This window comes from Pinus tabuliformis, chromosome 7 (assembly GCF_031772625.1).
Source record: "Pinus tabuliformis cultivar Carrire ecotype Pingquan chromosome 7, CPIR1, whole genome shotgun sequence".
In the NCBI taxonomy this organism is placed as follows: domain Eukaryota; kingdom Viridiplantae; phylum Streptophyta; class Pinopsida; order Pinales; family Pinaceae; genus Pinus; species Pinus tabuliformis.
In genome coordinates this window covers 1,281,713,793-1,281,857,971 of record NC_142293.1, presented here as the reverse complement: position 1 = coordinate 1,281,857,971, position 144,179 = coordinate 1,281,713,793, and positions in this window count along the sequence as shown.

Genomic DNA, 144,179 nt, shown 5'->3' with positions numbered 1-144,179 from the left:
AGATTCTATGTGTATTAGGGCGATTCAGTGTTGGAGATCGCTTGGTTCTCCTACACTCAATCAATCCCCAACGATTCTAAAGGCCTTTTATGGTCATGGGGTTCCATCTTTTTGGCATTCTACAGGATTTACCTATAGGGGTTGAAGGCAAAACTGTTAATCTAGATGTGGAAGTGGTTGATGCCCCTCTAGATTACAACCTTCTCTTGGGTCATAGTTGGTCCTACGCTATGACTGCTATTGTTTCATCGGTCTTTCAGCTTATAAAGTTTCCTCATAATGGAAAGATCATAACTATAAACCAACTAACTTACTTTTCATCCGACCCAGCCTCTTCTAAAAGTATCCAGCATGTTGGCAAAACAACTATCCCTTATAAGGATGCGGGGGTGGGATTGGTTAAAGATTCTGGTTTACTAGGAATTTTTTCCTTTCCTCCTCCTAACGTATCACCTTCTACTGCAACCATTCATATTATTTCATCAAACACTATTGTTTTGGATGATCCTTGGATCGTACCTTCCGAATCTGAGGTGGATTCATTTAGTGATGTGATGCCTTTGAGTCCCTATGAAATTGCGTATCAGGTTGTACAGTCGATTTCCAACCCTTGTTCAACCAAAATTGATCTAATGAATGTGGTCCATGGAGAATCACTTTCAATATCAAACTCAGATTCAACAACTTTTTCTGAGCTTGTTCATACTGATGAGCAGATTCGTGAAATTTTGTCTATTGATGATTTACCATGGGAAGATCTTCATCATAGATCTTTGTTCTTACCTGAGATTAATCATTTTGAAAATGATTTTTCATCTATTTTTACTACTCATTATGTCAAAGAACCATAGAATCCATTGCAAAATCCTGTGTCTGAATTAAATTTTGGAAATATTTCTCGAACGGTTCCTATTGACATTTCAGTTAAACCTGGAATTGTTGAAAACATTCATATAGGTGCTTCCTGTACGGATAATGAACTCCAAACTTATAAAGCCCTATTTCAAGAATTCTGTGACGTGTTTGCTTGGTCATACGAAGAAATGCCAGGAATCGATCCAGCAATTTTTGTTCATGAAATCAAAACTTACCTCGATGCTAAACTCGTCCAGCAACGTTTGCGTCAGATCCACCCGCGAAAAGTTACTGCTAGTAAAGCAGAAGTTGAGAAATTACTTAAAGCAGGTTTCATTTATCCAATTCCCTTAATGGATTGGGTATCAAATATTGTTCCTGTTAACAAAAAGCAAGGAATGATAAGAATGTATATCGATTATAGGGATATTAATCAAGCTTGTCCCAAAGAAAATTATCCAACCCCCTATATCGATCAAATCATTGATGATTGTGCTGACAGTGAAATTTTCTCCTTTATGGATGGTTTTTCCAGTTACAATCAAATCAACATTCTCCCCGTTGATCAACCAAAAACAGCTTTCATTTTCCCATGGGGGACATTTGCTTATTGAAAATTACCTTTTGGCTTAAAGAACGTCGGAGCAACTTTTCAAAGAGTTATGTCTTACATGTTTCATGACATCAAGCACATTGTGCAACCTTATCTCGATGATTTACCTGCCCATTCATTACGTAGAGTCAATCATCTCATTCATTTATGAGCAATCTTTATGAGATGTAGGCATTATCGAATTAGGTTGAATCCACACAAATGTGTTTCCTGTATAGAAATGGGTCATTTACCGGGATTTGTTGTTTCAAAAGTTGGCATTCGTGTCGATCCCTCGAAGGTTGAAGCTATTGTCAAATTGCCTCCTCCTTTGACTCTTCGCCAACTCCAAATTTTGCAAGGGAAAGAAAACTTTTTACATCAATTCATTCCTAACTACACTGAGGTAAAAAAGGGTTGTTGAAATAGAATACTCCATTCTTTTGGGATGAGATAGTTGACAAATCTTTTGATGCACTTAAACATGCATTGACCCATGCACTGTTATTGCATCCTCCCAACTACAACCAGGATTACTTGTTGTACCTCGCCGCTTCTCATTCAACCATCAGGATGGTTTTAGTTCAGGAAGATGAATTTAGTAGTGAACATGTGATTTACTATCTTAGTTGAACTTTCAATCCGACTGAGTTAAAATATTCACATGTGGAGAAATTGGCCTTGGAAGCTGTTCAAGTTGTCCAAAGATTTCGTCATTACATCTTACTATGCAAAACTACCGTAATTTCTAACTGTAACCCTATGATCTATATTTTGACCAAACAATTGCTAGGGGGCAAGTATTCCAAATGGATTGTCATACTGCAGGAATTTGACTTGGAATTTGAAAAGTCCAAGTCAAAGAAATCTTTGGTATTTGCGGAACTGATGTGTGACTTCCTGCGTGCTGATACTGAAACTGTGGCAGAAGAGCCCATTGTAGACGAATCCTTGTTTCTTATCTGCACTCTTGATCCATGGTATGGAGATATCATAGTTTATCTCCAAACCCAATCTTTTCAGCCTGAAATTTCACGATCTCAGTGCCGGAAAATACGTTTCCAATCCCAACAATATAAAATCATTGGAGATACACTCTATCGTCGTGGGGTAGACTCTATTTTCTGATGTTGTTTAACTCATGAAGAAGCTGAAAAGGTTTTAAACGACCATCACTCTAGAGCGTGTAGCACTCATATGTATGGGTATGCCACAGCCCAAAAGATATTGCGCACTAGCTATTTTTGGCCGTCTTTATTTAAAGATTGTATCTACGTGGTCCGAAAATGCCACAACTATCAAATTTTTGATCGACAAATGCGTGCTCCACCTGCTCCTCTCCACCCTATAATTGCCATCGGCCCTTTTGCAAAATGGGGTATCAAGTTTATTACATGTAACCCTCACTCAGCTGGGGGGCATGCATATATCATCCTTGCGATAGATTATTTTACCAAGTGGGCCGAGGCGATGCCTACATTTTCGGAAGACGACAAAACTTCTGCAATTTTCATTTTCAATCATATAATTACTAGATTCGGTGTTCCACAAGTGATTATCACTGATCATAGGCGTCATTTTCAAAACATCATCATGACTAAACTAACAGATCAACTTGGCCTGTGTCACGATAGTTCTACTCCATATTATCCACAGGCTAATGGTTTGGTTGAAGCCATCAACAAAGTTCTAGTCATTATGATCCGACGAAGCATTGGTATTCATAGGTCGAATTGGCATAACATGTTATTTTCAACGCTTTGGGCATATCGAACCTCAGTAAAAACATCAACTAGTTTCACTCCTTTTCAACTGGTTTACGGTTTGGAAGCTGTGTTACCCATTGAATATGAAATCTCGTCATTGCAAATAGCCATAGATTTATGCCCAGCCACTTCCGAAGAGGAGAAACATTTGTTGTACTTGGCTCAGCTAAATGAGAATCGACGTGATGCTGCACTAGCAATCGAAACTCATGCCAAACAAATTAAATCTCAGTACAATTGAAATGTTACACCTCGTAATTTTTCAGAAGGAGATCTAGTCTTACTATACGATCAAGTGAACGATAAGCTAGGCGCTGGAAAATTTGTACCTATGTGGCATGGTCCTTTTATTGTTAAGCGAAAGCTGGCAAAAGGGGCCTATGAATTGATAGATTTTGACGGTGTCTCTTTGGGTAAACCCAAAAATGGTCTTTATCTAAAGAGATATTATGCTTAAATCTGGGTGTGGAGATTTTAGTTAGATTAGTTTTCTTTCTAGCTGGTGTGTTTTAGATTAGAAAAGTTTGCTTAGTTTAGAGAGTGTTTTTATCATTATTTCTACTTATCTTGATTTTACTCTTTATATTGCACATGTCGACATCTCTGCAAACATACATTGGGTTCACTGATGGTGCTTGTCATAATACACAAAACATTTCTTCCGCAGCTTGGGTTATCTATTCACCCTCTGATGAGTTAGTATCTATGCATGGGGTAAGCCTCGGTCAAACAACGAAAAACATTGCAGATTATAGTGCAGTGATTGAGTTATTATCTGAATCCATCTCATTTGGGATTTGCAGTTTGATTGTAAGGTTAGATTCTGAACTCATTGTATTGCAGCTTAATAGAGTTTATGCCATTGGAAATCCAGTGTTGTTAACATTATTTTTGAGAGTTCGTCTCTTGGAACGTGAATTTGATTACATTGAATATCAGCATATTCCAAGATATTTAAATACATTAGTAGATGCAATTGCTTCTCAAATGTTAAGTAGACATTTGCAATAATCAAACAGTAAATTTAAAAACATTCCATAACATGTTTTACAAGATAGCCAGTAATAGTGATATAGCATAGCATCTAAGTGTGTCAAATATACATCGTCTTCAATCATAGGTTGAAAAACACCTTATAATTGGCAAAAATGATAGTATAAAGAGAAAAAATGTCATATCAAGTCTACAGAAGCAATCATCCTATCACTGGTGATGATCACGATAAGAAACCACTGCTCAGGCCACCCTACAAAGGAACCTCCTGAAAGGTCGTAGGACCCCAATCACATAGCGCTATAACCTAAGAGGAATGTCATCTATGCTAGTCTCTAGAATATATCCTATCAAATGCTGTAGATGGTTTTCCAATTCACTCAGCGTCTCTGTAGATTCGTCCCGTGGAGCCAGTACTACTGCAGCTGGGTGTCTCTTCTCATAGGGCCGGAGAGTGGCTGGTCACCGTGGACCCACATCTGCATTTGGAACTTTTTACTATCAGTTTTGGACTATTTAAAAACAAAAAAAAAAATAAAACTTAGAAAATGTTGAGAATGATTTTACCTGAGTCATCCCATTGCTCTCTTGGTGTAAGAGTCATGTCTGGGTCACCACGATAATCCATCCCAGCATAAGGAAAATCCTAAATCGTGAAAAGTTGTTTCTCCAACCAAAGAAAATAATAAGGAGGAAATCGAACAACATCTGAACCCTCCTCAGGATGACGGGCCATAATTGCAACCCAACACATCGTCTTGGGCTCTCGGGGAAGTCCAACTTCAACGAAAAGCTGTTGTGGGACCAACATCAAAACCCTCTCTAGACCAAAGCTCACAACTAAGAAACCATATCGAAAGCTTTTTAGTTGTCCATTCTTTACTCTAGTCAGTTGGCCTTTTACATTCGCCAACACAGCTTCGCACCAGTTAAAGATGGTGTCTCGATAATAGTCTAATGCCATTCGCATTTGGGATCCAATAGCTACATGTAGTGCTGCGCTTCCACAGAGTCCGGTGACAGTAAATGCAATCACTTTAAGTTCAGAACAGGAGATGGTTTTGATATCAATCCCTTTGTCATTTGTTTGGTCATTACAAAACTCTAGCCGGAGACTATCGACAGACTAGCCACCTGGCCTAGTCCCTAATAGAGTCAATTGTTCACCTTTCTTGGGAAAACCATTCAAAAAGTAAATGTCCTCTAGCTCCATTTCAAGCCGGTGGCCACCAATAATGAAACATTGGTCCTGTATATTCCTTCTGTCCACCAACCACTGCAAAACATCTACTTGGGCCCTCATGCCAGGTATGGCCCAAAATTTAAATAGCCTGCATGCCCTCAATGCATATATTGAGGGTTGATGATTAATTGCAACAAGATCCACATCTTCATGCTCCCGTTCCCGCCAACTGAGCATTCTATATATCCTACATTGTAAAAAAGGCAGATTAGAACATTTTAGTTCAAAATTTTTGGGCGGAAAATGAAAAATGGAAGTTTCAAAACCTATGTCGTGGGGTCTGCACTCTCCAGTTAGGGACAGTGCGTAGGTCCGCACTCTACCCAAGAAGCAGGTGCAGGCCCCTGTCTCTTTCCTTTGTAGGAAAAAGTCGGGGTCCACAGGTTTCGCATGTTACACCTGCGAACCCCTGCGAGCGGTCTTTTAAACTAAATTTTTTCCAAAAAATCAAAATGGAAGCCTAAAAACAAAATTCAAATGGTTGAAATGCAATATTAAAGTGATGTGGATTACCTAGAGGTGACGGTTTTCGATTCCAACGGACGGATTTTCCACAATCTTAACAGGAAGTTTCTTACCCAAAAGCTCCATTTCTCACTTTGAAGTCAAACGGTAAAAATGAATTTACAAAAGCCCTTTTTATAAGATTTTTTGAATAAATGGATTTTTAATTTGTTTATTTTTCACTTTAAAAAGGTAACTTTTTGATGCATTTTTATTTATTTTAAATAGGTATGAGTAATGTTTGAGTTTTTGTGCAGAATATTGGATTCTTCAGACAAAATTGATCATTTTCAGCAAAAAACATTTGAGTCCTCTTTAAGCTCTTTTCTAACTCGTAAAATATGAAAAGATTGCAGAGTTTTTCTTTTCAAGCTCATTAAAACAGAATTAAAAGGACGGTCCACTTACAGCTCTTTTCTGACTGTATAAACATCAAAAGATTGCCGAAATTTTGTCATTTCAAGTTTGATATTGGTTATAAAACGACATTTCCTTGATTGCTTTTTTACTCTTTTGGATCAGAGACACTAATTATGAAAAGTACTCCTTGATCGTAATGGTCAAGTGGTTCTGTCAAGTATTATTTTATACTATTTCAGGCTTGGGAGACACAAATTTACAAAAAAGGACAACCATGGAGTTTTCTTAAGTTTTTCTTCTGACTCCTTAGAATTGAAAAACGCCGAGTTTCTCCTATACTGGACTCATTAAAATTTAACAGTAAAGGACCTGTTCAATTACAAACAGAAACGGAGCACTCCTTCTTAGGGTTCGAATTTTAAACTAAGTTGGACTCATCCGAAGGATGAGCTAATAATCAAGCAAATGTTATCCTCCTCAAGCTTGTCAAAAATAAAGAGGTACTTGCCAGAAATGGCGGGGGAAAAGAGAGAAAAATGAAACTGTTTGTCATACATTGTGTCTGAGAAAAGAATTCAACCACTCTTAAGCACAACACTTTTTGTTCACCTGGGTTGGGAAATCCTTTTCCTAACTGTTAATCAAACCATATTGAAAATATTTAGTCGGTTGTTGGGTATTATCTTTGGGTCAATTGTCACCAAACCCTCTGTAGTGTCGTTATGTGTTCAAGAGGTCAGTGCAAATAAACCATTCATCTGCAAAATATCTGTCGTCCATCTTGACCATCCCTAAGTCAGTCCTTGCCAAATATATTTCTTCAAACTTGATCTATGATTTCGCGTTGTGGGCTTGCCTACAACAGATCGCTTTCTATCAACTTCAGCTCATTATCTAGAAAGATGATCTAGAAGTCATTAGTACCTTGGAATCTACATGCCTCAATGGCAGATTTCTCGCCTTTGACGATAGGTTACATCATTGACCTTTGATCAAAGGATTCTGTGACATGTTCGACATCAGCTCATCTATTCAAATTTCATGGATTGTACTGAGTACTTTGAGAGCCATTGACATTACTGGTGGTTTCTCTCACACTTGTTAACAGTTTACATCATTGACTGATAATCAAGTGGTTTCTACCATGTTTGACTTCGACACATTCATTCACATGGATAGAATCGTACTAGTTCGGAAAGCAGAAATCACCACCCTGGATCTAGTTTTCACCATCCAGGCTACAAGAAATTTTGTTATTCATTATATAGTGAACTATTCATAAACAGATGGTTGTGCCCATACTGTGTCTACATATGTCTATACTTGTGATGTATTACAAAATCATTCCTATATCAGAGCAGTTTAGTTAGCTTTTTAGTCAGTTTTGATCTGAGTATTGGAATGCCTACCTCAGCGATGATATGATCACATATATATATTTTGTATTGAATGCTTTTACAGGTTCCAACTAGGTTGTCCATAGGATGATCCTCGAAACGATAAAGTACTTCACTCTTCTTAGATGACAAATAATATCCTCATCTATTACAGACTTTGCACTTTAGGGGGCAATCTGTTACACAAAATATTGTCACCATGACATTCTGCAGTCAGTGTGAGTCTATCACCACTCATACTTTCCTCCTATGTAAGTCTTAAACCTCATCTCTTCATGTCAAGCCTTGAAAAATGAGAGAAAGCCCCTAAAAATCTCTAAAACTCTGGTTCCGCACTTTCTCTTAGCATTACCTGGGGTCCCGCACCTACTGGTCATGTCCCCTGCGGACCTACCCGCTTTGTTTATATGTAATGGGTGCAGACCCCTGTAAAAGTACAAAAGGCACAAGTACATTCTTAAAAACTCACTTTGGGTTATTTCTGGAAGCTTCTAGAGGGAATCTTAAGGTGGCAAGTTCACTCCTTTGAGGTTCATGCATCCCATAACTAAAGGAGCTAACCCCTTGATGTGAGGAGCTTAACCCTTTGAAGGAGGACTCTATCCCTTCATAGGTGGACCTGTAACCTCCTTCCTTTGCACTATAAAAATGAGGCATTGGGCTAGTTACTAAGGAGGTTGAAAGTTGAATATTTTTGAGGCTAAATGTTGTTGGAATTTAGACTTCCTAATTGAGCTTGAGAGGAGAGATTACATACATTTTGATCTCATTGGGAAGAGTGTGAGGCTTGTCAAAGTAGAGGAGATTCTTGCTTGGACCCTGGGAGGAGCTTGTACAACATCAAGGCACCAAGGTTGTAAAGTTCTTCTTTGTTTAAAGTTAATACAATCAATTTTATTTTTCTCAATAAGCTGTCTCTTATGGTTTATTTCATGGATTCCTTGATCACCATGATGAATATGATTTATTATATTGGCTATGTAGGTGTTATTTGATGTGTGCTTGTTTGTGTTTGTAGGTTCTTAAAAGGAAACTCATTTGGATGGTCGAAGTGTGGCTACTAAAAACTAGCATTGGACTTAAGGTAGGGTCTAAAACACCTCTTGGTTTTTATTTATAAATCGCAATATTTAGAGAAACATAGATTTGCTTGTTCTGCTTGTCGATAGATATCAGTTGATACTAGGGAGATTAGTCTTGTCTGAAATAACGATTTATCTGGCCGACACAAAGATGTAATCTATAATATAATTTCAAAATAATACATTAACTCTTGTCACACTTGTAGCACTAGGCATTAGTATTTTTCATGTTCTTCTAAAAATCTTGCATATATCGAAATGTCACCCAAGAACGTGAGCACAAACTAATCTAGGAACTTGTTGAAAATACTATTGTTAGACATGAGAATGTACCTGGGGGATTGGGTAGCCTAAGGGATAGCACTACAAAATCTAGTATGCATAACATGTTTTGAACTATGTCTTATAAATGTTTTTATCCTTGATTTGATTTGGTAGTCAAAGTACAACCTGAGTGTGACATCCTTATTCATGAAGAGTTAGGTCTAATGTAGCCTCTCTCTAGTAACAATTGTATTTTAATTTGCAACTTTGAAAATTGTGGTGAATTCATTCTATAAGGAACCATGGATATGGGCTCAATCCAAAACACCATGGAAAAATCTACTTTCTTCATTGGAGTAAGTTTTGACACCTCGTTTCAGAACACATTAGATGAATACTTGAAAGACTCAATAATACTAAAGGCTAGAAGTTGTATTATTTGAAGAATCAATAACATGCACAACATAAAACTGATGACCTTGTCTCAAATATCTATTTACCTTCATTGAAAATCTCTTTCAAGAGGATATGGGCTTAATTTTGTTAGACATGTTTTATTTTCCCTTAATCATCAATACATTATAGGATATTCTTGTAGGAATTCACCTTAGTTTTATGAGGTACATGTTAATCTAGTCCAATTATGGCATCATACAACCCGAGAGGTGGAATACACAAGTTTGCCAAAGTGGTGAATCCATTGAATTTCACTTCCCATTTGAGAACCATCTCTCTGATTGGTTTCTGTATCTTTCCCAGTATTTCCACTAACTATGGCTACTCTAGTTTTCTTTCTTTAAGCCCGCCCTTACTGACCACATGAACTGATATGCAATTATGACTAGATCCTTGATTTTGATAGAGGTGGAAGTCATTGTTACCTTACCTTAGTGCTTAGAAAAGTACTTCTATCTGAACTGAGGACGAATCCTTTTCTTGGATCTTTTTCAATTTATTTTTATTGTCCCACCATAGGGATATCCTTCTAGTCGAGTTATAAATTTCTACCTTGGCCTTCACATTGTTAGAAAAACTATTGAGTTTGAAATGATTTATTTGTCTCCCATCAAAGTCATGTGCCTTCACTTTCTGAAATTTCTTTTCCATGGAAGGTTTCTCTTTTTTGCTCCTTATGCACCTAGAGGTGGAAGTATAGTCTCTGTTCGAATCACAACAGGTGCTCCTATCAATGGAAGAAGACCTCCTTGTTGATTATTTTGTTAAATAACAATTCCAACATGATGTTTTACTGGAGCTAAATTTGACTAGGAAGAATTCGTCCTTGATGTTTTACTGGAGATGCATCCTCCCAGTCTCACTTGCATGATTTGTCTTGAATGTCCATTCGTTCATGATTTGGTTAATATGCAGTACAAATCTACCTTATAATAATGGATTTTGATCCTGCGAACTCCTCATGGTCTTGACCAAATCCTTATCTAATGAAGCTTCCATAGTTGTGTCTTCTTCACTTGCAAAGTGTTGAGTGTTTTGAGAAGCACCCACACACTTAGTGAAATTGGTCAAAATGATTTTGGAGGCTCTGCTCTACATGAATTTATAAAATTCAGAAAAATTTCTCTGATATCAAACTATACACGTCTCTTTTCCTTTTTCTCTTATTTTCAATGAGAACAAATTTGCTGCAAGTGAATGTTCTTGCAACCTCATTCACCCTCGAGAAGTTGGTAGCTGAACTAATTTTGTAATTTTGGCATACAAAAATTCAAATTGGGTCAATGTCAATTTAATTGAGCTCGGTAATCTAATATGTAATAGATTTGAACAAGTAAAATTCTTAGTTTCACTCTTCTCTGTAATATATTCCTTACAACTGGACCAACTCCAAATGAAGCTGCATGCTAACTTCTATAGATTTCAAAAGTTAGTTGTTTAGCACTTTTTGGTACCCATACTAGAAGCCTTCAAAAGTTGGTTGGGTGCTTGATTTGTTTGTAGATAACTCTCATTCTTCTGTACTTGTAGGAAAAATTTCCATTGCTGTGGAAATAGTGCAATAGCCTTCCCATCATTGGTACCAACCTTAAATAAAATGGAGAATTTCAATTTCTAACTTTTGCTTTTAGCTTTTGTGCTTTCTTGTGTTCAAATTTTGTGTTTTTAGTTTTTATGTGTTTACTTAACTGATTTTGATTCTAGCTCTTCTTCTTTTCTTTCCTTCTCTCTTTTTTCTTTGAACTTTCGCTTCCATGCATTCACCTTTTTCTAGCATTTTTTGCTTCATTTTATTTTGGTTTTTTCTTACACTTTTAGACTTTTTTGCTTTCGCCTTTTTCTTTGATGCTTTCACATTTTTCTTTTTCGCTTCCAACTTTTATAATTTTCTCAAGAACACATTGTATGGTACTGAATAAAAAAATACAAATTCTTTCATACAATCATCAAGAAAACACAAATATGTTCTAGCTTCAGTAGGTCAACTTCAAATGGTAAGTGATTTGGAGATAAATTCTTCATTTTTTGTACGAAACAATTGCAAAAACTAAACTGATAGGAAACACAAACATATTCTAGCTACTAGACACCTAATTTGTAGAGGTTATGGTGTGGAATATGAACCATCATGAAGAGTCCAAGGGACCTTAGAATATGAATCCAACGGTCACAGGAAATTGCATTTATACGTACATCTGTTTAATGAAATGTATTCCATACTTATCTTTCTCTCTGATTTTCAATTAGGCTCAGTCTGATAGTGGTATTAGAGCCTAGGTGCTCTTGGATCTTATCATATATGTGCCTTGGTCTTGTAAGATCTGTGCCCTACTCTGGTTTTACATTCCCTTGGCCATTTCACTATCTGTGTGTTTATTGTGCGTCCATTTTGTGGTATTTGAAGGATTTTCGTTAATTTCATCATCATTCTAGTGTCCAATTGAGTGATCCTTCAACAAAAAACCTTCAGTATCAACATTAGATGCCTTTGCATGTCACTCTCTGTCTTCTTAGTGCTTCAGAACCTTTGTGGGACCTCTTTGTACACCTGCTTGACACTTTATAACTCTTGTGGACCCATTCTCTCCATATACTAGTTCGACCATTCCTAAACATAAAACCTTGCCTTCACAACATAGGGCATCAAAGACGAGACACACCCCCATCCATTTCATTTTCATTCATTTCGAATCAGATGGGAAGTCGGTCCCTTTAGCAGCGGATTGATCAACTCCTTTCATTTGTTGCAACAAAATTCTCGATGTCACGCCGATGATATGAAGTGAAAGTGAAGGCTTACAGTCTGGTTGGTTCCTGCATCCTACCAATGTGTTTTCTGAAAGTAACATGTACACGATATATCTTTTAGAAAGAAAATTTGACATACATCGTTTTAGGTATCTATGTGGATATTGTTGTAGCACTTCCATTTGTTTATATTGACCACGTAAATAATTATTTAATTAATCGTATATATATTTATGCCCAGAATTCCTAAAGGATATTTGTTGTAATGGGTGATTCATGGGCACTCTGAGCATATGCATGTTATCAGTGAGGACAATTAGTTTATTTGGAAAAACATTGCATATGTAGTAACCCAACATCTCAAGAAATTTGTTGTTAATATTGCTTTCCATCAATGGAGAGCACTCTTGTATGTTGCATATGTAGATGGTTTAGTTAGGGCTTACAACATCCAGACATTGTAGTTCATTATATTCTATAGATTTTTTAGAAATGGCACTTATGCATCCCCACTTCTTGCAACATTGGTCAAAAACCTTTTTTTTCGGATTTGATTCTCAACCATATATGTTCTTAATGTATTATTACTTAGAACTATATATATCTTGATGATTTGACATGTAAGGACAATTATTGAGTGATTTAACATCTTCATTGAGGAATCTAAAGGGATGTTTTGTTGCCACTATACCTACTAGTATACTGATGTTATAATTTCTGTAACATATATTTTTAGATCTGGATCATGTGGAATAAGATGCCCTAGAGGACTAGAATGTATCCATGTTTTTTTGGTATCTTTGCTCGTTGGATCTCCTAGAAGTTTAGATTGTTTGGAAGTTATATAATGTATTCTTTCTGGTGTTTTTTTTACACTACATGACAACATCTCTAAGGTTGAAAAATCATAAAGTTAAGATCTGAAAAACCTCTCATCGAAGAGGTAGAATTTGTGTTTTGCATTGAAATCTGAGATAGCCAATCTAATTTGCCAGAAATTTTACAGAATTTCATATCACTACAAAATCATACACTAGAAAAATCATTAAAATATAATAAAATTCGACACAATAAAATTCTAGAGAAGCACCAAAACAAATGGATGTGGTCGAAATTTGACAATCACATCAAGGTATCGCAAAATCTAGAGGAACTGTTTATGTTTTGGTGAATCCTTTTTTGTAAGTACATGATAATAAGATCCATGAAAATCATTGCATCAAGCTTTATGGAGAAGTACATAGCTTTAAAATAAATGATACTTCACAAGAAAAATTGTCATGCTTATAGCGTTCATGTAATTCATGCCTAGATAGAAGGAAAAGTTGACATTTTAAGCAAGATTTGTTGCTGAAAGAACAAAACATTCTTGCTTCTTATGCTTATATGGGAGCCCTGTAGGTAGAGTGCTGTGAAGTATTTGGAATTAGTTTGATCTTTTAATTGCCTCCAACTGTGTTAAGTAGTTTGAATTCTCATTCTTGTTGCTTCTGCTTATATGAGAGCCGTGTAGGTAGAGCCTTTTCTAGGTAGTTGTGGAACTCACTTAATTTTTCCTCAGTAGAGTCATCTATTGCACCTTATTTCTTGTACCTTGTGCTAAGAATTTTTTTCCAATATCATCCATGGTTGGATAGCATGGGAGTTTAACCAATTGGCCCAAGTATGTACAAATTCACAATCATCAACCAACTATGACAAAGTCTATCCTTCAATTTTCGTATTCATGTAGAATTAAAACCTTATTTATTTCCAAATGACACACAAACACTAGAATTTTCTAGTCACACCTATGCCCATAGTCAATTCAATAATACATGAGATATCACTATTCACAAATGCAGATAGACATGATGTTCATTAACCAAACTTGTATATACATCTACTTTATTAAGGATCCTTAGAATTGAAGCCCAGTATGATCCTTAGGATTGAAGCCTATGTAGTTTATTAATTTGAAAACTAAAATTTAGGAATATCTTCTTTTGAAATGGGAATCATATTTATATCATACAAATCTAGAGATAAAGTAAATGAAAGGGAGCACAACAGATTCCCTGAATTTTCTAGCACCCCTGTCGCCTAGGTTCTTAGCATCCTAGATGTTAGGGATTCTCATCCTCTTATTTTTATTTTGGTAGTGGTTGAGGAAGAAACTAGAGGTTTCGTTAAGGAATAAGTCTATATAAGGGACATATAGTTTAGTTTCATCAACTACATATATAACTATGTTCCACCTAAGATAAAAAAAACTTGGATCAACTCTCAAACTCATTGGGACCATTTCCCATCAATGCACTCTCAAATAGAATTTAAGTCCTTTTAGATACTGAATTCATTGATATATATGAGTCAGAAGAGTCCATCAAATAAAATAGGTTCCTATATAGCTATTAAACCATCATGGGATTTATAATTATTATAGTTGAGACTTAACCAATGTTAAAAGCTGATATGGATCCACTTCTCCACCAGGGCATTGTAGTTTCTTGCAACCAGGAGACAAATAATTTCCTCCAACTGCGTGAGGTATTTGGAATGAGTTTGAACTTTTAATTTCCCCCGACTGTGTGAAGTATTTGGAATGTGTTTGAACTTACAATTTCCTCCAACTGTGTGAAGTATTTGGAATGAGTTTGTACTTTTAATTGCCTCCAACTGTGTGAAGTATTTGGAATGTTTAGTAGTAAATGCAACATATTATATCTTTATTTTCTATTTACTATGTTTGATTGTTTGGTTAGTTGATTCAAATTCCTTCACACGGTAACATGATAGGGTAGTGGGAACTTGTGCTTATTTATTTAAAAACAAGTCTGTTTAAAGAAAACCTTTAAATCTTTATGGAATTATGTAATCAAGGGAGTTTCATGTGATAGATGCCCTTGCTTTTGGTTGCATTATTTAAGGCAACAAATTTTTTTGAGAGAAAATAATTTTAAAAATACCTCCATTTTAATTTACTAATCTACAAAGTATTTTGAAAATCCCTCTCTTTTAATTTACTAATTTGAAAGGTATTTTGAAAATCCCTCCCTTTTAATTTTCTAATCTTATTTGAATTTACTTGTGTACCCATACCAGCAGACAAAAGAAGCTTATTTCAGGTTGTTGCTCACAGTGCTTGCTTGACAAGCAGAAAACTAGCTCCAAATGAGAGCCTTCAATGAGAGCTAGCGAGTAAGCTAGCAGATATTGAGGTAGCACAACACATTAGAATTTTGAAATTCCTTTCATGTCTAGATGGTGTTTTATCTTTTTCGACATATCTATTGAAAAGCACAACAAAAATGATGCCTGAAATTCGTTTTGGTGATGTAGATATACTAAAGTATGTAGGGAAGGTGTATCAAAGAAATTGTCTAACAGATATCTCTTGTTAGTGATTCAAAAATAGATGTAAAGAAAGAGGATGAACAAGGAGCTACAACTAGAAATTTGGCACCAAATGCATCAGGCATAGAAGTTGGCAGTGACAATAACAGAGTTTTATTTTTTTTGAATGTTAACCCAATCTCTACGAAGAATGGAATTGCTTCTCATTAGTCCATTGAACCTGAATATATGTTTGTTATACAAACAGGAATTCATCGCCATAGAAGAAGGGACCATCGTATTGAACAGATTTCAATAATGTGTCTTGGTCAACTTGGGTGACATGAAGATGCATTAGAGGTTGACATTGGAGGTTCTGTAATGCAGGTGAAACATCTCAAGCCCAAGAAATTAAAAGGAAGTCACCTGATCTCATAGACTTTGAGATTATGAATAACGTTACGTCTACAATGTGATCATTCTATCTGACTCTTATGACGGTTTTGGTAGTGCGCAATCGACATTATGATGAGACAACATCACTTATTGCAGCAGCCAAGAGTGTGGTGGTTTACGTTGCATTTTCCATTCAAGAGTAGCCATTTTGTTTGGATCCTGATCTTCCTAGAAATGATTAGAAGTTTCATGGAACCTTGTCTTATATGGATAGACTTATGATTGAGACAAAGAGACGACCTTCTACAAGGGTAACCTTCTTTTCTCCCTGCTGTCTTTTTTGATCTAATTAGTTTGATGACAAATTGTTCCCCATTTCCTTTTTTCCTTTTTAGTGATTTCCTTAGAATGTAAAGATGAAGGATGTTTGAAAGAATGTTATTTTTCTTAATGTAGGAGTCTGAAAAGCACTAGCCATCTTCTCCTTTGAAATTAGGTATTGTGTCTTGAAATATTAGAGATACTTCCACTGAGACATCATCTTTGATGCAAGGTAGTGAAGGTGCATTAGGACATCAACATGTAATGGGTTGGCCTCCTCACCTGACACATCAAAATAATAGCCCAACTTCACAATCAAGGCTGAGAAAAAATGAAGTTTTTGTTCCTGGCCACAAAAATTCATGTTCTCGCTTAGCATACTCATTTAATTTAACACATTATGTTGGTCACCCTGTAGCTTCAATAATTGAATCTAGGTCAATAGGTACAAAAATTCCATTAGGAATGGTACCAAAATCTCAGGAAAATTCTTGATCTTGCCTTAGCTATGATCCTCCAAGCTTTGAATTCCTGTCACCTATGACACCATCATCAAGCAACATTTCTTTATCACAAAGACAACAATCACAGAGACTTTCTTCTTTGTCTCCTATCACATAATATGTACAACCTTCTATGAAAATTTTTCCACCTATTCAACATCAACAGTTTCAACCACTAAACCATCAGCCTCAAACTAATTTCATGAAGCCTGCTCAATCAACAGTTCAACTTCCTTGTCTCCATACCCAAGGTCAATATTCACAGTCCTTTCAACAATATCCACTTAAATCACAAAATATTTAACAAATTCCTCAATAGCTACCACAGTTACAGCAAGTGTCACAATTCGAAGCTACTCCAAATTTGTTGAATCATTTATCACACAACCTTTCATAAGGTAACCAAACTCCATAGCAATTACCAATACCTCAGGAAATAAAACCAATTCTCATTAATCCATTTCAACATATTACTTCATCTTAAGAAGCATTAATGCAATCCAAACCTCCACAACAATCACAGTTAAGTTATGGAGCATCTGAAATAATGGGATCTATTGTGAGTAGTAGCATGATGAATCCTAATTAAGGCTTAGAATTAAGGCCTGCTTTACTTCCTATATTTCCCAATAACTTACCTTCCTAGGTTTTATGAGTGCAGCCTCCTGTATCTCTTGGCCCACCACTGGCTTCATTATTGGTAGCATCAACATCACAAAAATCATAGTTGACAACTTCAAACACCACATTACCATATTCGATAGGCAATGTGTCATCTCTTTTATGGTCACTGATGGAACAGGGTGTAATATGTACATAAAGTTAAGTTGCCTCTTCTTCTAATCCATCTATACATGTTTCTTTAGCTACAGTACCAAATCTATCCTTAGATAAAAATGAAATGATACATGTCGTTTCTACTACAACATCCTTGTTTCTAGCCCCATATTTGAATGCAACACCTCCAAAGTCAATCCCAGCTAAATCCCTGGTTGTTGCTCAAGATATCATTGGAACTCAATTCAATTAAGATATACTCAAAGTTCGTCATGAATTTTTTCTTAGTGAATTGTATGAGGATTTTCCAAGAAAATGCACGACATGCAGTTAGCACTTCAAGTTTCAAGAAGAGCGTAACAATCACATGGATTGGCATGTGTCTCAAAGTCAAACTGTATCTAAGATTCGTAAGAAAAAGTACCACAATCAGTCTTTCAAAAATGGTTTTTATGAGTTCCAAGGAATGGCTTAGTGGAAAAGAGATGTCAACATCTGAGGTTGTTTCTATTTTTTTCCTTGTGGAAAAAAATTTGGATAAAAAAGAGTGAGGAAGTGGCAGTGCCTACTAATGACAAACATAGTGTTTGTGTTCTATGTGGAGAACCTTTATTATTTATATATCAATGAAACAAATGGATGGATCTATAAAGGAGTAGTGTATATGTAGGCTCCTAGTGGGAGAAATGAAGTCATATACAGGTCTAAGTTGGGTTCTATCATCCATGCTAAGTGCAAGTAAGAATTTGTGGGAGCTTATTTTGCTGATTCTTAAGAGGATGAACATGTAAGAATTTTTAAAGGACATTTAATTTTTGTTTTCTTTTCATTTCCTTTTTTCTGTTTATTGTTTTTGATGTTTATTATAACATGTATTCAAAGCATATAAAGTTATAAACAATATCATGAAAAGATGTTATAAAGATATTCCGGGGAATGGGATCACATAAATTCTTCCATTGAAAGTATAATTTTGTGCTTGAACTTCCTACTCTCCTTAGTCTACTCTGTCCATAATTCTTTGGGTTTTTGTTCTATGTCTTCTTGTGCATTATCTTGGATTGACAAGGCTTGGTTTTGGTCTCATGCTTGGAGATGATATATTACCTATTCTATTATTGTACATTCCAGTCACTTGTTACATTCCTGTGTTTTGTGCACTATGCAATTTTCTTTGTGCCCAACAACTATGTTCTCTAAAACTTGCAGAAGGAAAATACCAGTGGATACTATAGTTCATTGGAATCAAATGGTAAAGTCTATGTAAACACAAAGAATAGTTATCTTGATTGCAGTTTGATATAGATGAGACAATGTGTTTACATTCCAAGTTATGAATCGAAGTGTTTAAACTTTAAACTCGATTTTCGAAGTGACTACTGATCCAGTTGCATGTACCTATATTCTGGCTACCCTCAACATGGATTGGTCATGAGGACTTCATACAAATTCATATCCACAAACTAGTTGGAAAATGCCACCTACTAGTTTGGGCATTTATGCCGAAAGGGAGATGTGGGCAGTAGAGGTAAAGTTGGCATGGAGGAAAAAGTGGATAGTCTATCAATTCTGATGGATCTTATAGAAAAGGACTGGATAATGAATGCAAAGTCATTTTCAGCAAATCATGAGATGGGAGTGCCATCAATTGAAACCATGTCATAACTTATAACAGACAATGACAAGAAGGCTTGGGTATGGTGGCACTAAGGCAATATCATAGTCACATTATCAGGGTAAGCATGAGACAGAATCAATGTCGTGATCAAGCAGGAATGAATTGGGAATATGGAACAAGAAGTGAATATACAAATATGTAGTTCTCTCCTTTATACATATTTAATCACTTATGTGTCAGAAATATGGGACAAGAACTAAACAACAGAAGGCACAATTCTCTCTTTTGTTTGGCCATACTATCTCTAGTTCCATCTATTAGGCTTCCCTTTCCCCTCGACATCCTCATATGTGCTCACATCAGTTGAGGGTTGAGACAGATCACCATATTCCCTTGGGAGAAATGATTTGCAAACTTTGCACTTTGCCTGAGGTAAAGACTAAGGAGAACATTATGTTTAAATATCCTGTCTAAATGAGATAAGTGGTAGGTTTTATTGCATCTACAGGGACATGGGAATAAATTTATCAACATTCTTCAAACAATTCAATCAGCAATGCCTTTCCTTCCGAATTAGAGATACATTTTCTCTCAGATTGTGCCTATTTCAGAGCAATTCTAGAGCAACTACCCATAGTTCCTCCTCTTTTAATCAGATCCAGGACAATGGGGGATTGAAATTCTTCATGAAACTTAGTTTGACAATGAAAGAACCATCCATCATTTCTCCCTGGTGCACACCACCAAGGCTCCAGACTATGCCATGTTGAGGGCACCTGTGAGAAGTAAAGATGCTTAGAAGCATCACCATTTTAGAATGCCTACTTAGAGAAGAATTACCAATTTCTCTCGATATTGTAGGAGTTCTTCAACCCTGTATGTGAGAAGTGGTTCTAGTTATTCTTCTGCCTCCACTTCAACCCATAACCAAGAGCAGTTTGATGTGAGCTAGGATTACTCACCACAACCCTATTAGTCCATATATCTTTCTAGAGGAAATTATTCGACAGACACGTGGTGTTGATTTCCATACCATTAAGTTGGATGATGAGAAGGACTATATACCTCCTCTAGTGGTAGTGGAACCTTAGTTCAGGCAACACTTCTTTTACTGCACCTTCCTCACTTTCTAGGATTTTCCTTCTCGAGACAACACTCCTGTACATGTATATTGATCTCATTTCGTGTTTCTCTTGTACTCATTGTTCATTTCCTTTTAAAGGGGATTTTATTTTTCCCTCCTATCTTTTGTTTGGCTACAATTTTTGATTATCACTAGCTCCTTAGGTCATATTAAGTTACAAATATGATCAAACTTTGACTAGATCTGTCTTGCCCATACAAACTGTACAGACATGTATGGATACCAAACACACATTTGAATGAGAAAAATGAATGTTATATAAATGTTTGGCCTACCCATACAAACTGTATGGACAAATGTATGGACTATTTATATAATTGTATGGATCTGAATAATATAGTTTGTATGAATGTACAAATCCATATTGTGTTATCCATGCTACTGTATGGGACTGCTTTTTATTGGAAACATCTCTTTCCTAGTTACCTACTCTCTCTCCCTCTATGTTCATAAACCTACTCAACTTCCCAAGTGTGTTGAAAGCCTCTACCTTGACCTATCTATATAATTTTAACAGAAAATATATTTTTAAGATTCCTCCTAGTCTAAGTTATGCGTGAGATACAATCTTAGGCTCAATTGCCAAACATAAGAATTTCACTTTTTTTGCTAAAGTGAATTACAAAATAAAATTACTTTTCAAAATTAAATCAAACTACTTCTATATTCACACTGAACCTGTGCAGAAGTTCATGTCTAAGCTATAATTCTCAATAGTGAGATTTTTGGTACCTCAAAAAGTGTCAAGTAAAGCACCATTAACGGCAGCAATGAGCAGAAAATATCTTGGAAAAACGCATCTCCACCGTCAAATATGGTTAATATGATTGATTAGCCATCGTAGATCACAAATCATCTAAGGTCAAAAATCATTTTTAACAATTTGTTTCTTTTGGAAATTTCCTTACTCACTGCACCATGTAATTATTACATGTAACCCCTCTAAATCAACTTGTGTGTTTAAGTTTAAGAGAGACATATCACATATATTTAATTGATATAATTATGTAAAATTATCCCTACACAGATGAAATGCAAGGGATAAATTACTTGGCTAAACTCCTCCACTATGTACTTCTTTCCCTAGTAGGTTGCTCAAGAGAATTTAAAAGTGAGCTTCAACAATATTAGTCCACTGTCTCAATATACATTCCCAATTTTTTAATGTAAATTATCCATGGACTGTTTGTAGTCACATTGAAGTTTCTTCACATTTTTCTCTATATTTTCCATGAACTCTTTGCAGTTATATTGAAGTTTTTATGAATAAAATTGCTAAAACATTGATGATGGAATTTTAGTGATTTAAAATTTCCAAATGCATTTGATTTATGATTTTTCTTGAAGCCCATATGTACTGAATGTTAGAACAAATGGTAAAGCACAGAATCACTAAAGCTTGTGTGCATTTTCATCGTTGTTTGCAGCACCATGTTTGCCTCAGTGGTGTTTTATTAGCAATTTTGATGGGTGTTTTGTCTTGGTTTATTTTTAGCAATTTTGATGGGTGTTTTGTCCTTGTTTATTTTTAGCAATTTTGTTAGGTATTTTGTCTAATTTGTAGAGATAAAGATAATATACTAGAAGCTTATAGCTATATTAATACTTGCATGGAGCATTGGGCATATCTCAAGTTTCAATTGTTCATTAGGATCCCTTCACTCAAATTTTGATGTTGCCCCACTTTTGTTGGATGACACTATGAAGAAGTAAGAATAAATTGATCTAAACAATAAAGAGAAAATGTATTGTTAACATTTATTCTCAAAGATACAACTTTTATTGAAACTTCCAATATGTTTTGAATTTGAACTTTGAGTTAAATCCATAATTGCACATAAATGGTAAATTGTAGAGTTTATGTACAAAGAAATTTCAAACTGTTTATGATAACTTAATTGGAATATAATGCTATCAAAATTACAATACCCCATGTAGAATGTGTGCTAAGGAGAAAAGTGAGAAAAGATCAATTACAAGTAACAATGATAATATTAGTGTCCCTATGAGATGAGTTCAATGTGAAGAGTTTTTTGAGGTGAGATATGTTTCTTACATCTGTGGAAGTGTTAATCAAATGAGAAGTAGCACTTTCTATAAAACTTAGTGAAAATGATCGTATTTTCTAATGGAAGAGACAATAATAGATCCAAACCAAGATATTGTTATTGATAGTCTTCTCAACTTGAGAAAGCACGTTCCTGATGCATATTGCCTCCTTATATGTCAATGGTGGCTTGGAAGAGATGCCTTGAACTTGATCCTCCACTTACACTATTGCTTCTATTATGACCTTGAGAGTGTCTCTATGATGAGGATGAGTATCTCTTATCTTGATGTATATTCTTTTCTCTTTAACAAATACCTCATATGTTTCCAAATTTAGATCTCTGAAATAGTTAACCTCATCTCTCCACAACTCTTGGCACAAGCTAGTAGCTTGCCCCACCACCACCGCCTCCAACTTCCTTCCATAAATTCTCAAACATGGTCTCTCAGACACACACTCTACAATAAGTTTGTGTGTGCATGTTCTGTGCAACTTTTAGTAAAGATAAGACTTAAGCAAATATTACTAACAAGCTAAGACATTCATTTGAACCAATATTAGATAAGAAAACCCCTAAGATAGGAGGGAATGCATTTTTCAAATGCTAAGTAGTACGAAACTCCTCCCCTTCCAATATTTCACTATTAGAAATGTAAACCAAAACACCTTAGAAATGCCTCAAAACTGACTAGAAATATCTCCAAAGCACATATTGCTCTTTCCAACCTATAGGGTGTTTCCAATGCTCCTAATTCTTGATTATTCCTTTGTTTATAATTTTTTATGATAGGAAAAAATACCTTGCAAGTTACTTAATTTCAAGCATTTTTGGCATATTTTCATTGATGTACAAATACAACCTACATAACTACCAACATGCTCTACATATGAGGACAATGAGATACATATCATGATAAAAGTCAGCCCCTAAGTGTGGCAACATTTGTAATAAATTAGGGGAAGAACGTTTTGGATAATTTTAGTGGAATTTAGCCCTAAATTGGGAAGTCTTAATGAATATAACACTATGTTTATTGTTTTCGATTTTTGAGTAGACAAATAATCTCAAAGGCTAATTTTGGACATTGTAAAATGAAAGACTAAATGGGAGTCAACATATAAATGATATTTTTATTAATTTGTTGATTATGTTTATCTTTTTAATTTTCATGACAATTTTATATTATAAAATATATATAGTCTACTTTAGATTATATTATAGTGTTCATTATCTTTCATATCATATACTTTGCATTGTATCTTCTTTCATTTTCAGAAGTGGAACTCAATATTGATGGGAAGAAGCAAGAATTGAACAAAAAAGAGAAAAATTCCTTTGAAACACATTATGAATTCATTTGCTAATTTTCTTATTGAAATTCATTATCCACTAGTAACATAATATGAATTCATTTTCTAATCTGTTTTTTTTTTTAATTTATACTGTGTTGCCATTAGTAACTAATATGCTTGTTATGAAATTCATTTGCTAATATTTTACAAAAAAGGTTATGTATGTTGTTTTAAATTTCTATCATCATATCAATTTCATGAATAAATGATTGCTTATTGTTTTTAATTAGATGAGTGTGCAAGAACTACCTCCAAATTCAATTGTGAAGGATTTTCTGGAAACAATAGTTTATGGCAGTTCACTTTGTACATCATATGGTTTGCCAATATAAGAGGAGCTGAGGCACTTGAGCCATCAACTTTGGAAATGTTTCGAGTAGGGATTAATATGGTTTTTAATGTTGTGATTCTTTCATCTCATGGTTATTTTGGGCAAAAAAATGTTTTAGGATTGCTAGACAAGACATCAGCGGACAAGTAAACATATTTTTTATAATTGCAATGTCCATTCTATGATATCCTCTCTTTTTATATTTTCGTAACTATTAGAAAAGTTTACTTTCATGTTGTTATTTGAGCACAAGTTGTCTACAAACTTGAACAAGTTCTTGCATTAGAGAATGAAATGGTTTTGCTAATAAAACAACAAGGATTAGTCATCACACCTAAGATTATTTGTTTTTACAAATTATCGACATCTTGAGTTTTTTAACATGTAAGTTGACATGATTGTGCTTAAGATTTCTATGAAGGTTAAATACTAAGTTATTAAGGTGTTCTTTCTTATGGTGACATTCTATTTTCTTTTTTTATATAGGTCATCTGGCCACATAGTGATCACTATCACCCAAGTGAAGAAAACATGTTCGAGTTTTTTACTTTTATGGGGAAAAATGACATTGTCGTTACTCATGTTGAGGTATATGTCGTATAAATATTTTATAGTCTACTTTAGTTTATATTCCATTATTCATTGTCTTTCATGTCTTATACTCTAAATTGTATATTTTTTTTGTTTTCAGTAGAGGAAATGATCAATATTGATGGTAACAAGCAAGAATTGAAGAAAGAGGTTGAGAGTATTAACAATGGAGTGACAAATGCAAAAAGGGAGAGAGGAGAGAACCGATTTAGTGAAACGCTTAGAGTAAATATCCCACATAATTCACACACATAGACATTGATGTTGAAGTATTCAGAGTTGGTGAATTCACCTACAATGCCTTGGCAACACAATGATAATGTTTTGAAGTGATGAAAGATCATTTCATCTGTAAATTGTAGTCCAACCAATATTAAGTTGGAAATTCATATTGTAATACATTAACATTTCATATAATATAATGTGTGGTTGAAATTATTTATAGTTGTATTTGATATTGTTTAGTATTGTAATTAGCATGCAACTTTGCATTTTCATATTAGATGAACATGCACATTGTATGACTTTTTTTTAAATTTTGTCACAAAATCATACAAATTAATTCATGTTGATTAATAATGAGCACATAAAATCAATCTAAAACTACTAAATTAGTAGTTTATATTGATTAATAATGAACAAAAATAAAAAATGAATATATGACTAAATTAGTCCTTTATAATGATTATTAATGAAATAAAATGAAATTAATATAAATTACTAAGTTAGTCATTTATATAATGAATATGAAACTACCAAAGAAAGATAAATTACTACTGAAAATGATAAATTTGTGATTGCAAATGATGACTAAATTTTGCATATATATGACTATTAGTAGCTAATTTACAATATCTTATAACATGACCAACATTTTGGTCATTAATTTCTTTTCTTGGGTGATCATATAGTAATATATTTTGTTGTATATTTGGTCATTAATTGTGACAATTAATGACTAAATCAATAACCAAATTAATGACCAAATTTATGACTAAATATAATACTAGACGATAAAATTGAGACAATCAATTAATGACTAAGTTAAAAATAGCTAAAAGTTGGTCACATTATAAATACTGTAGGTTAGCTACTACTGGTCACTGACTGAAAAATTGTCATTTATATGTAAATTTTAGAAGTTGTTTTAGTAATTAATTATACATTTTGTACTAGTGTAGTGATGTATGTTCCAGAATTTTTTTTGTGATTTCATCTAATTCACTTAGCTGCATGATCCTTTGTTTTTGTGCCTTTGGTAGATCCAGTCCATGTTCAGTTGCAAGTCTATATGTGTGGATTTGAAATTCAATAGGTAAAGGAACTTCTTTCCCATAGACAAGTTGATAAGGGATGAATCCAATAGTATTCTTCCATGTTATTCTATATGCCCGTAATGCTTCATTAAATTTCTATGACCAGTCCTCCTTGTGCATATTTATCGTCTTTGTCATTATATTTTCAAGAACGTTATTTGTTGATTAAATTTTTCCATTCGTCTGTGGGTGATATGGAGTTGATTTTTTTTGCTTACTTTTATACTTTTCTATAAGGTCTCTCACAAGATTTGAAGTGAATTGTGCTCCTTGGTTTCTGGAAATATGTCTTGGTACAACAATTCTAACAAATATCTTTTCAAAGAGAAAAGATACTACTACATTTTTCATTTTCTTTGTAATTTCTTTTGCCTCCACCCATTTTGTTACATAATCAGCATGTACTAAGATGTACTTTCTCCCATTCGAGGGTCGATTAATAGGATCCAAAAAGTCAAGAGCCTGTTTTTCAAGTGGCTCTACAAGTACTTGCGTCTTTAAAGGAATTTCATCAGAATGTATGGGTCTGTCTATCCTTTGGTAGCTATCACATTTCTAGACGTAAATCCTTGAATATTTGAATATGAATAGCCAATAATAACCTAGAATCAATAATTTTTATGTTGTCCTTTTCCCTGTAAAATGACCACCACATGGTTTATCATGACATGCTTTTAAAATATCTAAAATCTCATCTTCTCTTACACGTTTTCTAATTAACAGATCGGTTCCATAATAGAGAAGGTCTCCATTAAACCAACTATATCTCGAACTATCTTTAATTATTTTCTTTTTTTGTTTATTTGTGAAATGAGAAGGAAAATTTTTAGATGATAAATAATTAGCTAAGTCAACAAACCATGGACTTTTGACTACTATATAAAATAAATGTTCATATGGAAAGTTCTCAAAGACTTGAACAATCTCACTAGGAGGATGAAGTCTTGAAAGGAAGTATGTCACTTGATTCTCTTTTCCTAGTCGATCCAATACAATAATGTTAAATTCCTGCATCAATAATAACCATCTAGTAATCCTACAATTAGTAATTGGTTTATTAATTAGATACTTAATGGTTGAGTGATCAATATGAATGAACACTTCATACCCTATCATGTAATGTCTGAATTTTTTTACTGCATGTACTACAACTAGCATTTCTTTTTTAGTAACTATGTAATTCAACTCATCTGAAGTTAAATTTTTTCTATTGAAATAGATAACATAGTTCAATTGATCTTCTTTTTGGCCTAAATATTCCCCTACTTCTATTTCTAATGCATCTGTAGATATGTGAAATGGTAACGACCAATTTGGTCCTCTGAGAATTGATGTTGTGGACAATTTTTGTTTGAGTTTTTCAAATGCATTTTGACAATAAATATTCCATTGAAACTCTATGCCCTTTGTAAGTAGTTTAAATAAGGGAAAGGCAATTTTACTAAAATTTTCAGTAAATTTGTGATAATAGCCCACATATCCTAGAAAATGCCTTACCTCTTTTTGATTTCTTGGTGGTAACAAATTTACAGTGATTTGAATTTTTTTTGGATCTACCTTTATTCCAGAAGAAGAAATATGATGTCCCAACATTATCCCTTCAATTAGGATCATAAAACATTTTTCATTACTGAGAGATAAATTCATTTCAATTCATATTTGTAGAAGTTTCTCAAAGTTTTTCAAAGAATCATCAAAATTGTTTCCATACATAGTGAAATCATCCATATAAACTTCTACACATTCATGTATTAAATAAGAAAATATGGCCATAACTTCCTTTTGAAAAGTAGTTGGTGCATTACATAGTCCAAAGGGTAATACATTGTAAGCATATGTACCCTAAGGACATGTAAAACTAGTTTTTTTCCCTATCTTCTAACACTATTTTGATTTTATAGCAACTAAATCGATGTAAAAAGGAAAAAAAAATATCCCAGCTAGTGAATGTAGGACTTGATCAATGAATGGTAATGTAAAATCCTCTTTAAGTGTTTCTTTGTTAAATTCCCTATATTCTAAACATAGTCTCCACTCTCCAATTTTCATTGGAACCACTGCTAAACGAGAAACACATTAACTCTATAGGATAGGGTAGATAAACTCTACCTGTAATAATTTTTGTAATTCTTCCTTAACTATCTTTTTCATCATTGGGTTAATCCTTTGTTGCAGTTTCCTTATAGGTTTGACACTATTATCTGTGTAAATATGGTGAGTACATGTGTGAGGACAAATTCCTTGCATATAAGTATAGTCCCAAGAAAATGCCTTTGACTATTTCCTTAATAATGCAATTAATTGTTCTTATTTGATGTTTGCAAATTGTTACCAATGTTAAGACATTTTGCAGGACTGATCTCAATTGTTTTTATATTATAATTTGTAATTTAGTTAATAGGAAAGATAGCAACAAATGATGTTTGCAAACAATTGATTGTGCAATTTTCCTGAAAACATTGTTATAAATTTTGACTTTCATCCTCATATTGCATGGTTCTTAGCTGCTTTGAATTACTATCGGGTTCTGAAATGAAGAAATCTATCAAATCCTCATTATCATCTTCTCTGAAATCAAAAGCTTAATTAATGCTTAGAATTGATTTAATTTCTTCCTTTTCTTTTTCTATTTCCTCAGGCCATGATATCAACGAAGGAGATTGAGAAAGAGGATAAAGTGTTATGTTATTTCTTTCATTCCCATGTGAAATACTCATACTTCCTGTTGGGCACCAAATCGGGCTATCTTTCTGTTGCATTTCCATCCCTCTTTTGTCCTTTTTGCACTTATTCACCTATGTTTACTATGCTAAATCTACAAGGTGATTAACCCTTTCCTGTCTATTGGAATATTTTATTAAAGAAGTAAAGTCGTGGGGTTTTGCCTATTCACAGCACTAAAACATATGTTTGACCGTAGCTTTTGGAGAACAGGTACCGATCTTTTAGCATCCCGCAGCAGATCCGCAATTCACAGAAATGACGAGCCATAAGGAAGTGGCGTAGCTGGAGTCGCATATCCCTCAACCGTTCTTGGACGATTCACTGATCTTGTTCATTTGGTGTTGGTGCCATTCTAAACTAATGTATATTTCTGGGTATATAGTTACCAGGTTTTGGGGAAAGATGTTGTTCTCCTTTACTGTGTATAAAAGACAGGTTATTCCTATAATTGGGGGACTCCCCATCGATATTGTAATAGCTCTTTCTAGATTAATAAAATATCATCTCTTTTTATTCTCTATTCTTCACTGTGATTAATGCAGCCCTGATCAGAGAGCTGGGCCCGCTCTTTTGATCAAGTGTTGCGTATTTCATGTTGTGTGTTATTTATTATTTCGTGGTTGTTGTTACATATTGTAATTCCTGAAATTGATTTTCTTGAGTACTGTAGCTAGTTCAGTTTTACAGCAACGTTTTGAGTATTAATCATGAACCCTTGGTCGATAACGGATAGTAACCTTGCCCCTACATATAATTTGTGTGCTTCCTTGAAAGGATATGCACCTGGATTGATAAATTAATGTAGGAAAAAGGGTGAATAGATTGTTCATGCCTAGACCCCAACATTTTAGCATCATTGTCGGGGAGGCTAGCAAGGTGTAAGACACGATCCAGACCAACCAGAGGATCAATCTCTTGTCATGGGGAGAGAACAAGTTTTCTCACTCTGCTCCAGGTCCTCAGTGTAGGTGTTTCTTTCTACTTGTTATTATTTTCTTTCCTATGTCTATAGGGCCAACCTCTTATCTTGGGGAGGTAGGAGTCTTTTGACACCCTTCTCTAGGCCCTGAGTTAGACTTATTTCTTTCAAGCCCTTGTGTGTTTTAATTTCGAGAATCCCTAGATTTTACCCTGAGGAAGGAGGACTCTTTTGACACCCTGGTTCAGATCTGGAAGTATTAGATCTTCTAGAAGGTGTGTGTTTGTTGCTAGTTCTTGTCCTGGGGAGCGAGGAGTCCTTTGATGCCCTACTCCGGGCCCTGAACTCTATATTCCTATTTTTGTTAGCTATCTCTCCTTTTGTAAGACCTTTCGTCTTGGGGAAGGTATAGCCTTTTGACACCTTACTTCAAGACTAGAGTGGTGTAGGATTGATACCTAGACCTTCTGTCATATCAAAATTTGTATGAACACAGAACCAAATAAGAGGGGTAGAGGAAGAGCCCCAAAGAGGGGAGGACCAGACTTGGGAAGAAAGACTTACATCCAGCAAATTATAGCAAAAGCTGAATTAGAAGCATCCTCTTGCACAACCGCGAGACTAGGTGCACAGAGAGTAAAATCTGAGTGACAATCAGTAGATCAACCAGTGCTATCTATAACATTCTTTGGAAATTCGACATAGCAGGCCCCTCCAGCAGTTGAGGAGACATCTAGCAGTAAACTTGACCAGGGGAACCCTATGCTGGTAATAAAAGGGGAAGAGGTTGCAAGTAGAATATCTACAGGGTCAAGCCACTCTAGCAAAGGAAAGAAGGTCATAGCCGAGGGATCAAGTCATCAAGATGCGGGAGAGGGAAATGAATGGGCACTCACATCACCAAGTGACCTGGGAAGTGCTGTCAAAGCAACTCGAACCCGAGTGGTAAGGAACCCTTGGCCGTCTTCCAGAGAGCCTGTTGAAATAACAAGTGGTTATTGGAGGATATTTATGGCTCCCACGACCTCCACTATCGAGTTTCCGCTCGAGGATCTCGGAGCTGGTGCGCCCACGAAGCCTATCCCATTAGTAGCCTTACCAAGCTTTCATCGGCTTGTTTTAGAAGACCTTGACACATTTTTATTCTAATTTTACATAGTGTGCCAGGGATATGACTACATGATGGACACTAAGAAGTTAAATATTTTCCCTACTATGTTAAAAGGGATAGCTCTGCAATGGTTCATGGGCCTTGGAGGAAGTTCTATTTCCACATGGGATGATATGCAGACAACTTTTCTGGAAAAATACTAGGATTATTGCAAATCCCGGAACATCAAAGAGGAACCTTTTAAGTTCACACAAAAAGAAGACAAGAGCTTGGAAGACTGTGTGGAACGATTTAAGTACACATTACAGAGGTCAAGTCACTCCGACTTGAATAGGGAGATTTTAAAAATTATCCTCCTCTTGGATTTTTGTGAGGACTCTTTGGAATTGTTGAACATTCTAGGAAAGGGAGATATCTCTAAGGAAAGCTTCGAAGTTGTCTATGAACTATGCATTCAGTACTCGAGGGGGCTCGCAAGAAACAAACAAGGGATTTGCTCAGCAAAGGTATCTAGTGGGGGTGTTACGAAGGAAGAAATCAGAAACCTGCTAGACAACTTGAGAACAGATATCCTGAGTACTCTGTCGGCACAGATGGATACGCTACAAGTAAAACAGAAGCAACTAGAATTGGATAGGACCATGGCTATATTCTTCTTGAAGTGTAGAAAGAAGCTTCCAAAGATGGAATTTCCATTAAACTCCATATAGGAATGTGCAATTTGTGAATTAAATCATTCAATGAGCTCATTCCCCTCCTTGCCAGGCTTGAAAGCAGTGTTTCAAGGGACAGGAGAAGACACGGAGAAACTATACCTCATGGGGTCTAGAAAGCCATGGAAGCCTTGACCACCAATGGGAAACCAAGGTATGTACTTAGACCCATCTCAATATTTTAGTAATTTTAATATGAATTCTAATTCCATGTCCTATCCACCGATGTGGCCAAAATACCAGTTTCCACCTTGGTAGCAGTGGAACCCTCAAGCCGGTTCAAGTTCCCCATGGGCTCCAACTTGGCAAGGATCTTCTCTTAGGCAGTTTCCTCAGTCGATGCCACAACAACAACTCAAACTACCCTCTAATGTTCCTCCTAATAGTCAACATGTCCATCCCCAGCTTCCAATCCAACCTAACCCAAATCCGAATAATAAGGGAGTTCATCAAACCGACACTCTCAACCTACCTTCATATAGTATTTCCACTACAGAGTTGTATGAAATGAATTTGCAATGAGGATGAATAGTCGATGCTCAACCTCCTCCAGTTATCATTGAACAACTTGATAGTGAAGGTAAGGAATCAGAATTGATTAATAAGGAACCAAAACAAATTGGTAGAAACCAGGCGCCTTCTGCAAAACAACATCAATCTGAACCACCCTATCCAGAGAGACTGACTTTGAGTAAATCAATCCCTCAGGCTGAATTCAACTTATTAGGTGAATTACAAAACTTATTTGTCAAAATTCCCCTATTACAAGCTATGAAGGATGTATCGATATATGCAAAGACTCTTAGGAAATACTGTTCAAAGATGCCTACAAAGAAATCCAAAGACCCTCTTACTATTCATGTCATGGGAAAATTATCAGATTTTATGATGGGATAGTCAATGCTTGTAAAGTATGGAGATCCAGGGAACCCAATTCTGATAGTAAAAATTAATGGGATAGAAATTCCAAATGTGCTGGTAGATCTGGGTGTTTCCATCAACGTTATCACCATTGAAACTATGCATACATTAGGTCCTCATAACTTGAAACATACACCTACAGTGTTAGAAATAGGAGATAGATCTACAGTAAAACTAGTAGGGAAGTTAGAAGATGTAACAATTTCAGTGGATTCATGGCACTATCCCATAGATTTCCTTGTCTTACATACACAATCTTCGGTTGGTGGCCATCCCCTAAATTTAGGTAGGCCATGGCTAGCTACTGCAGATGCTTACATTGGGTGTCGTTTAGGGCACATGGTCATTTCAATTAGGCAAAACACTAAGAATATAGTGTTATACCCACCTATAGAACCAAACCCATCCACAAAACCAGCAGGTAGCAAGAAAATGATATCTAGGAAGGAGCCTGAAACAGAAAATGAGGAATGAAGACCAGTCTTTACTATTGGGTAGGACCTCTAGTTAAAAATGGAATCGGAGGATGATCTAATCACCTCCTTTTATGGAGGATCCTTGCTTCGTTTCAAAGACAAATCAACAAATCCTAGTATCCATCCTAAGCTGTGAAACACAGGAAATTATTGAAACAGTAGAAGGAGAACCAGGAAAGACCCTGAAGGTATCCCTGTGCAATTACAACCAGGAAAGACCTTGAACATTAACCCTGACCTGTCAGAATCCTAGAAGAAGCAACTTGTAGATGTCCTTCAGAAACATAAATAAGCCTTTGCTTGGGATTACTCAAACATGAAGGGGATTCCTACTAATTTATGTACCCACCATATACATATTAAGGAAGATTTCCATCCTGTGAGGCAACCTTAGACAAGGATGAACCCTGCATTGAAAAATGTCGTGAAAGAAGAACTTCAGAAACTACTAGACGTAGGTTTTATTTACCCCATTCCAAATAGCCAATGGGTTTCTCCACTAGTAATGGTCTTGAAGAAAAATCGTAAATGGAAGATATGCATGGATTATAGAGAATAAAATAAGGAAACACATAAAGATCATTTTCCTTTACCATTTATTTACCAAGTTCTGGACACATTGGCTAGCAAAAAATTCTTCTCCTTCCTAGAGAGATTTAGTGGGTATAATTAGATCCAGATAGCTCCTGAAGATCAGGACAAAACCACTTTCACATGCCCCTGGGGAACATTCAAATACCGGGTCCTTCCTTTTTCCCTATGTAATGCACCTACAATGTTCCAGAGGGCAATTTTTGGGATCTTCTCTGATTTGGTGGATGATAGTGTTGAAATTTACATGGATGACTTTACTCCATACAAGGATTCATTTGTAGAAGGGTTGAAAAATTTGGAGAAAGTTCTTTAAAGGTGCATATAGGCACGTGTCTCCTTAAGTACGGTAAAATGCCATATGATGATGGAGGAAGGAATTGTTCTGGGACATTTTCTTTCACCTGAAGGAATCCGGATGGACCCAACTAAGATAAAGGTAATTTTTCACTTTCTGATACCCAAAACACCCTCGAAGGTACGCAGCTTCATTGGTTGTGCTAGTTATTATAGGCGCTTTATAGAAAATTTTTCTAAAGTAGCACATCCACTTTTTCAATTGCTAAGAAAAGATGCAGATTTTGTGTGGACAGATGATTGTGATGTAGCCTTCACAAAAATCAAGGAATTGGTCTGTAGTGCTCCGATCCTTAGAGGGTCAGATTGGACATTACCTTTCCATATTCACACGGATGCTTCCCAAACAGAGGTTGGTGTAGTATTAGGATAGCAAGAGGACAGGGTACCATATGCAGTTTACTATGTTAGTAAGAATTTGGCCCCTGTTGAATTAAATTAAACAGTGACTAAAAAAGAGTTCCTTTTTGTCATTTATACCATCAACAAATTCCAACATTACATTACCAGGTATCCTACCTTTGTACATACTGATCATGTAGATATCACGTATTTAATGAATAAACCTGTTACCCCTGGTCGCATTACAAGATGGCTTTTGCTACTACAAGAATTTGACATTACTATAGTAGATAAACTAGGGAAGGACAATGTGGTTGCAGATTTCCTCTCTGGGATACAAAATGATGGTAAGAATACACCAATTGAAGATAATTTTCCAGATGAACATCTTTTTGTAGTTTCTGCTAACACTCCATGGTATGCAAATATTGCTAACTATCTTGCTACAGTGAAGTTGCCTCATCATTTGTCATATAAGGATCAAAGGAAGATTATTCATCATAGTACCCGATATTCATGGATGGCAAGGTATCTTTTTCATACAGGGGTTGAACAACAGATTCGGCGCTGTGTGGTAGAGGATGACATCTATGAGATATTAAAGGCTGCCCATGATGGACCCTGTGGAGGACATTTTGCAGATAAGAGAACAAGCCATAAAGTGCTGCAAATGGGATACTACTGGCCTTCCATATTTCATGATGCTCGGGAATATGTCCATAGATGTGATAGTTGCCAATGGATGGGACAACCTGGGAAAGCAGATGAAATGCTTCTACAGCCCCAAATGGTCCTCAAACCTTTCGAGAAATGGGCCATTGTTTTTGTTGGACCTTTCAATCCACCTTCTCATCAGAAAGCTCACATCTTAGTCTGCACTAATTATGTGACTAAATGGGTAGAAGCTCGAGCGGTCGCAACAGAAACAGAGCAAGTAGTGGCAAACTTTCTTTTTGAAGAAATCTTTGCTCGATATGGTACTCCAAGGGAAATTGTGTCAGATGGAGGGGTGCAGTTCACATCTCACATGATAGGGAAGCTTATGCAGAAATACGGGGTTAAACACAGAGTGACAATTTCTTATCATCCCTAGGTGAATGGACAGGTAGAAAGCACAAACAACATATTGGAAAATATATTGACAAAAACAGTAGCAAGTCATTGCCAGGATTGAGCACAAAAACTTCTAGAAGCTTTATGAGTGTATAGAACAACATGGCGGAACACAACCAGGTTTTCTCCATTTGAGTTAGTCTATGGGAAATCCCCCTTGTTTTTGGTAGAATTTGAGACTAGCACGCTCAGAACAGCTTTAGAAGTAGTCCTAGACCTATCAGAATCATAGAAACACTGACTGGAATAGTAGAATGAGTTGGACGAGATTCGAGAAGCAACTGTCCAGAAAACTACTGTTGTTCAACAGTAGAGAATGAAATGGCATGATAAATTTATCAAGAGCAAGGTGTTTCATGAAGGGGATTGGGCATTACTTTACGACTCTCGGTTTAAAGATTTCAAAGGCAAGCTTCGCACTCGTTGGATGGGACCATATGAAGTGGATGCAGTATTTGATAATGGAACAATTAGACTAATTACAAGAGATGGGAATCATACCTCATTCTTAGTAAATGGACACCGTATAAAGCTATGCCACCGTCCAGCCTTTAGAGATGCCTTTGTTAAACACCTTTCTGATTCATTTGGGTTAATGGTTGTTGGTATAAAGGACACTATCACTCTACTCTAAAACTAAGTAAATAAATAAATAAATAAATAAACTGTTATTACTTACCTGTTTGTATTTTGCAGGAATAACAAAGGAATATGTCCAGGAGAAATGTAAAACTCGGTGTTGTTACTCCACCGGTGTTGCTACTCAGTTGTTTTTATTACTCTGCTAGTGTCATTACTCCACTGGTGTTGTTACTCCGCCGGTGCTGTTACTCCATTGGTGCTGTAACTCCGCTGGTGTTGTTACTCCATCGTTGCCATTACTCCATCGTCGTTGTTACTCCACCGGTGTTGTTACTCCATTGGTGCTATTATTCTACCCTTACTATTACTCTGTCGTTGCCGTTACTCCGTCATTGCCATTACTCCACCATTGTTGTTACTCTGCTGGTGTTGTTACTCCATCGTTGTCATTACTCCGCTGTTTATGTTACTCCACTGGTGCTATTACTCCACCGTTGCTATTACTCCGCCGTTCCTATTACTCCATCGTTGTCGTTACTCTGTCACTGCTGTTACCCAAGTGTGCTATTACTCCACCACAAGGTAGGTCCCTGGGTATGTCTCCACTGACTTTTATGAATTTAATTAAAATATTCCAAAAAGACACCAATACGTGCCACGGACAGCCGTAATTAAGTTGGGGGGTCCCATCATAATAAATGATGGCGTACCAATGAAAATTCATTCATGTCACATGATTCACACCAAACTAAATATAATGATTATGACATTTCGTAATATCAACCTTGATGCATTGGAATGCGTATTTGTACTCAAAAAGTCACAATTGGTCACCTCCCCAAGACGTCGCATTAAACCACTGAAAATATCCAACTATACTACCATAACTCACCATCATTCTCTAATATTTCTTCAGACGTACCAGTTTTGTTACCATCCTTTTTCCTGAGGCAACCATGGCATTATTACTATTGCCAACAGTTTGGGTCCCTATCATTTTCCCCTACCAGCTAACTGTATTCGTTGTGTTGATCCCGCCTCTACAGCGTTGGGTAGATGGTTTGTGCAGCATGAGCCAGAAGATACAACAAGAGTTCGAAATAGTCGGGAGGTATGGCAGGTCTTCGAAAACGTAGGTTGGGATGTCTACCTTCACAGGTTGAGAGGGTCCAACAAGGAAATTGTGGTAGAATTTGCACTTAACCTAGAAGAAGAAAGCTCTCGGGTCCACGAGATAGAGGTCCCCATTACAGAGGAAGCCATTTCAGAAGTTAGTGAGCTCCCTCAAAATGGACAGAGATGGTTTTCAAGAAGGACTTCCCTCCCAAAGTTTCCCGAAGTCTTTTTGCAGGCAGCAGAAAGAATTTCTCAGAAGGGTTGAGGATACGACCGAAACTCGTTACCGCATCCATGGGGAGAGGTAGCAGAGTTTGTCATAAAATATATAACATATGATGGGAGATATTCTACTGTGTTTAAATACCATCTCTAGATATTAGCTCACCTTCGATTCCCCCAAGCAGAGGCATTTTCATTAAATGTACCTTATTTCTTACTAAGGAGTCTTCAACTGATGGCACATTTTGCTCAACAGTTGCAACAGGTGATGGTGGTCATTACCCACCACAGGCTGGTCTAGTTGTTGGTGATGAATGCAATTAGACAGATTCTGATTCCATGGGAATTGTTTCAGGATTCCAGAGAGGAAGAGATAGCAGCCGATGTGGCCAACAAGGAAGATGAACCATAAGTGATGGAGGAAGAATATGCAGAAGGAGATGATTATGTTGATCAGGAGGAGCCAGAGGAGATGGAAATGGAAGCTAGAGAATTTGAAGAAGAGGTTACTCCTCAAGAGCAAGCCGCAACAACGATGGAAGACATAGGAGTCGACAAAGAAAGGCCCACTAGTACCACAGCCAAGGCTATTCCATAAGAATGAGCCTCAACTATGGAGCTAGCAGAGCAAATTGATAGCATGACAATACCAGAGGAAGTACCACAACAATTAAGGATGGGTGAATTGATCAATATTGCAACTAAAGGTACCCCACAGGGACCCCCTACCACCATGGAGCCGATGGAGGAAGACAACCCGAATGAAGAAGAGGTCGTGACCACCCCGACCATAGGACCAATGGAAGAGGATGAATAGGGACAAGAAAAGTTCGGAGCTGGGAGAACCATGAAATTTATAGATGAAGTTCTGGGAGAACTAAGGCATGAGGCTGGCGCTGCTCCATAAGAACCAGCATCAACCTTAGGACCAAACACTAAAGAACCCTTCCAGTTTTCCTTTTTCTCTTCTATCCCAAGAGGAGCAAGGGTAACTCATTCCCCTTGGCACACAGAAGAAGACATCACCATTCATCTTGCTTTGAATGTATAACAAAGACCACAACCAGATGGGATAAATGCTGCCCAGGTGAGAAGCACTTTGGAGCCTAAAAGGGGAGAAGAGATAGAAATCCCTGAGGCATGGGAACCAAGAGGGGTCCGAGCAGATACATTAATAGGTGACCATCTCACAACGGAACCACCGGTCGTGGTGATAACACAACAAAGGGAAGCGACTGTTGGCAAAGAGGAGGGACCAAGCGAAGTGGTCCTGATGAATGAGCCAGTGGTAAGGCCAAGCAAGAATGCTGTAAAACAAGAAATAATCAAGGAAGAATGGGCACTGGAGGGAAACCTGACAGTCAGCATAGTAGAAGCTGTCTCGGGAGATTTACCTCCAGCTACCAAAACTGAAGAAGTTTGGTTAAGCAAGAATGGGTGCAGTTGTGTGAACAACAATGACTACCTGTTAAACAAAAATACCAGCTGCAATTTAAAGAAACAATGCGGCTTAAGATGGAGGTTAGGAAATTAAGGAAGCATGTACAGAAATTGCAGAAGCGGGTGAAAAAATACAAGTGGCAGACCAAAAAGTCCAAGGCCACAGTAGTAGAAGCAGAGACTCAAGTGGACGAGATAGCCACAACTTCTGCTGCCACTCAAACATACTTGGTTGAGCGACTGTTTGAAGACTTGGAATATGCCCTAATAGCCGAAGTGTAGACTTGGAATTCCACTGCAGCTCAGTATTGAAGCGAGGTCAAAAGAACACATGAACGAGCCTCCACAACCATTTTGAATATGTGGAGCATATAGATGTCATGAGATTGAGGCATGTGAAGCAGCAGCTCAATATGGGGCAGTTGGAAAAGCAGGTGGCAAAGTTGAAAACTGATAAGGAGAAAATGTTTAACTTGGCACAAAAGATGATGGCATGTGTTTCCCCTGCTTCTTGTTATTCTTTATCCTTGCATGAACATTTCCTTTTATTCTGCATGGAGAGCATCAAGAATGAGATTAGTTATGAAATAGAGGATGGTGTACAATTCCTCCACATATTGAGGAGCCATGACATGCCAAATCAACATTTGATGTGTGAGTTTTACATGCATAGGTATCTACTGTGCATGGATAGAGGATTTAATCTAGTCCCATATGTGGGAGACATTCATTTAAGGGCTCTTACTTCTTACACTTTTAATCAGATCAGTTGGTAGAAGTATTATAATACATTTGAGTCTAATCAGATTACAAAGCCATTTATAGTAAGAGGAGAACATGAAAGGTCAGTGACCATGTTCACTAAACACAACACCTTTTTGGGAATTGAGGGAAATACAAAGAATGCTAAGGACACAAAAATGGTGCCTTAATATTTGTGTCAAACAATTAGTCACATCTGAAGATGAAGCCCTTGATTGCTGTCAAAAAAGGTGGGTGATGTCACCTACAACTGCCTGGAAAAAGGAACTGTTTGGAGCACCAAATTTTGCACGAGCACTCACCAGAGTGCCTAGGTATGTGGTGTGCGTCCAAACATGTGGGCTTTGGTGGATGGGGATCTGGTTCCAGTTCCCCACCATCTGGATTCCAGTGGAAAATTACACCCCAACATATAATGTTCTGGGTGATTGGTGGAAGGAAGTCCTCCTCTCAGAAGGTTTTAAAGTTCCAGGGACAGAGATGGCCAAAGTGTATGACCTTACTTAGCTCCAGGAAGCCAACAATTTGCAAAACCCAGACCTACGGAGGCGATGAACTGCATGAGGACATGCAGAAGGCTAGTTGGGGGGAGATGTTGGGCAGTAAATTAGGCTATCTTTCTGTTGCATTTCCATCCCTCTTTTTGTCCTTTTTGCACTTATGCACCTATGTTTACTATGCTAAATCTGCAGGGTGATTACCCCTTTCTTGTCTATTGGAATATTTTATTAATGAAGTAAAGCTACAGGGTTTTTCCTATTCACAACACTAAAACGTATTTTTGACCGCAGCTTCTAGAACAAGTACCGATCTTTTGGCATCTTGCAGAAGATCCGCAATTCACAGCAACGACCAGCCATAAGGAAGCCATGTAGCTGGAGTCGTAGATCCTTGAACCATTCTTGGACCATTCACTGATCTTGCTCATCTGGTGTTGGTGTCGTTCTGAACTAACGTATATTTCTGGGTATATCGTTACTAGTTTTTGGGGAAAGATGTTGTTCTCCTTCACTGTGTATAAAAGACAGGTTATTCCTATAATTGGGGGACTCCCCATCAATATTGTAATAGCTCTTTCCAGATTAATCAAATATCATCTTTTTGGCTGCTCCATTCTTCGCTTTGATTAATGCAGCCCTAATCAGAGAGTTGGGCCCGCTCTTCTGATCAAGTGTTGCATATTTCCTGTTGTGTGTTATTTATTATTTCATGGTTGTTGTTACAGATTGTAATTCCTGCAATTGTTTTTCTTGAGTACTGTAGCTAGTTTAGTTTTACAACAATTTTTTGAGTATTAATCACGAACCCTTGGTTGGTAATGGATAGTAACCTTGCCCCTACATATACTTTGCATGTTGCCTTGAAATGATACACACCCAGATTGATAAATTAATGTAGGAAAAACGGTCAATAGATTGTTCATACCTGGACCCCAACACTTCCTGATCTACAACAAATGAAGGGATCAGTTGTGGTTAACCAAGGTCTGCTAAGAATTAATGGGTGTTTTTGTGAAGGAAAATACCTTCTATGGAAAGGGGCGATCCCTCTAGCCCAATGTGTGGGTCTAGCATAAAACTAAACAATCTAATCCTCACTTTCCTATATTATGCTTGACAAATGCAATAAGAAAGAGGGACCTACCTTGTTTTGATGCTAATCACTCAATCCTCAGATATGGATTTGAATCTTTCACTCCAGGCCTCTCTCTTAGGTCGTTCTTCACATTCAAAAACCTGCAAGAGAGATCAAAGTAATATGCAAGACACAAGAGGATATATAACATATATCAAGCATACACTACTTAACAGATCCAGGAACATTAAGATAATTGCATAAATATTTACAGAATTATGGAAAGTGAACATCAGATGTATATATTAAGAAACTAGAAAGGGAAGCATAAAACCTATGTCCTTATGTTGATGCGTTCCTTTGGGTGGATGTCCAATTCCAAGCAAAGACTCTTCAAGCACTCCTTCTCCAAGCTAGAATGGGTAGCATGTAAGCATTATCTCATCCTAGGGATGTAACAACCAATGACCAAATTTTTTGGAATGGAAGGGGTGAATTTATAGGAAGGGGGAGGGAGTTAGGGATCCACAAAATAGGGATTAAAGTAAACATCTCAAGGGGAAAACCAATGATGATAATATCAAGATTCCCAAATGAGAGAGCTTGACCAGATCAACAACAATGAATATCCAACTCGTTTTTCCCGAAGGTTCTAGTGAGTGAAACTTCTCCTCTAGTTTGGGAAAGCCTACCAGAAGGATTTCGGCACAAGGTTTCCTATGAAGACTCACATTGGTAGGCAAGTGTATAGCTAAGAAACCTACCATCAGCATGGGTAGGCAATGGAGAAAAACACGTTGATCCCAAAAATGATTTTAGGGCACCTTCCCCTTGATTCTTTAGGAAGACTTTCGTTTTTATATCATGATGGATATTTGAAGCTTTGAATCTTCGAAAGTATTCTTCTCCTCAAGGTGACATTTTCCTAGATGGACCACATACATTTGTATGGACTAGTTCAAGAGGCTTGCTAGCTGATCCTTCCTTCTCAGGGAAGTTAGTTCTGGTTTGCTTACCAAACTGACATGATTCGCATATTGTATTGTCTGGAATTCTTATGTCTGGAAGACCACGAACTACCTGGTATTTGCATTCTTTCCTTATCTGTGAGAAGCTTAGATGCCCCAACCTCCGATGCCATAACCAGTGTTCATCATTTTTGCTTAAATAGCATTGTTGTTGTCCTTCTTCAAATATGTATAAATTATTTGGAGTTCTTATGCCTTTGATCACTGTTTTTCCTGTTTCAAGATCACGAACACTACATCCATTTGATCGAAATATTACCTCAGTTCCTTGATCACACATTTGATTAACACTCAGTAGATTGTGCTTCAAGCCATCAACATACAAAACATTTCCAGCCTTGACTTTTTCTTTCAACTGAACAGTGACTTTTCCTTTTATGACTGCAGGGGTATCATTTCCAAAAGAAACTTTCTTTCCTTTTTCTAAAGCACTATATGATTGAAGTTTTTCTTTATCACCTGTCATATGCTTCAAACATCCACTATCGATGTACCATTGATTTTCCTGTCCTTCTGCATTGTTACAGGGAAAAGTGTCTATATAGAACTGCTCTATCCCACTAAGGTGTGATAGCTGCCTTAGAAAAAAACAGAGAAAAGCTACTTTTGTATTTCCTTTATGAATTATAGATAGAGAGGAATAGAAAGAACCAACCTCTATCTTGCGCTAATCCTTTGATCCGATCCCTCTCTTCTTTGATAGTCTCCAGCTACCTGCTCACTAGCATGCCCAGCGTCACAAAGTACCTGTAAGATCACAGAAGCATAGCACTATACAAAGACATGGATCTATATTCATAAACAACTTAGGATCAGATTTAAGTTGACCATACAAATGTAACAACCATCAATGATACAAAAGCATGGAGGAGAACTCAAATAGCTTTTATTGATAAACAAGAAAAGATCCAGGAGGAGTTACAACCAGTGGTTCCGACCCAGCATCAACCTCCCAGCAAATAAGCCCCTCTTCACCTCAAACAAAGCATAGATCACCCAACAATCTGATGTTTGTCTCTAGAAACCAACAACAATTCCTTACAATATGAAAAATTCCAGCCTCTGGATCTCTGGGATGAGGGATCCATATATAGATATCTGTAAGGGGGATGAGTCAGCTTGTGATTTGATTAGTGTCTTCTCTCTATCAGTTCTTGCTTCCACTTGGAGACTGAGGGCCTCTTACTCATCCTTGGTTGAATTCAGTGAGGCAAGTGTCACAGGAGAAGATTCTGGAAGCTTCCATTGCCTCTCCACCTCGCGGAATGACACTGCCATTTGTCATTTCTCGCCCATCGCACCCCACAGAAGGGAGTTTTGAAATGCAATGCACCCTCACAGTGCATTTGGGTGAGATGCAACGCACCTAGCCAGTGGAGCAGCTACAATGATCCTGTTTTGACCAATTCTGAGCAGTTTCTGGTGGAGAACTTCTGGGAGAAGTTGTAATCTGTTGACCTTGTTCCTTTAGGGGTTAGAACAACACTTTTAGGGACTTAGGAGCCCTTGGTTTATGGACATTTCATGCTTGGAGTTGTAGGGCACAAAAATGTCTATAACAGTTGCCCCTAAAGTATGAGGCCATTAACCTTTTGGTGTCGGGTGAAATGCTTTATTATGAGGATCCGAAGTTCTTTCAATGCTGGGAGGAGATCTGTAATAAGTTAGAATACAGTACATTATCTTCATAATATTTTCATGATCTAGCTGAGGCAGGCATTCCCATGCTCAGCTTTATAAATTCATTTTCATGTACATAGGACAGACAACCGTCTGAGTGTAGACTGATGATTCTGATAGCACCATCATCCTTTTGGTAGGATGATTATCTGTGCTGTAATGCTGTACATTTAATGTTTTTATTTCCCTGAATATATATCGCAGCCCGGATGGATGAAACTAGATCCGGGGTCTTCAATCTCGTTCGATCTTCACTCGAAGTACAAGTCGATCCATGTGAGAAATGTTCTGAAGTCGAACATGGAAAGACATCGCTTGATTACCAGTCAATGATGTAAATTGTTAACAAGCATGAGAGGAATCACCGATAATGATAATGACCCTCAAGGTACTGCAGTACAATTCACATGGTGTGAATAAAGGACTTGGCGTCGAACACCACGTAAAATCTTTCGATCGAAGGCCATTGATGTATACCTGTCGCCAGAAGTGAGAAACTTGCCATTGAGGCATGCAAGATTCAAAGTATTGAATGGGGTGTTCCAAGGTCAATCTTCTTGGATAATGAGCTGGTGTCGACAAGAAGTGATCCGTCACAGGAGGGCCTTAATGATTCCCACATCAATGACACGAAATGGAGCAAATGATTTTGATGGAGGTGAAAATGATCTGGTGATATAAGGTTCAAGGTGGCAGTCATGAAAGAATGGAGTATAATGTATGGTAGTGGGTGAGACACAGGTGACTTCTCTGGATGACTTCTCTTGAACATATCGGCGACACTAATGTGATGGATTGGTAGCATTAACCCCAAATGTGGATGGTATGGCGTGACCATGGTGATGTGACCTGTGAATGAAACAACCCAACCCGACTCGGACACGGAGTGGAAGTGTCATGTTCAAGAGCGACTTGCTACCAACAAAGTTTCTTTGAGTTTTCTTCCCAATTTTTCCCCAGTCATTGTTGAACAATACCTCTTTATTTTTGTCAAGCTTGAGGAGGATAAAATATGCTTGTTCTATAATTTTCCCTTCAGGCAAACCCATCGCTATGTTTTAACGAGCCTAGCGATAGTGAAACTCGTTCTCGTCTAAAGACAAGTTTGTCGCTATTAATCTTTTTAACGAGTTTAACGACAAAGATAACTCAGTCCTTTTCAATTTTAGAGAGTCTAAAAAGGAACGTAAAGGTGACTCCAAAATTCCTTTTTCGTCATCTAATCCCTTAAGTCCGAAAAAGTATAAAACAATACAGAAGGGATGAATTTTCGATAGTTTTAACGAGCCGAACAAAACAAGCGCTCGATCTTTTTGTGTAATAATCCCTCAGGTCCAAAAAGATTAAAATCTAGAGGAGGGATAGCACTTCCTGTCCCTTTAACGAGCTGGAGAGGCCAATGGCTCGGCAATATTTTCATATTTTACGAGTCAATTGAAAAGAGCTTAAAGGAGATTCGTCTTTTGAGGAACGAGTCATAAAATGGGTAGTAGCTGATTCCAGGTAAGGTTTGGAATTCCCCAATCACGGCAGTGTCACGAGGATGGCTAGTGAAATCACTCTTCGCAGTTGTTCCTCAAAATGGGTAAACAACCAAATGGAGGTGAATGATCGGCCAATGAAAAAGTGGAGGTGACGGTGCAAACACGACCAAGGCTTTAATGGCTGAAGTACTACATTCACGATGGTTATTTACCGGGCAATAGTTCATTTTTTAACGAGCTTAAACGCGGGTGGAAACATTTGTTCATGTCTTATGTTTATTTTTTAACGAGCTTGAACTATGTGCTAAAACTGCTCGATTAATCCAGTCGTGTGATAAGAATGTCTCATATAAAAACGACAAATTTTAGAGATTTGCCCCACATCCTTTCTTTAAGCAAGTTAGGAAATGACCAATCCTACGAGTTTAAAGGGTTAGAGGTCCTATAAATTTAAAAAATAAATAGTCGCTCTTCGCTTGCACTCCAAAAGGTTTGCATGCCCTCAGGTATAAAACAGAGTTTCAAGGTTACCCCTACTTCTTTCCGATAAAACATTTTCTTAGCGAGAGAGGCCTACCTCTTACAGGTTACCAAAGATAGTTCTATTTATGGCGTAACCAAAACACTTCTTTGGCGATGTCTACCGAAATAAACAAAGGTGAGCGACGATGCCCACCGACTCACATAACTTTGACAAGAGAACCTTGTTCTAGAATAACCCCCTCTTCCAATCACGGACGGGGGTATAGACTAGTCATATTCTCCGGCAGAAACCTACCCTATAGCCGAAGTTTTTCTGCCGAAGCAGACCACGGTGCATGCCCCCTGGGTTTCAGTCATGTCCCCCCGAATCACTCGCACTCATCGGGTGGATGGACTGGAGATTGAGACATTTCTTGCGTGAAAAGACCATTTAGGGATGGTATATGACTATTTGCTAAGCGTGATCCGGGAAATGAAAGCTGGTCCACGAGCTTGACCACTCTTCCTTCGTGCGGAAAACACATCACTCTAAAGAGTGATGAGACAATGGCTCTCATGCAATAAATATAGTCTCGTCCAAGGAGTAGATTGTAATCTAGGGGTCCTCGAACTACCATCACGTTCATGTGAACGGTTTTCCCTCTCAATGTTATTGGGACATTGGGAAGGATCCCTAACGGTCGACTAGTTCCTTTATCAAAGCCTGTCAGATTTCTCATCTCAGGCAAAAGCGATGGCAAACCAAGCGCTTTCCAAGCAGTCGAGGAAAGGATACTCATAGAAGCCCCCTCATCTATGATGGTACCAACCATAACCATTCTATATATTTGAACAATAATTCGGAATGGTACACTAGCTGGTAAACGGGGTCTGCCTAGTTGATTCCAATCAAAGGAAACAACTAGGTTGCTTGGAGATGGGACCGAATAGATGGCCAGGAATGACTCTGACGAACTTCCTTCCTTCGGTAAAGGAACGGGTAAATTGCCCCCATGTTCATTGGAGTCTGTGCTTATGAAAAGAATTTGGATGGTGTCATCCTTATTCTCTTCAGTGATTGTATCATTCAAATATGAAACCTCTGAAGGCAAAACCGGGTCAACTGCCATCTCGACCTTTTGACTTTCATCTGGTATGGATTCAGATGGTTTATCTTCAATGACAGATGCTTCAGCCGACCACCTGAGCGGGCCAGCCAGATTTTCAACTGGTGACGGACTCGGCAAGAGTTTTTTATATCCAGGAGGAAGTCGTAAAGGTGAAACCGAACGATCATCCAAAACTCTTTTAGCTTCATCCAAGAAGGGACAACGGTTGACGGCATGATCGCCTTCGCACAGTTTACAAGGAAATCTATATCTTCCTTTTTGTCCTGGGGCTTCACTTTCACTAGTTGACCGCGTGTTTTCAACATGATCATCAGAGGTTGACGACACTGGGTTGTGCAAACGAGGAGACCAGTCCCTTAAGATCCGAGGGATGCAAGGACAATCTCTGTGAAAGTGGTCTCCTTTGCAAATGACACATGGAAATTTAGGCCTGGTCGGTGCAATGTGTGGATTTTCGTTAGACGACACTCGTTTGCCCCCATTCGCGTTTGGATCCTTCTTCTTCTTTTCTTTCTTCTTCTTTTCCATCCTCTCCTTAGGATCTTGACTTTTGGCTTTACCAGCCCCATCAAGCGAAGAGGAAGGAGGAGAGGAAGAATTAGAGGAAGTAGAAGGTTGGTGGGTAACTCTGGACTCATCTAATTGCTGATTCGATTGTTCAGGAATAGTGGTGTTCTGAATGACAGAGGTTGAGAAGAGCCATACAGGCAAACCAATTGTCAGTCCTGGAAGCGACAATGTGGCCATATGGGGTGCACCAACATCTCCCCAAGAGGAGAAGGGACTAGGATTTCCTCCAAGGGGAATTCCTTGGTTGGTGGATTCCATTTTCTCAACCCAAGATCAACGTAGGAAAGGGGTAATGAATATTCCATTTAAAATAAATTTTAGATGCTTTGACACAACTTATTTTTCAGTTTTTAAGAGTTGATAAAAAACGAAAGATGACTCTAGTCTCCTTCGATTTTTAATGAGCCTGAAGTGACAAGTGCTCAAATGGACCTTTTCCGTTAAGGAGTCTGAAAAGGAACGAAAGGGACTGCTCTGGAAGTCTAGGTAGAGGGAGTACCAAACCAATCGCAAAACTACAGAATACTTTTTACGGTACGACAGTCAATCTTCCCGAATGCTGTGTTTAGTGCATTGCGATCGATAAGGCGGCAGACACAGCTTCCTATGGATAAAGGATTTAAGCCTATAGGGGTCTCCCAAAATATAATTGACGGTACCTGGGAGCACAAGTCCGTACTGGCACTTATCGTCTCAAAGTGGAGGAATCACCCAACCATCAGTGAGAACAATAGTTACCAGGCTTTACGACGCTGGTATACGTCTCTAGCCTAGACCTCTAAATGTTGTGCGTTAAGTTCCAAAGTGTTGTTAGATTCCTTGAATTTATTTTAAGTTGATATTGCTTATGAATTTTGCCTTTTGGGTTCACCACGAGATGTAGATGTAATCCCTAAAATGCAATCTAAAGATGATAAACAAACTTTTTATCTCTTTTGTGCAATGAAAATCCTAGCTACTAGGGAAAAGAAAGACAGAATCTTTTCACAAAGAGCAAAGAGCACATTGTAAATGAACTTTCCTAAATCAAGCCAAAAAGACTGTCTATATGCAAATGCACATGCATGTATTTGTTTTCGACTTTCTTGGTATTGATGCTAAAAAGAAAGTTGATGTACAAATCTAAATTTCTTTTCAAGCAACAAATATAAACAAGCTTCTTTTCGAAACCAAAAATAGAGATGATTACGACACCTTACGATTTTGAAATGAATATTTGTTTTAGACACTAGAAAATTACAAATTCAGACCAAAGGCAATAGTAATAGGATAATCGACCATCAACAGCAATCAAACTTTCTCCTATGATCGAAATTGACACTTGCGACAGATTCAAATCAAAGGACGACAGTACGACTACGCTACTTTTGCAAATGGAAAACTGTAAACGACTCAACAAACACACAGAAACATCTACAGTTCTTTTGTACAAAGGAGGCGTAATAACAACAAGGAAAAGGAGTTTCAGATAGACATATACTGATCACAGGCAGCAAAATTCAAGAATAGAACTGGAAAGGATGATCCACAGAAGCCACAACTGCACAGAGCTAGTCTGATCAACGCAACTATAACACAGAGAATCTGAAATGCAACGTACGTTGTCCCTTCGGGAAGTGCACTAAAATTAAGAATCTTTGAACAGTACCTGCGCTGGGCCAGAAACAAGACTCTGTCTGGGTTCCGGGTCACAGTTTGCAGTTCAATTCTTGGTTTTTGGCCAAGTAAAAAGCAATCAGTAATGCAACAATCAGGGGTAGATCTAAGAAGGATCTAAGAGCTACCACAAGGGCAATTAGATAGTTTGTGAATCAGCTGTTTAAATCATAAACAGATCCAGTGAATGGATTGAAGCAGCAGTTATCTACTTTGCAGTTGTTATGGCAAATGCAGTTCGAATGCTACTTGTAAGTTTATGAAACAAACAACAAAGAATGATAAACAAAAAAACAAATTATCTCCCCAGTGGAGTCGCCATTTATTACAGGGAAAATTGTCTATATAGAACTGCTCTATCCCACTAAGGTGTGACAACTGCCTTAGAAACAAACAAAGAAAAGCTACTTTTGTATTTCCTTTATGAATTATAGATAGAGAGGAATAGAGAGAACCAACCTCTGTCTTGCGCTAATCCTTTGATCCGATCCCTCTCTTCTTTGATAGTCTCCAGCTACCTACTTACTAGCACGCCCAGCTTCACAAAGTACCTATAAGATCACAGAAGCATAGCACTATACAAAGAAATGGATCTATATTCATAAACAACTTAGGATCAGATTTAAGTTGACCATACAAATGTAACAAGCATCAATGATACAAAAGCATGGAGGAGAACTCAAATAGCTTTTATTGATAAACAAGAAAAGGTCCAGGAGGAGTTACAACCAGTGGTTCCGACCCAGCATCAACCTCCTAGCAAAGAAGCCCCTCTACACCTCAAACAAAGCATAGATCACCCAACAATCTGATGTTTGTCTCTAGAAACCAACAACAATTCCTTACAATATGCAAAATTCCATCCTCTGGATCTCTGGGATGAGGGATCCATATATAGATATCTGTAAGGGGGATGAGTCAGCTTGTGATTTGATTAGTGTCTTCTCTCTGTCAGTTCTTGCTTCCACTTGGAGACTGAGGGCCTCTTACTCATCCTTGGTCGAATTCAGTGAGGCAAGTGTCACAGGAGAATATTCTGGAAGCTTCCATTGCCTCTCCACCTCGCGGAATGACACTGCCATTTGTCATTTCTCGCCCATCGCACCCCACAGAATGGAGTTTTGAAATGCAACGCACCCTCACAGTGCATTTGGGTGAGATACAACACACCTAGCCAGTGGAGCAGCTGCAATGATCCTGTTTTGACCAATTCTGAGCAGTTTCTGGTGGAGAACTTCTGGGAGAAGCTGTAATCTGTTGACCTTGTTCCTTTAGGGGTTAGAACAACACTTTTAGGGACTTAGGAGCCTTTGTTTTATGGACATTTCATGCTTGGAGTTGTAGGGCACAAAAATGTCTATAACAACATATAAAGCTATCCCACATCTTTGTGGTTGTTGTTCCTTCATTTTCCATGTTCTGGCATTTGAGGTTTGTTCCTTCTGAGTTGTCTTCTGAAACCTGCTCCTGCATTCAGAATCTTCATGACCAAAGTTATTACAAATAGAACATTCAATTTCACTTTCAGGGGCGAAAAAGTTGTTATAGGTCCTTTTCGTGATTCCAGTCAAACTTCTTTGTTTTTGAGCTTCTCTAGTCATGATTGTCTTATAGGCAACACATTGAGCTATTTTGTGTCCAAAGTTATGGCAAGAGAAACATTGGCCATTGAAGAAACTCCTGCGATTATCAAATCTATCAACCAACCGATTGTAGTTTCTACTGACAGCCATTCTTGAGGCAAATTGGGAAGATTTTACCTGTGGCTGGTTGTGGCTTCTGTTTGTCCTTAAGGTAGATTGCCCTTGATTTTCTTGATAGTCTTTGTTCATTCTTGAGGTGAACTATCCTTGATTTACCTGATGATTTCTATTAGGCCTTTGCTCGCTCCTCCTTGCTGCATCAAGATAACTTTTGGAGGTGGATGCTTGAGATGCTTCTCCATTATATCCTAGTCCTATCTTGATTAGAGGAGAATGTTGCACATTGATGATCTCATCCAGAGTTTCAGATCCTTTAACAAATTTAAGATTAAAAGATTTTGTTTTCTCAATTTCTTTTCTAAGACCAACAATTTCACATTCCAATTTTTCATGATGCTTTTCCCTTTCAGCCAGTTGACATTGCAGAGAATCAATAATCACATTTTTCTTTTCTAAACAAATTTTGAGATTAGAAATCCCTTCATAAAGACCTTTTTCATCTATAGCATCCATGTAATCATCATCTTCAAAAGCCATTAAAAGTTTATAATTATTACCTCGTTCATCTTCATCACTTTTTGAAACTCCATCACTATCTTCATGAGTGTAATAGCTTTTCTTATTTGCATTCTATTTCTTGTTCCATCTAACAGGTTCCTTCCTCTTGTCAATCTTATCCTTATGAGGACATTTGGAAGCATAGTGATCTTCCTTCAATCGATCAAGCTTCTTCAGAAGGACCTGCTCTGATACCAATTGTTGGAAATAATACTGAGAGGGCGAGGTGAATTAGTATTATCAAGTCAAATATTCCCTCTTCAAATTCAGATAATATATGCTACTTCAGTTAATTAAACCTACGTATATATGCAACTATATCGAAAGAAAACCGCGTATACAATGCAAACTTATAATTTACTTTATCTATCAGATGTTGATTGTTAATCTGTGTATCAGAATCAAATAACCAGTAACCAGGAACAGTAAAACAGAGCAGAAGACAATCACTCACAAGGATACAAGATATAAGGTGGAAACCTAATGTGGGTGAAAACCACTTGCTGCAATTCATCTCTATCTTCTTTTAATTAGAAACTTATTTTTACAATGTACTGGTGCAGTCCTTTACCAGTACGCAGGCTGCAACCTACAGAGAGCTACAAGCCTCTCTCATTCTCCAGCGTCTCTTGGAAGGGAGCTACAACCCCCTTAGCTCTTGTAATAGCCAAGATACTAATACATAGGTGCTGGCCTATAGAAGGCTACAACCTTCTCTTTCTTCCAGGGACCACGTTTCATAAATTTCCAGACTGGATCCATGAACATCAATAAATCATAAACAATTTCTGCATCAAACAATCTCCTTTTCACAAATTAGAACTCAATCAAGTAGATACTTCTCTAACAGTTGTACCCAAAACACAGTAATAGTAACCACACACCAAATGCTGAACCTAGAACACTGTAGCAATAAACAGAAGCAGCTAGATCACAACTCAAAAGATATATGCTACTTAAATAACCTAAAACCTGCGTGCATACGCTTCTGCGTTTGGAGAAACCTGCGTATACGTTGTTTCCAATCACTGAACTAGCGTGTATACACGCCTTCGCTTCACTGAACCTGCGTACAGATCTATAAAAGATAATTCACACTTTCACATATTTAGACACTTATTAACCCAGATTATCATATTTATAGATCAAGCATGTGCCACATATAACAGATCAAAATCATGCAAAGATATTATCATTCAAGCCAAAAGATTATGACCCATCAATAGAACTTATCGTTCTTTGCAGTAAGGTTCCTCCTTCATTCAGATCCAGATCTGCACCATAACCCCAATCACCAATATTTCAGATCTCGCACTTATTAGATATTCAATTCATTTAGATGATTCTTTGCCAAATGATCTCCTTCCTCTTTTATAGTCTTAGGCCTTTCACAATACCACGGTCCAAAACCATAATAAAAAAATACCTTGGACCTAATACTTGGGGTCAACAATTTTGACGAGATACCATGGTCCAAAACCATAGGTTCAAATACCAAGGACTAACTACCATGGAGCAAAAGTAAGTTCTCCAACATATACGCGCTTTTCCTTGCATGAAAGTGCGTGTATACGCATACGCGCCTTTGTAATGTCTAACATGCGTGTATATGCATCTTCGTCTAGATGAACCTGCATATATGTATTTTCCTTCATTCTGAAAGCCTGAACTGAGATCTGTTACCAAAAGAGAGTTGCCATCAAGGACAACACTTGTGCCATAGCTCAAACCTGTGCCATAATGCCAACAATCTCCCCGTTTGGACTTGATGGCAACCCCAAGATCCTCAAAGTCATTCTACCCCTTTGTCATCAAGGGAAAAGGGTTGTGCTCCCCCTGAGTACATGTTGAAATCTCTGCCCTGCTATGCTGACCATGCTCCCCCTGACTGTAGGCAAGATCTGCATAAAGATGTTCTTCAAGAAGAACGATGACTTATACATCATAAAAGACCTTCCTATCACCAAAAGACTCAATACATACATCCATCACCCAACCAAGTGGGGATACATTAGAAATTTACATATGACATCCAAGTACATTACATATTCATCCCAGGCATAGTGGGGAAACCAAAATAGGCCATTACATGATCTTGACACCATAAAAGAGATACATGACATAGAGACGAAATATCTAGAGCAAGACCAATAACTAATATCAACAGCATCTATCAATCACCATTCATATCAGCAACTAAGATTTCCTTCTATTCTCCCTCTGCCTTTGTTCCACCTGAAACCAATAACAGCTATGTACTAGAACCAAAAGCTTCTAAGATAATGCCAACAATGCATCATTAGAAGTTTATCTGCTCCCCCTGAACCTGTGCCAGATGGTCTCTGTCAAACCCATATCAGAATATCTTCAACCAAAGCTTGTCCCTACTGATATCCATCAAACCTCCATATACATGACTGTCTCTGAACAAACCGACGTATGTACACAGATCCTCCTCACGCAACTCGCGTACACCCATTTTACTCTAAAATAGACAATATTTAACAGCAAGATGATGCATCAACTACTCCCAGCTTCTGTCTGAGGTATTCAAAAGTTTCCCTGGGCAATGGTTTAGTGAGAATATCAACAACTTGTTCCTTAGAAGGAACATACTATAATTTGACCTTTTGTTCCAACACTTGTTCCCAGAGAAAGTGATACTTGATTGGTATGTGCTTGGTCTTTGAATGCATGACAGGGTTCTTTGAAACGCTGATTACACTTGTGTTATCACATACGATGGAGATAGGTGGTGTACAAGTGATTTGAAAATCCTGCAAGGTCTGCATCATCCAAAGGAGTTGAGTGCAGCAAGATGCAGCAGCCACATATTCCGCTTCAGCTATAGATAAAACAATCGAACTCTGTTTCTTGCTGAACCAAGATACTAATCTGGAACCCATAAAGAATGTACCACCACTTGTGCTCTTCCAGTCATCCACGCTTTCGACCCAATCTGCATCTGTATAAGCATGAAGTGTGAGATCTGTATCTCTAGGATACCATAAGCCATAGTTTTGAGTTCCTTGAAGGTACTTGAAGATTCTCTTAACTGCCTGAATATGAGTTTCCTTTGGATTTGCCTGAAATCTTCCATCCATTCCTACTGCATGCATGATATCTGGTCGGGTACCTGTCAAATAAAGTAGACTTCTAATCATGGATCTATAGGTTGGTTGATGCACTACTACTGATTCATCATTTGCACTGAGGCTGCATCCTGTAACCATGGGGGTACATACTAGTTTTGCATCTTCCATGCCATATTTCTTCAAGATCTGCTTGAGATACTTGGTTTGAGACAAAAAGATACCACCTTCATGTTGTTGGATTTGTAGACCAAGAAAATATGTCAGCCCTCCAAGTAATGACATTTCGAATTCTTTCTGCATCAACAAGGCAAAGTTTTGACTCATAGTTTCTTCATTGCTACCAAAGATAATGTCATCTACATACACAACAAGTATTAGCAATTTGTCATTTTCAATTTTTATATAAAGATTGTTATCTACTGATCCCTTTGAAAAACCTTGTTGATGAAGATATTTGTCCAAACGATAGTACGAAGCCCTTGGAGCCTGTTTAAGACCATAAAGACCCTTTTTTAGTCTGCATACAAGATCTGGATCATTCCCAAGAATGAAACCATCTGGTTGCTCAATGTACACCTCTTCTTCTAAGTCTCCATTCAGAAAGGCTGATTTCATGTCCATTTGAAATACCTTGAACTTCTGAAAGCTTGAGAGAGCAAGGAACATTCGGATGGCCTAAAGTCTAGCAACGGGTGCAAAAGTTTCTTCAAAGTCTATTCCTTCATGTTGAGCATACCCTTTACAAACAAGTCTCACCTTGTTTCTAATCACTTCTCCATTTTCATTCAACTTGTTTTTAAAGATCCATTTTGTCCCTATGACATTCTTATCTTTTGGTCTAGGAACCAACTCCCAAGTGTTATTCTTTTTTATCTGCTCAAGTTCCTCATTCATTGCCTTGACCCAACATTCATCTTTGCATGCCTCTTTTACATTTTGTGGTTCAGTGGAGGAGAGAAATGCCAAATAGCTTGAGGCTTCTGCAATTTTTCTTCTTGTTTGTATACCTGCCTCTTTCTACCCCAAAATTTGAGATTCTGGATGATTCCTCTGAACGTACCTGGATGGAGTCTTCTCTTTTATCCTTATCTGTTCCTCTGGTGCCTCTTGAGGTTCTTCTTCATCATCAGTCTGATTTGAAGGATGGTCTTCATCCTCTTCGATATTTTCATAATTTACTTGCCTAGGAATGTTTCCTTCTTCATCAACCACTACATCAATGCTGTCAACTATTCTTCCAAGTCTTTTGTTGTAACACTTATATGCTTTGTTGTGAGGAGAATAACCAAGGAGAATGCCTTCATCTGCTCTAGGTTCAAACTTGCCAATATGTTCATCATTATTCTTAATATAGCATTTGCTTCCAAAGATATTAAAATGTTTTACCGAAGGAGTCTCACCACACCAGATCTCACGAGGAGTTTGAGTGTTGTTCACCCAAACATTTGTTTTGTTGAGAATAACAACCGCAGCAAATGCAGCTTCACCACAGAAGGTTGTGGGAGATCTAGACTCATTGAGCATAGCACGAGCCATTTGTTGAACCATTCTATTCATCCTTTCCACTACTCCATTTTGCTGAGGAGTCCTAGCTGTAGAGAATTCCCTTCTTATTCCATGTTCTTCACAAAAATCGAAAAATTCATTTGAGGTAAATTCCCCACCTCTATCAGACCTGAGGCACTTAATTTTGTGATCTGATTCATTTTCAACCAAGGCTTTGAAATATTTGAATTTTTTGAAGGCTTCGTCTTTGTGCTTCATAAGTCCTATCCAAACCATCATGGAGAAGTCGTCAATGAACAATATAAAGTATTCTTCTCCCCGAGGTGACCTTTTCCTAGATGGACCACATACATCTGTATGGACTAGTTCAAGAGGCCTGTTAGCCGATCCTTCCTTCTCAGGGAAGTTAGTTCTGGGTTGCTTACCAAACTGACATGATTTTCATATTGTATTATCTGGAAGACCACGAACTACCTGGTATTTGCATGCTTTCCTTATTTGTGAGAAGCTTAGATGCCCCAACCTCCGATTCCATAACCAGTGTTCATCATTTTCGCATAAATAGCATTGTTGATGTCCTTCTTCAAATATGTATAAATTATTTGGAGTTCTTATGCCTTTGATCACTATTTTCCCTGTTTCAAGATCACGAACACTACATCCATTTGATCGAAATATTACCTTAGTTCCTTGATCGCACATTTGACTGACACTCAGTAGATTGTGCTTCAAGCCATCAACATACAAAACATTTCCAGCCTTGACTTTTTCTTTCAACTGAACAGTGTCTTTTCCTTTTATGCATGTAGGGGTAGCATTTCCAAAAGAAACTTTCTTTCCTTTTTCTAAAGCACTATATGATTGAAGTTTTCCTTTATCACTAGTCATATGCTTCGAACATCCACTGTCGATGTACCATTGATTTTCCTGTCCTTCTGCATATAAAGCTATCCCACATCTTTCTGGTTGCGGTTCCTTCATTTTCCATATTCTAGCATTTGAGGTTTGTTCCTTCTGAGTTGTCTTCCGAAACCTGCTCCTACATTCAAAATCTTCATGACCGGAGTTATTACAAATAGAACATTCAATTTCACTTTCAAGGGCGGAAAAGTTGTTATAGGTCCTTTTCGTGATTCCAGTCAAACTTCTTTGTTTTTGAGCTTCTCTAGTCATGATTGTCTTATAGGGAACACATTGAGCTACTTTGTGTCCAAAGTTATGGCAAGAGAAACATTGGCCATTGAAGAAACTCTTGCGATTATCAAATCTATCAACCAATCGATTGTAGTTTCTACTGACATCCATTCTTGAGGCAAATTGGGAAGATTTTACCTGTGGCTGGTTGTGGCTTTTGTTTGTCCTTAAGGTAGATTGCCCCTTATTTTCTTGATAGTCTTTGTTCATTCTTGAGGTGAACTGTCCTGATTTACCTGATGATTTCTATTAGGCCTTTTCTCGCTCCTCCTTGTTGCATCAAGATAACTTTTGGAGGTGGATGCTTGAGATGCTTCTCCATTATATCCTAGTCCTGTCTTGATTAAAGGAGAATGCTGCACATTGATGATCTCATCCAGAGTTTCAGATCCTTTAACAAATTTAAGATTAAGAGCTTTTGTTTTCTCAATCTCTTTTCTAAGACCAACAATTTCACATTCCAATTTTTCATGATTTTTTTCCCTTTCAGCCAGTTGACATTGCAGAGAATCAATAATCACATTTTTATCTTCTAAACAAATTTTTAGATTAGAAATCTCTTCATAAAGACCTTCTTCATCTATAGCATCCATGTAATCATCATCTTCAAAAGCCATTAAAAGTTTATAATTATTACCTCGTTCATCTTCGTCACTATTTGAAAGTCCATCACTATCTTCATGAGTCTAATAGCTTTTCTTATTTGCATTTTGTTTCTTGTTCCATATAACAAGTTCCTTGCCCTTGTCAATCTTATCTTTATGAGGACATTTGGTAGCATAGTGACCGACTCTTCCACAAGCAAAGCATTTGAAAGGTAACTTACCTCGGAATCCTCCAACACCCCGTTGAAGGTTTTTTACAAAATTTGATTCTTCTTCTTCTTTTGACAGGTGTCCTGACTCATAGTAATCTCTGTTGCCTGAAGCCTTGAATGCAGCTTCTCTCCTGTCTGATGCTCCTCCTTTCCTCATTTCATAAGCAGTCAGAATTTCGTGCAGCTGTGACATGGTAAGGTTTCGTAGATTCTCTTTTTCTTCTATTGCAGAAACTTTAGATTCAAACCTAGGGGACAAAGATCTTAGAACCTTTTCAACCACAACAACCTCTTTTATTTCTTCACCCAAGTTTTTCATACAATTAACAATCTCATCTAAATGAAGGAAATAGTCAGCCACACTTTCATCATTGTGCATTCTGAGATTTTCATACTGAATTCTGGGGGTTTGGAGTTTTGCTCATTTTACCTGATCATCTCCTTCATAGCTCAGAACAATCTTGTCCCATATTTCTTTTGCGGGTTTATACTTCATAACCTTCACGAATTATGATTGAGATATACATCCTAATAGAGTATTGACAGCCTCTGCATTTGTTTCATATTTCTTCTTCTCATCCGGATCTGTAGGAGTTGCTGATGGAAAAGTGTACCCTGTATCTATGATATCCCAAACTTCTGTACCAGGAGATTGAAGATAGGCAGTAACTCTTACCTTCCAATATAAGAAGTTTGTCCCGTCAAAGGTTGGTGGCCTGATAGATGCTTCTCTCTCATAGTTTCTCATGATGATGGATCTTCCTTCAAGCGATCAAGATTCTTCAGAAGGACCTGCTCTGATACCAATTGTTGGAAATAATACTGAGAGGGGGGGTGAATCAAGTATCAAGTCAAATATTCCCTCTTCAAATTCAAATAATATACGCTACTTCAGTTAATTAAACCCACGTATATATGCAACTATGTCGAAAGAAAACCACGTATACAATGCAAACTTATAATTTACTTTATCTGTTAGATGTTGATTGTTAATCTGTGTATCGGAATCAAATAACCAGTAACCAGGAATAGTAAAACAGAGCAGAAGACAATCACACACAAGGACACAAGATATAAGGTGGAAACCTAATGTGGGTGAAAACCACCTGCTACAATTCGTCTTTATCTTCTTTTAATTAGAAACTTCTTTTTACAATGTACTGGTGCAGTCCTTCACCAGTACACAGGCTGCAACCTGTAGAGAGCTACAACCCTCTCTCGTTCTCCAGCTTCTCCTAGAAGGGAGCTACAACCCCCTTAGCTCTTGCACTAGCCAAGATACTATTACATAGGTGTTGGCCTACAGAAGGCTACAACCTTCTCTTTCTTCCAGGGACCACGTTTCATAAATTTTCAGACTGGATCCATGAACATCAATAAATCATAAACAATTTCTACATCAAACAATCTCCTTTTCACCAATTAGAACTGAATCAAGTAGATACTTCTCTGACATCTGTACCTAAAACACAGTAACAGTAACCACACACCAAATGTTGAACCCAGAACACTGCAGCAATAAACAGAAGCAGCTAGATCACAACTCAAAAGATATACACTACTTAAATAACCTGAAACCTGCGTGCATACGCTTCTGCGTTTGGAGAAACATGCGTATACGTTGTTTTCATTCACTGAACCAGCGTGTATACGCGCCTTCGCTTCACTGAACCTGCGTATAGATCTATAAAAGACAATTCCCTCTTTCACATATTCAAACACTGATTAACCCAGATTATCAGATTTACAGATCAAGCATGTGCCACATATAACAGATCAAAATCATGCAAAGATATTATCATTCAAGCCAAAAGATTATGACCCATCAATAGAACTTATCCTTCTTTGTGGTAAGGTTCCTCCTTCATTCAGATCCAGATCTGCACCATAACCCCAATCACCAATATTTCAGATCTCGCACTTATTAGATATTCAATTCATTTAGATGATTCTTTGCCAAATGATCTCCTTCCCCTTTTATAGTCTTAGGCCTTTCACAATACCATGATCCAAAACCATAATAAAACAATACCTTGGACCCAATACTTGAGGTCAACACTTCTGACGAGATACCATGGTCCAAAACCATAGTTTCAAATACCAAGGACTAGCTACCACGAAGGAAAAGTAAGTTCTCCAACATATGCGCGCTTTTCCTTGCATGAAAGTGCATGTATACGCATACGCGCCTTTGTAACGTCTAACCCACATGTATAAGCATCTTCGTCTAGATGAACCTGCATATATGTATTTTCCTTCATTTTGAAAGCCTGAACTGAGATCTGTTACCAAAGAGAGTTGCCATCAAGGACAACACTTGTGGCATAGCTCAAACCTGTGCCATAATGCCAATAGTTGCCAAGTTCTTCTTGGTGCTAAATAATAAATAGATTCCATCCCTTAGCTTTCTTCGATTTGATTTACCTGCAATTCCTTCAGCTTTGGACAATCATCTGTTGCATGATTTTTAGTCCAATGTCCACAAACATGAATATTTTTAAAGGACATTCTCTCAATGGATGTTTATTTCTACATTTAGTACAAAAAATTGATAGTACTTGATCTTTTTCTTCTTATTTCTTTTTTTTTTAGTATATAAATTTGTGTTCCTAATATACTTAAGATAATTTTTTTGATGTTTTCAAAAAAGTTTCCTAATTAAACTCTTGTTATACTTTGTGTTGCTCATTTGGAAGCTTTGAAATTTGCATCTCTTTTTCCAATTTTAGCTCTTCCTCTTCAATATTTTTGACATAACTCTGCAATTTCATCAAAATATCTCCTTTTCCCATTACATTAAGAATATCAAGATGCTCATCCCGTATGCCTTTTAAGAAGATTGTTCAAATAGTATCAGGATTAAAGAATGATGTTTAGATTTTTGTAAGTTATAGACAAATATTTCTAAGTATTCCTCTAAACTTTCATCTTCTTGTTGAGTCATTCTAAAAATGTCATATTTTGAATCTCTAGGCCTCTAATATGCTTGATATTTCTGAAGAACATTTTTCCTCATGTCTTCCAAACTGGTAATAGTGTGTTCACCTAATGCTATGAACCACTTTAATGCATTTGCTTTAAGAGTATCAGGAAAAAGATGAAGCTTATGTGTATCATCAGTATAACCATATGTACGACATAGAATATCAAATTGAAATAAGAATGAGTAAGGATTTTCATAAGACATACCATAGAAGTATGGTAAAACAAAATGTGGTATATTTTTCATTTTTACCTCTTCTCCCAATATTGGTCTAGTGTCTAAGATTGGAAATCCAAAAGTAGCTTCTTGGTCATTGTCTACTCCTCCATAATCTCTTCTTTTATTTTCATTTTCTCTTTTGGTATCCTCTTCTCATTTTCTCTCTTCTTCTCTTTCCTTGCTCATTCTCTCCGTTGTCTCTCATATTGTAGTCATTGTTCTGGAGTTCGTCCAAGAATATTAGATCCTTATCCTTCTTCTGCCATCTCTTTTTTGGCTATTTCAAATGTTTTAGTAATAATCTAAAATTGTGTCTCTTCAACTTTCTCTATTTGTTCAAGGATAGGTTGATCAATTGGTTGTTCTAGTTGCTCAAGGACGGGTTCAGCAATTGTTTTTCTTTCTTCTTTTTGTTTTCATGTAGAAGATATTTGTGCTTGTGTTTATTTTCTCTTTACTTCATAATCCAACAAAGTTTGTCTTTCAATAAGAATTAAACTTTGCCCTGAACATTGTTTTTCCTCTAACTCTTCCAAAGTTGATTTTCTAGAAATTGGTGTAGTTAGTTCGAATGAAGATGGTCCTGCTCCCACCAATGGTTGAGTGGATGGGGGTTTTCTTTTATATATCTACCTTTTTCATCTCTTTGTCTAAGCATGGATAATCAAAAGGAAAAATCATAAACATTTTTGTTTTATATTTTCTTAGTGTTTTGTATTTTTTTTATGTTTTCTGAACAAGCTTCGTAACTAGCTTATCTAAGATTGATATTGTTAGCATTATGATGCATGTGTTGTCATTGATGGAAACTCACTTGTAACAGAACAAGTATATGGTAACGAGATGAATCCACGGGTCAGTTTAGAGGTGATAGAGTGATGTAACATAATAACTGAATGATGGGACAAAGGGTTACATATCAGAATCATAAGTTTGATAAAGGTGAATATTTGAAGATCTATATGCGGGTTCGTCAAGGCTAAGTCATGTATATGATGGCACACTAATTTAAGAATACCAAGGGTCCTTACCATGGTATTAGCCCACAATATTGAGTGCAGTAACAATTACTTGATCCCGTCCAAGATTACCACTAGCACTAATGTAGTTTTGACGCGTGGTATTGGCTAAGTCTCTAGCTATATAAGGACATGAAGATCAAAGTGTTAAGTGTGTTAAGTGTGCATGTAAAATGGTTTTTGATGAATATTCAATTAGAAGTATATTTTAATTGTAAGGACCATAGTTGACACATAGATCTGAAATAATTATGCACCGATGAATACAATGTTGGATCAGAATCGTGAGACCTAAAATGACTTTCCATTGTATGATCTGCTCATGGATTGACTAGATATAAGTATTGACGCATGCTTTTATCTATGAATATTATGATCTAGGTCTTTCTGAAGTTCTAAAGAGATGTGTAATTTTAGGTGAAAATTTGTAGATTTATACATAGGTTGGTCTCGATGAAGTCACGCATACACGTGGGTTCATTTCATCAAATTCTCATACATAAAGGAAGTGTTACTGTTCACTTTTGCAGATCTATACACATGTTTGTCTCAGTGAAGTCGTGTATACACGTGGGTTTGATTCTTCAAAGTCACGTATATAAAGGAAGGGTTTATGTTCATAAATGACTGATCATCCTGATCAGTGTTGTGGTATCTCTGATGTCTGTCAATGATGTCCTCATGGTCATCTGGGTTGAGTGATAATATATGAAGTAGAACTGATTGAATGATGAAGTTGAATTTGGTTACATGTTGATTGGTTGAAAAGATTATTGATGTTGCTAACTGTATGAGGGTTCTGTAAGCTAACAAAATATTTCAGAATAAAACTGACCAACTCTGTGTATGATTCAGAATTACAAGTTTTAGTATATTAAGATTTGTACATAGGTTTCTTTATAGAAAAGCGCATATAAACACAGGTTTCCTTAAGCGAAGTAGCATATACATGTTGGCATATGAGTGATCAGGGTTGCAGTTGATTCTATGTGTTGATGCAGTATTTTGAGTTCAGTTCTGCGTTCTGGTTATAATGATATCACTGTTATACTTCAGTTAAGTTAGTGTTTTCTTCAGTTGATCTACAAATTGTGATGTATTAAATTTGGTGGATCCAGTGTGAAAATTTATGAAATGTGGTCCATGGATGTTGTTGAGGGTTGGAGCCTTCAGTGAGGAAGTCGAAGCGACCTGCCACTAGTAGTTAGTAATAGATCACGGGGTTGGAGCTCCCTGCCAGTAGGAGCTAGAGAAAGCGTGAAGGTTGTAGCCTTCAGTAGGTGGGTGCCTACATACTGGCATGAGTTTTCATCAGTACAAGAATGTAAGAAGTTTTTATTATTAATATGTTTTAAGACTAAGACGACAATAGTGATGCATTTTTCCCACATTGGGTATCCAACTTAAATCATGGTGTTCATGTGTGTTTCTTATGTGTGATAGTTTTTTATGTCTATACTACACCTGCTTACTACTTATCAAATGCCTGATAAATCTCTTACATTTTGGTTTAAGTCTAACAGATAAAGAATTAGCTATTTTACAAGTTTACTAAACATATGCTAGTTTCTTTTACAATAGTCACGTACATATGCGAGTTGGGTTCAGTAAAGTCACGTATATATTTCAGAAAATAAAATCATTGTTGTGATTTTTTAAAATAATAATTCACCCCCCTCTCAGTATTTTTCCAAAAATTGGTATCAAAGGAGGTCCTTCAAAAGAATCTTGAAGACAAGAACCAGATCCTATCTTCAGTCCTTTGGAGAAGATGTTTGGGCAATTATGGAAGGACGTTACCAATATCTAGCCTCTGTTCCCACAGATGTAGAAGAAAAGAAGATGTATGAAACCAATTCCAAAGTTGTCAATGCATTATTGGAAATCCTGATAAAATCAAAATTTTCCAAAGTTATGTAGTTAAACACAACAAAAGAAATATGGGACTGTTGAGGGTGCTGGACCCGCTAACATTCAGGGGATCTCCCCGGTATGAAGTCCCAACTAGACCTCACACCATTTGGTGTAGGAGTCCCATCCGATATGATGGTCCTATTTCCATTATCTCAAAGATATGTCTTAGCTCTTGCTTGTTAGCACATGAGAGTGGCTTACTTTGTCTTTGAACAATGCAGCTCACATGCCTAGTGAATGCTTAGTGTTGCTTGTGTCAAAGTTCTTTCACTACAGACGGAGAGGGTGGAAGTGAGTCTTAGGTTGAAAGGGAATAGTCCCAAGTCTGCTAGAGACACACAATGCAACATGGAATTCGTAGCTTCTGGTAGAGTAGTACACATAAATGTGGCAGTCACAAACACATGGTAAACAAATAGCACATACAACACCGAGCGGAATAGTCCACATGAGTGTGACGGGTGTTATAATAAGTTTGTAAGAATGAATCTTTCGAGTGTCTAGTGGGATAGCCCACATGGGTGAGATAGCATTAACAACTAATACAACACATTTCCAATAGCATATCTAATAAAACAACTGAAATAGTTCAACTTTCCTTAATAGAGGTTAAAGAAACATGCATTAGAAGTGTCTAAAGAATAGTCTTACAAATCAATACAATACTTATGTGAAAAGATGCTAGCCTATTAACGGGCTTCTGAATTAAGCAAAAGTTCTAAGACACATATGTACACCATTACATCACTAACCTCGATAGCTAGGAATTCGAGCCACTGCTCACTCCTGAAAGAAAAGATTACAGAATCTCCAGGCTATGTGGGAGGAGCCAAGGCGAAAATTCTTTTGCATGTAAAAATGAGGGGTATTTATAGCCAAGGGTAAAACTGGCCCTTGTGACTGTTCAACTTCCCTCATGATTGTTTGACTTACATGACTCTTCAACTTTACATGAATCTTCAGATTTACATTTGGGCCTCTTGGACTTCCACGTTACATTACATTGATTACAATAGTGTGGCCCACAGTAGTGATGTGGCTGAGATGACTCATGACATGACTCGACATGACAGAGCTGGTGTGTTCATGCTGGTGGTGGTGTGCATGTTGTGTCATAGTGCTGCTGAGTGATGGATGTCCTCTTAGTGTGTCATAGTTTCACCTGCGCATGGCAAGGTGTTTGGAGTCTTTGATGGTCTTAGTGTTTGTTTGATGTTGCATGTGCAGGTTTCTCCTTCGCTTGTGCTTTGGCATGCTCCATGTGTTTTTCCATTTGTCAAAAAATCTCCTCGCATGCATTCATTGCTTGTTTGTTCACGAAACAATCTCCTCACAAGCGCTCCTTGTTTATCCCATTCATCATTGCATTGTGTCTCATCCATTTACCTGTATCTGAAATCACTCATGACGAGACGACATCAAATCCAAAAATGTCCTATTCTAGCATGATGTATCCTAGCATGATGAATTGTTGTTCTCTTTCAGATGCAAGTGACTAGGAGAGAGGACAAGGATCTGAAACTACGCAAAGCAGATTTTAGGTTGGGATGCGGGCTCCAGGCACTATTCATGAAAACTGCGCAGAGGTCACTGGGAGGCTGAGATGGGAAATCTGGATCAGCAGTGACTGTTCGCAGGATCTAGCTCAGTTGGAGGGAAGATCTGTGCAAGTTTTTTAGAGAGGCAGTGTAGGTAGTAGAGGGAGACTCACAGTGAAAACTGCACAATTTCTCTAGGGAGCTAACAGTGAGCTGTGGGAGGCTGCTCGGAAAATTTTGCAATTTTTTTTGCGGAACTGGCAGTGGGTTGCAAGAAAAAACTGTGCAACATTGGGAGGCTGGCCTGCTAGACATCCTTGTACAGTTTCTGAGATGACTGAGATAATGGTCAACTGGGGGACTTCTCATGAAATATGAACTATTTTCTGGGTGAGCAGCAAACCAACTGACTGGGTAACTGGCTTGAAAAACTACTCAAATTTTTAGGGCGGTGTAGTGGAGGACACAGGGTGTCTATCTGGCATGTCTATGCAGTTTCTTCAGTCAGCAGAGAGGGCATTCTTTATAACTTCTACATAGCTTTCTGGAGAAGTGAGGCCTGAGATCACTTCCTAGTCAAACTCTCTACTTCACTAGCCGGAGGCTTGGTTGATGTGCTTATGGGCAACACAGATCGAAATTTCTTGTTGGAAAACTTATGCATTATTCTGGGTGATAGTTTATCTATTCAATTCCTAGATTCGTGCAAAATGACTGGGAGGTAGCCACAAGCTCTACGTGATTCTTGGTAGCAGTACATAATCACTGAGAGATGAAACTGTGTAATGCAGCTCAGTGGATGTCTGATTATTGGAGGATGGTCCGATCGATAGAGTTTCAACAAAATGACCAAGTGTATAAATGAGTGACTTCATACATACCTGACCTCGCAAAAACACACTCAAGATGACTTGACGACAAGACATCTTGAACCATTAAGACAACATACACTCAGCGTCACTGATCGACAATGTGAGCGAAAAGCCTGCCACTTGTGATAGATCATTGAACGATTGTGACAACGCTTGCCTAATAGTGCATACAACTTAGTGTGTGAGTGCGATGGATGTTCAAATCGTGGACACAACTTGTACACACGAAGGTGGACCTTGTGCATGGCCAAAACATGACTACAAACATGACATTGTGACAAACATGCAAAAAGATGTTCGATGAATGGTCAAGCAAGGAGGGTGAAAAGACTCAACATGGGCTCATGGGATGAGCCCATGTGCTTGCAAAAATTAAGGAAAAACCCAAGGAAAGCTCTGAAATTCAACACAGGCCAAAATTTTGGAGGGCGTTGCAACCACTAGAACACTTAGCGACACACTGGTGAACTCCAGATTCTCTATTTTGGTCCATTTTCAGCACAGGACCTTGGTATTTCAAGGAGTATTGAATCATTGTGCAGGTTACTTTGGCTTCCCAACTTACCCCATAAATAGACATGGTTCTCCTTTCACCAACTCAGTCAAACAGAGAAACAAATTTCAGCTTGATCATAGTGTTTTGAAATCAGGAAGGATAGTTTGGCTCGTGAGTTAAAAAAATTCAAAGTATAAGTTTCCATCTCTGGCATTGCTACGCTGGAAGCAGGCTTGAATGCTATCCTGATGGAGTCACGTAGGAACACACGCATTGCTCTACTTCCAGTGAGCTTGGTCAGTACCTTGATGGAGTTGCATGCTTCGCCTCTTTACACAGGAATCCTTTGTCCTCTTTTGCTTTTGTATTTTTTAAAAGGGGACTATGCATAGGCATTTATTCATTTTAGGGTGGAAGAGGGATCCCAACTTATTGAGAGTTGAAGAGTTTGTTCCTTCAGAGAAGCATGTAATACCTCTAACATAGGTTTTCTCATTTAGATTTTCTCGTTCTTCATTTCTACTAGTTGAATGAGCTTGAACACATAGAGCAGAAGGTTGAGTGCAAGCGTGGGGTTTCCCAGTGTGGACATAGGTTCATGGTTGGACACAAGCTTCCCTTCCAGATGCCTCGTATTTTCTATCAATACTTCATCAACCAAAGGTTACAACCAAGCACAGAGAAGACAGATGCAGGATTGGCCAACTGTTGCAGAGTCACAAGACTCTTTATATTTCAGCCACATACTCATTCAAAAGCCAAAACTCAGTAAAGGGAAATACTTATTTAAAAAACAAAAAATAGGAGGATACTAAACAAGAAAAATGAAATGAAACAAAAATAGTAAGCAACGAAAAAAAGCAAAACAATAAGTAGTAGTAAAGTGAAAGAAAAACAAGTAAGCAAAGGAAGAAAGCAAACAAACCAAACAAAACCAAGTAAGCAAGAAAAAAACATGAAAACCAGAAATAAAAGAAAAATAAGAAGCAAAGAATACTCCTACTCCTACGCTAAATAGTGCATGGGCCTACTCACATGAATTGATATTTCCAATGTAGTCACCATCACTTTGACTAACCCATGTTGGTGAAGTCATGGTTAACAAGAGAGATATGCATTTAAACCCACAAACAAGAACAATATATCTACCAAGAACAACATGCTTTGAGTTGTAAAACATCCACATAATAGAAAAGAGAAAATGCACAAAACAAACATTTTGTAGATGTACCATGGTGTTGCGACGCACTGCATGCAAATGGTAAACATACACACTCTTTGGACTGTGACATACGAGCGAGTATGAGAAAGACCAACAACTTATGGCTTGTAAGCATGCTCATTGTGTAAGATTCCTCCAAATCTTGAGTGATGGGATCATGTGATTTGAGTGGAGGAAGAAAAATCTTGGTGTTTGGGTGATCTTCAATGTGAAGCACATAGTGATGAGGAGCCTTTGGGTGTTTCAAAAATTTTCTCATCGAAAGTGGAACAAACCTCAGGACAGCGAGGACCTCACATAACCATCAACCCATGCTGAAGTGCCTCGACAGCCTGTGGGATTGCCACTCCATCAATAGGTAGATCATCGAAGACTAGTGGCTTAGACAAATTAACAACAAGTGAATCAAGATCATGATCAAATAAATAAGTACAGAGATCACGACAGCCACGATCAAAAAATTTGGGATGTTCGTCGGCGTCCTCATGATTTGATGAATCGTGCAGAGGGGTAGATGAGAAGCACGGATTTTCCCCCTCTGTGTTTTCATAAATGATAGATGACAGATGGGATGGATTTTCAAAGGAAGATGTTTCCTCTCCACGGTGTAATGACAGACTGACATCCGGTGTGTCTTGTGAATGATCAGAAGTAGAATAATCCGCAAATGAGTTTTCATAGGGGAAATCAATAGTGACTGAATCACAAGGGATGTCAGGATAGAGTAGATGATGCATGGATGGAAGGGAATCATCCTTCGCTACGGGTTCTTATTTAGATTCCTGCACACATCCATCATGAATGATAGTGTAGGTTGGTTGTAGAACACCAACTCCATCGAAAACTTGATCCTCATTCACAACACATGTGGAGTTTGGAACAGAAGAACATAAGGAAGTACAATACAAAGGATCAACAAAACATGAGGATGGAAGTTGAGGTAAGAAGTCCACATGACAACCAGTGGGCTTGCAATCCAAATCTATGCATATATCAAGAGTAGGTGGGGTAGGAGGATGTGATAGTTCAATAGATGTGTGCCCACCTCCTCTGACCTTGCATTGCGGAGATAGAGTTATTTGATGGGAGGAGGACGGATATTCACTTGTGACAGTGAACTCGTTCCTCTTAGATTTGTCAGATCTAACACTGAGGTACGTTGGGAGGGTTTTGAATGATTTTAAGAATTGCAGATTTTTATATACGCAAAGAAGATACTTAAATCTTCCATCGACAAATTCCCAATCAATCCCATCTTCAGAAAATCAAAAGGCAAGATTAGAAAAGTTTGTTTGAAATTTCTCAATGGATTCATCAAGTGCTTTCTATAATTTTATAATTTATTTATTGATTTCTTGAGAGTCAAAATTATTAAAATCACGGTCTATCTCTGTGACTAGATGAGGAAGAGAGTGAATAGATTTTTCAGGCAGTGTGGTACACCAACGCAGTGGGTTCCCTCGAAGTGTGTATGTGAACAATGTGTAAGTCATGTAATCTACAAATATTTCATGCCTTTCACAGGAGCCTACAACGTCGACTATGTGTCTGACCAAGGCTACTTGGCCTCCACCATCGTATGTCTTACGTGATAAGTTATTCCAAAGCTTTTCTGAGATTTCAAAGTCATTTCCATAAGAAATACACTACGGAAGATAAATTATGTGTTTAGTCATGATAATTATGTGGAGATTCCAAACAGATTGTGAGGACTCAGGTTGTCATCTAGCCCTCCTTCTAGTGCCAGAAATGTTGACAGTGCTCGACCCACCAACATTCAGGGGATCTCCATGGTATGAAGTCCCAACTAGACGTCACATCATTTGGTGTAGGAGTCCCATCAGGTATAATCGACCAGTTTCCATTATCTCAAAGTTATGACTTAGTTCATGCTTTTCAGCACGTGAGAGTGGTTCAATTTGTCTTTGAACAATGAGGTTCACATGCCTGGTAAGTGCTTAGTGTTGATTGTGTCAAATTTCTTTTGTTGTAGAGGGAGAGAGTGGAAGTTAGTCTCAGGTTGAAAGGGAATAGTCCCAACTCAGCTAGAGACACACAATGTAATAGAACATTCATAGATTCTGGTAGAGTAGTCCACACAGGTACAACAGTCACAAACACAAGGTGAACAGATAGCGCGTACAACACCCAGCAGAATAGTCCACATGGGTGCGACAAGCATTATAAAAAGTTTGCAAGAATGAATCTATTGATTGTCTGGCGAGATAGCTAACATGGGCGAGACAATTTTAACAACCGATATAACACATTTCTAATAGCATATGTACTAAAACAACTGAAATAGTTCAACTATCTTAGCACAAGTTAAAGCAACATGTATTACAAGTGTCCAAAGACTAGTCTTACAAATGAATACAATAGATGTGTGAAAATGTGCTAGCCTATTAAGAGGCTTCTGAATTAAGTGAAAGTTCCAAGACACATCCGTACACCATTACATAACTAACCTTGATAGTGGTGCATTGGAGCCACTACTCACTCCTTAAAGAAAAGATTATAGACTCTCAAGGTTATGTGGGACGAGCCAAGGTGAAAAGTTTTTTTCTTGTATAAATGAGGGGTATTTATAGCCAAGGGTAAAACTAGCCCTTGCGACTGTTTGAATTCCCTCATGACTGTTTGACTTACATGACTCTTCAACTTTACATAACTCTTCAGATTTAAATTTTGGTCTCTTATAATTCCACATTACATTACATTTATTACAAAAGTGTGGCCCACAGTGGTGATCTGGCCGAGATGACTCATGACATGACTCAACATGACAAAGCTGGTGTCTTCATGCTACTGGTGGTGTGCATGTAAAGCTATAGTGTTGCTGAGTGATGGATATCCTCTTGCTATATCATAGCTTCACCTACACATGGAAAGGTGTGCGGAGTCATCGATGGTCTTGGTGTTTGCTTGATGTTGCATCTGCACTTTTCTCCTTTGCTTGTACTTTGGCATGCTCTATGTGTTCATCCATTTGCGAAAAAATCTCCTCACATACATTCCTTGTTTGTCCTTTTGTGAAACAATCTCCTTGCATGTGCTTGTTTTTCATCCTATTCGTTGTCGTGTCATGTCTCATCCATGTACATATATATACAATCACTCATGATGACACAACATCAAATCCAAAAATCTCTTGGTATACCATGATGCATTGTCGTTTTCTTTCAGATGTTGGTCGCTGGGAGAGAGGAAAAGTATCTAAAACTATGCAAGGTAGATTTCAAGTTACGATGCATGCTCTAACCACTGTTCATGAAAACTGCGGGAATGTCACTAGGAGGCTGAGATGGGAAACTCAGATCAAGAGTGACTATCTACAAGGTATCGCTCAGCTGCAGGGAAAATCTTTTCAATTTTTTGAGGGAGATAGTGCAAGAAGCGGAGGGAGACTGTTAATGAAAACTACAGAATTTATTAGGGGAGCTGGTAGCGAGGTGTGGGAGCTTGCTTGGAAAAATTACACAATTTTTCTAGGGCACTGACAGTGGGTTCCTAGAAAAAACTGTGCAATGCTAGGACGCTAGCTTGCTAGACATCCTTGCATAGTTTCTAAGTTGAGTAGCATGCTAGGTAGCTAGGGTACTACTCATGAAAACTACTTAGTTTTCGAGGTGAGCAACAGGCCAACTGACTGGCTGACTAGTTGGAAAAACTGCACAATTGTTTAGAGTGTAGTGGCGGACACAGGGTGTCTGTCGATAATGTCTACGCAGTTTCTTCAGTCAGTGGAGAAAGCATTCTTTGTATCTTCTACACAATTTTTTGGAGGATTGAGGCTCGGGGTCACTTCCTAGTCAAACTCTCCAATTGACTAGATGGAGGCTCGGTTGATGTGCTTGTAGGAAGCATAGATTGGAATGGATTACTGGGAAACTTCTCCACTGTTTTGGGTGATAGTCATTTAGGTCGATTTCAGGATTTCGCAGTGAAGACTGCCTACGAGGTAGCGTCAAGCTCTATGCAATTCTAGGCAGTAGTACATAACCACTGAGAGATGAAACTGTGCAATGCAACTTAGTGGATGTCTGATTGTTGGAGGATTATCCCGTCGACAGAGTTTCAAAAAAATGACCATGTGTGTGAACAAGTGACTTCGTACATGCATCACCTCATGAACACACACTCAACATGACTTGAAGACAAGACACCTCAAACCATCAAGGCAACATACACTTATTGTGACTTATTGATGGTGTGAGCAACAAGCACGACACTTATGATAGATCATTGAATGACCGCGATGATGCTTTCATGAAAGTGCATACAAATTCGTGTGTGAGTGTGATATGTTTACATGGCGGACACAACTTGTACACACAAAGGCAGACCTTGTACATGGCTAAAACATGATTACAAGAATGACATTATGACCAACATGCAAAAAGATGTCTGACGAATGGTTAAGCGAGGAGGGTGCAAAGACTCAACATGGGCTCATGGGATGAGCCCAAGTTATTGCAAACATAAAGGAAAAACCCAACGAAAGCTCCGAAATTGGATGCAGGCCAAAATTTTAGAGGGTGTTGTAGCCGCTACAATAGGAACAAAATCATTCAAACCTATGAAGGTGATACCAAGTTAAAAAGTTCTAAACTCCAATCTCTCAGAATGCATAATGATGAACGTATTGCTAGTTTCTATCTACGTATAAGTGAGATTCTAAATCACATGAAAAATCTAGGTGATCAATTAATGTACACCACTTTAGTAGAGAAATCCTTAAGATCTCCAACTCCTAAATTCGAGTCAAAAGTGTCTGCCATTGAAGAGAAGCGAGATCTACAAACTCTTACTATTGTTCAACTTCACGGGATTCTGATTGGTTTTTAAATGAGGAAAGCAGGTACCTCAGAAGTTAGATAATACGAATTTAAAGCATCTGCAAAAGGAAAAGAAAATTAAGAACATAAGGAACTAGGATATATATCAGAAGAAGATGAGTTGAAATTTGTAAAGAAACTTCAATTAGGCACTGGAAGGTTCAAAGGTAAGCTTCCCTTCAAATGTGTTTCTTGTGATAGAGTTGGTCATTATGCTACTAAATGTCCTCATAAAGACAACCATGAAAAAGGGAAGGATACTACAAAATGTAATAGGAGACAGCTTGACAATAGAAGAAGTCATGAATATAGTGATGGCTTGTCAAATAGTGAAGAAGGAGAATCTGATCAAGATCTTAAATTACTTATGGATTTTGAGAAAAATACTAATGAGTCTAATGATATATTTGTGGATGCTTTAGAGGAAAAAAAATTCTTTGAAGAAATTGCTCAGCTCAAAATTTTCCTGGAAGAAAAGCAAGTAGCCATAGATACATTGAAGCATCAACTCATAGAAAAGGAAAAGCATAATGAGAAGTTAGGATGTGAAGTAGTAAGTCTAAGAAAGGAACTTGAGAAAATAAAAACATTGAATATTAGATTTACTAAAGGATTTGAAACCTTAGATGAAATTATGAAGGTACAATTCTCTCCTCTTATGAACATAGGTCTTAGATAAACTGGAGAAACATCTCAAATAGAAAAGTCTTCATCCACCACCAGAAGCTATCTAAATACAACAAAAATCAGTCAGCAAAGATTCAGTACTCAACAAAAGAATAAAGGAATTCCACAAGTAAATCATTTTCACTGTAATCCAAGGATGAAAAAAAACAAAAGAACTAGTCAAAAGGTAAACAACACCAAAAGATTCTATGATCACATAAATTTCTTCTTTAATGGACATTGTTTCTCATGTCATAAATTTGGTCATAAGGCTCCTCAATGTGTTACATACAAAACCATCATGACTAGAGAAGCAAGAAAACAAAGGAATGAGACAGGACTCAAGAAGAAAACTTATAATAACTTGTCACCTCTTATAGATGAAATTGAATTTTCATTTTGCAATAACTCTAGACATGAAGAATCTAAATGTGGGATAAAATTATAGCCAACATCTCAAAAGGACCAAATATCAATAAATTCGAAGGCATGAAAAAAGAAGGAGTTATAGTCCAAAATCTATGGCATAGCATTGTTTGCAGAAGGATAAGAAAATCAATGGTACATTGATAACAGATGCTCAAAATACATGCCAGGTGATTAAGATAAACTTATTTCATACAATGCTTTAGAGAAAGAAAGAATGTTACTTTTGGAAATGACTCACCTGCTATCATAAACGGTAAATGTTCTCTTTTTGTAAAAGAAAAGGTTAAAGCTGGTAATGTTATATATGTTGATGGATTAAAGAATAAATTGTTGAGTGTTAGCCAAATGTGTGACCAAGGAAATGAGTTGGTATTCCGATCAAAATAATCTGTGGTTCGTGAACTTGACACAGGAAAGACCATAATAAAAGGAACAAGAACCCTAAGCAATCTGTATATAGTGAAAAGTCACCAAGAAAAATGTTACCTAGGATAGGAAAAGGAAAATTGGTTATGGCACAGAAGGCTGGGACATCTATACTTCTCTCAGATAAGAAAATCAAGTAGGCTCAAAGTTGTTCATGATCTACCCAACATCACCCTACCAGAAAGTACCATATGTAAGTCATGTCAATTCGGTAAGAAAATAAGAGTTCAATTCAATGCCAAAGAAGGATCAATAAGTAATCCTCTTCAACTTATACATATTGATTTGTGTGGACCAGTAAGGAAAAAGTCACCTCATGGAGAAGAATACTATATCTTATTCATTGATGACTTTTCTAGAATGTGTTTGGATAGGTTTATTGAAACACAAAGATGAAGCATTTGATGAATGTAAATTCTTCAAAGCAATAGCTGAAAATGAATTAGATCTAAAGATCAAATGTCTCCGATCTGACCGAGGAGGAGAGTACATATCAGATGAATTCTTTGATTTCTGTGAACAACGTGGCATGAAAAGACAATTTTTTGTAGCTAAAACTCCTCAAAAAAATGGCATGGTAGAAAGAATGAATATAATTGTTCAACAAATGGCTTGTGCTATGCTTCATGAGTCTGGAACTCCTAACACCTTCTCAGGTGAAGTTGCACATACCACAATAAATGTTCTCAACAAGGCTCGTGTTCTTGTGAATAGTAATAAAACTCCATATGAACTTTGGTATGGTAAGCCTCCCACTCTAAAGCACATTAGAATTTTTGGAAGCAAACGTTTCATAAAAAATAAAGATGAAATAGTTGGTAAGTTTGAAGCTAGAGAATATGAAGGAATATTTCTTGGTTAGTCATCTAGAATAAACTGATACAAATGTTACAATAAGAGACTTCATAAAATTGTTGAATGCATTGATGTTGTGATTAATGAAGCATGCACAGATCCCAAAAAGGTAACATCTGCAAAAGAGGAAGATGATGACGAATGATTTCCCACATAAAATGTGAAATATATAGAAGAAGAAACTAATGAAGCCACATAAGGAGACACATCAGACAAAGAAAATGCTCCATCCAGGTATGTTCAAAAGAATAATCCAAAAAATCAAATTCTAGGAGAAAAGGGAAATGGGGTATAAACAAGAAGAACCCTTGTAGGATCTCCTAGTTATCTAGCTTTATTATCCACCATTGAACCACAAGATGTAAATCAAGCTAGTAAATATGAATGTTGGGTTAAGGCCATGAATTAATAACTCAATCAAATTGAAAAGAATGACACTTTGGAATTGGTTCCAAGGCCTTATGATAAAAATGTTATTTGAATAAAATGGATATTCAAAAATAAGTTCAATGAAAATGGAAAGGTCATTTGGAACAAAGATAGACTTGTTTGTAAAGGTTATGCTCAACAAGAAGGTATAGAATTTGAAGAAACATTTTCACCAGTAGCCAAACTTGAAGCCATAAGAATGTTTCTTGCATTTTCAAGTTTTTGACATTTCAAAGTTTATCAAATGGATATAAAATCTGCTTTCCTTAATGGAGATCTAGAAGAAGAAGTATATGTTGAACAACTACAAGGATTCATTTTGGAAAATGATGTAAACTTGGTATGAAAACTCAAAAAGGATTTATATGGGCTAAAACAAGCTCCACGGGCATGGTATTATCGTCATGAAAAATATCTTCAACAACTAGGTTTCACAAAAGGACTCACATACATCAACTTTTACACAAAAATTGAGGGTGATAAATTGATAATTATTGTTGTTTATGTTGAGGATATCATCTTTGGCAGTAATGAAGAATTTATGAGTAAAAATGTTTCTTCTGTTATGCAACAAGAATTTGAAATGTCTTTACTTGGGGAACTAACCTATTTTCATGGTCTACAAGTGAAATAAGATAAAGATGGAATCTTTCTCTCACTAACAGAATATCTCAAGCAGATTCTGAAGAAGTATGGGATGAAAGATTCAAAATCCTTATATAATCCCATGATGATAGGATGTAGACTCAATTCTAATGATGATTCTCCCATAGTAAACCAACCGGAGTATAGGTCTATGATTGGAAGTTTTCTTTATCTAATAGGTACCAGACTAGATATCATGCATGCAGTTGGGATTGTTTCACATTTCCAAGCCAATCCAAAGGAGTCACATCTTCAATCAGTAAATAGAATATTCAAATATCTCCAAGGAACTGAAGACTTTGGTCTACGGTATCCTATATATGTGAATATTACCCTTCATGCATACATAGATTTAGATTGGTCTGGAAATGTTGATGACTGGAAAAGCACTAGTGGAGGTGCATTTTATATGTGGCCCTGACCGATATCTTGGTTTAGCAAGAAACAAAGTTCCACTGCCTTATCTACAATGGAAGCAGAATGCATGGCAAGTGCATCTTGTTGCATAGAACTTCTCTGGATGATACAAGCATTACAAGATATACAAATAAAACGTTCTCCACCCATCTTCATGCTATGTGATAATACAAGTGCTATTAGTATTTCGAAAAATCCTGTTATGCATTCCCAGACCAAGCATATTCTAATTAAGTATCACTTTCTATGAGAACACGTGCTTGAGAAAAAAATTAAATTGGAGTATGTTCAATCCAAAGAACAAGTTTATGATATATTCACTAAACATGTTCCTAGCAAAGCATTTGAATATGTCAGACATAAATTGGGAGTCTAAAGGTGAAAATTTAGAAGGTTTCTTTCTATACCCAAGTTTCATGAAGTATAGTCGTGTATATAAGCGTGTTTCTTTACAGAAAATCACGTATGTTTTTCTCTGATAGAAAAATACTTGGACAGGCTCAAGATCAACCTTTGACATGCTACTAAAAACTATGATTTGATTTTTCTTGATCTGGTGTTGATGGGTATAGTCTGCTGATATGGTATTGAGTTATGTTTTTCTCATTGATATTTATCTGGTTGATAAAGATGCTTTGATGAATGAGTTGTTGACAATCAACAGGTACCACAGGTTCAACGAGAGCATTAGCCTTGCATAATATAATGCATTGTTGGCATTATGGTTGCTAAATTATGATACTATTAAGAGATTTTGGTCTCAATTATTAATGTCATATCTGTCATTTGATGTAAAGGTCATGTCAAGACCTATGATGTAATAATTTTCATATTCAATCATGTATGGAATTTTGAGGTCATATCAAATATCTAATCCCACTTTGTTCGGTGGTAGTATAAAAAATGTAATCCCACTTGGTTGGGTGGTTGTATTAAAAATGTAATCCCACTTGGTTCGGTGATTGAGTCAAATATGTATCCCCTCTTGGTTGGGTGATTGATGTAAGTACAAGTCCTTGGTGATAGGAAGGTAATACTCAATTGAGTTACAAAGTCATGTTCATCATTTGAAAGTATTTATGGAGATTTATAATGTGCTCAAGGAGAGCATGGACAATATAGTGAAAATCAGATGCAAAGGGGGAGATTTGCTCGACCCTTTTCCCTTGATGTCAAAGGAAGAGCGTATATTTCTGTTTGAATAAAGGTTATTTGATGTATCTAATAGGTTTCTATAGGTTCAGGTGATCAACATTGACATGGTTATCATCAATTCCAAAGGGGGAGATTGTTGGCATTATGATGCATGTGTTGTCCTTGATGGAAACTCACTTGTAACATAACAAGTATATGGAAACTATATGAATCCACAGTTGTTGGCTTATATGGCCCTGACCCAGGTTCGGAAGAATTATTTAGCCAAGAAAATCCCACAGCTACCATCCCTTTCGGCAAAAGCCCGCGAAGCGTGAACTGAGGTCTCACCCGAGGTAGCAAGGGAGGGCATTGGAACTAGGTTTCTGCACCCTTGGGATGTCTAGATGTGGTTTGGAGGCATTGCGCCCCGTTCTGTAGCTTTGCACCATGTTGTATTCGCACAAATATACAATGCCTTTTACTATCTATTAATGCGCAGTCTACGGATCTAATCTATAGGAGCAAGTACTCCAACTCGGATCTACTTTAAAGGGGTCTTTAAGAAAACATTTACACTTTTATTCGATTCGCAGATTAATATTTAAACCCAAATTCATAGGTATTTAATAAGCAGCGCACATAAATCAAACAATCTTATTAACCATACAAAATGCCAGGTTCGCGATAATTCAGATTCAACAGAAAATTCAGAAGAAACTTATCTTTATTTCGATTTATCACCTTTACATCTTGATCTGCCCTACACACTCAGCTGCAGGGGTCTATGTACACAGATACAGAGTCTTCCAGGCCTCTACACACACAGCTGCAGAGCCTCTATCTCCTACCCAAACCCCTGACTCAGACTTACAAAAACTTTTAGAATGCTTCTTCTCAGACACCCATTACATATCAAATCTCAAAATCATACCAAAAACTTATATCTTCTACCCATAGAGCCTTGCTCTATTTATACCTTTCTATAGCCCGCGATCCATGGGTGGGCCGAATCAACTTACATTTCTTTACATTATTTTTGGGCGGACTACCCTTTTGACTTTGACTTATTATAACTCGTGCTCCATGCATCTCATGGAGTCTTTACCTTGCTCTTACCCAAAATTGTGGGCTTCGCGCCCCATACCCATTGTGCGGGGCGTCTGCTACCCAACAGTCCCCCAACACAATCATTGTGACTCGTCTCAAGTCACTCAGCTGGTGCGGGAATATTTGCACAGAGATCAGTCAACAACTTCTGCATGTCGCTAGTTTCTGCAACAAATTCAGCTGCGAGCCTCTGTACCTTTTCCAAGTGAGCCACTGAGGCATCCTTATCACTTGCAGCTACTTGCTTCATCATACATACTACCTGCATCTGTGTTATCTTGCCTTCAATGGTTGTAGAGATGCTGAATGCTTAATTGAGCCAAGGTTGGATACGTTCTTTCAATATTGCCTCCTTTTGCCGCACTGTGTCAACTTGGGCTTTGAGAGCCTAGGCCTCCTTCATTTTGGCCAACCGTTGTGTGATAGTGATCGTCTGTGCAGCCCCGCGGGTGGTGTCATAGGCCTGCTATAGCTTGCGCACCTTGGTTTCTACTTGCTGAATGGTGGAGTCCTCCTGGAGGGAGGTGAGTATCCTGAGCGACTAACCAAGTAGCCCCAAGCATTCACGAATGGTGCTATTCATCATTTCTAGTCCAGCTACAACTTCATCGTAGCGACATTCCCATTTGGCTGGAGGTGTGGTAGGCCGGGCCTTGATATGGAGCTCTGCAACCTGTAACGTTACTTCCTCCTAGTTTCTTGCAGCCTCAGCTTAGGCCATGCGAAAGCCGGCTACCATGTGCTAAATCTTGGTAGCTGGTGGAAGGTCCCCGGTGATAGCTAGTTCTAATACCATGTTACATGCCTCTATCACATCTTGTTCTACTTCTCGGTATTGGGTGGCTAGGTCCTCAATCTGGAGAGTGAGTTGTTCTAATTTTTCCTTTTGCTCTATCACTATGTGGAAAGTGTGACCTTCCAGGGCTCACAACTCTTGATTTACTCTCTTTTGGAGTAGGTATAGTACTTCTCTAGATAGGGCGGCTAGATTTAATTCCCAACCGCATTCTTCACCTGCAGCTACGACTCAGACAACACCTGCTGGCAATGGTAGGGTGTGTGGCATGTGTGTGCTAATCATCTATTCGGTGGCTATATCCTCTGCTATTGGTCGGGTGATCTAGCCTTGGGGTCGCGCTTGTAATGCCTGCAACTATGCTCTGATCTCCCCCAGCAAAGTTGTTTGTGCGGTGATTAGTTTGGGCAATGCATTGACGGTAACATTGCTTGCTGGTTGGCTATTTTCCATGAATTCTTATTCCAATTCCTTCGCTATTTTTGACCTTTTCTGGGTGGTCAATGATTCTTTGGTATGAGACCACTTGAGGTGGTCCTGCGTCTCCGATTCCTGTTGTGGGTCCTATTCCAAGTCTATTCCCTGATCTGCCTGGTTCCCTTCTATGGTCGGGCTTGTGGTAGCTGCTTGCTGCCCAACGGCTTGTTGTTCCTGGCATGCCTTCTCTGCCAGTTGAGTGAGGTGCTACTGGCGTTCCTTCTTCTGCTGCTGTGCGGCCACTCGGTTGCCAATGGTCTTGTTTGGGGTGTGCCATTCCAAGGGCCATGCTGCTAACACAGCATAAATGGCATCATCCATTGCAAGGAATGGAAGTGTGACCCAAGATCGCTCTGGATCCTTCCGCGCGTGGATATACACGTGATGCATGTCTGCCTTGAACTCAGTGGTGCTTTGAAAATTGTTGTAAATTGTGGGGGACATGCATAGTCTGCGAGCAATCCACGTCCATATCTTGCCTTCCATGGAGGTTGAAAATGCCTAGATCATGGAAATCCTTGCTGCATCCTTTGTAGTCCAAAGTGAAATATACCGTACTGCCTTGGGTAGACTACCCTCAATGCTGGAAAACTGGCTCTCTAGCAGTAAGTCACATGTAACCAGAAAGATTGATAAGAGCAACCATGCATAATGAAAGGTCTTACCTTTGTCTTGTGCTTCTTGACAATTGGTCAGAAATTCATCACATAAGAACTGTGCCCAATTGAACTGAACCCCCTCGGCACACTATACCCTTTTTCCAAATGGTACTTTGCCTTAACTAATTTGGCAAGGCCTCCCTCGCTACTAGTTTCGGCGATGTCTATGGGGTTATTCCCTTGATATGGCAGGTACGTAATCCGATGGATTAGGTCAGCTATGATCGAGATCAGTTCTTCCAACCAGAGATATCCATCATGAATGAGACCTAGCAGCTGTTGAATCACAAATATGGTGATGGTTGTGCGGTGATAGTGAGGGATCCACTTGAGGTTCAGCAGTCTAGCCCAATCCACACCTAGTAACCACTTCTATGTCAATAGTGTGCCTTTAGCTAGTTCGGGAACTTGTCGCTGTCTGCCAGGTCCCAATATTCAAACTTGGTGCTTGGAACATGCCCCATTGGTAACCCTTTGAACCTTATATCATCTGGAAGAAGCAAGCTCTGGAGCGTAGTTTTTGTAGCATCTATGTCTTTTGCGAGCTTCGTCGTCCCGATCCATGGAGAAAGATACGGGGGTAAAAACGGGAACTGGAACGCAAGTTCTTCTTCCTCCGCCTGTGCATCAATTTGATTGATCAGGTCTTGCAGGTTGTCTTCCTCCTTAGTGGGTTCATTGATCACTGTTTTTCCTTTGTCAATTGCTAAGCGCTTGTTGAATCTTGGGGAGGCCCTCACTAGACCCATCTTCTGCTTGTTCTTCCTAGGCCACGGGGTGCATGGGGATTTAGGAACTTCAGGAACTTGAGAGGGCTCTTCTTGATTCAACTGCATTTCTTTGGTGACTTGTGCTTGGGTTCTTGCCATAGTGCTCATGGAGTGCCTGGTAGCTGCGTACTTGTTATTTTTTGTTAGCTCAAAGCGCCAAAAATCCAGTACTAGCCACATGCTCTGAGATTTGAAAAAATCTCTTCCACCTGTTTGCAACTCAAGTTGGAAAATCTCTACGTATCTCATCCGGAACTTTCACCTTAATGTCCGACCGCCCGCTCCTATCTGACATGATTTGACTGGCCCGTCACAACCAATGTGGCTAATGTTTATCATTTGACTTTTCCCCGTGGTAGCACTATCCTAGAGGCACAGTTGCAGACTTGGGAGCTACTTAGCTTAGTGACGACTCCTTTTTCTGCGCAGGTGTTCAGCAGGCTAGTTTATAGTCGCACCTTCTTTCACCTACTCTAGGTGCTGAGACTGTAGTTTCTACTACTAGTCAGGTGTTTGCACCCTTGGTGCGAGTTCGGCTCATCCCTGATAGCCTGGGTTGCGAACACTTCTGAATCGTCTGAGTAATCGATTTGGGGTTTCTGCTCTTTTGAAAGTGCGGGCGTAGCCACGATAGCAATGTCATAGTGTGTTGCAGGGCCCTTCTGCTTCGCAGTGCACTTTGCTTCTTTGGCCGTAACCCGTATTTATCAGTGTTGGAGGATCCACGGCCACTCATTCTTTTCTGAGCATCCTTCTGTCATCTATTGTAGGCCCAGTGTAGCTATGGTATCTAAAACTTCCTTGAGCCTCTGCTAACCTTGGTCTGTTGAGGGGGCTTCAGGCTACTACTTTCAAGCTGGGCAGGTGGCCACACCTCACACACTAGTAGCTTTGGTTGGCGAGGCATGCAGACTTTGTTTCATGCTTCCGACAATGTGTGCGCCTTCCATCGACATTTGCGCCCTGTTGTTTGCATCTCTTGAGTGACCCTTTGTATGGGAGTAGCAGTTGTGCGGAGTATTTTCGCGAATCTCTTTCGCAGTTCCTCTACCCCCAGTATCACAATCTGATTACAATTGAGCGTGGTAACTTCATGTAGTCAATTCTTCCGTCGTTCTACCTCTTCATTTGAGTCTGATGTGCAAGAGATATCGCGATTCCATGAGAGTCGACCATCCGCTGTTAGATTGACCCTGTCTTGATCCTGCGTAATAATTTGGTAGATACAGTCTAACTCACTGTCACTATCTACGTCATGCACGGGCTCGGTATATTGCACCCCTTCTGCTCGGTCCAATGGGACCATCACGTGGAGAGATTTCTTTTTGAAGATCATTTTGCATCTTTTGAGATCGATGACTCCATTCCTATCTGTCGCCCAATCTATCCCTAACAGTGCGGGGTATGGGTTACTATCATCCATAATTTTGACAACTTCAAAATCAGTTTGCGTGCTGGCTCCATCGATATCTACTATAACTCCGTGCAGGCATCCCATAGGTAGAATCTTTTGTTGGTTATCCATCCTTAGTTGAATCGGCGACCATTGCAGTGGAGGCCTGCCCATGCATTCCCAAGTCTGCTTTGGTAAGACATTTGCATCAGACCCCAAATCTAAAACAACCTGATCCATCTCATAGTCCCTGATCTGGACTGTTAGTCACATTTCCTGCCCAGTGTGCAAAGCATGTTTTCCTAATTTTCAGATCATTCGTGTTTCATCCGCTCCTGCACATCGAGTTATCAATTCTTGCAGCTCCCTTACCGCTTTGCCATCTCTTAGTAATTTCATGTATGTTTCCAAGAAGGTAGTTAGCACAGATGTATCCTTCTCTGATCCGAATTGATCTTTGCTCCCGGACGTAGAAGATTCCACTAAGCTCTTGTTGGCTTCCATAAAGGTTTCCTTCGCATGTTCTAAATCAAAGTTTGGATGTTTTGGGGGAACCTTACGGACCCATGCATCCATCTCTGGTGGGTTCCCCTGATCTTCTCCAATGGTCGTGCCACTTCGGAGCATCATATTTATGTTTGGGTCCTTTGTGTGGGTTTTAGCTTTCATCATCTGGACGTTTTGAGTGGGTTTGGTCAGGAGCACACCCTTTTCATGCATCTAAGTGATCAGCGCGGGGCAATTGACTGCTTTGTGATCAAATTCGTAGCAACAGGCTTTGGTTGGGTTCGTGCAATCCCACGCGTAATGCCCCGACCCTCCACAATTGTAGCAAATTAATTGCCCTCATCCCCATCTAGGTCCCATGCCTCTGCGGCCCCGTCCTCACCCTTGGTACCCTCCTCGTACGAATGGTGTGGTGGGATCCTACACAAGATCCTTTGTTTGCATTCTATACATAGGTGTTCGATCCATCAACATTTGGTAACTATGACAATTTCTTTCCTCATGGCCCATCGTTCTGCAGAAGTTAGAAAATAAGTGTTGAGGAGGGGGTTGTCATAAGCTTGGCAATAGGTGACAATGTCCATGGCATGCTTTCCTCCTACTTCATAGATTGGGCACCAAAGTGTAGGTGCTATGCTTGGCCCAACTTGTACCTCTGGTCGCAATGTTATGGGCCCCCCTCCTATCACAGGGTTCGCAAAGATTGGATAGTGGTCCTTGTCATGGCCTGGTCCCTTGCATTTGGTACACCACACTTCATCCCGTATCTCAGTCTTAGGAGCCTATCCTTGTTTTAAGCTTCACATCTCCAGACATAAGTTTTTTATTTGCACTTGGATTTTCTATACTCCCAACCCTAGGTCTTGTATTGGGGTTTTGTGCAGTCGCATCGCTGCCTCTAGTGCTTTGACTTGGGTTGATAACTTTTGTTGTGATAGAGTTGATCTCAGATATGGCATTAATGATGTGATAAACCAAGTGCGGTGCTGCTCATCTGTCAGGGTCATGTTGGCCTCGCGGATGGTGCTTTTCAACCTCTGGTCTAAATCCCATGGGGTTTCACCAGGCAACATTACAATTTCCTTGAACCCAATAACTGACTGCGCTTCCAACTTGGGTCACCCAAATTCCTTGTTTAATCCTCCTTGATTACTACTAGACCTTCATTGGGATGATCACTTGAATATTTCATGTACCAAGTCAATGCGTGGTCCTGCAGCGCGCTAAGTAAGGTAGCCTTCTTGATGTTATCATCTGTGATGCCCTGAGAATCCCATACAAACTTTATCAAAAACCAGAACTAGCTCGATTCCTCATTTCCTATTCCCTTAAATGTTGGCAGCTGGACTACGGTGGCCACCCCAACTTTTGGTGGTGGTGGGGTTGTGTTGGGGTGGACGGGTTTGATGTAGGTGAAGTGGGTGGTGGCATTGGCAGAGGTGGTATCAGTGGGAAGCGTTCCCTGATCAACCAAATCGCACTCCCTGGTGAGAACCTTGCGAGCTCCTCCTCGCTTTCTTAGGAAATAGAAGCTAAAGGACTGTTCTCTATTCTTCCCAGTTCATGGTAGCCTCTTCTGCTTCGTGTTACTCCAGACATCAATAAATGTGCATAATCTATTTTCACACAACAGCATCTTAATCCAAGTATTCAATGATTTGATATACCTACCCCGAGGTCCTTGAAGAAACCACCTTTTCGCTTTGCTATAGCTCACAGTAGTGTCTATCGTGAACTCAGTGATAAATCCTCCTATTACTGGATCTAGCCAGTGATCTACTGTGCGCGCGATTTTATCCTCAGTGGCTTCTATCTTGCATACCAGTTTCGGGGTCCACTCAATAGGCTAGTCCAATTTAAAACCTTCCCATGCTATCAGCTAGCCTTGCGATCCACTCGTATAGCTCTACCGGGAATGACGCAAAGAAGATCTCGTGAATATCTGTGAATATATAACGGTCCAGCCAATATTCCTCTGATACTCATGGGTTTCTGTTTTCCTAAACTCCGAAGTCATGGAGTTTCAGATCCCACCACTCGTCAATCTCTTTCTTTGTAGGGTTCCAGTGTTTCCACATCAGACACCCCTTAGGTAGATCCTGGTCTCGCAACGAAACCATTTGTTGGCTTATATGGGCCTAACCCAGGTTCGGAAGAATTATCTAGCCAAGAAAATCTCACAGCTACCGGCCCTTTCGGCAACAGCCCGTGAAGCGTAGACTGAGATCTCACCCGAGGTAGAAGAGGAGGGTGCTAGAACGAAGTTTCCATACCCTTGGGATGTCTAGATGTGGTTTGGAGGCTTCGCGCCCCATTCTACAACTTCGTGCCACATTGTATTCATACAAATCTGGAATGCCTTTTACTGTCTATTAATGCGTAGCCTACGGATCTAATTTATAGGAGGAAGAAATGCAACCCGGATCTACTTTAAAGTGGTCTTTAAGCAAACATTTATCACTTTTATTCAGTTCAAAGATTAAGATTTAAACCCAGATTCACAAGTATTCAATAAGTAGTGTGCATAAATCAAACAATCTTATTAACCATACAAAATGCTAGATTCACGATAATTCAGATCCAACACAGAATTCAGAAGAAACTTATCTTTATTTCCACTTATCACCCTTACATTCAGATCTGCCCTGCACACTTAGTTGTAGGGGTCCGTGCACACAGCAACAGACTCTTCCAGGCCTTTACGCACACAGCTGCAGAGCCCATATCTCCTACCCAAACCCCTAACTCAGACTTACATACGCCTTCAGAATGCTTCTTCTTAGACACCCATTACATATTAGATCTCAAAATCATACCAAAAGCATTGATCTTCTACCCATAGAGCCTTGCTCTATTTATACCTTTCTATGGCCCGTGATCCATGGGTGGGCCGACTCAACTTACATTTCTTTACATTAGTTTTGGGAGGACTACCCTTTTGACTTTGACTTATTATAACTCACACTCCGTGCATCTCGCGGAGTCTTTACCCTACTCTTACCCAAAATTGCGGGCTTCGCGCCCCATACTCATTGCGCGGGGATTTCGCTACCCAACAATAGGTGAGTTCAAAGGTGACAGAGTGATGGAACAGAATAACAAAAATTAGAGGGCAAGTGTTTACAGATAAGATTCGGAAGTTTGATAAAGGTGAACATTTGAAGATCTATATGCGGGTTCTTCAAGGCCAAGTCACCTATACATGCAAGTACAAAGAAGTAAAGTGGTGTATATGATGCCACACTAATTTAATAATACCAAGGGTCCTTACCATGGCATTAGCCCACAATATTGAGCAAGGTAATATTTATTTGATCCCATTCAAGATTACCACGGGCATTAGTGTATTTTTGACCCATGGTATTGGCTAAGGCTCTAACTGTATAAGGAGGTGAAGATCAAAGTATTATGTGTGCTAAGTGCTAAGATCAAAGTGCTATGTGTAATTGTTCCTGCAATTCACTCATGACAGGTCAACATAAAATCCAAAAACTCTCGGGTCTAATATGAAGAATTTTTATCCGTGGACTAGGCCTAAGACATGTGATAGGCTGGGGAAGAGGGCCTAGTAGCTACACATTGCATATTTCCAGGAGAGAGGGAGGGAGTTTATTCATTGAGACTGTGTAGAGCATAGCTCAGACTTGGGTGAGGAACTCTTGATCATAGTCCTCATTGTGAGGAAGAATTACATAGAAGCCACTACGAGATAGGATTTTGCAGCTGAGACAGTCAGTGGTTGATGTAGGATGGGACTCTCGGAGGTAGGTCTACAAAAGTTTTAGAGGCAAGGTAGGACTGGGTAGTAGAGGGGCCTGAGAGGATAGTTCTGTGCAAGTTTTGGAGATTAGTGAGTCCCGGTTGAGGGAGGACATTGCGGATACACTTTTGCATTGATCTGGGAGGCAAGGTAGGCTTGGTCCTCTACACATTGTGGGGTTCCAATAGGCAGGGCAGAAGCTTGATGACTGATCTTGCGAAATGTGTAGTTTAGGCTAGGCTACAAGAAGTTACTATGCAATTCTGGGGATGAAGAAAGGTTTCTTAACTCTCAAATTGCGCAATGCAATTTCCCTTGGGGACAGTGACTACACACTGCACAGTTCTAGGCAACAAGGTTGCATCAGTTAGGCATGAGACTGCGCAATGCACAGTTCAGTCAGGGTTTAGTGAAAGTGAGTTGCCCAGTCAGAAATATTTCGGAGAAATGGCACAGTGCGAGAGAAAATTGAGCTCATGAGGAACTTTAACTTGTGATCACACAAACTTAGCATACTTTGATGAAACAAAAACATAGACCACCAGAACAAAAAGACAAAGCATTACCATCTGTGAGACTCTCCTAAAATGAAAAGTGACAAGTGCGACACTTAAGATGGACTTAGGATGATCATGACGACGCTTGTGTGATAGTTCTTAAAACTTTGTGTATGAGTGTCACAGATGTTTAAATAGCTAGGAAAACTTGAATACACAAGGACCAAGCTTTGAAATCACCAGAAAATAACTACAAGAATGGTAAAACAATCAAACATGCCAAAAGATGATCGTTTATCAAGCAAGCAAAAGGGATGAAAATACTCTTAGAAAGCTCATGAAATGAGCTCAAGTGTTTGAAACAATAGAGGGAAAGACCAAGGAAGGCTCCAAAATTTAATCGCAAGCCAAAATTCTGGAGGGCGTTACAACTCATACAACACTTGGTGATACACTGGTTGAATACCATCTTCTCTCTCCTAGTTCCTTTTTTAAGTATAGGGCCTTGGCCCTTCAGCGAGTATTGATTCATAATGAATTTTTTTTGGGTTTCCCAATTACCCCATGGGGAAACATGGTTTCCTTGGTGCCTTCTCAGTTGAACACAACATAAGATTCAACCAGATCACATTGTTTCAAATTGGGAAGGTTAGTTTAGCTTGCAAGCTTAAAATTTTCAGAGTATAGTTTTTCATCTCTGGTGTTTCTTTGCTACCAACAAGCCTAGAAAGTACCCATGTGGAGTCACGTAAAATATTGGGCAAGATTTTTGTGGACTTTGTAAGTACCAATGCACAGGGATTGAAACTTAGTGTGCTTTCTTTTGACTTCGTGGGCTTTGTCCCACTTCAAGACTAAGTCACCCACACTCAAGCTAGTTTTCCTTGTAGACTTTCTATCAAACCATCTCTTGATACAGTTTTGATTGAGAGAATTTTTTTCTTTTTCTTTCTACCTTTCTTCTTGTAACGTGTGCAAAGTGTCCATCCTATGTTGAACTAAGAGACAAGGCTTTCTATGGGATTGTTGGGAAAATTGGAGAGCAGGAAAGTAGACATTAGGTAGGAAGATGGCTTCCTTTTGATACACCACGAAGTAGCGGAAAGTATTTATAGAAGGCATAGGTGTTACTCAATCAACCTATAAAGCATTCACCAAAGTAGAGTGTCAGTTCATTGCTCAGAGAATATGGTCTTTTTTATGATGCAAATGAGGTTCTTATTTGTGGATTGGACAAGACCATTCCCCTATGGATAATAGTTAGCAGAATCTTTCAATACAATACAAATTTTCAATTAAAATGAAGAAAAGCACGTTTTATTGCGAAAAAAAAAAGTGATGTAGGAACACCAAACTTGGAAATGATATTATGTTGCAGAAAGCTAATGACTTCTTGATCATTCTCTGGTTTCATTGGAACTGCCTCTATCCACCACGTGAAACAATCTGTGGTAGTCAAGATATAACAATGTTGATTCAATGAATGAGGGAAAATTTCCCCAATGATATCCAAGCCCCAATTTTGGAATGGTTCTTCCATTGCAATAGGCTACAATAGGGTTGCTGACTTTCGATTTTTGTCAGCACACCTTTGACAGACTGGACAGTTGTGAGTGTAGACATGAGAATCCTTGAATAATGTAGGCAAGTAGAAATTAGCCTACACGACCTTTTGTGCTGTGGTGTTACGTGCGAATTGTCCCTCGACTAGTCTATCATGGAGATCACGTGAAACCTTGTCTAAATCTTGTGCCTTTAGACACCTGAGCAAGATTTGGTGCTTTCTATATAGCACCCCATGCACCATTTGGTATGATAGTGCTTTTAGTTGGAGTGCCCTCTTTTTCCGCAAATAGAAATTAGAAGGAACAGTGCCATGTTCAAGGAACCGGTGCACATCTATGTACCAAGGGTTTTTGTCTGAAGTAGGAGAGGCTCACTCAACATGTACATTTCTATTACTTGCTCTGAGCCTATGAGCTCTTCTTCTACCTCTTATGCATCGACCTCTTCAAATGTTAACCTACAAAGACCATGACCATTGATGGTGTGAACTGGTTTGATTTGAACCTCTTCTTCCTGTACTTCGATGATCCAATTCCTCCTTCTCTCACCCAACGCTTGCTAAACAAGCAGTTTTCTAACTGCTGGGTGTGGAACAAAGATAATACAATGTTTTTTTAACAAGTATCATTTCAAGTGCTTCATCACCTCGTATAATGCATAAGCTTGCTTTTCCACTGTGGGATAGTTGAGCTTTGGTCCTGTTGTGCTATACAACAACCCCCATTTATTATAATCCTTTAGATAACAAATGGGGACCCTTTATAAAATAATTTGATTTGAAATTTATTAAAATCTAAACAAAAATCCAGAAAACCCACTCCAAAGATTAAATCACATTTTGCATTTCACAAAAGTCTTGTGTGTAGTAGTTAAAGTTATCAATTGAACTAGCACTGATTTGCGATATGCACAGAATCTAAGAATATTCCTTTCCAGTCAAATCCGGTCAGACTTTTCGCATCGCAAAAAGTAATAAAACATGTTAAACCTTCCTTTACGTATTGTGATATCATGATGGACCCGACAAATTAATTAATTGTAATATCAAAATATGTTTGCATCCATCGTATCTTAATATCGCAAATCACAGAATCGCAAAACTGGAAATCAAACATATCATGGGACATTGCTAATAACCGATTTTTGATGAAATACAGACCCATTGACAGATCATTAAAGTTATATTTCATGTTTTAAGGGTGGTACGTTAACAAGTTTTAATGACCTACTCCGAAAATATCGTTAGCATAATGTGAGTTTATCTAAATCTTACACAGATATTGTTTCTGATTATGGATATTTATGATTCCACAGGTCAAGAAATTTAGTGTCTTCTCACCATTATAGGTGCATTTAAGTGTTTCAGTTTCATTAATTAGAATAACGTTTTCGTATTTACATGTCGTTATACTCCTATTTATCACTCTATGTGATATCACTCTCGTCTTCTTTGTGGTGACAGGACTGTAATAGAGACTCGATTACTCGAATGAATGAGAAAGATAAATACAGTAAAGGGAACATAGTCCATGACTCAAGGTGTACTGGAAACAACACCTTTGTTTTCTGATATAGCTTGTGTACCAGATTGTGGTACCGTCTCTTGGAAAAATGTTTATGGTCTATTCCATTAGGAAATATAGAAGGAAGCCATGATAGATGATGTGCAACCTTCAGATGCTTCTTATCCTAAAGTTGCATGCTCTGTCTTGCAAAAGTTAGCAGCTATACCAAAATTATTAACATATGTTGATATGGTCAAATGGATTATTGAAAATGTAAATATTGAGGAAAGAGAATTTGTGACCTCAAGGCAAGTGGTAATTGGCTCCTTTAAACTAGAGGATATCAGAAGAATGTATAATTTACCTCTGCCGCACAAGGTTTATGATAAATAATTTGTGGAGAAATTTTCTCCTCAAAATGAAAAACCCTCTGAAGTTATAAAACAATGGAGGGCAGATACGAGCAAGCACAAAATGGATAGGACTAGTTTGATTCAAATTTGTTCGCTAGGAAATCTACCTGAGATTGATGATTTGCAGTTAATTTGGCATGAGATTCTTGTAGTAAAAGAATAATGGATCAGACAACTGGTTAATTTGAATTGGGATGCTTATTGGTCATATTTGGTAAAATTGCATAGTCACTTGATGGCCCTACGATGCTTAACCAATTCAATCATCCGTATGACGCCATCGCTATTGGATATAATTTATGCGAGATAAGTAAAGATAAGCATTAGGCAGCCTCCAAAAATTCAAGCTATGATGGATATCTATGAGAAGTGGAAGCAAATGAGGAGCCAACACCAATCATGATCAGATTTTTAACTTTTAAATCAATTTTAATTTTTCATTTTTGGCATTGATTTTAAGCCGAGTCATTTCACTCCTCAGAATTTAGTGCTTAGCTATTTTTGTAATATTTTTTCATATTTAAACCCCTTTCATGTATTTAGAAAGAGGTATGACAATTTTAATGGAGACTCTTTAAAGAACATACACTTTTGTACTTTTTAAAGTTTTTCTTTAATTTTTGAAGATCTCGTCCATGAAAGTTTATCGGAGAAAGTTTGTTAAGAAATGCATTTATGTTTTTCTGTGATCAATCTTGGAGAAAACACATGGATCACAACCTTATTATCTATGGATCAATCATCTCACATCAGGTAGTTTTATCATTTCGTTGTGATTATTTTATGAATGATTAATTTCTTTCTTTTATATGTTCATTGTCTGTCAACTATATTTTAATATAGCTTGTTATTCCTTGACTTTTAAATTATAGCTGAGCTACCATCTTTTCAATTTTGATAAGAAAAATTTTGTTTGATATTTTTTGCGATACATTTTACAGTCAACCATTTCGATTAACTATTTAATCAAAATAATTGTTTTATGAATGCTTTCTACTTCTTCATTCAAGGTAGTAATTTATCTAGATTGCACAAATATTGATTTAAGTCCGCGTAAATAGTAAATATAGTTAGTTTGATTTTTCTTTTGAGACCACCCACATATACCAAATAAGTGTTGATAATCAAATGCATACCCCATCCTACCATCTTTTCAAAGATTGGAAACCGGTCCCATAAATCCAGTTGGAGCCACCAACCAAAACGGATAAGGGACAATATTCAAGTCCCCAACCGAGTGGTTATCCACCATGTTGTCGCAGCTAATTTCAAGGCTTCAACATTTTTTCACTAAAAGGAGGGCCATGACTGTGAATGGAAAGAAAATCTAAATCAAAAATCCATTCTAAGAGTAAAATACCCTCACTTTCACCTCCAACTTCCTAGTCACCTTCTAGATCTCCAAATCCCAAATGAAGTTGTGAAAATATCTCTACAAGCCACTAGCGTTTCCCCAAAGAAATCAGATCAACCTTCCTCTCCAGAAAGTCCCAAAGTACAATCTTTAACTCATAAACTATAAGGGATTTCTCTGTCTCAAGAATAATCTGAGTTATCCCAAGCCAACATTTCTTCATAGTTTCCTTCCTCTCGAAGATTAACTAGATCGCAGAGAGAAAATTTTGGAATACCTCCATTTCAATTTCCTCTACCTCCTCCTCGAAGGAAAACTATGAAATTTGAGTCTAAAAATCATAGTGAAATTCTTTCACCATCACCACAAACTCCATCATTTAGTCCATCATCTTCATCACAAACTCACTCTATCCAATCATCCACTTCACCATCTCAAATATTTATTTACACCAGTATAGGAGCACAATCTTCCTCCACCCAATCACCTTCTACTATTGGTGCATTTTCTTCCACACAGATGCCCATAATGGTTCAAATATCATGGAAAAATCCAAGAACCATTCAAATGGAAATACCATTACATCCATTACTTGCCCATCCAGAAAAATGGTTACCAAAATTAAATCTCGATGATAGTCTTCCTGCCGAAGAACATATAAACAAATTCATATTATCTATAAATCTAAATGGATTTGTAGTAGAAGATGTTGTTGTATGAGTATTACCTTTTAATTTTCAAGGATCATAAGGCTCTCAATAACTTTCATTACCATCTGGTTCCATTGATAATTGGAACGTGTTCCAAGAACAATTCCTAATCAAGTTTGGAGATGACCGCTCAACAACTACTCTTTTTAATGATCTCTTCAACTTAAATGTTGAATCTAGCGAGCCAATTAAGCATTTCAATTCATGTTTTAACAAATTATTAAATGAAATTCCAATGGCATCTAGACTAAGTGATGAAGTACAGAATGAATGGTACATTTCTCCTCTCCCTTCAAATGCAACTATTTTAGTTGATAGAGCTTCCAAGCCAACCTTGGCTGAAAACATGAAAGAATATATACTTGTAGACAAACGAATTTTAGCCTTAGAGAAGAAAAATGCATTAGAATAAATAAAATCTAAAAATGTCACCTTCAAGATGAACCGAAGAAGAAAACACGTAAATATCCTTTCGATCTTGAAGGTCTACAAAAAGTACTTAAAACCATGTCCAATGAAATGGTTGAGATAAAGAAGCAAGTAGTTGAAACTTCTTCTAGAAAACCCTTTTGACATTTTAAGAGAAATCCCATCTATGATCCTAAACCTCCAAATACAATATCAAGTGCTGAATCAAATTTGGAAGAAGAATAAGTATCAACATCTGATGAACACACTGATGATGAATAGTTAGTCAAAGTACATGGAATGTGGGATTTCATTCTTCCTTTGTCAGATAATGAAGAAGAAGAAGAAGCTTTACCTGTCGCTACCAGAAGCAAGAGCACTGTTGATTTTCCACAACCAAGTCAAAAACAGAAACCATCAACTCCTATTGTCAAAGAAAAAGCAATAGGCAAGAAATCCTCTCCCAAATCTACTCAGACATCCCCTCCTCAATCTAATTCTTCACTTCAGCCAAAGCCTTGTTAATTTCTAATGATATGGAATACAACATAGTCAAAGACATGAAGAATACCGTAGCTAATGTTACACTATATGAGCTTAGCAACATGAAACATCAACAGAAGCTATTTCTTAAGGAATTAAATGTAGTTCCCACCTCTCCTCTTCCTACTGTTGTAATTTCTCAGGCTACTCAATGAATCGGTAAGCCTCCCAGTACTTCATCAAATAAAGTTAAATCAACTAATGTTGCTTTAATTGGTGGTAGATCTAATTATCATACTCCTTTTAAGTATGGGGGATTTACGCAGTGCATTATATTAGATATCATTTTTGGGATTCAACTGCGTTAAGTAAGTCATTCAAACGTATCACCATTTCCATGAGAGGTAGTCGTAACTGACTAATTTCTCATGATTTTTGAATAGTTCACTTAGAACTCATTGCATCGGGTGATGCTCACCAGGGTGAAGAAGTGGGATTGAAACTAGTGAAATGTGGAGAACGAATCACATAGCATCAATCATCACTTCCGGGGCTTGCACCCGGTAACCAGGACTTCCCAGGAGGTCACCCATCCCAGAACTCCTCTGGCTCAAGCGCGCTTAACTGTGGAGTTTTTCCCACAATCAAGCCCACTTAGCTTGCTACCCCATTTGCAAAACCTTAGCAAGTATTGTGCCTCATGAACCATTCAAGGAGAGATCCCTTGACTCTTTTTGAATTTAAGTATGGGGGATTTACGCAGTGCATTATATTAGATATCATTTTTGGGATTCAACTGCGTTAAGTAAGTCATTCAAACGTATGACCATTTCCATGAGAGGTAGTCGTAACTGACTAATTTCTCATGATTTTTGAATAGTTCACTTAGCACTCATTGCATCGGGTGATGCTCACAGGGGTGAAGAAGTGGGATTGAAACTAGTGAAATGTGGAGAACGAATCACATAGCATCAATCATCACTTCCGGGGCTTGCACCCGGTAACCAGGACTTCCCAGGAGGTCACCCATCCCAGAACTCCTCTGGCTCAAGTGCGCTTAACTGTGGAGTTTTTCCCACAATCAAGCCCACTTAGCTTGCTACCCCATTTGCAAAACCTTAGCAAGTATTGTGCCTCATGAACCATTCAAGTAGAGATCCCTTGAAATCTTTAATAATATTTTGCACAATTCTTTAGTTGATTTTGGGGCTTCATCCAACATTATGCCAAAAATAGTTTGTGCAAAATTGAATTTTTTTCCCTAGAAATTTGTTGTCCACATTGTACAGTTAGATCGAACAAAAGTCAAGGTCATAGGAGAAATTAATATGGTTACCATCTGACTTTCATCAAATCCGAGAGTATGTCAAGTAATTAACGTACTAGAGTCATTGATATTCTTGAATTTTACAGCTTGATACTCAACAGAGATTGGTTTGAAAAACTTGACGGCTATTTCACAACAGACTGGTCTCATATGTGGCTTCCTTACAATGGTAAGCCAAATCAAATAAGGGTATATCATGAAAATCATTTAAAAGGTATTGTGACTGAACTGGATGGAGAAAATGAGCCCATCATATACAACAATAATATCATTGGAAATTATTCTAGTGAATCAAGGGAAATTTTAATGCAAAAACTTCACCTTTTATGGAAAATTATGTTACATCACATATTGAAAATTATTTGCAAACATATTCTTCTAAATGTATCAACTGTGTAGATAAACCCGTAGCTAATTCTTTGTTTTGGAAATTATATTTTGATGGATGTAAATTTAATGATGGAGTAGGGGTAGGTTTCATATTAGTTAGCCCTGAAGGAGAGAAAACTATGTTGGCATGAAGACTTGAATTTGAATGCATGAATAACGTTTCTAAGTATGAGGAATTAATTCGAGGATTGTACAAAGCCACGTGCCTTGATATCAAATACCGCCAAGTCTTTGGAGACTCTGAAATCATGATTAAACACATAAGGAACACTACTCACTACCTTTCTGGACATTTAAAGCATTATCAATCATTATTCTAGGACCTTACCTAACATTTATTATCATTTAATATTTCTCCAATTGCAAGACTTCAAAATGAAAGTGTTGATATTTTGGCTAACATTGCATCCAAACTCATACCACTAGAAGATTATAGTCCTCACCGATTTTCTATAGAATTATTTTTTAAACATTCTATTCCCAATAATATCACCAATTGGCGAGTTTTTAATGACGATCCAAATATCATAAACTTTTTTACATCCAAAGGTTCATATGATGGGCAGATAATAGATGAAGACCAACATGATATTCATGACAAGTGAAAATCTTATACCCAAATCTCTAGTTAAGCTAGAATATTTGTATGATCTTAAAGACAGATTCAAAAAAACAACTGACTCAAAACTTCAAATTTCAACATTGAGGTTTGAAATAGGAAATCTTGGAATTGAAATTAAACCACAAAATATTAATCTAGGTCTTGGTCTTGCACCCGACGAAAGGTTAGCCTTCATTCATTTGTTGAGAAGACATAAAAAAGTTTTTGCTTGGAATTATAATGATCTTAAAACATATGATACTTCTATCATACAACACACTATTCCTATGATATCCGATGAAAAGCATGTACAACAGAAGTTGAGAAAGATTCATCCAAATTTGGAAAATGAAATCAAATATGAATTAAATAAACTTCTTAAAGACAATTTTTTTTTTCCTATTACACATTCAAGGTGGGCTTCTAACCTAGTACCAGTCAGGAAAAAGAAAGGTGATATTCGAATTTGAATAGACTTTCGCAATCTCAACAAAGCTTGTCAAAAGGAAAAATTTCCACTGTCTCCTATGGAACAGGTACTACAACCAATTGTAGGTTCAGAACTCATGTCTTTTCTAGATTGATTTTCATGTTACAATCAAATTCCCATACATCCAAATGATTGACTAAAAGCCACATTCAGAACCAAATGGGGAACATACACCTATCAAAAGATTCCATTTGGATTAATTAATGCTGGTGCGACTTTCGAGAGAGAAATGCATATATCTTTCAAAGGTTTGGTGAATAAAAATGTGGTCATTCATTTAGATGATATAACAGTATATTCAAAGACATGCAGTAATCATTTAAAGGACTTAAAATAGATCTTTGAACGTTGTAAAAGGTACATAATTTCTCTAAACCGAAAGAAGTCTTACTTTGCTTTAAGTGAAGGTAAAATTCTGGGATTTATTGTATTTAAAGATGGCATTAACATAGATCCTAATAGGATAAAGAAATTTCTGAAATCTCCTTGCCTCATAATAAAAATTCCATGCAGTCCTTCCTAGGTCAGATAAATTTTGTTAAAATATTTGTCCCTGACTTTTCACGAATTGTTTTACCCTTGCAATCCATGATCAAGAAAAATTAGGCTTTTAAATGGGGACATAGTGAGCGAGAAGCTTTTTATCTTATCAAACATGAAATTATAAATTCTCCCTCTTTAGCAACTCCAAACTTTTCCAATCATTTTATTTTATATACTTTTGCTTCTGAAACATCATATCTAGCTATTTTAACACAAATCAATGATGATAATATTGAAGCACCAATCTCTTTCTTCAGCTTCAATTTGCAAGGTGTTGAATTGAATTACCTAGATGTTGAAAATCATGCTTTCATTGTTTTCAAATCAATAAATCATTTCATACCTTTTCTTCTTAAAAAACACACTAAAGTAATAGTTCCATTCTCATCTGTGAGAAATTTACTAGTGCAAAAAGAATTAGGAGAGAAAAGGGGAAATTGGGTGATAGCACTGCAAGAATATGAAATTGAAATTAGACCAGCTAAAATCGTGAAAGGTCAAGGTTTCTGCAGAATGTGAGCAGGAGCTTCCAACATATCAATAGATGAAGATTCATGTAATACTATGAAAATATCTGAGATAAATCTAAACGAGTTTGAATCCCAATCTGTTGATTTAATTTTCTATTTGAGAAATGGATTTTCTCCTCCTGAACTCTGTTATAAAAGAAAAAGGGATTTAAGGTTAAAATATAATCAATATCAAATCATTGATAATGTATTATTTCAAAAAAATTATGATTCCATTCTACTAAGATGCCTTGAGAAATATGAAGCAGAAAACGTTTTGCAGGAACTCCACGATGGTCTAGCTGGTGGACATTTTGGAGGAGATACAATAGCGCACAAAATTATTCATGAAAGTTATTATCGGACAACATTGTTCAAATATACTCATGAATATGTGAAAAAATGCAAATTATGTCAAACAGCTGCTGGAAGACAAAAGAAACCAGGATTTCCCTTACAACCAGTCAACGTTGAACATCCTTTTTAACAATGGGGATTGGATGTAATAGGTGATATTGTTCCTAACTCTTTAAAATAGCATTGATACATTCTTACTGCAACATATTGTTTTACCAAGTGGGTAGAAGATATTCCACTAAGAGTAGTCAATTCTAATGCAATTATTGAATTCATTGATCAATTCATCATAACTAGATTTGGCCTACCCAATGCACTTATGTTCGACAATGCATCTTATTTTTTTGGAAAGAGTATGAATGAATTTGCACTAAATAGGTGTTTTAAATTAAAGTATTCTTCCAATTAATATCCCCAAGGTAATGGGTTAGCAGAGTCAACTAAAAAGAATCTCATTAGAATCATTAAATGAACTGTCAAGCAAAGCCAAAAGAATTGGCACAAATCCTTGAAATTTTCTCTTTGTGCAGATAGAATTAATGAGAAGGCCTCATTAGGTACTTCTCCATTTAATTTGGTTTATGGGAAACAAGTTGTCATTTCATTAAATCTAGCTATCCCCTCCTTGTCCCTAGTGCAATTCATTCAAGAAACTCCTTCTTCATCATTACAATTAAGGTATGATCCAATTCTCAAATTAGAAGAGGAAAGAGAGAAAGCAAACATTACACATGTTCGTCATCAACAATTAGTTAAAACTTCTTTTGATTCCAGTTTAGTTTCCACCAAGTCATTTCAAATCAGAGATCTTGTCTTGGAATGGGACAAAGCACATGAGGAAAATGGTAAACACACCAAATTCCAAAGATTGTGGCTTGGTCCATTTCAAATTGTGGAGCAAGTTGGCCCATCGACCTTCATATTAAAAGATTTATCAGGAAGAGGATATTCTCTTCCTCTTAATGGGCTTATCTTAAAAAAATTATTTTCGTAGGAGATAACCTCTCCTAATTGTACATTATTGCATTTATATTCTTTCATTTTTTCTTTGTAGGAAAGTAAATGTTGAATAAAATTTATTTTTGGCCTCACAATAAATATTTTTGAAATATTATGATTTTTCACTTTTAGAAGCAGAGATTGTTAAGGAAAAAATTATAACATTTGAAAATTAACTTAGTTCCATAAATCTCTGAATTTTTTTTATTCCACTAGAATTATTTATTCTTTGAGAAACCTCTAGCTTTATAAAATAAATTTGTTCTATTATCAGTCAGGAAAGTTATCTTTAACAAAGTAAAGAATATTTGTAGATAAGAATCTTCAACTCTATAATTGTCATCCAAAACTCATAAGGAGTCAATGGTTCTCCACGTCCAAGAAAATGTTTCTCTTTCGAGAGTGTAATTCTAAAATATACTAAAACTTACAAGATAAGAGGTCTCATCAAGAGCCTGCTTATCGTGTTCAAAGGGAAATAATAGGCTTACATTACCAAGACTGCATACCAAAATAGGGTAATGGCTTGTGATTATCTTAATCTTAAGACAAGGGGTATCATCATGCGCCAGCTTGTTCAGTTGAATTATAATTGGTGAATGGAATTTTCATTATTTTGCCACCAAACCAAGACAATGAATTTTGAGCAATAAAAGAAAATAATAATACACTGTTTTAAAAAAGAAAAAGAAAATAAGTATATGATTTTGAATTTATCTCTAAAAATTGCGTTCTTTTATGTATGGGACACTGAATCATTGCTGGTTAAAAGGTAACCGTGTCGAGGCTATGGATGCTTGTTGGTAGCAAAGGCTCTACCTGTGACAAATGAGTACATTAAAAATATGCTTTGCAAAAGCTCCCTACTTTATTTTTAAAACTAATTAGAGACTGATATAAACAAAGGAATTTTCATCTTTAAGAGGATATCAAATGAATTATAATTAGGTGAGATTGTTTTTATTATTCAGAGAAATATTACTGATCTAAAATTTCATGCAATTCCTATTTCCTGAACTATCTTTACTTTAAAAGTTTTATAAATTTCAAAATTATCAGAGATAACTGGTTCTTCCAGTGAATCGACAATTGTTGTCTTGTACAACAACCCCCATTTATTATAATCCTCTAGATAACAAATGGGGACCATTTAGAAAATAATTTGATTTAAAATTCATTAAAATCTAAACAAAAAAACCAAAAAACCCTCTCCAAATATTAAATTGCATTTCGTATTTCGCAAAAGTATTATGAGCAGTAGTTAATGTTATCAATTGAAGCATCAGTGGTTTGTGATATGCGTAGAACCTAAAAATATTATTTTACGGTCAAATCATGTCAGACTTTTCACATCGCAAAAAGAAATAAAACATGTTAAACCTCCCTTTATGTAATGTGATATCATGTTCGACCCAACAAATGAATTAATTGTAATATCAAAATATGTTCGCATCCGTCATACCACAATCTCGCAAATCACAGAATGACAAAACTTAGAATCAAACATATCATGTGACATTACGAATAGTCAATTTCTGATGAAATACGGACCCACTGAGACATCATTAAAGTTATATTTCACATATTAAGGGTGGTATGTGAACAAGTTTTAATGACCTGCTCTCAAAATATCGTTAGAATAATGTGAATTAATCTAAATATTACGCAGATATTTTTTCATATTATGGATATTTATGATTTTGCAGCTCAATAAATTCAATGTCTTCTCACCATTATGGATGCATTTAAGTGTTTTAGTTTCATTAATTTGAATAAGGTTTTGGTATTTACATGTTTTTATACTCCTATTCCTTATTCTATGCAATATCACTCTCATCGTCTTTGTGGTGACAGGACTGTAACAGAGAATTGATTACTTGGATGAATGATCAATATGAATAAGGGAAGGGGAACACAGTCCATGACTGAAGATGTACTGGAATCATCACCTTTGTTTTCTGATACAACTTGTATACCAAAGTGTGGTACCAGCTCCTGGGAAAATGTTTATGTTCTATTCGAGTACAAAATAGAAAAGGAAGCCATGATAGATGATATGAAATCTTCAAATGCTTCTTATCCTAAAGTAGGATGTTATGTCTTGCATAAGGTAGCTGCTAGACAAAAATTATTATCCTATGTTGATATGGTCAAATCTTAGACTTTAAGCTTCTGTGGTAGATTTTTGTAGTAGCATGATCTGGATTATCCACAGTATTATGTTTCTTATGTCGACGTTTCGAACCCCAAAGGGGGTCCATCATCATGACCAAAATTGATAGAATATGAATTATTTTGAGAGAAGAATCTTCCGACCATAGTATATTTGCAGGTTGGCAGTTCTTCTTTCAATCTTTATCCTTGAGATTTCGAGAAGAAAGATCTCATTCCATGTATCCCCTCTGTACAGGGAAATTATCTTAGACTTTAAGCTTCTGTGGCAGTTTTTTGGAGTAGCATGATCCGGATTACCCATAGTATTATGTTTCTTATGTCAATGTTTTGAACCACAAAGGGGTCCATCATCAGGACCAAAATTGATAGAATATGAATTATTTTGAGAGAAGAATCTTCCGATCAGAGTATATTTGTAGGTTGTCAGTTCTTCTTTCAATCTTTATCCTTGAGATTTTGAGAAGACAGATCTCATTCCATGTATCCCCTCCGTACAGGGAAATTATGTTAGAATTTAAGCTTCTATGGTAGTTTTTTGGAGTAGCATGATCCAGATTATCCACAGTATTATGTTTCTTATATCAACGTTTTGAACCCCAAAGGGGGTCCATCATCAGGACCAAAATTGATAGAATATGAATTATTTTGAGAGAATAATCTTCCTACCAGAGTATATTTGCAGGTCGGTAGTTCTTCTTTCAATCTTTCAATGGTCGAATGGATTATTGAAAATGTACATATTGAGCATAGAGAATTCATGACCTCAAGGAAAGTGGTCACCAATTCCTTTAAACCAGAGGATACCATAAGAATGTATCATTTACCTTTGCCGCACAAGGTTTATGATAATACATTTGTGGATAAATTTTCTGTTGAAAATGAAGAACCCTCCGAAGTTATAAACAATGGAGGGAAAATCTGAGAAAGCACAAAATGGATAGAACTAGTTTTATTCAAATATGTTCACCCAAAAATCTTCCCGAGATTGATGATTTGTAGTTAATTTGGCATGAGAGTCTTGTAGAAAAAGAATAATGGATCAAACATCCATTGAATTTAAATTGGGATGCTTAGTGGTCATATTTGGTAACATTGCATAATCAATTGATGGCCCTACGATGCTTAACCAATTCAATCATCCATATGACGCCATCACTATCAGATACAATTTATGAAGGACAAGTAAACATAAGCATTAAGCATCCCCTAGGAGTTCAAGCTATGATGGATATCTATGAGAAGTGGAAGCAAATGAGGATCCAATACAAATCATTATCAGATTTTTAAGTTTTAAATGGATTTTAGATTTGCATTTTTGGCACTGATTTTAAGGAGAGTCGTTTCACTCCTCTGAATTTAGTGCTTATCTATTTTTGTCATATTTTTTAATATCTAAACACCCTTCATGTATTTAGAAAGAGGTCTGAGAATTTTATTGGACACTTTTTAGAAAACATACACTTTTGTACCTTTTAAATATTTTCTTTAATTTTTAAAGATCTAGTCCATGAAAGTTTATCTGAGAAATTTTGTTAAGAAATGCACTTATGTTTTTCTGTGATCAATCTTGGATAAAATGCATGGATCACAACCTTATTTTCTATGGATAAATCATCTCACATTAGCTACTTTTATCATTCCTTAGTGATTATTTTATGAATGATTAAGTTGTTTCTTTTATATGTTCCTTCTTTGTCAATTATATTTTAGTACAACCTCTTATTCCTTCACTTTTGAATTATAGCTAAGCTTCCATATTTTTATTTTTGATAAGAAAAATGCTATTAGATATTTGATGCGAAACGTTTTACAGTCAACTATTTTTATTAACTATTTAATTGAAATACTTGTTTTATGAATTTTTTATACTTCTTATATGAGTAATCTTCATTATCGTTCAAGGTAATCATTTATCTAGATTGCACAAATATTGATTTAAACTCGCGTGAATAGTAAATATAGTTAATTTTATTTTTCTGTTGAAACGACCCTCATCTACCAAATCATCTTTGATAATCAAACACATACCCCATCCTACCATATTTCCAAAGATTGGGAAATTGGTCCCATAAATCCAGCCACCAACCTAAACGGATAAGGGACGGTATTCAAGTCCTCGACTGGGTGTTTATCTGACATTTTTTCGTAGTGAATTTTGAGGCTTCAACAAGTCCTTGGATGCTTATTCTTATGAAGGATATAGGCCTATTTTGTTCAAATCATCCTTCAGAGTGAGCATATAAGAAAGAGAAGTGTCGGAAGTGAAAGTGTAGAGAAAGAAGTCATTTCAGAATTCTGGGTTGTACAATGCTAGTGCTTCTGTTATTTCTTGTTTTATATGTGCAAACATATCCTTTTCCATTTTTCCCAGACTATAGACTGTGTCCTTCTTTATCATCTCCTATATGGGCTTCAGGATCTAAGCATAGTTAGAGATGAACTTTCTGAGGAAGTTGATCTTCCCCAAGAAAGACTACATGGCTTTCTTGTTCACGAGGTGGGGAATCTACATGATAGTCTAAACCCTGTCTAGATCTACCTTGATCTGACTTTTAGCAATAATGTGTGCAAGAATATTACCCTTGTACACTACAAAGATGCTCTTCTTGGGACTCATAGATATCCCGTATTTCCGGCACTGTTAAAAAATTTTCTTGAGGCGCAGTTGGTCAAACCATTGTCTTGAGAACATTGTTACATCATTGAGGTAGACCACTATGCTTTGTCTAATAATCCCATGCAAATAAATGTTCAGTGCATGCTGAAATGTTTCACCTGCATTAACCAACCCTAATAAAATTTGTCGAAATGTGAACGTACCCCATTTGGTATGGAATGTAGTCTTCAATATGTTAGGCTCTGCTACTAGAACCTAGTTGTAAACTAAAAACCCCTCTAACGAAGAAAATATGTCTTCTCTAGATACTGTCTGAAATATGTGCTCAATGGATGACACTAGGTAATTGTGTTCGTCTGAGATGCGATTGAGGCTGCATAAATATACACATAGGTGTTATAGACATTTTTGTGCCTTACAGCATTGAGCATGAAATGTCCATAATCTTAGGGATCCAAAGTCCCTAAACATGTTGTTCCTACCCATAGAGGAACAAGGCTAACAAACCACAACAATTCACAGAAGTTCTCCACCTGAAACTGCTCAAAAAACAAGTCAATTCAGGATCATGTCAACTGCTCCACTGACCATCTGCGCTGAATGTCAATGGCTACACTGGCTACCTGCACTTAATGTCAACTCCAACACTGGCTACCTACGCTGAGCGAGATTGGACATGTGGCAGGCTCATTCCTCAAGGTGTCAAAACTCAGGAAGCTTCCAAAATGACACTTGCCTCAGGGAATTCGACTGGTGATGAGTAAGAGGTTCCAAATCTCCAAGTGGAAGCAAGAACCTCCAAGTGGACTAAAGAACTAACAGAGGGAGAGGACACTAGTCAGATCTCAAGCTGACTCATCCTCTCTCCAAACATCTATATATGGATCTCTCCTCCATGAGATCCAGGGGGGCTGGAATTTTGTTATTGCAAAGAATTGCTGTTTGTTTGAGACTGGAATCATTGGGTGCTTAATGCTTTGAAGGGAGGTGAAGATAGGAATTCCATTCTGCTGGGAAGGAGATGCTGGATTGGAGCCCTCTGGGTTGTATCTCTTCCTGAACCTTGTTATTTATCAATAAAGCTATCTTGGTTCTCTCCTATATACTGATGTATCTTTGATGTATGATTGCATTAGTGTATTTGATTTATTTCTAATCCTGAATCATTTATGAATATGAATATCTGTCTTTGTGTTGCGTTCTTCTCTTGTCGCAAGTAGCTGTTCTCTTGTGATCTCGCAGGAATCTGTTGAAGCTGGGCGAGCGAGGAGGCAAGTAGCTGTGAACACCCAGAGAGAAGAGGATCTGGATCGAGGGACAAACGGAAGACACCGGTAAGTCTATTGATCTCTCTTCTTTCATATTTCATAAAGGAAGAAACCAGAATAGTTGTCTCTGTTTGTTGCTAAGGCACTGTCACACCTTAGGTGGATAGGATCGTCCTGCATAGGCATTTTTCCCCAAAATAAATTGGCGACTCCACTGGGGAGATTTATTTTAGTCATTTTATTTTTGTTTCTATCATTTTTTACCTCATAGACTCAACAGCAACAATCGACCTGCTTCTGCTATTCTCAGTTGAAAAGTAGACAGTTGCTGCCTTGATCCTTCACTGGATTTTGTCTATGATCTGAAAAATGGACTCACAAATGATTTGATGATCCTTTGTGATAGATCTTAGTACCCTCTCAAAGAATCCCTTTGATTATACCTTGCTTGTGTTTCTGATTTGGCCTGAAACCGTTGATTATTGAGCAATCTGTGACCCAGAACCCAGTGAGAAACGAGAGTTTCTCCTTCAGCGCAACTGTTGTGAAGGCATTCTGCATTTCAACGCAGGTCCCGTGAAGGCTACCTGCGTTGAATGTCAAAACCACAGTGTTGAGGTTGCGCTGAACCAGTTTGGCCTTGTGCAGCTGGGGTTCTCTGCTCTCTGTTGCCCTGTTTTGATCTCTGTTTTTGTAGCCTGTAACCAACATAGGTACCAGTCAGATAACTCCTTTTCTCTGCTTAAATTCCGCCTCCTTTTGTACAAAAAGGCTGTGAGTGTTTTTATGTGTTTGTGGCATCATTTACAGTTTTCCTTTGCATGAGTGAAATAATCATCCTGTAGCCCTTGATTCAGATCTGTTGATTATGATCTTAGGAGAGAGTTCATTGGCTGTTTACAATTGATTATACATTTGCTTTTGCTTATTGGTTTGAGTTTGTCTCTTTTAAGTGTTGAAACAAGTGTTCATTTCGAAAGTCGCAAAGTGTTGTAATCTCTTGTACCCTTGTTGATTTCGAAAAAGTAAACTTGTTTGTATCTGTCATTTAAAAGCGAATTCAAAGTTGTACAAAAAGCTTTCTTTGTAGGCATCAATACTAAGAAAGCGGAAAACAAACACCTACATTGTGCATTTGCATTTTGATAGTTTGCATGCTTGATTTAGGAACAGTGCATTAGAGTGTGCTGATTGCTCTTTGAGAAAAGATGGTGTCTTTCTTTTCCCTTAGGAGCTAGGATTTTCAAAGTTGAAAAGATATAAAGCTTGCTTATCATCATTAGACTGCATTTAGGAATTTGTATCATACATCTCGTGGTGAACCTTGAAAGGAAAACTTCTAAAAAAATCAACTTAAAATAAATTGAATGAACTTAACAACGATTTGCAACATAACGCACAACATAGAGGTCTAGGCTAGAGACGTGTTTCGGCGTCGTTAAGCCTAGTGACTGTCGTTCTCGTGGAAGGTGGGTGATTCCTCCTGAGGGACGATAGCGCTAGTACGGATTGTGCTCCCACGTACCGTCGTGTATATATTGGGAGACCCCTATAGGAATATATCCTTTATCCTTAGGAAGTCGTGTCGGCCGCCCTACTGATCGCAATGCACTGAACACAGCATTCAGGAAGATCGACCGCCCGTACCCTAAAAAGTATTCTGTGGTTTTGCGAAAAGTTTGGCACACCCTCTGCCTAGAACTCCAGAGCAGTTTCTTTTGGCCTTTTTCAGACTCTATAACAGAAAAAGTCCATCCGAGGCATTTGTCACTTTGGGCTCGTTAAAACATCGAAGGAGACTAGAGTCATCTTTAGCTTTTTCTCGACTCTTTAAAAGTGAAAAAGCAAGTTGTGTCTAAACGTCGTTAACAATTTATTTTAAACGGAACAATCACCCTTTATTCCCGCGTTGATCTTTAGGTTGAAAAGATGGAGCCCACCAACCAAGGAATTCCCCTTGGAGGAAATCCTAGTCCTTTCTCCTCTTGGGGAGATGTTGGTGCGCCCCACATGGCCACATTGTCGCTTCTAGGACTGACAATTGGCCTACCAGTCTGGCTCTTTTCAACCAATGTCGTTCAGAACACCACCATTCCTGAACAGTCAAGTCAACAGTTAGACCAGACCAGAGTTTCCCACCAGCCTTCTACTTCATCTTCCTCTCCTCCTTCCTCTTCGCTTGACGGAACTGGTAAAGCAAAAAACCGAGTTCCTAAAGAGAAGAAGGAGAAGAAGAAGAAAGAAAAGAAGAAGAGGGAGCCAGAGGCGACTCGGGGCAAACAAGTGTCGTCTGACAAAAATCCACACACAGCACTGGCAAGGCCTAAATCGCCATGCGTCATATGCAAGGGAGACCACTTCCATAGAGATTGTCCCTGTATCCCTCGGATACTAAGGGACTGGTCTCCCCATTTGCACAATTCGGTAGTGTCGACCTCTGATAGCCATGTTGACTGCTCACCGTCGACTAGTGGAAGTGAAGCCACAGGACAAAGAGGGAACGCTAGATTTCCCTGCAAACTGTGTGAAGGTGATCACGCCATCCACCGTTGTCCCTTCTTAGATGAGGCAAAAAGAGTTCTGGAAGATCGCCCAATTTTATGAGCGCAACTTCCTCCTGGATATCAAAGACTCCTGCCAAGTCCTTCGCTAGTTGAGAACCCGGCTGGCCTGCTCAAGTGGTCAGCCGAAGCGCCAGTCATTGAAGATGAACCGTCTGAATCCATACCTGATGAAAATCTAAAGGTTGAAACGGCAGTTGACCCGGTTTTGCCTTCAGAGGCTCTATCTTCGAATGACACCATCACAGAGGAGAATAAAGACGACACCGTCCAAATTCTCTTCATCAACACTGACTCTGATGAACAAGGGGGAAATGCCACCATTCCTTTATCGTCGGAAGGAAGTTCGTCAGAGCGATATCCGACCGTCTATTCGGTTCCACCGCCAAGCAACCTAGTTGTCTCGTTCGACTGGAACCAACTAGGCAGACCCCGCTTGCCAGCTAGCATACCATTCAGAATTATCGTCCAAATATACAGAATGGTAATGGATGGCACTATCATTGATGAGGGGGCATCTGTGAGTATCCTTTCCTCTATTGCTTGGAAAGCGCTTGGTTCGCCAACGCTTCTGCCTGAAATGAGAAATCTATCAGGCTTTGATAAAGGAACCAGTCGACCTTTAGGGATCCTCCCCAATGTGCCCATAACATTGAAAGGGAAGACCGTTCAAATGAACGTGATGGTCGTTCAAGGACCCTTGGATTATAACCTACTCCTTGGACGAGACTATATATATTGCATGGGAGCCATCGTCTCATCACTCTTTAGAGTAATGTGTTTTCCACATGCAGGAAGAATGGTCAAGCTCGTGGACCAACTTTCATTTCCCGGATCACGCATCGTAAATAGTCATGTACCATCCCTAAATGGTCTATTCACGCAAGAAGTGTCTCAACCCATGGTCCGTCCTCCTAATGAGCGCGAGTAATCCGGGAGGATATGGCTGGAACCCAGGGGGCATGCATCCTGGTCTGCTTCGGCAGGAAAACTTTGGGTATATGGTAGGTTTCCATGGGAGAATATGACTAGTCCGTACCCCGTCCGTCTAGGAAGAGGGTTGTTCTAGAATAAGATTCTTTTGTCAAAGTTATGTGAGTTGGCGGGCTACGTCGCTCACCTTTGTCTATTTCGGTAGACATCGCTGAAGAAATGTTTTGTTTGCTCCGTGAACGAGACAATCTTTGGGTAACCTGAAAGAGGTAAGCCTCTCTCATTAAAACAAATGTTTTGGCGGAAGTGAAGTAGAGGTAACCTTGAAATCGTACTTTATACCTGCGGGCATGCAAACCTTTTGGAGTGCTAGCAAGGGGTGGCTATTTATTTTTTTAAATTTTTAGGTCCTCCCTTTAAACCTGTAGGTCTAACCCTTTAAACTCGTAGGATTAGTCGTTTCCGAACTTGCATAACGAAAGGATCCGGAGCAAAGCTTACGTAAGATCTAAGCTCCCTAAAAAATAACATCTTCAATGAGACACTCTTATCATATGACTGGTATAATCGAGCAGTTTTAGCACAAAGTTCATGCTCGTTAAAAAATAAATGCAAGATCCGAGCAGTTTTAGCGCATAGTTCATGCTCGTTGAAAAATAAACATAAGTTTGAGCAGTGTTTTTCCGGGTTCAAGCTCGTTAAAAAATGAACCTATCCCGGTAAATAACCATTGTGAATGTAACTCTATCATCCATTAAAGCCTTGGTCGTGTTTGCACCGTCACCTCCACTTTTGATTTGGCCGATCGTTCACCTCCATATGATTTTTTACCCATTTTGAGGAACAGCTGCGAAGAGTGATTTCACCTAGCCATCCTTGTGACACTGCCGTGATTGGAAAATTCCAACCCGTACCTGGAATCACCTGCTAACCCTGTTTATCACTCGTTCCTCAAAAGACGAGTCTTCTTTAAGCTCTTTTCAACTGACTCGTAAAATATGAAAAGATTGCCGAGTTTTGGCCTTCCAGCTCGTTAAAGCGACCGGAAGTGCTATCCCTCCTCTATATTTTAATCTTTTTGGACCTGAGGGATTATTGCACAAAAAGATCGAGCGCTTGTTTTATTCGGCTCATTAAAACTATCGAAAACTCATCCCTTTTGTATTGTTTTATACTTTTTCGGGCTTAAGGGATTAGATGACGAAAAAGGAATTTTGGAGTTAACTTTACGTACCTTTTCACACTCTCTAAAAATGAAAAGGGACCGAGTCGTCTTTGTCGTTAGACTCGCTAAAATCATTAAATAGCGACAAACTTGTCTTTAGACGAGAACGAGTTTCACTATCGCTAGGCTCGTTGAAACATAGCGATGGGCTTGCCCGAAGGGTAGGTTATAGAACAAGCATATGTTATCCTCCTCAAGCTTGACAAAAATAAAGAGGTACTGGTCAGCAATGACTGGGGAAAAATTGGGAGAAACTAAAGAAAACTTTGATGGTAGCAAGTCGCTCTTGAACATGACACTTTTCCTCCGTACCACAATTGGGTTGGGTTGTTTCATTCACCGGTCACATCACCATGGTCTCACCATACCATCCATAATTGGGGTAATGCTACCGATCCATCGCATCAGTGTCGCCATATGTTCAAGAGAAGTCGTTCAGAAAGAGTCAACCGGGTCCCATCCACTGCCATACATTATCCTTCATCCATTCATGACTGCCACCCTGAATCATATGTCACAGATCGTTTTCATCTCCATCAAAATCATTAGCTCCGTTCCGTGTCACTGATGTGGGATTCATTAAGGCCCTCCTTTGACGGATCGCTTCTTGTCGACATCATCTCATTATCCAAGAAGTTGATCTAGGAACAACCCCTTCAGTACTTTGAAGCTTGCATGCCTCAATGGCAAGTTTCTCACTTCCAGCGACAGGTATACATCAATGACCTTCGACCAGAAGATTTTGCGTGGTGTTCGATGCCAAGTCCTTTATTCACACCACGTGAATTGTACTGCAGTACCTTGAGGGTCATTATCATTATCGGTGATTCCTCTCACACTTGTTAACGGTTTACATCATTGACAGGTAATCAAGCGATGTCTTTCCATGTTCGACTTCAGAACAATTCTCACATGGATCGACTTGTACTTAGAGTGAAGATCGAACGAGTTTGAAGACCCCGGATCTAGTTTCATCCATCTGGGCTACGATATATATTCGGGAAAGATAAAGACATTTGACATGTACATCATTGCAGCAGACGATCATCCTACTCAAAGGATGATAATTTCATCAAAATTATCAGTCTACCATCAGACGATTGTCTATTCTATGTACAGAAAATGAATTTATAAAGCTGAGCATGGGAATGCCCACCTCAGCTAGATCATGAAAGCAGTATGAAAAAATAATGTATTGTATTGTATCTTATTACAGGTCTCCTCCCAGCAATTGGATGAACTTCGGACCCTCCTGGATAAAGCATTTCACCCGATAAACGGCCTCATACTTTAGGGGGCAACTGTTATAGACATTTTTGTGCCTTACAGCATTAAGCATCAAATGTCCATAATCTTAGGGATCCAAAGTCCCTAAACATGTTGTTCCTACCCCTAGAGGAACAAGGCTAACAAACCACAGCAATTCACAGAAGTTCTCCACCTGAAACTGCTCAAAAAACAAGTCAATTCAGGATCATGTCAACTGCTCCACTGACCGTCTGCGCTGAATGTCAATGGCTACACTGGCTACCTGCGCTGAATGTCAACTCCAACACTGGCTACCTGCGCTGAGCGAGATTGGACATGTGGCAGGATCATTCCTCAAGGTGTCAAAACCCAGGAAGCTTCCAAAATGACACTTGCCTTAGGGAATTCGACTGGTGATGAGTAAGAGGTTCCAAATCTCCAAGTGGAAGCAAGAACCTCCAAGTGGACTCAAGAACTAACAGAGGGAGAGGACACTAGTCAGATCTCAAGCTAACTCATCCTCTCTCCAAACATCTATATATGGATCTCTCCTCCATGAGATCCAGGGGGGCTGGAATTTTGTTATTGCAAAGAATTGTTGTTGGTTTGAGACTGGAATCATTGGGTGCTTAATGCTTTGAAGGGAGTTGAAGATAGGAATTCCATTTTGCTGGGAAGGAGATGCTGGATTGGAGCCCTCTGGGTTGTATCTCTTCCTGAACCTTGTTATTTATCAATAAAGCTATCTTGGTTCTCTCCTATATACTGATGTATCTTTGATGTATGATTGCATTAGTGTATTTGATTTATTTCTAATCCTGAATCATTTATGAATATGAATATCTGTCTTTGTGTTGTGTTCTTCTCTTGTCGCAAGTAGTTGTTCTCTTGTGATCTCGCAGGAATCTATTGAAGCTGGGTGAGCGAGGAGGCAAGTAGCTGTGAACACCCAAAGAGAAGAGGATTTGGATCGAGGGACAAACAGAAGACACCAGTAAGTCTATTGATCTCTCTTCTTTCATATTTCATAAAGGAAGAAACCAGAATAGCTGTCTTTGTTTGTTGCTAAGGCACTGTCACACCTTAGGTGGATAGGATCGTCCTGCATAGGCATTTTTCCCCACAAGAATAGGCAGATGAGGTCAGACTGGGAGAAGTTACCACACAATTCTAGGGATGAAGGAATGTTGATAAACTATTGAATTGTGTAGTGCAATTGCACCTAGGGATAGTGATTGCACACTGCACAATTGTAGGAAACAAGGTTGCATCACTGAGGGCTGAGATTGTTTAGTGCGTAGTTTAGTCAGGGTTCGGTGAAAGTAAGTTTCCTGGTCGGAAATATTTCAGATAAATTGCTAAGTGCGGGATGAAATTGAGTTCATGAGGAACTTCAACTTGTGATCACACACACTTAGCATACTTCAATGACACGATAACTTAGACCACCATAACATCAAGAAAAATCATTACCCTCTATGAGACTGTCCTAGAATGAAAAGTGACAAGTGTGACACTTAAGATGGACTTAGGATGACTGTGACAACACTTTTGTGATAGTTCTTAAAACTTTATGTATGACTCTGACAGATGTTTACATAGATAGGAAAAATCAAATACACAAATAACAACCTTTGAAATCACCAGAAATGACTGCAAGCATGGTAAAACAATCAAACATGCTAAAAGATGATAGTTTATCAAACAATCAAAAGGGGTGAAAAGACTCTTAGAAAGCTCATGAAATGAGTTAAAGTGTTTGCAATAATAGAGGGAAAGACCAAGGAAGGCTCCAAAATTTAATTGCAAGCCAAAATTTTGGAGGGCGTTACAGCTGTTACAACACTTGGCAACACACTTGTTGAATACCATCTTCTCTCTCTTGGTTCATTTTTAAGTACATGGCCTTGGTCCTTCAGGGAGTATTGATTCATCATGTAGATTTCTTTGGGTTCCCCACTTACCCCATGGGGAGGCATGGTTTCCTTGGTACCTTCTTAGTTGAACACAACATAAGATTCAACCAGATCATAGTCTTTCAAATTGGGAAGGTTATTTTAGCTCGCAAGCTTAAAATTTTCAGAGTATAGTTTTTCATCTCTGGTGTTGCTCTATTGCCAATAGGCCTAGATAGTACCCCGGTGGAGTCACGCAGGAACATAGGAAATGCTCCACTTCCAAAAAGCCTCCACAACACCCTAATGCAGTTTCCTACTTCACCTCTCTACATAAGAAGCCATTCTCTTCTTTCACCTTTATTTATTTATTTGAGAGAACTGTGCATGAGAACTTATTTATTTTGGGGTGGAAGAGGTATCCCAATGTATTGAGAGTAGGAGAGGTTTTTCCTTTAGAGAAGCATATAAATACATCTGATTTATGTTTTATCATTTATGCTTTCTCCTTCTACATTTCTACCAGTTGGATAAGCTTGAAAACACCAAACCAAAAACTGAGTATAGGCATGAGGTTTCTAGATTGGATATAGGTTCATGGTTGGGCCAAAACTCTCCCTACAGATGGATCTTATTTTCCATCAGAACTTCATGAGCCAAAATTTACAACCAAAACAAAGAAGGTGGACATAGGACTAGCCAAGGGCTACATCGTCACATGACTCTTTAAACTTTAGCAACACATACACTTGGAAGCCACAACGTAGTAAGCCACAACACTTATTGACATAAGCCAAACAATGGAAGAAAAACAAAACATAACAGTAAACAACAAAAATACTAAGTGCATAGTGTGGGGCGAAGCCCCAAGTATTCACTGAAAGTAGTATTTTAAGTCTTGGCCATTGACAGGGAGAGATTCAATCTTCCCATCAAGTTATTGAAGATGATATGTGTATTGGCCAAGCTTTTGGTGGACTATGTAAGTAATAATGCACAACGAATGAAACCTAGTGTGCTTTCCATTGTCTTCGTGGGCTTTGTCCCACTTCAAGACTGAGTTACTGAGGCTAGTCTTCCATGTAGTCTTTCTATCAAACCATCTCTCAACACAGTTGTGATGGAGAGAGAATGTTTCTTTTTCTTTTAATCTTTCTTCCTGTAACTTGTGAGAAGTGTCCATCTTATGCTGAACTAAGAGAGAAGGATTTCTCTCAGATTTTTGGGACAATTGGAGAGAAACAAAGCAGACATTTGGTAGGAGGATGGCTTCCTTTCCATACACCAGGAAGTAGGGGGAAGTATTCAGAGAAGGCTTTGGTGTGACGCTATCAACCCATAAAGAATTCACCAAAGTAGAATGTGAGTTCCCTGCTGAGAGAATATGGTATTTTTTAGGATGCGAATGGGGTTCTTATTTGTGGATTCGGAAAGACCATTCCCATGTGGATAGTAGTTAGCCAAATATTTCAAGACAATACCATTTTCCAATGAAAAATCATAAATATTTAATGAAGAAAAACACATTTCATTATTAAAAAAAAGTGACATAGAAATTCCAAACTTGGAAATGATATTGTGTTGCAGAAAGCTAATGAATTCCTGATCATTCTCCTGTTTCAATGGAACTACCTCTGTCCACCGCATGAAATAATCTGCAGCAGTCAAGCTATAGTTGTGTTTCTTCAATGAATGTGGGAGAATTTACCCAATGATATCCAAGCCCCACTTTTGGAATGGTTCTTCCACTGCAACAGGCTGCAACAGGGCTTCTCACTTTCGATTTTTGTCGGTGCACTTGACAGACCAAACACTTGTGAGTGTAGGCATGAGCATCGTTGAATAATGTAGGCCATTAGAAACTAGCTCGCATGACCTTTTGTGCTGTGGTGTTACCCACGAAGTGTTCCCTCATTGGTCCGTCATGGAGATCATGTGAAACCTTGCTTGAACCTTGTGCCTCTAGGCACCTGAGCAAGATCCCATTATGGTTCTTTCTATATAGCACCCCATGCACCAGTTCATATGATAATGCTTTGAGTTGGAGTGCCCTCTTCTGCCACAATGAGAAAGTATAAAGAACAATTCCATGCTCGAGGTACCGTGCACATTTGTGTACCAAGATTTTGCGTCTAAAGTGGGAGAGCCTCACTCAACATTGTAGATTTCTATTTCTTTATCCCAGCCAATGAGACCTTCTTCTTCTTGTTGTGCATTGAAGTCTTTCATTGCTAAATTTCAAAGACCATGAATCTTTATGGTGTGAGCTGGTTTGATATGAATCTTGTATTCCTGAAGTTTAGTCATCCAATTCACCCTACTCTCACCCAAATCTTGTTGAACAAGCAGTGATCTGACTGCTGGGTGTGTAACACAGATAATACAATTATTTGTTAACAAGTAGGCTCTAAAGTGATTCACTACCTTGTATAATGCATAATCTTATTTTTCCATAGTGGGATAGTTCGTCTCTGGTCCTTGCAGGCTCACACTTATGAAGGATATAGTTTTCTCGTTGTTCAACTCGTTTTTTTGAGCGAGCACGCCAACGAGATAAGTGTCAGAAGTGAAAGTGTAGAGAAAGAAGTCTTTTCAAAAGTTTGGGTTGTACAACACTGGTGCTTCTATTATTGCTTTCTTTATATGGAAAAATGCATTATTTTCCCTTTTTCCCCAACAATAGAATACATCCTTCTTTATGATCTCCTATATGGGCTTAACGATCTGAGCATACTTAGAGATGAACGTTTTGAGGAAGTTGATCTTCCCCAAGAGAGGCTGCATGGTTTTCTTATTCATGGGGTGGGGAATATGCATGATGGTTTGAACCCTGTCCAGATCTACCTTGGTACCACTTTTAGCAAGAATGTGTCCAAGCAGGTTACCCTTGGACACTGCAAAGATGCTCTTCTTGGGATTCAAGGATATCCAGTATTTTTGGCATCACTCAAAACATTTCTTGAGGTGGTGCAGATGGTGAGATCGCTATATTGAGAACATTGTTACATCATCAAGGTAGACCACTATGTGCTATCCTATAAGCCCATGCACATCAATGTCCATTGCATGCTGAAATGTGTCACCTACATTAACCAGCCCAAATGACATTCGGCAGAATGCGGACTTACCTCATTTGGCATGGAATGTAGTCTTCAGTCTATCATGATTTGCTACTAGAACCTGGTTGTAACCTAAGAAGCCATCTAACAAAGAAAACATCTCTGGTCTAGATATTGTCTGCAATATGTGCTCCATGGATGACACTGGGTAATTGTCTTTGTCTAAGACATGATTAAGGTTGCAGAAATCTACACATAGGTGAATATCCCCAGACTTCCTCCTTACAAGGACTAAGTTATACACCCATGTTGAATGTTGCACTTTGTAAATGATTCGAGCATCCAACAACTTCATCAATTATTTTTGTATGAAGGGCTCATGTGTTGGGTGAACTATTCTTAGTTTCTGTTGAAAAGGCTTGACCCCTTCTATGATTAGCATCATGTGTTGGATTATTCACGTGTGATGTGTCTTAAGATCATTTTATGCCCATACAAAGATATCATGGTACTCAACGAGGTGGATAAGGTATTGTCACTCTTGTGGTGTATAACAAGTATTGAGATTCACATACTTCAAATATTTTTCTATTCCTAGATTGATCTGCTCATGCGAAAATTTAGAGCTATGGGTCTGAGTGTTCACAAGTCCCTGAAAACCGTTTTGTAGGTCATACAAATTTTTGAGTGATACCACACCCTTGGGGATGAGGTTGCCTTTTCTTGTACTAGTTCCATCCTCCAGAGACTATTTGTTCTAATCCTTGTCTATCACATTGTCTTTGAATACATCAGTGTTATCTATGAGATGCAGTATATGTTGATTATCATAAAAAAATGCACATCAAGGAAGGTTTCAAGCTAGTCCACAAACCTTAAAGGAGAATGAACCCAGCCCTTAAGGATATAGTCAAAGAAGAACTACAAAAGTTGTTGGATGCAGGGTTCACTTACCCCATCTCAGATAGTGAGTGGGTGTCTCCTCTGGTTCTGGTTCCAAAGAAAAATGGAAAGTGGAGGATCTGTGTGGATTACCAAGAGCTGAAGTAGCCACAAAAAAGGACCATTTCCTTCTACCTTTCATTGACCAAATATTAGATGGTCTGGCAAGAAAGAAGTTCTTCTCTTTCTTGGATGGATTTAGTGGTTACAATCAAATCTAGATCAGCCCAGAAGACGAGGATAAAACCACCTTCACTTGTCCCTAGGGTACCTTTTCTTATAGGGTCCTTCCTTTTGGTTTATGCAATGCCCTGCCAATTTCCAGAGAACGGTGCTAAGCATCTTTATAGAGCTAGTCCATGATTTTGTGAAAATTTATATGGATGATTTAACCCCCTATGGGTGCGATTTCCTGGAGGCCCTCTCTAACTTGGGAAGGATTCTAAACAAATTCATTTAAGTGAACTTATCCCTTAGTCCTGAGAAGTGTGAATTCCTAATGACTACAGGGATTGTTCTAGTTCACTCAATCTCCAAGGAATGACTACAAGTATACCTAAATATGATAACTATCATAAAGAGGTTCCCTACTCCTCAGAAGCAGAGGGACGTCAGACATTTCTTAGGATTAGTTGGATACTATAGGAGATTCATAAAATACTTTGGCAAGGTAGCCTCACTCTTGTTTCTACTATTGGCTAAGGAATTTGAATTTTTATGGTTAGAAAGCTGATAAGAGGCCCTAGAAACCCTAAAAGACAAGTTGACTATCTCACCTGTTCTCCAAGGCCCAAATTTGGCTCTTCCTTTGCACATACAAGCTGATGCCTCTCACAAAGATATAGGAGAAACTTTGGGCTAGATAGATGACAAGCTACCTTATGCCATTTACTTCATAAGCAAAAATATGTCCAAAGTCAAGTTAAACTACACTGTGACTGAAAAGGAGCTCCTAGATGTTGTCCATTCAATGAATAAATTTAGACATTACATTATTGGTTACCATACCCTTGTACATATTGAACATGCTTCTATTAAATATTTGATGAAAAAACATGATGTGAATTCTCAAATTATTACATGGTTACTTTTTCTTTACAATAATTTGATCTAACTATTATTGATAAGCCTCGCAGAGAAAATGTAGTTGTAGATTTTTTGTCCAGATTGACTTTGCCTAGAGGTCAGGAAGGAATGGTTGATGGCCAACTGCTAGATGAGAATTTATTTTCCATTTTAGTTCTCTCCCTGTGGTTTTCTGACATAGAGAATTACTTAGTATCTACACAATTCCCTCCAAATCTATCCTCCAAAGAGAACAAAAGAATTATAAGGAAAAGTGCCCCATTCACTTGGATTGCGGGAAATCTCTTCAAGTTGGGCCCAGATCAAATTTTGAGAAGATGTTTCGGGGAGGAGGAAGTTTTTGACATCCTTCTATCTTGTCATTATGTGCCTTGTGGAGGTCACTTTGCAGCCAAAAGGACAATATTCAAGGTACTACAAGCTGGCTATTACTGGCCCACTCTCCACCAGGATGCAAGGAGGTATAGCAGCCTGTGCGATTGGTGCCAAAGAATGGGGAAGCCTATTCTCAAGGATGAAATTCCTTCACAACCTAAAGTGACTTTCAAGCCATTTGATAAGTGGGACATAGATTTCATTGGGCCCATTGATCCTCCATCAAGACAGAAGAGGTACATCATTGTGTGCACTGACTCCTTAACAAAGTGGGCTAAAACCAAAGCTATTAAGGTAGCCACAGAAGAAAAAGTGGCTGAGTTCTTGAGGGAGAATGTGTTATAAAAGTTTGGATACCCTAGAAAGTTGGTCGCTGATCCGAGAAGTCAATTCACCTCACATATGATTGAGAATTTGTTAAGCCAGCATAAGATCAAGCAGAGGAAGTCCACTCCTTACCACCCTCAGGATAATGGACTAGTAGAAGTCACCAACAGAGCATTGGAAATCATTCTGACCAAAGTGGTCAACAATAGTAGGAAGAATTGGCAAAATAGACTAGTGGAGGCCACTTGGGCCTACAATACAACTTGGAAGACCACCACTGGCTTCTCTCGTTATGATTTGGTCTATGGGAAGAAGGCTCTGCTCTTCACTGAATTTGAGTACAACACTTTAAGGATGACAACATAATTAGATCTAGATGTTATAAGGGAACATCAAAAGATGTTGCTACATCTTAATGGGCTAGATGAATTCAGGATGCATGCACTCCTACACACAAAGATGAATCAAGTACAAAGAAAAATCTGGCATGACAAAAATATCGAAGAAAAACTGTTTCAAGAAGGCGATTGGGCCCTGCTATATGGCTCCAGGTACAAACATTTCAGAGGCAAGTTGATGACCAAATGGTTTGGACCATATGTGATAGAAAAGTGCCATGATAATGGGGTTGTTTAGATTAGAACCATCGGTGAAGAAGGTATCCCTTTTCTTGTCAATGGGTACAGGTTGAAGCTCTACAAAAAGCCTTTGTCAAAGAAAGAGTTCATTAGTAGCATCAGCAAGGCAGTAATGGTGATTGAAAGAGTCTCGACTTCCACCTCACCATGCTCTTGAGGTCTCTTGAGGTTTAAAAAAAATTAAAATAAAATAAAAAATAAAAAAATAAGATACCCAGGTGAAAATCTCCATGAGGCACCTGAGGCCCACTCTTAGGTTGAAAACCTCTTTGAGGCAGTCGAAGAGTGTTAAAAAAAATGAAAAAAAGGGAAAAAGAAAAGACCCTTGGGTAAAATCCTCTTTTGAGGCACTTAGGGTAAGGAACAAGGATGAAAAAATACTTTTAGGCAACCTGGTTATCTTTCAAAAAAGAAAAAAAAGAGAATAAAAATAAGCAGAAAAATAATGGCAAGGACCTCAAACTTACCGTCTCATAACAATTCTAGTTTTTGCAGGTTTTCAAGAAGATAATGGACACAAAGATCATAGGGCAGCAATCCTTAAAAAACTCCATGTTTTTATTTATCCATTTCATCTCTTCCATAATCCCCATGTTCATTCATCCATACTCATCTCAACAACAAAAAATTCAAATTTCAGGCAATTCTTTGACTTCTACAGGATTTTCTGTAATTACTACAGGAGTTTCCTGTAGTACTATAGGAAGTTCTGAAATTCTACAAGAAAGATAGTATGATTTAAAAATTATGATGCAAGCCTATTTTGGATAAAAAATGGAGGCCATTGACTTAACATCTTAGCCAACACCATTCATTACCATGTCACCCCCTTTGTCCATAAAAAAATAAAAAAAAATATGAAAAAAAGAGAAAAGAACATCAAAGGGGCATGCCACTAGAAGCCTACGTAACCTACCACTCCATGGCCACACCTTCCACCAATTTCAATACCTATTTACCCTCCAAGTAGAGAAAAGACACAAAATTTTAAAAAAAGGGGGTAGCTATAGGATTTCTTGTAGTAGTACTACAGGAAACCTTGTAGCAGCCTATTTTGAAGTAGCATTAGGCTCCAAGCCTAACCTTCAGAACCATGATTAAAAGAGGAGAAGCACAAATGCAGGCACAATGGAACTTCTCCAGAGCTCATTAGGAACAGAGGAATCCAACACCTTCACATCAACAAGAAGACAACCCATTAGCAAAATGAAATCAACAAGAAAAAGAAGTCGAGAAGATGTACCTAAGTCATGAGCAACATAGCAAAACCACCCTCCACCATGCATCAAGAAGGGAATGGAAACCACACGTATGTCACCTCATCCATACTCACTCATAAGTACAAATATGATTAAAGGTGTAGGAATATATAGAAAGTTAATTTTATAGGCAAGAGTTGGCCAGTTAACTTGGCCACCCTCAGTCCGATAACAGAAAGTAAAGTCCTAGTCAATTGGACATGTGGCAAGGGAACATCAAGGGGAATAAATAGGATAGGTGGTCAAGTTATGGTGAAGAGAAGTGGGTGATGATTACGACGAAGGGTGGCATATTAACTTGTAGTGGGACCAACGGTCCAAAAGGAGAAATACGTACTCGACTAGCCAGCACATCACTCAACGAAATCAACCATAAATAGATATATTCCCTGACTTTCATGCAAGGTATTGTTCATTTTGAGATGTTAAGAGTTGAGATCAACTCAAGGAGCCATCGAAAGGAAAAGTTAGTCTTGACCATCCTAAAGTGAGCACCTACATGAAAGACATAGAAACTACAAGAAACAAATAAGAAATCTAGTCTCAGCATCCTACAGTGGGTACCTATAGGAAAACTACAGGAAATAGGGAGGATTGTCAAAATGTTGTAAGTGGGTGCCTAGGGCCAGAAATACAAGAAGTATCATCAACCAAAGAATTGCAGAGAAAGGTAGGTGCCATATCCTCTATGTTTCATTTATAAAAAAAGGAAAAACAAAGAAATTGTCATTTCCTTTAAAGTGTTTATAGTCTACATAGAGATAGACAGAATTATGTGGATGATTATCTAGATTAAACTCTAAACCCTCATCACCTAGAGAATATCCTAAGCTATAGCCACCAAAAATTCATACAAACATATGGACAGAGAGAAAAAATGACAGGGGGTTTCAATGAAAGGGAGCCCACCAGAACAACCAAAATACACCAACATCCTCCTGTGGTAGAAATATTTACAAGACATCAACGGTTGGGATTATTATACCTACTTAGGGGATATGATGATGATATAGCTAGGAAACTTGCAAGGTCACTCATACCTATAGGTAGAGCTAATTCGACTGTTATATTGAGGGGTTTGTCAGTAACAATTGCCCGTGAAATCTTTAGCAGGATCATAGCAATTCCTCTAGGGTTGCAATGGAGAACAGAGGACAAACCTAGTAGCACTATCGCTAGGAAGAAATTTTTCTTGGAAGGAGAAGAACCAATTGAAGACAAAAATGGGATTATAAGGGCAAGAATTCCATATCCTTAGAATGAAGTAAGCTATCACATTCTCAAGTATATTTCTTATGAGGGTAGACTCAATATAGTCTATGGATACCAGTTTAGACTCTTCCATGAGCTGGGATTTGGATAAGAGTTACGTCCTCATAGAAATCTTAGTGTTCCTTACTTTTTGTTATAATCAATAATAGACATGAGCATCAAAGTAGAAGAAGGAAAGCATCAGCAGTTGGCACATCATGGATTGATCAAGATCATACTAGAAGATTTGCTAAACAACTTAACAATCCCTACTATGTGGTCGACATTTGTAGACATGAATAGAGAAGATGCGATTCAAGCCATTGAGTATGACGAAGACCCTACTTATAGTAATTAAGAAGAGGTAGAAGATCATGAACAAGAAGAACATGAAGAAGAGGAACATGAAGAAGAGGAATAAGAGCCTGAAGAAGAGGAGGTAGAAATAGATTAAACAAAAAATGAAAAATGCAGTAGGGAAGAAGCACAAAAGGATGAACCAAGTCTTGAAATATAGATCAAGGAAGAGGAGGAATCTCCACGGGTGTCTCTGGAGCCCAAAGAGAAGGAGGCAATTGCTTCCTTAACTTCTCTAAGTACACCTATCAAATCAAAAGGAAAGAGGAAGAGGTAGACTCTCGTATACTTCAAAATAAGGAAGAGCACCAGGATAAAACAAGGGAGACCTCAAACACCTACCCAGATTCCTATAATCATAGAGGACTCACTAAAATAACAAGAGAAGATAGCCCCTCTAGGAAAGAGAGGTGAATAAGGCATAACACAACAGGCTTCCCCAAGGGCACCAATCACCTATGTTAGGAGGTTTGTCACCAGGTCAACCTCAGTAAAACAAGTTAAAGAACCTTTAACCCCTTTTCAAAAAGGGAAAGGTCTCCTATAGGAAACATAGACAGGCCTATAGGAAACAAAGACAGTCTGACAAGAAGTTCTTTCAAAACTACAGGAAGAACAGAAACAAGATCAGGAAGGACAGAAAAGGAAAATGAAAGGAGAAGAGGCAAAAAATACTCAAGAAATGGTAAAGGGAGGGTCCCAAGAGCTGAAGGAACCTAGCCCACATCCAAACCTCAGCTCCTATTACATATTCATTGAGGGGGACAGAGTGACACCACAATCATTTTCCATCCCTTTATTCTCTGAACTTAAAAAAGAGAGAGAAAGGTCATATCATTGGATGCAAATTGCTAAATCAAAAAGTGTGGAGGATGTAGGCCATATGGAAGAAAAGTTTCTAGAAATGGGTAGCAAGTTGAGTAGAATAAGAGATAGGGAAAGAGTGATGAAATCTAAACTAGAGGCTGAGAAAACATGGATAAGGAGGAAACTACAGGAGAAGGAGAGCCAATTGGAAACTATGGCAAGTCTCTCCTTGAAGGCACTCCAACGTAGGATTCCAGCAAAAGTGTATGGCTTATACCCCAAAAAACAATGGTTGCAGTTTCAGATAAAAACCCTTGCAAAATGAGGAAATATGCCTTTCCAAGACTATAGATAGTTCATTAACCTCTGTGACCAAATCACCCTGGAGGACAGAGCCAAGAGATCTAAATTCTACCTACATAACTTGGCCCCAATACATTTGAATGTGTGGGACCCTAATGCAAAACTAGGGGACTTACAGATGATGGCCTTGGCATCATGGATGAATCATGAGGAGGCCAAGCCTACAGAAGTAAAAATGGTATTGGAAAGAGAAGAAACATAGCCCCTTTTCATCAGAGTAGAACATGCCGACTCCATGGTTGTCATTAGCACCCACAACATCATTTCCAATGATCCCCACCATGCACAAAGATACCTAGCTACCCAAGAGCAAGAAGTCACTCATGTTGAGGACACTTGGATATTTCTAGGGGATACAAAGCAACAAGCCTGCCAAAGGAGATGGAGCACCTTGCCCTACAACCTAAAGATCAGGTAGTATAGTTCTCATGAGAGATTGAGGGATGAACTATAAAGGACCCCAATGCATAAGAAAGAATTGTAGAGACTCAAAGTCAGTTGGATTGGCTTGAATCTCAATCCACAATTTCTCATGGGTATGTTAGAAGGGATAAAGGAAGAAGAAGAAAGAAATTAGTGGGAGGAAATAGACAAGCATGCAAGATTTTATCCACAAGAGGAGGAGACTACAACAAAAGCTTGGAATGTTAGGGAGGCCATCAAAGAAATGAAAGACATGGACATAGTTTGAGTTTCTCAGAGGATGAGAAACACTTTTAGTAGGCGGGTGATGATGAGGCTCATCAATGGGTAAATCATACGGACCTTAATGCAACTCTCCAACTAGCTAAAATAAAATTTTCTCATAATTATTTACATGTTTTGTTATATTTTTCTTAATGAGAAGGGTAAGGATGAGATGTCATGTCTTGTGGTCCAATGTGCATTGATTGCACGTTCTAGAGAAAATTTTGGATTATTAAAGTGAAGGAACTCGAAGGGGACAAGCAAGTGGGATTTTAGGATATGGGATCTCCCTCCTTAAATCCTCACTCACTCGAAGGTTCCTCCATCAAATCTCATCAGCTCAGAGTTGCAAGTAGTCGAGCCATTAAGATCATTGGTAGCCAAGCCAATGATAGTTGAACACTAGTTGATCTCGAGTTTGGGAGCCAAGACTCCCTAAATTTAAGGAAATTGTTGGTAACTTCAATTGTATAAATAAGAAGGCATAGAGCCTCATTAGGATTCATTTTTTTTTATTGTATCCAGGAGGCATTTTTGAGTTAAGACATTTTGATTGATCACTCTTGTGTATTTTTGATATTCTAATGAAAATGAGAAGCATTCCCTTGATCCAACACTAAGCTAACTCAGAGGGCTAAATCTCTTGGGATAGGGCCCAACCCTAGTAGCAGAGGTTCCTCTTTTTGTATATGTAGTCTTAGATTACATTCATAGTTAGTTGCTAAACTGGTTTTGGTGTTGTTAATTTACAAGTATTGGAATGATTAATTAGTTTTCTTCCATTTGTGGATAGTTAGAATAGTGGTATCATAGTGACAAAAGACATTTCATAAAAGTTGGTGATAGTAGTTTTCACCTCATCACTTTTTTGGGATTATGACTTCAGGGACACTTTCATACAACCCAAAAATATATTTCTTTCTTTGCTACATAATCTACAATTTCTTGATGAGTAGGTCATTATATTTAAGTTTCTTAGGAGTAGTTACAATTCTAATTTTTGATGTCTTAAGTTTTGCATTGCTTTCAAAGAACTTCCATTCATGAACTTAGCCATTATATTGTAATAACTCCGTTTTCTTCCATTTAATAAATCTTTCCCATGTATAGATGAATTTGTGCATAGATGAAGGAAAGAATATATGTTGTTGCAGGAGCTTCTACATTGTAGGGAGACCCAATCTCATTCGACTCATCCAAGCCTGATCCACCCATGTTGTCGAAATCCACTAAAACCTCAATTCGAATTATTGTTTTATAAGAAAAAATTTCCATTTGCATTAAGAAAATCCAACCATATTGAAGAACTTGATTGAGCCCTAGATAGTGTTCACCCCATCCATGCCTTATTCTCCCATTATATAACTTTCCCATGCTTCATTCCACCTTCTATACCACTTCCTAGGATTTCAACCTGTTTCCTGTAGTAAAATAGGGGATCATATAGTAGAACTAGGACGTCTTGTTGTTTTCCTGTAGGAAATCTTGTAGCAACCTATTTTGACCTCCATACCCTTAATACCATTCTAACCCTCTTCCTCCATACCTGTCTCCCCTACCAAAGAACAAGTGAAGATTAGCATTTTCATTCATAAAATGAAAACATAAAAAAAAAATAGTTTTTTTCATTTCTTAATTAGCACATGCATGCAGCAGTTATAATACTCCCTATATCACATTCCATGGTCACTTAGTTTAGATCATCACATGTGATAAATAGGGTTAAGCTAGGTTTATTTTGCAACAAAAAAGTGTCAATGAGTAACTAAAGGATTTCATGTCACTTTACAAGCATCTTCCAATTCAGTCTTTCATTCCTTAAAATAGGCAACATTTATTTTCTTTCATTAAGGATAATTTTCCCTCCTCCTGCTAGTAGTCAAACTTCTTCTAGTCAATATAATACTAGTTTGAGAAACCCTAGTGGTCTATCACCCTAGTGGAATAGTGACAAGAGTAGATCATTTTATCTATTTGTGTATACAACACTGTTGCCTTCAAGTTTGTACGAACCCCAGGTTGATGATGTACATTTGGTAGCCCCAGGAGTTGCAACATTCTTCCTGCAATACTAGCACTCATCATCATATTTTTCCATTCCATCATGGTTTTTTGCTAGTCACCCAAAGGATAAAATTTCCCTCTCAATGTAGAAATAAACTTAGACCATGAAGAAAACACTTTACCATTATGTTGACTATGTTTCTGAAACTTTCTCTCCCACCATAGAAGAGTTGTACCTTCGAGTCAAAGAGATACCAACCTGATATTTTCTTAATCCTCTTTAATCTCTTGTATACAAAAATATGATTCAATTTTTCTAATCCATTTGTTTAGCTTTTTCATATTAGCTACTCCATTAAATATGGGAAAATAAAATGTCATGTATAACTTGAAAAAAACGATTTTTAGAGGCATTTCTATGATGACTATTTGAATGATGAGTGTTGGGAAAAATACCGAGAGTGGAGGTGAATCTATATTTAAAAAAAACTTACAATAATAATTTATTTTTTCTAAAATATGTACATGAATTTACTGAACCCGACTCACGTATGTATGCGACTCTTGTAAAAAAAATTAGCATATGCTTAGTAAAATTGGAAAAAAAACTAATTCTTTATATGTTAAACTTAAACCAAAATGTAAGCGATTTATCAAGCATTTAATAAGAAGTAAGGAGGTGCAGTAAGAAAATAATAAAGTATCACACATAAGAAACACACATGAACACTAGGATTTAATGTAGAAATTGAATGTGGGAGAACACCACCACTTCCATCATCTCAACCTTCAAACTTATTAATATCAAAAACTTCTTACATTCTTGTATTGGTGTCTACTCATGCTAGTACACAAGCACCCACATGTTGAAGGCTACAACCTTCACTTATTCTCTAGCTCCTACTAGAACAGATCTCCAACCCCCTAATCTGACTACCAGTGACTACTGGTAGGAATATTTGACTTCCTCACTGAAGGCTCCAACCCTCAGCAACATCCGTGGAGAACGTTTCATAAATTTTCACACTCTGTCCACCTATTTTAATAAATCACATCTTGTACATCAACTGAAGAAAATGCCATCTTAATTCAAATAGAACAGTTAAATCATTGTAGCTAGAACACAAAAATGAACTAAAAATACCCCATCAACATACATAATCAACTGCAACCCTGATCATTGATGTGCCAACATGTATATGCTACTTCACTTAAGGCAACCCACATGTATACACACTTTTTTGTAGAGCAACCTGCATACAAATCTAAATATACTAAAAACTTGTAATTTTGAGGCAGACATAGAGTTGACCAGAGTTATTTTGAAATACTTATTTAGCTTACAGAACCCTCATATAGTTAGCAGCATCAATAATATTTTCAACCAATCAACTTGTAACCAAATTCAACTTCATAATTCAATGAATTATACTTTAGACATTATCACTAAACCCAGATCAACATAAGGACATCATTGACAAACAACAGAGATATAATAGCACTAATGAGTTTGATCAGTCATTTATCAACATAAAGCATTCATTTATGTACACAAATTTGAAGAAACAAACCCACATGTATAGGCAGCTTAACTGAGACCAACCTGTGTACAGATCTGTAGATTTTAACCTAAAATTATGCAACTCTTCAGAACTTCAGAAACACAGAAATCATAACATTCATAGATAAAAACATCCATCAATACTTAGATCTAGTTAATCCATGAGAAAATCATACAATGGAAATTCATTTCAGGTCTCATGATCCTAATCCATCATTGTATTCATCGGTCCAAAATTATTTTAGATCTATGTGTCAACTATGGCCCTTAAAATGAAAATGTACTTTAGAATGAAGTATTCATCAAAAACCCTTTCACATGTGCACTTAGCACTTTGATCTTCACATCCTTATATAATTAGAGCCTTAGCCAATACCATGAGCCAAAACTACACTAGTGTTGGTGGTAATCTTGGACTAGATCAAGTAACCATTACTGCATTCAATATTGTGGGCTAATACCATGGTAAGAACCTTTGGTATTCTTAAATTAGTGTTCCATCATGTACGCAACTTTCTTTTTTGTATCTGCGTGTATACATGACTAAGCCTTAATCAACCCACATATAGATCTTCAAATATTCATCTTTAAGAAACTTCAGATTCTGATCTATAAACCTTTGTCCCATCATTCAATTATTCTATTCCATGACTCTATCACCTCTAAACTAACCTGTGGATTCCTCTAGTTACCATCTACTTGTTTTGTTACAAGTGAATTTCCATTGATGACAACACATGCTTGATAATGCCAATAATCTCCCCCTTTGGACTTAATGGAAACCATGTTGGTGTTGATCAGCTCAACCTGTAGAAACTTGTTAGATACATGAAATAAACATTATTCAAACACCAATATACTCGCCCCATTTAACATCAAGGGAAAAGGGTGGACCAAAGCTCCCCCTTTGCATCTGATTTGTAATATATCATCCATGCTCCCCCTGAGCACATGCTGAATCTCCAGAAATATTTTCAAATGAAGAACATGACTCTATGACTTAACTGATTATGACCTTCCTATCCCGAAGTACTCATACTTACATCAATCACCAAACCAAGTGGGGATACGTATTTGACTCAACCACCCAACCAAGTGGGATTACATATCTAACATGACCTCAAAAGTACATACATGACTAAATATGAAAATTATTACATCATAGGTCTCCACATGACTTTTACATCAAATGAAAGATGTGACAATAATAAATGAGACCAAAAGATCTTAATAGTATCATAATTTAGCAACCATAATGCCAACAATGCATTATATTCTGCAAGGCTAATGCTCCCCCTGAACCTGTGCTACCTGTTCATTGTCAACAACTCATTCATTAAAGCATCTTCATTAATCATATAAATATCAATGAGAAAAACATAACTCAATACCATATCAACAGTCTCCACCCATCAACACCAGACCAAGAAAAATCAAATCATAGCTATGAATAGCATGTCAGAGGCTGATCTTGAGTCTGTCCCACTGTTCAGAGAAAAACATATGTGATTCTCTGCAAAGAAACTCGCATATATACATTAATATACTTCATGAAACCTGAATACAGAAAGCAACCTTTTGAATTTTCACCTGTAGACTGAGCAGACTAGATTAACAACAAAATGAGGAAGAGACAACTCCCAGTTTTGGTCTGAGATATTCAACTACTTCTCTGGGAACAGGTTTAGTAAATATATCAACAACTTACTCTTTGGAGGGAATATACTCCAATTTAAACTTTTTATCAATCACTTATTCTCATAGAAAGTGATACTTAATTGGAATATGCTTGGTCTTAGTGTGCATAACAGGAGTTTTCAAAATACTAATAACACTTGTATTATCACATAGGATGGAGATGGGTGGAGAACATTTTATTTGTATATCTTGTAATGTTTTCATCATCCAGATAAGTTGTGTGCAACAATATGCAACAACCACATATTCTTCTTCCACTGTAGATAAGGCAATGGAACTTTGTTTCTCGCTGAACCAAGATACCAATCAGGGCCCCATGTAAAATGCACCTCCACTAGTGCTTTTTCGGTCATCAACATTTCCAACCCAATCTGCATCTGTGTATGCATGAAGGTAAGATCTCCATCTTTAGGATACCATAGACCAAAGGCTTGTGTTCGTTGGAAATATTTCAATATTCTCTTTACTACCTAAAGACATGATTCCTTTGGATTGGCTTGGAAACGTCCAAAATACCCAATTACATGCATGATATCTGGTCTAGTACTTGTTACATAAAGCAACATTGCAATCATATACCTATACTCTGATTGGTTTACTGTGGGAGAATCATCATTAGAAGTGAGGCTACATCCTATCGTCATGAAAGTACATACAAGTTTGCAATCTTCCATCCCATACTTCTTTAGAATTTTCTTGATATATTTTGTTTGTGAGAGAAAGATGCCATATTTTGCTTGTTTCGCTTGCAGACCAAGAAAAATAGGTTAGTTCCCCAAGTAAACACATTTCAAATTCTTGTTGCATAACAGAAGAAAAGTTTTGACACATATATTCTTCATTACTGCCAAAGATAATATCATCAACATAAAAAATAAATAAATAGTAGTTTATCATCCTCAATTTTTGTGTACAATTTGTTGTCTACGGATCCTTTTGTGAAACCTTGTTGTTCAAGATATTTGTCAAGACAATAATACCATGCCCGTAGATCTTGTTTTAGCCCATATAAAGCCTTTTTGAGTTTTCATACAAGATTTTTATCATTCCTGAAAATGAATCCTTTTGGTCGTTCAATATTAACTTCTTCTTCTAGATCTCCATTAAGGAAAGTAGATTTTACATCCATTTGATAAACTTTGAAATGTAAAAAATTTGAAAATGCAAGAAACATTCTTATGGATTCAAGTCTGGCTACTGGTGAACATGTTTCTTCAAAGTCTATACCTTCTTGTTGAGCATAACCTTTACAAAATAGTCTAGCTTTGCTCCTAATGACCTCTACATTTTCATTCAACTTATTTTTGAATATTGATTTTCTCCCAATAACATTTTTATCATGAGGCCTTGGAACCAATTCCCAAGTATCATTCTTTTCAATTTGATTAAGTTCTTCATCCATGGTGTTAACCCAGCATTCATCTTTACTAGCTTGAATTACATTTTGTGGTTGAATGGTGCGTAATAAAGCTAGATAACTATGAGATCCTACAAGGGTTCTTCTTATTTGTACCCTAGATTCCTTTTCTCCTAGAATTTGAGTTTCTGGATGATTCTTTTGAACATACCTGGATGGAGCCTTTTCGTTGACTAATGTGTCTTCTTTTGATACTTCATTAGTTTCTCCTTCTATATCATTGTGATTTGATGTGGGAAATAATTCATCATCATCATCCTCTTTTGTTGATGTTACCTTTTTGGGATTTGTGCATGCTTCCTCAATCACAACATCAATGCATTCAACAATTTTCTGAAGTCTCTTGTTGTAACATTTGTATCGTTTTCTTCTATATGAGTAACCAAGAAGTATTCCTTCATCTGCTCTAGCTTCAAACTTACCAAGTTTTTCATCATTATTTTTTATGAAACATTTGCATCCAAAAACTCTAAAATTCTTTACAGTGGGAGGTTTACCAAAGTGCATACGGAGTTTTATCACTATTCACATGAACATGAGCCTTGTTGAGAATATTTACTATGGTATGTGCAGCTTCATCCTAGAAAGTGTCAAGAGTTCCAGACTTATCAAGCATAGCACGAGCCATTTGTTGAACATTTCTATTCATTCTTTCTACCAAACAATTTTTTTGAGGAATTCTAGCTACAAAAAAATTTCTTTTTATGCCATGTTATTCATAGAAATCAAAGAATTCATTTAATATGTATTCTCCTCCTCAGTCAGATCCGAGACATTTGATTTTTAGATCTAATTCATTTTCAACTAATTCTTTGAAGACTTTAAATTTATCAAAAGCTTCATCTTAGTGTTTCAATAAACGTGTTTGGATGGGGTCCCCTAGGGTCAATTTTGGGGCAAAAGCCCAAGTTTTGTTGTATAAAGGTGTAAAGTCTATGTAAATTCTAGTCGCGGAGCACTAGTTAACGAATCATAAAGGGTTTTACCCTTCTTTATGTAAGCTGAGTCAGCTTTTTGAGGATCTACCCATGGTCCGTTGACCATGGGATTATATAAATAAGTGTGTCTTAGGATGTCTAAGGCAGGTAATGAAGTCTGGTCTATGAGAGAAGTCTATAGAGTTAGCAAAGAAGAGTAGGAAGGAAGGCTCTATAGCTGTGTGCACAGATGCCTAGAATAGAGTTCGTAGCTGAGTGCGTAGACCCATGTAGCTAAGATTGTTGCAGAAACACCTGTGTTCATCTCTTTACTTCTGTTTTATATGAATGTGCTTATGATATTATGTGTCTTTCAAATAATGGTGTATTGATGCACAACTTTACATGATTTATATTGTTATATGAATGCAATTGATGTTAACTATTTACGCAAAGATTATCTTGTTGTATGTTGAAGTTTTTAGACACTTAAGCCGATCTGAGTAATTACTAGGTTAAGAGTAATATTTGAGGTGCATAAGTAGCAGATTAGCCTATTCAAGGTCCATGAAAGATAGTCATATACCTTGGCGGAGGTCTAGAAGCTGATTAAAGGGAGTTATATTGATAAGCAATAAAGGCTTATCAATCTGTGCGAAGGCGAATTTAGGGCATAAAATGACATCACATTGATCTCTGGGTGCAAAAACATGGTTCCAACATCCCCCCATATTGCTTCAGTGAGACTTCAGTCCGCACTGCATGGGTTGATGTTGAAAGGGCGAGTAGTGTAGGGATTTGTTTGGCTCAACTAACTCTGAACCTGGGTCAAGACCCACTAAGCCAACAAATGGTTCTATTGCCGAGACTAGGATTTGCATAAAGATATGTGTGATGTCGCATCACTGGAATCCGACAAAGAAAGAAATTGAGAAGCGGTTGCATAGAAAGTTCCACGAATTCGGGGTGCAAGAGAAAAGAAATCCACGCCTGACAAAAGAATAGTGTTTGGACAGGTATCTATACATAGAAATACAAGAAATCTTCTTCTTCACTTTCCCAATCGAACTGTAAGAGTGGATCGCTAAATTGGTAGATGGCCAGGGAAAGTGGAGGCTTGAAGGTCCAAGAGTGTGGACCCCGAAGGTAGTGCGAAGGTTGGAAGCTTCTAAAGATAAGATCGTGCACGTTGTCGATCACTGGCTTGATCGAGTCATAGGAGGATTTGTGAGAGAGTTTGTGGTCGATACCTCAGTCAGCTATAGTGAAGTAGAGTTGTGCCTTTCCAAAGGACCGTGAGGTAAGTATTTGAAATCTTTGAATACTTGGATTAAAATGCTCTTGTGTGAAAATTGAGTTATGCCACTACCTTGATTTTTGGATCTATGCGAAGCGGGTGAATATTTATAAACCAGTAAAGACTGGGTCCTAAATATAGTCCATTGATAGATCCTCCTTCGAGTGATGACGAGGGATCAGTACAGGCCTCACCACGAAGCGCTATATAGTTGATAAAGCAGGGTTTTCCGTGAATACCTCATCCGCCCACACCACCTCCACCTTCCCCTCCACAACATACACCTTCACTCACACCACCACCACCTCCACCACCATTCAATATTTCAAATACCATGAAGTTTCCCATTTTCGAGGGCTTGGGAAGTGACGAAGTAGATCAATTTTGGTTCCTTGGGAAGGTCGTATGGACAACATAGAATATTACAAATGATCATATAAAGAAGGCAGAGTTGGTTACTGCTATACAAGATCATGCGTTGACATGGTACATCAAGTAATGCACCAAATCCCATTAGAACTCCACAGTTAATCGTGCTTGGGCTAGAGTAGCACTTGGATGGGTGCGATCATACTAGAGTTAATGCCGGTATGATCACACCCACTCTTGTTGAAGCTCTGTTCCATAAACCTTAGTCCATTTTGCTAAATGATCGTGCAGATCATTTCTTCCATCATATTTTTCAATTAGCCAAACTTTCAGGTGACCAAACTCTAATCTCATCATTCTTCGATACTCATGCCATTCATTAAAATTGTCTTTATGCATACCCCACCACCGTGCATGCATAGCGCACAATGCCAAGTCCAGCGCTTGGAAGCGACGATTCTCAGGTACTTCCCTTTCAAATACATCCAAAAATTTATCTACATCAATCAAATCATCATAATAAGGTAAATTTATTACCTCTAATGACACACAATGCAACGATTTAGTCATCATATTGCAGCGCAGCGTAGATACTTCATGCAATCTATTCTGCCATTGCTCAAATTCTTTGTCCGAATATGATGTATAGGATCTTTCATGGTCCCATGCGATTCATCCATCGGCTGTTGGATTAACCCAATCTTGGTCCCACACTATTATTTTATAGATCTGGTGCAAATCATCATCGCCTTCCTCATTATCATGGACTAGTTCAATATAGCGCGGTCCTTTTGGAGGGTCCAATGGTACTACTATGTAGAGAGGTTTCCTTTCAAACGACATCGTCCACTTCTTCATATTGATTACCCCATTCACGTTGATAGCCCAATCAATTCCTAGGAGCACAGGGTATGGATTGTTGTCATCAACAAGTTCTGTCACTTCAAAATCGGCCAACGTGCTTGCACCTTATATATCTATGGTCACCCCATGCAATCTCCCCATAGGGATAATCATATGTTGATTCACCATTCTCAATTGAATTTAAGACCACTATAGCGTAGGTCTACCCATTCTTTCCCATGTCTATTTAGGAAAAGCATTTGCATCTGACCCCAAATCCAAAATAACTTGATCCATCTCATAGTCTCCTATTTGCGCGGTAAGCCTCATCTCACGCCCTATTCTCATCTTGTGTTTTCCTATTTTTATGATTGTGTGGTGTCCATCAGGAGCACGCTCCTTACTGACACACTTATTTATTAGTTCTTGTATCCCTTTCATGGCCTTGCTTTAATGAAACAACTTCATACAAGTCTCCAAGAAAGTGGTAAGCATGGAGGGGTCAACTTCTTCAGATAGCTTGTCTTTACTTCCTAAGGTAGAGGCCTTAGCGAAGCTTTTCTTTTCTTCCATGAAAGTTTCCTTCACATGCTCTAGATCAAACCCAACCTCTTTTTCTGGAGCCTTGCGAACCCACTCACTTCCTTTAGGGTGCATATTTTCTGTCACACTTTGGAAATCATTCCTATGAATTGTTACCTGGAAAGAAAGCTCTGCCATGGTACCGCAGAGTGGAAAATATTGAGACAAGGATTTTTGATGACCTTTAGCTTCGAGGATGGGTTCGAAAGCATTGATGAAGCACTGCAAGAGGTTAAGGCAAAAATCTTTAGAATACCGCATGATCCTTAGAATTGATTCAACCGGATTGAAGCACCCAGCTGCGCCATGCATTAGAGTGCTATAATGTGACTACTGAAGAAGAAGATGAGGATCCAGGGAATATTAACATCCCATAGGTTGAAGGCCACTACGAAGTTGAGTGACCACAGATAGAAAATCTAGACATCACTGCACCATTAAATACTAGACAAGTGAACATTAGCATAGAGGCGTAGCCGAAATTTGCAAAGATTGGAGAGTATTGGGATGATGCTATAGTAGATAAAATCGCTAAGTTTCTCCACAAATATCAGGATTTGTTCCCTACCAAATTTTTGGACTTTATCGTCACCAGTCATTATTCTACATTGCAACGTAATATTCGCATTGGGATCCTCCTCGCAGGGCTCAGCCCTTATCATTTGTAAATTATGGGTAGGGTGTTGAGGCTGCGACTTCTTCTCTTGCACATTATCTATTAGTATAGGGCATTCTTCTATCATGTGGTCAAAATGAGTGTCGTATCGACACGACGATCACATATGGCTTGTACATTCCCATGCGTAGTGTTCTGGCACTCCGTAATTGTAGCAAATAACTTGTCCCCGACCTCTACCAGGTCCTCCTCCGCGTCAGCCTCATCCGTGCCCCTGATATACTCCATGCTCTCCCCCAGCGCCTTGATCTGGAGGCCTAGTTTCTATTTGCATTCGATAAGAAGGTGTTCTTTCCATCATCAATTCATAGCTATGGTAGTTACGCTCATTGTTGCCCACCGATTTATAGAAATTGTAGAATAATTGTTGTGGAATTTCTACAAATTTCTGTAGCAAATGACAATTATTTGTAACGTGTTTTCCAACTACCTGATAGACAATGCACCACAACATTGGCCCCGTATTTGGTCTCCTGGCAGCCTCCTATCTCAGGGGCATTGGCCCTCCCCCTGTAAGATAATTCGCAAATACAGGGCAGTGATCTTTATCATACCCCTCGCTTTTACATTATACGCACCAAACTTCTTCGTGCACCTTCGACTGAGTGACTTTTTCCATCTTCAAGCTCTGCAACTCCAAGGAGAGGTTCTACAACTCTAAATGAATCTGCTGAACTCCCAAAGCAGCATCTTGAATAGGTGTTTCACACAATCTCATCGCAATTTCCAGGGCTTCTACCTGGGTCCCTATCTTTTGTTGCGATAAATCAACCCTTAGGTGGGGCAGAAGCGAGGCTACAAACCATTCACATTGGTGACTATCAATGAGACTCATGTTAACTTCATGGATCTAGCACTTTAGTCTCTGATCCAGCTCCTAGGGTGTTTCGCTAGGTGTCATCATGATTTCCTTGAATCCAACGACTGATTGTGATTCAGAATTGGGCCTACCAAATTCTTTATTCAGAATAGTCTGAATGTCTGCTAATGATGCCAATGCATTATCGATGATAAAAATTTTACCTTATTATGATGGTTTGACTGATGTAGATAATGTTTTGGATGCATTTCAAAGGGAAGTACCTAAGAGGCATCGCTTTCAAGTGCTGGATTTGGCACTGCGCGGTATGCCTGCATGGTGGTGGGGTACGCATAAAGACAGTTTTTATGAATGGTGCAAGTACCGAAGAATGATGAGATTGTGTTTTGGTCGCCCAAAAGTTTGGCTAACTAAAAAATACAATGGAAGAAATGATCTACGTGATCATTTAGGAAAATGGACTAAGGTTTATGGAACAGAGCTGCAACCAGAGTGGGTACGATCATACCAATGTTAATGGAATGGTTGAGGATTTTAATAAGATATTGGAGAATGTGCTGATGAAGGTTTCCAATGCGCATCAGAATGATTGGAATGTGTGTGTACCATCAACGTTATGGGCTTACAGAACTACTTGTAAAAGTCTTACTGGTTAGACACCTTCTAGGTTGGTCTATGGCATGGAAGTTGTCATGCCTATGGAGTATATTGTGCGTAGTCTACGCATCATGGCTTTCATAGGAATGGAGGGCTGTGGAGCCTTAGAATAAAGGATCGTGCATGTAATGGAGCTCAAGGAAGAGATATTTTTGGTTGGATTCCATCAATAGGTCCAGAAGTAACGTGAAAAAGATTGACATGATCGACACATCAAACTGCGCACCTTCAAGGTAAATGATTTAGTTTTATTATATGATAGTAAGTTTGATAATTTTCCAGGGAAATTTTAGATGCACTAGTTGGGGCCATATGTTATCAAAGAGATTACAAATAGTGGAGTAGTTCATCTCATGAAGTTGAATAGAGACCCATTTCCGGGTAGGGTGAATGGAAATTGATTGAAGCCATACACCATGGATCTGAGCCAATGACTGCATGATGGTCACATAGTCTTAGCGTTCTAGGCAGCTGCAAGGGAGAGCGGGACTATAAACTACATTGCCTGGTTTGTAGAGCTATGAGATAGGGGGTTCCGCAAGATAGGATGATGTCACAGTACCAAAAGAAGCATGAAAGGAGCTGCACTATAGGGGGAGAGACCACACAGCAAAGCCAGAAAGTGACCATTACAATCATTGTTGATGATTTGACAGTGAGGAGATGGTCAAGAGGAGAGGGAGGTTGACATTTAAGGGTGAATTTAAGAGTGAAACCTTTGGAAATCTGTTGCCAATTCAACATTTATGGACATATTTTGGGGGGAACAGTTGAACTTGAATTCAAATTCACCTATAAATTACATGTGGCTATCCAACGAAAAACACTTTGTATCCTTCAAATTTCTGTGTTGTGCTGTCAATTTTTTATGAATCCTCAGGTCTTTGCTACTTTACCTTGCTACAAAAGTCACTATTCAAGAGGTCATAAAGCACTAGTTGATAGATTGGCATACTCCATCCGATCTGGTTGTGGGTAGTAGAAAATATGCAGAAATGAAGAAGAAGGAAGCAATAAAGTAGAAGGTCCAATAGTTGGTTGAGAAGTAGAGAAAAGAGGCTGAGGAGAAGGCCTGGGTAGAAGTGGAGCGCTGTGAAGCAGCAGGACGAACAAGAAGAGAGTGACTCCGAGCACAGTGGTAAGTCTCCTTCACCTCAAATAGAGGAGGAGGAGTAGTCAGAGTAGGGTGGCAGTGGTCAGGAGGCATAGAGCACTCCCTTCCAGATCAAAAGGTACAGGGAACAAGGAAAGGAAGGGCCATGGAAGAAATCAAAAGCGACAATGTCATCCCTGGATCTGATTACTCTGACAAAGGTGAGCTAGACGAAATAGGCAACAAGGTGCATGATACCATGACAGAACTATTCCAGATGTTCGAACAACAAAACTAGCAGGTGCTAAGTACCATATAGAAGGATCTGCACCAGCTGTAGATTTAGACGAGTAGGATCCAGGTAGGCACAAGGTAGATCAATGCTGTTTCAATGAGTTTGGAATAGGGGACCACTCAGGTAGCAGAGATGGTTCGATCACTGGATCTCCGAGAAGTTGCGCTACTAAATGGATCATTGAGCATGGAGGTGGATAACGACAAGGTCATCGTAATTTCTTTGAATAGTATTGCCCTCAACCTAGCTACACTCCCCAATGAGTACCTCCACACACTATAGGCAGGTGTGATAACAGAGTTCAGAGCTCGGGAGCAGTGCGCGCTCAGTCTCGTAAGTGAATATAGAGTGAAAAACGAACAAATGTTCTCTGGGAAGTCAAAGGCATTGCAGGCCAAGGAGAAAATGCAGGCGCAAAGCACACAGCTTGTGGCCATGATGGAAAAAACATGTAGAACAGTGTCGTAATTGCATATCCCAGAGGACACAACATTGGAGGAAAAAATAAGAGAACTTGCTATGAGTGTGTACGACGCCAAGGCAGAGGTGGCTAGAGTCCAGTTTGAGATGAACCTGAAGATAATAGAACTAGAGCTCAAGTCGGACTCTTCTACCCCGCCAGAGGTAAGGGAATAATGCAAAGCCGTTGTGAAAGATAAAGTTGCGACAGTGGATGCTGCGGTGGTGGATTGCACCACACTGTTTGAGAAGGATATGGAGGCAGTCATGACCCTACTAGAAGATCCCACCCTACAGGTCTTAAATATGGAAGTCCATGAGCTTTAGCAGTAATATGATGAAGTGAGGGCAATGACGTGCACTGTTGCTACAGTACAACACCTTGCCAAGCTACAGGAAGTGAAGCAGCTGCTTACATAGGTGGAAGCAGTGCGTAAGAAAGAGGTAATTCTTAAGGGCTGATTGGGGCCATGGTTGGATGAAGCCTAAATCATCTCTACCAATATTCCGGAGAAATTGGCGAACTTGTAGAGTACGCAATAGAAAATCAGGGAGGACAGTGCAGGCCTAGCCAGAGAGTAGCTAGTGGAACAGATCAAGCAGGCTGCCACGCAGAGCATAGATTAGGTAGCAGTTGCACAAGTGGAGTTGGGGAATCTTTGTAATAATATCTCCGCACTAGCCGAGTGACTCGAGAGCTAGTCACGATCTCTGTTTTCAGGGCCTATTGGGATGGGGTCCCCTAGGGTCAATTTTGGGGCAAAAGACCAAGTTTTGTTGTATAAAGATCTAAAGTTCCTACAAATTGTGGTTGCGGAGCATGTAGTTAGTTAAAGAATCATAAAGGGCTTTACCCTTCTTTATGTAAGTTGAGTAGGCTTTTTGAGGATCTAACCATGGTCTGCAAACCATGGGATTGTATAAATAAGTGTGTTTTAGGATGTCTAAGGCAAGTTATGAAGTTTGTTCTATGTGAGAATTCTAGAGAGTTAGAGGATAAGAGTAGGAAGGAAGGCTTTGCAGTTGTGTGCACAAAGGCCTAGAACAAAGTCTGCAACTAAGTGCATAGGGAAGTTTTGAGTCTGTAGGCTAAACATAATATTAATAAAGAATATTGTTGCAGAAACACCCGTGTTTATCTCTTTACTTCTATTTTATATTAATGTGCTTATGTTGTGATGGGCTTATGAAATAATGATGTATTGATTCACAACTTTACATGATTTGTATTGTTATATGAACAAAATTGATGTTAACTATTTATGAGAAGATTATCTTGATCTATGTTGAAGCTTTTAGACACTTAAGCCGATCTAAGTAATTACTAGCTTAAAAGTAATCTTTGAGGCGTGTAAGTAGTAGATTAGTCTATTCAATGTCTACGAAAGATAGTCATAGACCTTCGTGGATGTATACGGGATATTTAAAGCGAGTTATATTGAAAAGACATAAAGGCTTATCGATTTGCGCAAAGGCGTATTTAGGGCATAAACAAACATCACGCTGATCTCTGGGTGCGGAAACTTGCTTCCAACATCCCCCCATACTGCCTCGGGTGAGACTTCAATCTGTGCTCTACAGATTGATGCTGAAAGGGCCAGTAGTGTGTGTATTTTTTTGGCTCAACTAACTCCGAACCTGGGTTAGGACCCACCAAGCCAAAAAAAAAAGATCTAGCATTTTCTAGAAAAGTCATCAATGCATAAGATATAGTATTGTCCTCCACGAGGTGAATTTTTCCTGACTTGTCCATACAAATCAGTATGTATAAATTAAAGAGGCTTACTTGCTAATCCGTCTTTGTCATTGAATTGAACTTTGCTTTGCTTACCGAATTGAAATGACTTACATATGGTACTTTCTGGTAGGGTGATGTTGGGTAGATCACAAACAACTTTGAGATTGCTTGATTTTCATATTCGAGAGAAGATTAGATGTCCGAACCTTCTATGCCATAACGCGTGTTCCTCTGCCTTGCATAGGTAACATTGTTCTTGGATGCTTCTTAATATATACAGATTGCTGGGTGTTCTTGTTCCTTTTATTATGGTCTTTCCTATGCCAAGTTCATGAACCACACATTCTTTTGAGGAGAATATCACCTCATTTCCTTGGTCACACATTTGGATAGTAGTCAACAAGTTATGCTCTAATCCATCAACATACATAAAATTACGAGCTTTAACCTTTTCTTTTAGAAAAATAGAAGCTTTACCCATAATGACAACAGGTGAGTGATTTCCAAAAGTGACATTCTTTTATTTCTCTAAAGCTTTGTATTAAATAAGTTTATCTTTGTCACCTTTCATGTGTTTTGAGAATCCACTATCAATGTACCATTGATTTTCTTGTCCTTCCACAAACAATGTTATGCCACAACTTTCAGACCATAAGTCCTTCCTTTTCTATACCATATAATTTGTTGATATTTTCTCTTTTTGAGACGTTGCCTGTAATTTTCTCTTGTATTCAGATTCTTCATGTCCAAATTTATTACAAAATGAGCATTCAATTTCATATTTAAGAGGTGATAATTTAATATAAATGTCCTTCTGGACTCCTATCTCATTCCTTTTTTTTCTTTCTTCTCTGGTCATGATGGTTTTGTATGCAACGCATTGAGCAACCTTCTGACCAAAATTATGACATGAGAAACATTGTCCATTAAAGAAGAAATTTTTGTGATCATAGAATCTTCTAGTGTTGTTTACCTTTTGACTATTTCTTTTGTTTTTGTTCATCCTTGGATTAGAATGATAATGATTTACTCATGGAATTCCTTTATTCTTTTGTTGAGGACTGAAGTTTTGCTGACTAGTTTTTTTTTGCATTTTGATAGATTAGTTGATGGTTGAAGACTTTTCTATTTGAGATGTTTCTCCAGTGTATCCAAGATCTGTCTTCAAAATAGGAGAGTGTTGCACCTTGATAATTTAATCTAAGGTTTCATATCCTTTAGCAAATCTAAGATTAAGAGTTTTTATTTTCTCAAGTTCATTTCTTAGACTTACTACTTAACATTCTAACTTCTCATTGCGCTTTTCCTTTTCTATGAGTTGATGCTTCAATGTATCTATGGCCACTTTGTTTTCTTCCCAGAAAATTTTTATTAGAGTAATTTCTTCAAAGAAATATATTTCCTCTATAGCATCCATAAATTTATCATTAGACTCACTAGTATTTTTCTCAAAATCTATGAGTAATTTAAGATCTTGATCAAATTCTCCTTCTTCACTATTTGACAAGCCATCACTATGTTCATGAGTATAATAATTTCTTCTATTGTCAAACCATCTTGTATTCCCTTTTGTAGTATACTTCCCTTTGTCATGGTTGTCTTTATGAGGATGTTTAATGGCATAATGACCAACTCTACAACAAGAAAAACATTTGAAGCGAAGCTTACCTCTAAACCTTCCAGTGCTAGTTGAAGTTTCTTTACAAAGTTCACCTCATCTTATTTTGATATATATCTTGATTCCTTGTGTTCTTCCTTTTATTTTCCTTTTTCAGATGCTTTAAATGCGACTTCTCTGATTTCTGAGGGACTTCCTTTCCTCAATTCAAATTAGTCAGGATCCCATGAAGTTGAACAACAGTAAGAGTCTACAAATCCTACTTCTCTTCAATGGTAGACACTTTTGACTCGAATTTAGGAGTTAGAGATCTTAAAATTTTCTCTACTAAAGTCGCGTCCTTATTTATTCACTTAGTTTTTTGATGCAATTTACAATCCCATCTATATGTAGAAAGAAACTGGCAATACTTTCATCATTATGCATTCTGAGAGTTTCATATTGAATTCTGAGAGTTTGGAGTTTAGCAATTTTTACCTTGGTATCACCTTCATAGCATTGAATTATTTTGTTCCATACTTCTTTTGTTGTGTTCAATTGCACAAATTTGAAAAATTCTAATTATGTCAAACTTCCCAATAATTCATTGACAACTTTGGTATTGGTTTCATATGTCTTGTTTTATGCTACATCTATGAGAAATGCGGATATATATTGGTAACCTCCTTCCACAATTGCCCAAACATCTGCTCCATGGGCCTGAAGATAGGATCTGGTTCTTGTCTTCAAATATATTAAATTATTTCCATTGAAGAGTGGTGGTCTAATAGATGTTGTTCCATCTTGATTGCTCATCTTCGAAGATCTTCCTTCAAGTGATCAAACCTCTTTTGAAGGACCTTCTCTGATACCAATTGTTGGGAAAAATACTAAGAGGGGGGTGAATTAGTATTTTAAAAAAACTCACAATAATAATTTTATTTTCTACAATATGTACGTGACTTTAATGAACCCAACTTGCTTATGTACACGATTGTTGTAAAAGAAACTAGCGTATGCTTAGTAAACTTGTAAATTGACTAATTCTTTATTTGTTAATGTTAAACTACAATGTAAGCAATTTACCAGGAATTTAATAAGAAGTAAGAAGGTGCAGTAAGAACATAATAAAGTATCACACATAAGCAACACACATGAACAACAGGATTTAAGGTGGAAACCCAATGTGGGAGAAAACCACCATTGTTATCATCTCAGTATTCAAACTTATTATTATCAATAACTTCTTACATTCCTGTACTGGTGCAGACTCATCCCAATACGCAGGCACCCACCTACTGAAGGATAAAACTTTCACTCGTTCTCCACCTCCCACTAGAAGGGAGCTCCAACCCCCTGATCTAATTACTAGCAACTATTTGCTAGAAGCTTTGACTTCCTCACTGAAGGGTCCAACCCTCAGCAACATCCTTTGACCACGTTTCATAAATTTTCACATTGGATCCACCTACTTTCATACATCACAACTTGTAGATCAACTCAAGGAAACACCAACTTAATTCAAATAGAAAAGT